Source organism: Eptesicus fuscus, chromosome 18 (assembly GCF_027574615.1).
Source record: "Eptesicus fuscus isolate TK198812 chromosome 18, DD_ASM_mEF_20220401, whole genome shotgun sequence".
Lineage (NCBI taxonomy): Eukaryota > Metazoa > Chordata > Mammalia > Chiroptera > Vespertilionidae > Eptesicus > Eptesicus fuscus.
In genome coordinates this window covers 9605563-9734902 of record NC_072490.1, presented here as the reverse complement: position 1 = coordinate 9734902, position 129340 = coordinate 9605563, and the positions used below count along the sequence as shown (strand labels likewise).

General features: G+C 50.6%; 1 protein-coding gene, 1 non-coding gene and 1 pseudogene across 3 annotated transcripts; 2 read left to right on the top strand and 1 right to left on the bottom strand.

The window, feature by feature from the left end:
* Positions 1-18426: 18426 nt before the first annotated feature.
* LARS2 (leucyl-tRNA synthetase 2, mitochondrial) lies at positions 18427-118700 on the bottom strand. 2 transcript variants are annotated; one of them, XM_054729852.1, is made up of 21 exons: positions 118623-118700; positions 112624-112877; positions 105834-105962; positions 98285-98376; positions 97432-97492; positions 79384-79473; positions 72808-72951; positions 62247-62354; positions 60704-60863; positions 55086-55190; positions 51875-51990; positions 49880-50163; positions 46037-46135; positions 42344-42481; positions 32161-32261; positions 29558-29740; positions 27407-27576; positions 25383-25460; positions 24229-24340; positions 19194-19321; positions 18427-18662 (listed from the first exon to the last, which is right to left on the bottom strand). In XM_054729852.1, the coding sequence occupies exons 2-21, from the start codon at positions 112855-112857 to the stop codon at positions 18483-18485; spliced, it is 2712 nt and encodes a 903-aa protein (XP_054585827.1). In that variant the 5' UTR covers positions 112858-112877; positions 118623-118700; the 3' UTR covers positions 18427-18482. The 2 variants fall into 2 exon arrangements, with proteins under 2 accessions (XP_054585827.1, XP_008152568.2); XM_008154346.3 differs by lacking the exon at positions 118623-118700 and having other exon boundaries at positions 112624-112923.
* On the top strand, positions 113863-113972 carry LOC114228629 (U6 spliceosomal RNA). The gene has a single exon (XR_003614759.1). It is a non-coding gene; the product is annotated as a U6 spliceosomal RNA (small nuclear RNA).
* LOC129147156 (ferritin light chain-like) lies at positions 116202-116763 on the top strand (annotated as a pseudogene).
* Positions 118701-129340: the final 10640 nt, after the last annotated feature.

Here is a 129340-nt window from a genome sequence, read left to right as displayed (position 1 = left end):
CAGTTGGCAGCTTCTTTTATGCATTTGGAATTGGGGAGGAAACCTAAGGAAGATGACCTGAAGGTGGGAGGAAGCAGGGAGGGGGTGGGTTACAGGACAGTTAAGATCCTGTGCTGTCTTGCCCGGCTGGCGTGGCTCAGTGGTCCAATGTCCACCTATGGACCCAGACGTCACGGTTCCATTCCCAGTCAGGGCACATGTCCGGGTTGCGGGCTTGATCTCAGTGTGGGGTGTGCAGGAGGCAGCCGATCAATGCTTCTCTCTCATCGTTGATGTTTCTATCTCTCTCTCCCTCTCCCTTCTTCTCTGAAATCAATAAAAACATTTTAAAAACAAATATCACGTGCTCTCTTGAGGTTGATCTCGCTGTAGGAGGGGTCTGAAAAGGGGGGCATTTCAAAGGTGCACCGAGACGAGGGTCGGGGCTTGCTTAAGGCAAAGAGAAGCCTTTTACCAAAGAGGTTACATACCTGGTGCATGACTGCCCACCGTGACCTGCCTCGCTGAGAATTTATGATCAGATCACCCTAGGAGATTACTTTCCATAGAATCCTTTTTGGTCCACACCCTCCATGCTGACCCTGGACCTAGACTGAAACTGACACCCTGCACGGCTCCCTGGAACTGGCGTGGGGGCCTTTCCACCCGGTGCTCTGGCTGAGGGAGCTTCCTGGTGGGCAGGGCCTCACCTTGAACCTCTCAGGGCTCACCCTCCCCAGCTCTGCGCAGTCACCTCTTCCTGGAGGCTGAGTGCTTTATTTGTACTATTAAGTCTGAGAAGCACAGCTGTAAAGAAGTATACTAGAATAAGATATTTTTATTTTAAATTCTTTTTTTTTAATCTACAAAAGTAGTACATGTTTATGATAATAACTTTGAACAATAGAGATACATAAACTCTGTAAAAAGTTGCCCGCAATCCCCTTACTCGGAGGTAATCATTATTACACATTATTACAGCCTTAGGGATTCAGTAATACTTGTTAATGAACAACACGATGACTCATAAACTGAGTAATTTGCTTACGACGTTTCTAGAAGCAGTGGTTCTCAAAGCGGGTCCTGGAACCAGCAGCGACAGTATCGCCTGGACCTGGCCCAGGTCCGGGGCTCCCCAATGCGTTAGAATTCCTCGGGGAGCACAGGAGAACACTGGCTGCTGGGGCCCACCCCCAGAGTTCCCCATTCAGCAGCTCTAGGTGGGGCCCAGGAATGCGCCTCTCTGACAACTTCCCCGGTGATGCCAATGCTGCTCGCTCAGGAGCCACACTGGGGAACCCCCGGTGTAGAGTCCGAGGGCCATGCTTCCTCAGAGCACGACGGCAGGGCCCCTTGGTGCTCACAGGCGTGAGGACATCTTCACCTGAGCCCCGAGTTTTGGGGGTGTAGCTGACAAAGCACTGGGGACACAAAGTCGACAAGCCCAAGGGCCAGCTTCCCGTGCATCCAGGGCCGACAGCTGGTAAGCCTGGGCAGCAGCCACACACTCCAACCGGGGCTTCCTGCAAATCAGCCTTCTCTTTTCATCCTAGTCGGGCAGCTGCCAACTCTTCGGTCCCCTCCTGCCTGGAGTGCAGGAGGAAGGATTTGGGCAAGAAGGGAGTATAGGTAAGTACATAGGTGTTGGAATCTTGGAGCGGTCGGCAGCTCTTTGGATTGCTGGGGAAATGGGAAGGCGTCAGTGAGAGTGAAGCCAGGAGAGGAGCTGGTGGGGATTGGTCATCTGGGGAGTAAGAGCCCACGGCCTAGAAAGCATGTGTGATGGAAGCATGAAGGCTCCCACCCTCCGCCAAGATTCTGGGCATAAATTTCAATGAGACCAGCCAGCACGGTGGCATGGTTTTCTGCAGATGTGGGTGTGTGGTGGGTGGCGAGTTGGGTCTAACCAGGGCTGGCTTTTGCCAAGTGAATGCAATGTAACTAGAGTGAGCAAGGGAGTTGCCGTTTCTCCTGCCTACAACCTTGATACCCAAGGGACTCCCCGCGCTTGTAACCCTCAGATCTGCACTCAATGGTCACCTCTCCGGAAAGTCCCCTCTTCTCCATCCCTGTCCTCATCCGATACCACGGTGAACATCTGTCTCCTCACTAGAATGCAAACCGCTGGCCATGGGTCGCCGACCACACTGTTCATTGCTGTACCCCAGGAGCCTAGAACAGCGCCTGGCACGTGGCAGGCCCCTCAACATGCTTGGTGAATGAATGAATGAGTCACAGCAGAAAAGGGAGTACAAGTGTTACCATCTGTAAGTGGAAAGAATTAACTGGACTGAAGGCTGACTCAGACTCGGAGAAACAAAGAAAGGATACAAAGCTATGTTACCACTCTAATCATAGCTTTGTGTGTCACTGCCAACCTGCAGCTCTTGTTACCTTGTACGAAATATTTGATCTACGTCACAGATCTTCTATACTGCTAGTCAAGAGTATGACTACATATAAATATGTATACATGTATATTTGAACGTATGAAGGATATCTGAAGAATAGCTATTTGCACGCAGACATAGTATGCTTTTCATATAGGTGTGCATAAAGAATTGTTGACTAAAGGGCATTTGGAAAACCCTAATGCAATGGACCGTAGGCAGTAAACTGTGCTCAGACAGCCTATGAATTACCAGGAGCCCACGAGGCAGAGGCCCTGACTTTGGACAGAGCCCTGCTTATTTTGCAGTTAACTGAAAGGGCCCTTCTGTCCCTTTTGCTGGCCAGGGGGAATGTCCCTGCACACAATGCTGCGTGTGTCCTGAGGCTGGAGAGCCAGCTCAGGGAGAGCTCTGAAAAGGATCTTTATACTTCAGCTGAGCAGATGGATGAAGAATTGAGAACCCAGGTTCCTCTGATGCCAAGAGCGGGCCAGGAGACCGTGGCCCCTCCTAACCTGCTTCCTGAGCCTTGGGCTGCTCTGCCCCGAGTCCCACGGTGAATTGCCCCGTGAATGGTGACAAGCAGCTTCGATGAAGAGCCTTCCCTGATGCTCATAGCGAGGCTTTGTGTCCTGACTGTCTGCTCTGGGAAGCTGCCCAGGCCAGACCCAGACACCAGGACGGTGACCTTGCCCCGCGTGTGCCGCCTGTGCCAGGCAGCTGGGCCTACGCCTCCCCAGCCTCCGCCCTGCAGCGGCCTCCGCCACACAGGAAGACCCAGGTGGAGGCATGTGCCTAGCCACAGGCCCCACGTGGCTCCCCACACGCCCACGGTGGGGGAAGGGGGCTGCCCGCTGGCCCCGCCCAGCCCCTCCGGGGACACAGGGACTGGAGTACTGATTTCTGAATCAGCTGCTGTCTGCTTACTCTTTTTTTTCTAAATAAGGGAGACGTGTATATATATGGCTTCAAATTCAAAGGTGCAAACAAGCACAGGGAGAAAGGAATGTGTCTCCCCACCTCTGAGCCCCAGGCAACCAGTGACCCTGTCAGAGACAACACCATTGTATTACCAAAGTGCACAGGCATGTGAATTCTGTGTGTGCGTGTGTGTGTGTTTTAAATATATTTTATTGATTTTTTACAGAGAGAAAGGGAGAGGGATAGAGAGTTAGAAACATCGATCAGCTGCCTCCCGCACACCCCCTACTGGGGATGTGGCCACAACCAAGGTACATGCCCTTGACCGGAATCGAACCTGGGACCCTTCAGTCCAAAGGCCGACGCTCTATTCACTGAGCCAAACCGGTTAGGGCTGTGTGTGTGTTTTAATTGATTTCAGAGAGGAAGGGAGAGGGGGAGATGGAAACCTCGATAAGAGAGAATCATTGATTGGCTGTCTCCTGCATGCCTCACACTGGGGATCGAGCCCACAACCCGGGCATGTGCCCTGACCAGGAGAGTGTGTGTGTGTACGCTTTAACACAGAACGTAAGACTGCACTGTCCCTTGGCGTTTTGCACTTACTCTTGGAAAACTTTGCACACCATTTCAAATGTGCAGCCTCAGCTAACATTTCTCTTCGGGCGAGTCATGCAGTTTGTACCCAGGCCCCCACTCACAGCCTCTGCGTCCACGCGTTGGCTATTACACCTGGGCAATGGACAACTTAGAAACCCTTTCACACCGGTGCGAGCCGCACTGCGGGACGCACACCCTTGAGGCACGCGTGGTCTCGAGAATTCCACCAGGCTGCAGAAATGACGGGCTGTCTGGACTTCGCCTGCACCGAGGATGTCCGCCTTGCTTTCCCCTGGCTCCCGTCCCACTGCGGGCTGCGTGCAGGCCGCTGAGGAGTCGTAACAAGAACAGCTGTGGTCGCTCATACGTCACAGCACCCACTGTGCCCGGCACCCGCTGTGCCCGGCTCTACACTAGACGTACGTGAGAGGATGTGACGTGTCCGTGAGCTTTGCAGCCCGGAGGTCATGGGCTGGGCAGTTTCAGGGGGGAGAGGGTGTGACTTCCCCAGTCTCCTGGGATGGGGGCTGGACCTGTTTTCTTTGGGTGATAAAGATGTCAGAGTGGGGACATCTGTGCTCCGTTTATAAAGCAACCTCAAACAGAAAACAAGTGCCTGTGACATTTCCATTAGTCAACACGGTTGGGGTGTGAACTGCGAAGGAGGCACCTCAGGGCTTGAGGGCGGCCTGAGGACCCTCAGGGGCTAGAGAACCCGCACTGAGGACGTGGGTGTGAGCGGTGCCCACGCGTGGGAGAGCGGCCACCACCTGGAGAATGGGAGCCCTGCGGGCAGGAAGGAAGGGTGCCCTGTGTATTTTTGTCCCTGATTTCACAACTGCTGACGCCTTCACACTGGCTCTTCTTCCTTCTTTAAGCCTCAACCATTTAGGAGATAAAACGTAGCCCTGAGGCCAACGCTGTGTGTCAAGCTCCTCCGTTTGGCTCAGCCAGTCTACTGGGAGCTCAAAAGGGGAAGCACTGAGAAGTAGGGAATACTCACAATCTCCATCATATATATATAAGAAAAGGTGGAAAAGATTGGCTCTGCCCGCTGGATGGGCCGTAGACTCAGCAGGCCGGCCACAGGATGCGGCCACATCTGAAGGCTGGTTAGAGCCACTATTTTTTTTTCTTGTCAAAATAAATGGGCCTTTTGTGTTGAAAATGATTTCGTGGTTTGATTTCCTCTAAAGACATCCAACCCCCATGGGCTGGCCGTCCTGGGTGACCTTCCAGGGAGGCTCGGGTGGGGGCACCTGCCTCCCTCTTGCAGCCCCACCTTCCTGAGAACTGACCTGGCTGGGGTCCCTCAGGCCCCAGGCTTCCTACCCACAGCGGCTGAGCGGAGACAGGGCTGGGAAAGGACCTCCGAGGGCCCTGTGATCAGAGGAGAACTGCTTGATGCCCGGATGTCACTCTCCAAACCCAGCTGTGCTGAGGCCACACCTCCACGGCCGCTCCCAGCCCACGCTGACCGTGGCAGGGATACTAAGGCAGGCCGGTCCTGCGATGTGGGGGCTCCCTGACGGGCACCTGGATCAGGGCGCTGCTTTAGACAACTGTCTAAGACCTTCCTTCCTTCCTTCCTTCTCTCTTTCCCAGGGGTCGACCTGCATCTCGGTCTGAGGGCTTTCCCAGCCTCCTCCCACTCCTGCACAGGCGCTTTCTCCAATAGACCTCCTCCATACCTGCCTCATCTCGGCGTGTGCTTCTCAGAGGACTCAGTGGACACAGCTGGAACTGACGGGAGTGCCACAAACAGCCCCAGTGTTTACTGCCTAGAGGCCAAGGTCAGTCTTACTCACAGTCTGGGCCAGGGGTGTGGCGTCAGGCCCACTGCCGTGTAAGGCCCATGAAAGCCTTTGGTCTGGCCCTGCCGAGGCATTAGGGGTGAGTTAATTAAGTGTCTGACCAAACATAGCAGGCTAATTTTTTATTGTTGTTGTTAATCCTAACCAATGGATATTTTCCTACTGATTTTTTTTTTTTTAAGAGAGAGTAGAAGGGAGGTGGAGACACAGAGAGAGAAACATTGATGTGAGGAAGACACATTGATCGGTTGCCTCCCCACCTGCCCAGACCCACTGGGACCAGGCATGGGGGTGGGGAGGTCAAGCCTGCAACTGAGGTACATGTCCTTGACTGGAATCAAACTCGGGACCCTTCAGTCCACAGGCCGACGCTCTATCCAATGGAGCCAAACCGGCTAGGGCTAACTGTTAAGTTGATAACTTTGTATGGCCCATGAATAATGTTATAAATATCCAAGTGGCCCTTGGCAGAAAAAAGTTTCCCCGTCGCTGATGTATGCCAATGCCTGTCCACAATTGGGATCGTTATTCTGTCCCCTTGTGAAGAGACACAAGTTCTCTCGTGAGTGGGCACACTGCATCCCCATGCCGCTGTGCAGCCTGCCGCAGGGGCTCCCGCTGAGCCAGCCTGTAATCCACGTCCCCCCACCGACCATGTGTCCCCACTATGGGCGCCTCCAGGAGCTGGCAATCCCCACATTCCCAAGTGAGAGGTGACACGTGACTTCACTCTGAAAAGCATAAAGGGCTCCAGGGCTCGGCCAGCAGTCCCTCTTCTTGTTTGGGGTGGAGAACATGATGTTGTTGACCTTCACCAGGGCTTCTGGGTGCCATGAGGTTAGAGAAAAAGAGGCAAAAAATAGAAGCAAACCCACAGATAACCCACATGTTGGGTTCAGCAGTCAAGGGATTTAAAAAATAACTATTTAAATACGATAAAGAATTTATAGAAAAGGATAGACAAATCTAGTAAAATATGGAGTAATTCAACAGAAAAATAAAAACTTAAAAAAATTTTCAATCAAAATATAGAGTATCTGAATTGGAGAATTCATTGCGTAAGTTCAACAGTAGACTGGACACAGGAGAAGAAAGAATCGGTGAACTCAAAAGCATGCCAGTAAACATGCAATTATCACATGACCCAGGATTCACACTGTTGGCATTTATCCCAGAGAAATAAAAACTTATGTTTACACAAAACCCGCACACAAACGTTCACAGCAGCTTCCTTGATAATAGCCTCAAACTGGAAACCACTGAGCTGTGCTTTAAAGGGTGGATGGTTATACAAACTACAGCAGGTGCGTACCCTGGATACACCGCAGTAATAAGCAGGAATGAACTATTGATAAATGCAACAGCTTGAACGAATTTCAAGGGAATTGTGCTGAGTAAGAAAAGCCAATCCCAAAGGTTACATACCATATGATTCCCATTTATATAACATTCTTGAAATGACACATTTATAGAGATGAAGAACAGTTTAGTGGTTTTCCGGGCTCAGGGCTGGGCTCAGCAGGAGAGTTCCTTCTAGCGATGGAAGTGTTTGGTATATATACTGAGTGGCCAAATTATTATGATCTCTGAACGCATAATAATCTGGCCACTCGGTGTATATCCTATATAATAAAAGGCTAATATGCAAATTGTTCCCTCGACCAGGAGTTTGACCAGCAGGCAGGCCGGCCAACTGCCCATGTCTCCTCCCCCTGGCCAGACCCCACCCATGCACGAATTCATGCACCGGGCCTCTAATAATATGTACAGAGTGGCCAGCTTATTATGCATTCAGAGATCATAATAATCTGGCCACTCAGTGTGTGTGTGTGTGTGTGTGTGTGTAGATTTCAGAGATAAAGGGAGAGGAAGAGAGAGATAGGAACATCAATGATGAGAGAATATCATTGATCGGCTGCCTCTTACATGCCTCATACTGGGGATGGAGCCCGCAGCCCGGGCAAGTGCCCTGACTGGGAATCGAACCGAGACCTCCTGGTTCATAGGTCGATGCTCAACCACTGAGCCACGCCAGCTGGGCCATGAGGGGATCTTGTTGTAAGTTCAGTTCTATTTGTATCTCGTCTGTGAAGTGGCACAACATTAACTCAAGGAAGACTGTTTTCAGTTAAGGTTGCATGTTGTAATATCTAATAACCACTAAAAATAATACAAGAGGTATAATAAACATATCTATTCAATACTCACGACAACTGAGGAGAATGGGCATTACCACTCCATTTTGCAGATAAAGAAACTGAGGCTTGGAGATGCCAAAGTTTCAAATTTTTGGAGCCCCCAAGTCCAATGCCCCTTCCTTCATCCCAAGAGACAATAAACTTTCTCTGTTCAGGGCCAGTCTCACAGGGGAAGGAGAGTGGAGAGAGTTGGGGACCAATAAACAAATGTTTGGAGTTAAAACCGGTCATTTATACACTGACACAAAGTAGGCCTGTGATTTCACACATCTCAGGGGTGAGGCTGGAGTCTGGGACAGGAGGCCGGGTGGCCACGGGCAGGGTAGGGATGCACAAGTCTGTAACTGTCAGCTATGGTGTAGCCACAACCAGCAGCTCTCACTCACACAGTTGTCACTAAGGTAAGGTGACCAGATCATCCCGCTTTTGGCGGGACAGTCCTGATTTTTAACAATTTGTCCCGCGTCCCACGGCGTTTTAAAAAAAGTCCCTATTTTTGGAATCCAGTCCCTATTTATAGGGACTTTTTTAAAACGCTGTGGGATGCGGGACAAATTGTTAAAAATCGGGACTGTCCCGCCAAAAGCGGGACGATCTGGTCACCTTACTAAGGAGATGTCTGTAAACCCACGTGTTAGCAGACAACAGCAACATTTAGAAGATAAATAAGATAGAGTCTCTATCACAACTACTCAACTATGCAAAACAGCCACAGACAATTCATAAGTAATTTAGCATGGCAGTGTGCCAATAAAACTTTATTTACAAGCAAGGTGGTGAGCCAGATGTTTGGGCCACAGTTTGCCAGGCTCTGCTATTAGTCTACCATCCAGTGGTTTTTAGTTCTGGCCCCGAAAGGGTCATTCTGTCCACCTTGAACCCAGCCTTAGGCATTTCCCTGACAAACAGCTGTGACTTAGATTAATTCTCAAGACTAATTTGCCTCCCCACAACTCCCCACTTACATGGCTGTGAGGCTTATTCTATCAGACAAAAATAAATGACCAGTCCGGCCGGCGTGGCTCAGTGGTTGAGCATCAGCCTATGAACCAGAAGGTTACTGTTCGATTCCCGGTCAGGGCACATGCCCAGGTTGTGGGCTCCATCCCCAGTGTGGGGTGTGCAGGAGGCAGCTGATCAATGATTCCCTCTCATCATTGATGTTCCTATCTCTCTTCCCTCTCCCTTCCTCTCCGAAATCAATAATAAATAAATAAATTAATTAAATGACCAGGTGCCCTCCCCAAAGCAGACCTTTGACTGTGTGGTGTGTGTGGTGTGCATGCGTGTGCTATGTGTTTTGTGTGTGTGTTGTCTGGATGTGTGTTGCATGTGTGTGGTGTGTGTGGTGTGGTTGTGTTCTATGCTGTGTGTGTACGTGTGTATGTGAACATGTGTTGTAGGTATGGTGTATGTGGTACATGTGTATGCTATGTGTTTTGTGTATGTGGTGTCCGGATGTGTGTGTGGTGCGTGTGGTGTGCTGTGTGTTTGTGTTCTATGTTGTGTATGTGAACATGTGTTGTACGTGGTATGTGTGTGGATGCGTGCCGAGGTGGAGTGGGGGTGAGGTGTAAGCCTCCAGGACAAAATCACAGTGCAGCATTCAGGGATGTGTCACGTGTCCACCCGTGGACAGCCGTGACCCTTGGGAAGCAGGAATCTGAAGAATTTCCCAGGTTGCCTGAGGGCATCTGGGAAGCATGCCTTTCTCTACCTTTCAAAATGCCCCACACCCTCCAAACCGAAAAAAACAACACCACCACTCCAAACCCACTCCAAAACCGACCTGTGAGTCTCGGAGGAAGAAGAGCGGGCAGAGTTGGGGACCAATAAACAAACGTTTGGAGTTAAAATCGTTCATTTATACACTGACACCAAGTAGGCCTGTGATTTCACACATCGCAGGGGGTGAGGCTGGAGTCTGGGACAGGAGGCAGGGCGGCCGTGGGCAGGGTAAGGATGCATGAGTCTGCAACTGCCAGCTATGCCGCAGCCACAACCAGCAGCTCTCACAGGTTTAGCAGGCAGACAGTTGTCACTGGGGAGATGTCTGTAAACCCAGGTGTTAGCAGACAAGTGCGACATTTAGAAGATAAGTAAGATACACACTGACAATCAAGCGTTTGGAAATCAGGACTGATCCGGTGGCAGAGGCAACTAGCTGCCCACCAAACAGGGTTCCCCGCGCCTCCTGCGAGTCGTGGCCGGGAAGTGGCTGCCCAGCAGGGCCCACGTCTGCCAGCCCCAAGGGCAGTGACTGAAGCCGGCCCAGAGGAGGTGGGCAGAAGTGATGCATGCTGGGGGAGGAAACACGTTCCTCTGCCCTCCGAGGCTCCTTGGGCTGCTCTAATAATTAAATCTCCACGAGACAGGTTAGAGCAAGAAGAGAAAATGACCAAATGCAATTACATACACCTGTATGGGAGCCCTGCGTGCATGAGAGAGACCCACGCGCACAGGGGTTCCAAGACAGAAAGGGGACGCCTACTGGACACTCTGAGCCAGCGATGAGGTAAGCCCCGGGGCCTTCGGGGGCAGGAGGTCATTGCAGGAACATCGGGGAGCAGATGTTCCCTGATTAGGCGTTTTTCCTGCCCGACCCATAGGTCATCTCTGGTGATAACTCTTATTATGGGCGAGGCCCCAAATTTAAATTCCTTGAGGGAGAGGTAGTGAGCCCACAGGGTCTCAAAATAACTCACACGCCCAAGTAGCCCATCTTGGGGAGGCCTGCTCTGAACCCCTTCTCAGACCTCTTTCAGACCTGACTCATAAACACCTCCTTATGAACGTCCACCTCTCTCTCCCCGTGTCCGCGACACCTTAACTCCACACCTACCCCTTCGTGGGTGTCAATGTCCAGGGCAACCTTGAACACCAAGAGCTAAAGATGGTGGAGGCTCCATCATCCTGGCCCCTCCCTGGGTCTGGACCCGAGTGGAACAGAACTCCCTCCCCTGCTCCCTCCTCCAGAGGAGCAGACTCTGGGAACGAGAAATAAAGCCAGCGGTGTGAGACCACAGAGGTTTGGGGGTTTTATGTGGATAATTTAAATTTTTTTCTTGTTAAAGATGATTGGTAGACAATCGAGCTATGAGCAGCCCACGAAGGTGTAGGTGTGGAGTTAAGGTGTTGCAGGTAATGATGAAGTGACTGAGAACTAAGAGGTCTACTGCCTTCCCTAAGGGGAACCTAGAGGTCTGCTGCTGACTAGGATGCTTGTGGCTGTCTCAGTTTAGGCCGATGTCACAAAGCGCCATAGATCGGGTGGCTTACAAATAACAGGCATTTATTTCTCACGGTTCTGGGGGCTGGAAATCTGACATCAGGTGCCAGTATGGTCGGGTTCTGGTGAGAGCCCAGTCATGCGGACCGGCTGGCCTCCGTGTCCTCACCTGGCAGAGAGCAGAGAGGAAGCAGACTCTGCTGACACGGATAAGGGCACTAATCCCATTCAGGAGGGCTCCACCCATATGACCTCCTCTAATTCTAATCACCTCCCAAAGCCCCACCTCCCAACATCATTACATCGGGGAGTAAGGTGCCACATATGAATTTTAGGGGAGACACAAACATTTAGTCTGTAACAGTAGTCAATTAGCATATTAATAGAAAACTAAGCTATTTCTTAGAAACTATGATGTTAATGACTAGGAGGTTGACAACAGATAATGGAGATATTCAGTGACTGGCCTAGGTCAGTGGTCTGCAAACTCATTAGTCAACAGAGCCAAATATCAACAGTACAATGATTGAAATTTCTTTTGAGAGCCACATTTTTTAAACTTAAACTTCTTCTAACGCCACTTCTTCAAAATAGACTCGCCCAGGCCGTGGTATTTTGTGGAAGAGCCACACTCAAGGAGCCACAGAGCCGCATGTGGCTCGCGAGCCGTGGTTTGCTGACCACTGGCCTAGGTTTCCTCTTCTTAGCTATTTCTCTCAGCCTATCCCTGGTCAGCAGCTGCCCTGTGTGCTCCTGTCGGGACCACCTGACAAAGCCGCTCTGGCCTGCCCTGGCCTCGTCCCACAGGTGTCTGACCTGTGGAGTCAGATGAGACCTGGGTTCAGCAACCTCGGTTCTTGAGTTCTGGCTGAGAAAAGAATTCAGAGCCAAGTCTCAAACTCGCTAGAGATTTACTGGGCAAGCAAAGAGAAAGTACACTCGAGAGGAAGTTCGGGATGCCCTGGTGTGGGCTAGGGCTCCTCTTAGCCCCTCGGAACGGGGGTTCAAGGCTTTCCTCTTCCAGCTGACCTATCAGGGCCTGTCCGGCCGTCTTCTGTCCTTGCATGGAAGTTAGATGGGCTTCCTCCGGGCCCCTTGTTTTCCGCTAGGGGTGCGGGTCTACCACAAGGCGTCACCATGTACCGGGGGAGAAGAGGTCAGGAGAATCCCGCCTGCATGATTGGAGGCATCTAGGGTGGAGAGGGGTCCTCAGGGCGCGGTTCTGATGAACAAACGTACCTCCAATGCTTGCTCTGCGTTTCTTCCCATTGCCGGTCCGGCACACTCGGCCCTGGGGACCTTCTGCACCTGGCCATCGTCCTGGCTCTGCTCACGTCTGTCTAACTGCTACCACATTTCCCGTGGAAGGGACAGGCCTTTTCCCTGATGAATGACGACATGCCAGACCCAGTGAAGGACCTCACCCACTGGGCTTCCCCACCTCCCCCACTGACCCCACAGTGTCCATGACACCCACTGCGCACAGCCCTCACCTGTGTCTGAAGAAGGGGGGCCCAGGCCTGGCTCTCCTGGCTCCGAGGGCAGCCCTCCTGTGGGTGGGACCACCCCTCCACCCCTCCAGATGAGGCTCTTCTGTCCTGTGTGGAATGATCTGGGAGGACACTGCCCAGGCTGCTGTGAGGCCAGCAGCTGCCACTGTGGCAGCAGCCCAGGCAGGTCTCCCCACACCCCCTTCCATGGGATGCTCCTAGAGGTATGTGGGGTTGAGCAAAGGTGACCCCCTGACTTCTAGATCTCACTGCTGGGACCCAAAGGAGGCTCTGTACATCCATCTGTCAGAGGTGATGGCTTTGGGGAGTGGTCTGTCCCAGGCTCCCAGAGAGCCCAGTCCTCTCCCCAGACCCCGGCTGAGCTGGGTGCCTCGGAACACGGGGCGGTGGCTCACCCAGGTGTGCACCCCCAGCGAGCGTCTCCCCGCCACGGATCAGGAAGGGGGAGCTTGGCAGGGTGCTTTGGGGACGCCCAGAGGAAAAGTCAGAAATGGGGGCTGCCTTGGAGAACGCAGGAGGTTCGAGGGCTGGCTGGCGTAACGGCCTTGGGGAGCAATGCGGAGAATCTTGGCTCGGTCACCTTTTCGAGTGTGGACTTGAGCGAGGCCCCTTCTATGGTAAACACTTAGAAGAGGCATTGGCACCAATGGCTCCTCCAGAAATGGCAACTATTCCAGCTGCTGATATCGGGGATCACGCCGTGGCTCCGGCATGCTGGGTGGGGGCGAGGGCATGCTCTTCAGAGGTCAAGCAAGGACTGGAATTCAAGTTCAGGGCCGAGGCGCAGGGGAGTGAGTCACGAGTGCTGGTGTCCAGGCCATGACTGCAGCGGCCGGGCTGCCACCTCCCCTGTGCCGCTCCCACTGTGGGCAGGCGGAGACTGAGGAGGCCTGGAGTGGGGTCAACCTTCTGTACAATCCTCGGCCCACCCTTGGACCGGAGCCTCTGCCCACAGGACCGGCCTTTCCTGGCCGCTCCAGGCTCTCCCTCCCGGCCAGCACCCTGGGGAGACGGCCCTTTGCTCACTGTTGGTCACCCCAGATTCCGGTCTTCAGACTCATCAGCTTGGACGAGAGCCTCCAGCCGCCCACCCTCTGGACGTCAGACAGGGACCCAGCCTCAGGAGCAGATGGTTCTGCTTGTCCCTCTCACAGGAGGAAGGGAGAGCAAACTCTCCTCGTCAGGGGGCTCACAACGCAGCAAAGTCACCCCCTGATGCTGCTGGCAGGACCAGCGGGTCTTTCTTAAAAGTAGGGGGAGGGGCGCTCTGCAGGAAATGAGCACAGATTGGGGGGCAAGAAGTGTCATCTCTTCTCAAGCGAGTCACAGGCTCTCTGAGCCAGTTTGGTCATTTGTGGAGGGGCCTTCTGGTTTGGTCGGATCCATCACCTGGAATCCCACGGCACAGCCCCGAGCCACAGCCACGGCGCGGGCGGCCAGAGGCAGCCAGCTTGTTCAGACTCCCTCCGGCACCGTAGCATCAGGCAGGTCCTGCCAACGGGTCCAAAGCCTCCAAGTTCAGGTTCTCTTTTTCCTCCACAGGCCTGGGTCCCATTTGCAACCGGGACGCACCTTCTCTTAAACTTTCCCTTTTCTTTCTTTCTCTTTTAACTATTATTAAATGTTTTTATTGATTTTTAGATAGAGAGGAAGGGAGAGGGAGAGATAGAAACACTGATGAGAGAGACACATCAGTCGGCTGCCTCCTGCACATCCCCTAGTGGGGATCAAGCCTGCAACCTGGGTATGTGCCCTGAACCCAGGACCTCTTACTCCAGTGGTCAGCAAATCGTGGCTCATGAGCCACATGCGGCTCTTTGGCCCCTTGAGTGTGGCTCGGCGTTAGAACCACTTCTTCAAAATAGACTCGCCCAGGCCGAAACCTGACTTCTGCGCATGGGCCACGAAGTTTCAATCACACTGGACGTGCACGCCTGCACGTGGTATTTTGTGGAAGAGCCACACTCAAGGGGCCAAAGAGCCGCATGTGGCTCGCGAGCTGCAGTTTGCCGACCACTGTCTTAGTCCAAGCATGTCAGACTCTCGGGGGGGCGGGGGAGGGGGGTCTCTGAGGCATGTGGCCCGCAGCCCGCGTGCGTTCGATATGCTTGTCTTAGTCCATGGGGGCGATGCTCAATCCACTGAGCAACACCAGCCAGGAACTTTCTCTTCTTTTCCACCAAAGATAACAGACTTCAGCCTATTCTTCTTCAGGCAAGACCAATCATGCATAAGCCGCTTCCATTTACCGAGAGCTCACGCCATGCGCTTTACACACATCATCTCACTTTATCCTCATACCCCGGGCGTTATTTTCACTCCTACTCACAGTTGAGGAATCAAGGTTCGGAGAGGTTCCATGGCTTGCCTCGGCCATGAGGTTTGCAGACACCTAGCCACTGGGTCACACAGCCCAGGTCTGGCTGAGTGCAGAGCTCGCGCCCTGGCCCGCCACATCGCCTGGTCCACCAAGAACAGGGGAGCCTCATGAAGGGAATGTCTTCTGTTCTGTCCTCAGGTTGCAAGATCCTCAGGCTCAGAGGTGAGAGGCAGCTCCCCACACCTGCCCACGCCGAGCGACTGCAAACAGGAGCTTCCTGGGCTGGGGTTGGCTGCTTTGGCTTCCGCTTTCCACAAGAGAAGGCGTGTCTTTTCCTAACGGGGGCATGTCTCCATGGCAGCCAGAGGCCCTGCCTGGGAGGAAAAAGACCTCAAGGGGACAGGTCTTCAGCTCATTTGGAGCTTCACAAAATGTTCATTTTGATGTTTTCCTCCCATTACTGAAATACTGCATGGCCAAAGGAATTTGAAGATGCCAAAAAGTGAACAGAGGGAAAAGATAACTTGTAGGACTCTTAACCGGTGATCTGTGGGAAAATTTCCTTCTTTGTAAAGGTCAGAATTAAAAAAAATGATGGTTGGAATTGCATTTATACATATACTGCTTTATTCATGAGCAAATCTCCATATTACATTCTTTTAAAAACCACCCTGCCCAGCTAGAGTGGCTTAATTGGTTGAACCAAAAGGTTGCCGGTTGATTCCCAGTCAGGGCACATACCGGGGTAGCAGGTTCAATCCCCGGTCAGGCCACATACAGAAGGCAACCGATCGATGTTTCTCTCTCTCAATCTCCCTTCCTCTCTAAGCATGTCCTTGGGTGAGGATTCACACACACACACACACCACACCCTGCTTTTCTTACCCAGTGTCCTCAGGTGTGTATGCAGGTTGGGATGAAGCGTGCCTATCCTGCTTTTAGGTCTCAGGGATCATTTCATTCTCCTGGGCAGACAGCTGTGGGGCTTCCCCGGCACCGCGTTCCCTGTGCACAAACTCGCTTCATTCATTCCTCAGATAGAAATAACGCTGACATTGACCTTGAGCTTGGGTCTCCCGCTGGGTTGGCAACACCTCCAGCTCTAAGGAACCCACACTGGCCCCTGTCCGGCCCCTGTCCCGAGGGCGCCGCCCTGACTGCCCAGCTTCCCGGAACCGAGGACCTCACAGGAGGGGAGCCCCAGCGACTCTGAAATGCCGGCTTTCGGTCAACACCTCCACTCTCCCAACTGTCGTACTTCGAGCAAGATTCAAGAGGGGACTGGTGGCCCAGAGGGGCCGGGAGGGGATCTGGAGGCCAGAAGACAGGGGCTTGGATCCTGGCTCTTCTCCTTATTAGCTGTGGAAACAGCAGATTACTGAAGCTCGGGGCCTGGATTTCTTCATATTTATGAGAGATACTTCCTTCCCTCCAGCGTGTTTGTGGGAATTAAATGACATAATGCGAGGGAACTTGTCGAGTCCAGTTTTGACCCAATCGAGGCAGTTAATAAAGAACTGAGATCACTTCCTCCCCCTCCCCACCCCCAGGGAGGAGAGCTCCCGCTTCGGCTCCCACTGTGCTCTCTCCTAGTGCCCCTGAGCTCTGGGAAAGTTCTCCAAAGCCGCGCAGGTCAATCCAGGAGCCGCCAGGCTGTCCCGGCCCTGGCCCTGGCCAGACTGTGCAGACAACGGGCTCCCTGCCCTCGTCTTGTTGACGGGGTCAAGACCGCTCGGCTTACGGTAGGAATACACAAGACAAGCAAAAACACCCTTCACTCCTCGTCCCAAATACCTCACCCGTTTGCTTGTATTTCGTACGCGTTTGCTGGCACACGGCACGGGCTGTGAGCACTCAGGCCGCTCTGGGGACGCCTTACATGGCTGCCTGGAGCTGTGGCCCTGCCTTCCCTTCGGGTCCTAACCTTCCCAGCTCACTCCATCATGCTGCGTTTCTGGACCAAACTCTCCCACTGAAGGTGGACATGAGGGAGAGGAAGGACTAGTTAGACATCCTGGTTCGAATGCAGCGATGAACCCGGCGGCTCTCCTGTGGAGCCTTCCAGGTCCCGGATGCCCCAGCGGCCCCCCAGAGGGTCAGTTCGATCAGGATTTCTGGGCGCGGGGATCAGGCACAGTATTCAGTCCGAGCCAAGTTTGAGAGCCAGTGACTTAATCGCTGCTGCTAATGGGCTGCCTGTTCCCCATGCGTCTCACTTTATAGCTTCCACGTGGAGTCAGGCTCCCAGCCAACGCTCTGATGGTGACGGAGGGCCTCAGTCTGGTCCTGATTAACTCCAGCATCACACAGCTGTCCCGGAGTCATACATGACAAACACTTTATTGCATTAAGAAAGGCATCTGTTAACTGCTGGGCCGCAGGGGGACCGCACCTGAGGCCACTTCAGAAAAATGGCAGAGAAAACCCAGATTTTTCAGCAGCACAAAATGGCTAGCTCCTCCTCCACTCTCCCCATGAATAGGCATCAGGGGCTACGGTCCGTTCTGGTGGGAGCACCGAGTTGCTGACTTCACATACAACCAGGATGATCCTAGTTCGCCACCAACACAGGTGCGTTCCTGGCCACCGCCCAGCAGCCGACGGCGGCGGCTCGAACACAGGAGGCAACACCGGGTGGGGCGCCCGTCCCATCCTCTGTGGTGAACCCGCTCTCCCGTGGCTGGCTCTGGGGACAGTCTCAAAGGCAGCGTCGCCATCTGGGGCCCAGTGAGCAGACTCCCTGCGGGGGGCTGCGGTGGCTCCGAGATTGGTTCCATCCGAGGCTGGAAGCGGCTTGGTTCCGGCTCGCTGCACAGCAAATGCTCCACCCCGAGGGGGCGGCTAGCCAAGCGGCTCCTCACGCAGGGCAGGGAGTGGTGCTCCGCCCGGCGGGTGGCGGGCGCATCCAGTGGGGCTGGGGAGGATGCACCTACGGGGCAGAGCTGAGGAGCGGTGGGGACGCTGGCCCAGGGACTGGCACCGCAACGTCTGAGGGGCCCAGCGTCCATCCGTGTGCTGGGTGTTTGGGCCCACACGGCTTTCCCATCTAGCCCGAGCGAGGAGCCAGCCACCACGATGCCCAGGCTGTCACCCGTTCAGAGGGACTGTCCACGCTGCTCCTGAGCCTCGTGGGGCTGCTCGGTTTACCCGCACGTTCCTGGGTGTCCCTGAGGGGTGCCGCTTCTGGATCCAGAAGCACCAGGCTGCTCGAGAGGCATGGTGCTATGCCCATCACTTCCTGTGCCCAGCCGGACGTCGTCACCCGGTGGCTTCAATGGGGTCGATGGCTTCCTCCAGCGGGTAGTGCGGGGGCAGGCTGCCCTCCCCCGTCACTCATCTTTCTCCTCTGCCCACCCTCACCCTGCACCAGGCCACACCACAGGGCGCACTGCTGACGCCCATCTGTCGGAGCGTGAAGGTAAACAAACATTCAGGACTTCTGTCTTTCCCCGCCCTGGCCAGCATCTTCGTCGTTGTCCAGGCCTGGACGGAGGTCCCTTGGGGACCCGGGGGGAGGGGGTCACTCCTGCACCAGGAAGTTGATGAGGGCCGTCCTGGGCGAGAGGAAGGCCTTCTTGATGCTGCGCCCCTGCAGGAGCCTGGCGCCCAGCTCGCTCTGCAGAACGAGCTCGTGGACTTTGTCGGGGTCCCGGGCCACGTGCTGGGGCACAGGGACTTTGCCGCAGGCTTTGTTGTTGATCTGAGGAGAAAAGCCGGAGACAAGCAGTGCTGAGAGGCAGGCAGGCAGCCAGGTGCCCAAACCCACTTCCTGCAAAGGGCCCAGGTCTGTCTGGGGAAGGGAGTGCGGGGAAGGAAGACGGCCAAGGCAGCACCGGCTTCTCGGAGGACCGAGTGCAATGAGAGCGCGAGGAGCGAGAGAAATCTGACGCAGCCTTTCTGCAACACAGTGTTCCGAGAGGGGGCCCTCCGTGGCCGACCTCCACACCATTAGCCTCCCCCCTCCCCCCAAGGGAACCAAGAGCAGCCGAATGAAGCGGAGAGAGGTGGAGACAGTTGGAAAGGAAGATAATCACCCTGTAATGCGGGACAGGTTTATTTTCCCACTTTCCAACCCGAGGGCATGAGGGTTCTATGCGCAACACTGGTACACGGTGACCTCAGACAGAGGTGCGGGCGGAGGAGATGGGCGGGCAGGCGGGATGGGCCAGAAAGGCCACAGGCCGCCAGCCAGACAGGCCCGCCTGCGCTGGGGGCTGCAGGAACCACTCACCAGCACGGCCATCTGCACGACGTCGGGCGGCTGCAGGAACTCCGGGTCCACAGCCGGCCATGGCTGGAGCAGCACGCCGGCGTCCCAGGCGTAGTGGGCGCAGAGCTTCCTGGGCACCAGCGCCAGGCCTGCGAGGTCAAGGCCAGAGGGTCAGTGAGCGCACGCGAGGCTCCGGAGGCCGCACCACAGCTTTTCTGAGCCTACCAGGTGCTCCCCACTGACTCCGGCCTGGCTTACACCCAGGCTGCAGGCAGCTTTCCTCACAGTGCCCGGAGCTGTGATGGATGGACACGGGTTCTAGGGAGACCGGGCTGCTGGTCCGCGCTGGTCCCTGCAGTTCTGTCGGGGACGGAACGCCTCTGTGCTGAGAGTGGATCCCCAAACCCTGAGCGGCTGGCTTCCTCTCTGGGTGGAAACTACGGTGGTCTGAGGGCCCCTCGGCTTCTCTCCACCTCCAGGAGGCGTTCCCGCCACTCATGGGACTGGAGAGAGCTGACTTTGGCTCAGGGTGGGTCAGACACGCAGAGGCAGAGGAATGAACCCCCGAGGGCTTCCCGCTGCACCCTGAGCTGGGGCGGCCGTGCCCAGGCGCTCCGTCTGCACCCACAGGGCTGCAGGGCCCGCTGTGGTGCCCGGGCTTTCCCTGGGGCGCCCACAAAGGACAGCTCTGATTTCGAAGCCTCTGCAGATCCCGTGAGCACAGGAGGTGCCCCCGAATGTGCAGGACACACACAGATAGAAAAACAGATGCCTGGGCATTCCTTAAAAACATACAGTCAATTTTCCTAATTTTATTCAACCAATCCTCTTCCCTATTGGTCTCTGATGTTTCTTCTACAACATCTTATCCTAGAGATGGCTCGGGACTATTCCCTGCGAACCTACTTGACGTGCCCGTCTGCGAGGAGGTGGAAACTCGGGTCTCAACGTGAGTCAGCACACCCTGCTGCCTTCACAGGGAAAGCCTCGCCACCAAAAGCGACGGCCGTCCTGTCTCGCTGTGTGCTCAGTGACACCCCAATGTATCTTCTAAGCACAGGCTCCCTATCTCGTTGAGGACTGTGTGCGACAGACCGGCAGGGCCACGGGCCACGGGCCACGGGCCACTCTGAGCAGCACTGGTCCGATATGTCCTGTTGGCCTCGTCTTGATTCTCGTGTGAGTACCACAGGCGTCCCTGCCACAGCTTTGTCTGTTTTCCTGTTGGACCTTCTTGCAACCCCGTGCTGCCCGTCAATCTCGGGGAAGCGAAGGCCCCTCGGGCCTGCGATCGAGTGGTGGACGGGACAGGTCCCCGGGCCCCGCTGGCCCCTGGGAGCTGGGGCTCCTGTGCTCACCAACGAACCTGCTTGGCTTCTAACACATGTGCCTCCAGGCAGAGGCAGGAAGTAGCTGCCCGCCTGTCCCTCAGAAGGGAGCCCATTGACACTCACAGCTGAGGAGAAGGCGGAGGTCGCGGAGCGAGATGGCCATGGCCCAGGATGGCGGATCCTGTGGCCCAGCCGCACCGGGAAGAACTCCAGAACCTCCGCAAGGCATCGCACAGGATGCTGCCAGATGCAAGGACCTTGGCAGGAGCTGTTACAAGTTCCCCTGTGAGTGAACGAGGAAGCCCGGCCTTCCTGGAGCAATCCGGATGCGTATTTATAGCGGCCGGGCCCGCGCGTTCCCTGTGGACGGAGTGGGCCGTCCTGCCAGCGAGGAACAGGAGCCCACCGGGCCCTGTGCAGACTCTCCTCCCGCTCTTCTTGGGGAAGCACGTGGAGAAAGTCCGAGCGCAGCTGGGAGGTGGCAGGCCTGGCACACAAGGCCGCCGCGCAGGGCCAGCCGGGCCCATGGCCCCCCCTCCGCCCCCTCTGGGAGAGCTGACGTCACTGACCTTCCCGGGAAATAACTGAACCAAGCCCCCTCCCCCTGGGAGAGCTGGCGAGGTCGAGCCACTGGAAGAGAGTGCCGGGTGGTCACGGCTCCTGTGGATGCCAGGCCTCCCCAGGGCCAACCTCAGGCCTGCCTCAGACACACAAGGGGGCACGTGGGGACACTGTGGCGTCTGACCCCCGTGCCTCGTCCAGCCCTCGCAATGCTGAGGAGGTGGACAGGAAGCGAGGCTGCATCACTTTAGCCTTTGCCCACAGCAGCCCTGCATGCCCCGGTAATGGACCCAACTTGTTAACACAGGTGCATGCCTGGCGGCCTGTGGCTGAGGACACAGCAGAACTGCAGGCTCAGCGAGTGTCCGCTGGGCCCCTCGATGCCTGGGACCGGGACCCTCTGCTCAGAACAAGTGTTCACACCTGGGACCCCTGAGGGGCGCCCGCCGTGGCTGGCATCAGCGTGCGGGACGGAGCTCCAGGACCTGCCTGAGGGGCGCCCGCCGTGGCTGGCATCAGCGTGCGGGACGGAGCTCCAGGACCTGCCTGAGACGTTCAGGGCCGTGTTCCTGCTGTTTCCTGGGGAGAGGTCCCTCACGGGGATCAGAACTGCGTTGTTGGTGAAACTGTTTCCTGGCATCTCACACCTGCAGGCGCTTCCCAGCTGCGCTCGGACTTCCTCCATGTGCCTCCCCAAGGCCCGCTCCCGCCTGACCTGCGTGACGTACAGAAACCGTCGTCTTTGCCGTGCAAACGTCAGGGGCTTCTGCTTCCCTAAAAAGAGCGGGAGGCGGAAACCCTGCACAGAACCTGGTGGGGGTTTCGGTTCCCCGCTGGCAGGATGGCCCATTCCCATCGATATGGAAACACTGTTGTTATTTTTATTTATTATTATTATAATTTTTAGAGAGTGGATGGGCGGGGGAGAGACAGACAGAGAAACATCCATGTGAGAGACACATCAATTGGTTGCTTCCTACACGTGTCCGACTGGGGGTCCAAACGCAACGGAAGTACATGCCCTTGATCGGAATCGAACCTGTGACCTTTCAGTCCATGGGCTGATGATCTAACCACTGAGCAACCGGCCAGGGCTGTCTGGGTCGTCTCTCGAATGCTGCTAGTTCTTACCTTTCCTTGCCTCCTTTGTCTTCACTCTGAACGTGTTTAACCCTCACAAAGTCCCTACAATTACCTCCTCAACTCCCTTTCCTTCTAAATCACTGCCTCAGTGTCACTGAAAATCCCAACCCCCCAGTCCAGGGCTCACAGAATCCATCACAGAACCTCCCCCCCACCATGGCTGTCCCCTCACTTGGAGCCCGTCAGGACAGCACCCAGTCACCACTTCCTCCTTGTGGTTCCCTGTCTCTTCGGCTCCCTTCGGTCTTGGAAAGACTGAGTGACGTTTTTGGCGGTGTATGTGGCCAACAGCACTTATTTCAGGAGCCGGTGCTCTCCGTGTGACTTCCCGGGGCCTCTGGGCGGCACACTTGGGAAGGCTGCGGTGAGGTCTGCTACTTCTCAGAGGCCCCGGATAAAAGCACGTCGACCCAGCATTCTAGGCGGCCCGTCTCCTGCGAGCGCCTGTAAAATGTCCCAGCGGTCACAGGACACCCTTGAACACAAGGTTTGGGGGCCCAGGGCCTGGGGCCCGCACAGCCACCTGCACAGCACCTGTCACTTCATTTCCACTTCCACCGGGGCCACTGGGGGTTCAGTGCGGCCCTCCTGCCCCTGCCGGGCCCGGGGACTCGGGGCGCTGCAGAGAAACGCGCCAATGACCCTCCTTTCCTGTGAACTGAGACTCGTTCGGGCAAAATGCTTTAACGGCAAATAAATTCCATTCTCTTCCTTCTAACAAAGAAAAAGACTAAAACCTTATACTATTTTACGAAATAGTTCCATATTAAAATTACAAAAAATGGAAACAAGGAAAATATTTAACAATTAAAGAAGGTGGCTTAATGTAGAGAATGTCCAAATTATTGTTTTTTTAATATGTCTTTTTAATTGATTTTAGAGAGAAGAAGGGAGAGGGTGAGAGGGATAGAAACATCAATGAGGAGAGAAAATTGATTGGCTGCCTCCTGTATGCCCCACACTGGGGATTGAGCCCACAACCCGGGCATGTGCCCTGACCGGGAATAGAACATGTCTCCTGGTTCATGGGTTGAGATGTTCAACCATTGAGCCACGCTGGCCGGGCTCAAGTTATTTCTTAAAAGGAGAAGATGCGGGCATTGCAGCGATGACCTTTCAGAACCATCAGCGGGCCCTGGAAAACGGCCTCGACAGCTGCCCCAAGACGGGAAAGCACAGGGAAGCCCTGCCTTCGGCTGTCACCCGAGAGCAGGTCTTACGTTGAGGACACAGCCCACCTGCCTGTGCATGGAATCACCAGGAGCATTTAAAACAGATGCTCCCACTCCAGACCCCAGAGCCCGATCTCCAAGGGTGGGTGGGCAGAGGCGCCCACACGGAATCACCCGAGCCTCAGGAGGTCGCACCGGCTGTGGTACCCGCTGAGGAATCAGGGGCCTGAATCGCAGCCTCAGTGAGTGCAGTTTAGATCTGCACTGTACGTCCGGGGCCCCTTTCTCCATCTGTGAAGTGGGACTAACCACGAGTTTCTGTCTTAAAAACATGACATGGGGGTGCCCGAGCCGGTTTGGCTCAGTGGACAGAGCATCAGCCTGTGGACTAAAGGGTCCCAGGTTCAACTCCGGCCAAGGGCACATGCCTGGGTCGAGGACTCGATCCCCCTCAGTAGGGGGCATGCAGGAGGCAGCCAATCAATGATTCTCTCATCACTGATGTTTCTATCTCTCTACCTCTCTCCCTTCCTCTCTGAAATCAATAAAAAACAGAAACAAACAAACAAAAAAACATGACATGGGGGCCATGATGTGTGGGCGCCAGGAGGCTGGGTGATGGGGAGGAATGTTCTGCGGTGACATGGGTATTCACACTGTCCCAAAGGGGGAGGTGTCTTCCCTTTGGGCGGGGTGACCACAAAGCACCACTATTCCGAGCACAAGACGAGCACAGATGCCAAACCCCGGGCCCCCGGCGGAGGACATCTGAGTCCCGGATCAGGTTCTGCAAGAGGCTCGAGCATGTTCTGGGGAGTAGTAACCGGTCAGGCGAGGACGCCCACCTACCTGCCCAGAGCTCGGAGGTTATGTGAGGGGCCATCGGAGTGGCCATCACCAGCAGGGCACACAGAGCGTCCTCGAACTCGGGGCTGTGGAGGACGACCCTCTGAGAAGCATGCTGCGGGAGAGAAGAGAACACGGATGGAAGACTGAGGAGGCATGTAGGATACGCACGGCAAGCACGCCAAGACGTAGCGGACGTCCAGACACTCCGCGGGCTGGAAGCAGCCGTCTGGACCGGGCGTGCTGGCTCTGGACCAAGAACTTGCCCCATTAGATGACAGTGTTAAAAAGAGCTTCGGCTGACCAACAACAAGTCCACTCCTCTTAACTGAGCACTGCCTGTGCCCTCCGCCTGAAGCCCACTCCTTCAGCTCTCAGACTGCCCTCCGAGGGCGGCGTCTTACCCCGCGGGGCAGCGGGAGCAGCTGAGGGTTAGAGGGGAGCCATCTCCCCGGGCACATGGCTAATGTCCACCCCAGTTTTTATCTATCTTCTAATGTGGCGTGTTTAACTGTATTAAAAGTGGCAAGCTTTACGTAGTGCCATCTATCAATCTCTTCCCCTGTTCTTAAAAGCTTGGAGAGGGCTTCGTTATAAAAAGCATGTGTTCATAGTTTTAATAGTTAATAGTTTAAATGTGTTAATACTTTGGTTGGCAAGTCCTTCACCCGGCAAGAAAAAGGACAGTCACTTGCCCCAAGACCATGAGTCTGTCCTGCAAAGGCTGACTTCTGTTCTCAGTGAGAGCAGCCTGACTGGTCTAAGCTACAGGAATTAAAATGTTAATGATGCCGGGCGGGGGGGGGGGGGGGGGAGGGGGGTAGTCACAGGAGCCCAGGCAGTGGGACAGGAAGAGGAGGCACAGTGGGAAGGCTCGGAGGCCGGGGCTGCTCCTGGAGTTGTCAATCCACCACTAGGCCTCTGTGTCCTCATCACCAAAACATGGATGGGGGGGAGGGGTGGTTAGGACCAGATAATCCTTCGGAATCTTCCAGCTCTAAGTCGAGGCTGCGACTATGGACAAAATGCTTCTTTGAGATAAAGAAGGTGACACTGTGGCCCTGCTCAGCCCCCGGCCTGAGCCCTCGCCGGCGCCTCGCCACGTGGCAGGAAGCCTCCCGCTCGCCTCGGCTCCACGAGGACAGACAGGCGCTTACCCAGAGGGCCCCGCTGAGTCCCATCAGATGAGAGATGGCGGAGTTCAGAGAGAAGTCCTCCGTGAAGTTGGCGGTCACCTAGGGGTGAAAGTTGAATTATTCCCTTTCTTCAGAACTCCTCCAAGCTTTCCACAAAGAAACAGTGAATCATCCAAAAGTGTGAATTAAATGAAGGCAATCACAGCTATTTACACGTGTTCACGGGCTCGACTCTCCACGATAACGTTTCACCAGCACAAAGTGTTAAAACCATGTCGACGTTGTGTGCTCTCCCCACACAGCTGGGAGGTGCTGGGCTCATGGTGGGTCCTAAGAAAACACGGGGAGGAGGGGCAGGACCCCTGATGAGCGAACACGGACACCAGAGTGGACAGGAGACGGGGAAAGGACGCACTTCCCCTCGGCTGCGCGGCTTCGATGCACGAGGAGGAGGATGAGCACACGGGACAAGGTTAGTCTTCCATTTTCCATTTTCAAATGTGCAGTCGACATCAGACCACGGATACGACTTGTCAGCTTTGTCCCGTGTGTGTGTGTGTGTGTGTGTGTGTGTGTGTGTGTGTGTGTGTGTTTTCCGATTTTGACCACGGGCGAGGAGACAGAGAAAGAACACATCTTTAAGATGTCCAGAGTCCCCGCTGTGTTGAAATAACCCACTTCTATTATCTGACAGGACAGAAGGGCTGGCCAGGCCCAGAGAGAAAGTATGTGGAATGAAAACAATCCCTCAGGCGCCACTCAGAGCACCAGCGCTCTCCCCGCCTCCGGTCTCCACGCCAGAGGACGGAGGGCGGAAAGGAAGCCGAGGAGGTGTCCCCAAATGAGACCAGGCTGGACCGGGGGCCACGTCAGGTTACACAAGCCAGAGAGGAACAGCGCTCCCCTTCACTGTCACCGGTTACCAGCGTCCAGAAGTGACCGTGGCTGACTTTATACGTTGGAATCAGCACATTAAAACAAAACAAAACAACAAAAACCCACAGCCCGAGGAGCATCTGGGGTCTCTGGTACCCATTAAAAATGGCCTCAGGGTTCCTCAATGCCTTCTTTCAGAGACTGTGACATTTCTACCAAGTTCTTAAAAGGAGACTGCCGCCCTGGTGGCTCAGCTGACTGGAGCATCGTCTCGTACCCCAGCAGGTGGCAGGCTCAACTCCCGGTCAGGGCACATCCCCAAGTTGTGGGTTAGGTCCCAGGTCGGGGCACATACAGGTGACATCACTATTTCTCTCCCTCTCTCTTTCTCGCTCTCTAAAAATCAATTAAAAATATATTCTCAGGTGAGGATAAAAAAAAGTTCCAACTAAAAAAAAAAAAAAAAAAGGCAAATATCATTGTATTAGAGCAGATTCCTAGATTTAAAAAAATTAAAGGGTTTTGTTATCAATGAAGAATATTTTTAAATGATTTAGATAATAATACACGATTCTCTAAGAATGTAACATGAATAAATCACTTATTTGCAAACATTAACCCACAATAACTCACACAGATACTGTGTGAAAAAGTCACTGGCTGGCACGTCCCGCACCAGGGAACTTGGATTCTAGCCTCTCGGTTCCTCACCGGCTGTGTGACTTTCCTCAAGACGCTTAACCTCTCTGTGCCTCATCCCTGTCCCCATCTGTAGAATGCGGATGCAAAAGAAGAGAGTCCTTCATGCCCTTTCACCTCTCAAATTCTGCTTCTGTTGCTCTAAGGTGTTAGTGCGATCAGCGTGATCCTGAGCTGGGCTCTGCCCGCATGTGTTAGGTGTGGACACATGGAGAGCGGGCAGCGCCCTGAGATCCGATGGACAAAGGGCGGGCCATCCTTAGAGGGGCCCCCTCCGGAGAGCAAGTCTCCCCACGAGAACGGCTGCACTCCCGCTCTGCCGTGACGAAATACCAAAGCAGATGATCACTCAAGGCCAGTGGGGCCACCCCGATGAGGAGGAAGACCCACGTGGGCCCACCGAGAGAAGGTGGCCACACCCACCTCGAGTGCCCGCTGGAGTCGCCCGGTGTCCCCGGGAAGTCTCTGACCTGAGAGATGATCGTGTTCTTGTACGCCCAGAGCTTGCGGGCCTCGGCTCGCTCCTCGCTGCTCAGCCGCTGGGGCCTGGGCACCTCCCCGGAAGCCCTGGCCTCAATGAAGCGGGTTGCCAAGGACCACAGCCGCTGCTGCCATCGCAGCACGCCGGGCAGTGCGTCGGCTGCGGTGGTGTCGGTAAATGAGAGGGAAAGAGAGACACGTGGGAATGACTGGGTTACTCCTGAGCCTCGAAAAGCACCTGTGAACTGAGGACACGCTTGGCTGTGCCCCGTGGATGGATCCACGGGCAGGTGGATGGTCCTCCCTGGCCGCCAGTGTCTGGGAACGCAGACCAGGGCGATTCCATCAGATCTCAGCGACCCAGACGCTCTGAGCACCAGGCGGCAAGGCTGCTGAAAGTGCCGCCCAGGACTGTCCCTGCCCCGGGGAGCTCAGAAGCTCAGCCAGGATGTGCGCACTGCGCGCTGCCTGATGAAGTGCCTGTGGCACCGGCAGGGAGCCTGGGGACACAGTCCCCATCTCACCTGGGCAGGTAACACGCAGGGCGGTGGTCTGCAGACCGCTGGGAGCCAACCGCGTACAGCATGAGCTGTTTGCACACGACGTGTCCTTGCCAGACGTGTGGACTGCCTATGTCAACCTTGCTCATCCAATCTGGGTGCTGATCTGATTTCCAGGAGTCACCCTGGATCAAGGGTCAGCCAGATGAAGGCCAGGCCACTGGACAAGGCGTTCCTAAGCCCGATGCACACAGAACTTGGGGAAGGCGCGCTAGGAGCAGCTGCCTGGAGGCCGCCTGCAGGGGGACAGGGGGCAGAACTGCGCCCCCAGGTCTGCACTTCCTCATCCCGGGCTCTAATGCAGCAGGGCCAGGACTGGCGCCTGTGAGGCCCCTCCGGCCACCCTGCTCACTAGAAGTGAGGTGGCAAACTGGGGGGTGACCCAGGCATCTGCGTGCCTCTTCCCATCACACGCGTGAGGCAGGTCACCCAGGAAGCGTGAATGGCCGCTGGACAGGTACCCAGGACACCCAGATTATTTTACATGTTTATTATACATATTACTTGTAAGTATGTAATATGCACGCCACATAATACCCATGTTAAATATGTAAAGATACTTATGCTATTTATAAGTATACTAGCAGCCCGTTTGCACGAAGATTCGTGCAATAGACCTTCATTCACCTGGCTGCCTGCACCAGTTTTCTGCCGGCACCAGGGACCCAGGCCTTGGCTGTGGCCACTGCCTTCTGCCCTCTTTCAGGGTCGGGGCTTGGCCCCGGGCGGCGGCCTTGGGCTCGGCTGCACCCCAGCCTCCCTGCTACAGATCTTAGGAGCCGACCCCCAGTGGTTGCCTGCGATCCCTGCAGGCTCCTCGCTGGTGCCCAAGGCTGGGAAAGCCTCGGGGGGAGGCTTTCCCGGCCTTGGGCTCGGCCGCACCCCAGCGTCCCTGCAACGGTTTGCTGGTGGGCGTGGCTGGTGGGTGTAGCGAAGGTACGGTCAATTTGCATATTACTCTATTATTAGGTAGGATGATGTGTATGTATAATAATATAATAAATCCAAGATCAGTTTCCTTCATGCCGTTCTAGATTTAAATGGCTTCGAGAGAGACTTCCCTGAGGGGGCTCTGGAGGCTGTGGCGACTGAAGAAGTCACGTAACAGCAGGCCCAGGCCCAGGCCCAGGCCCAGGCCCAGGCCCATGCGGGGTTTCTGGACTGGTGAGGGTGGTGGCACTTCTAGAAAAACCCTGTCAGGGCAGATCAGGGGCCCAGGGGCAGCATGGAGGCCAGTCTGGCTCCAAGGACACGTTCTCAAGGTGGGTCCTCGTGGAACCTGGGTCCAGGGCTTGTCGGAGGCAGGCTCCTGGGCCCGCCCCGGGGCCGTGGCGGCAGGGGTGCGGACGGGGAGCGCGTGATGCCAAGGAGCTCCCGGGTGATTCGGAGGCTCATTCACCCGAGACACTGGGCTCCCAGGGGCACCACCCTGGCTGAGGCGGACAGACGGCCACTCGCTTCACAAACCCCATCTCTAGACCCCTCTCCCACTGCCTTCAGCCAGGACAGCGGCGTCCCGAATGCCTGCGGCGTACAGGCTGACGACAAAGGGGGCCGGGCAGGAAGAGGCAGGCGACTTACTCTTGACGTCCCACAAGATATCCTTCTCCGGGGGCGCGGCGAAGAGGAGGTAGAGGCGGACCGTGTCGATGCCGTACTGCTGCACCACCTCCTCGGGGTCCACCCCGTTGTGCTTGGACTTGCTCATCTTCTCCCACGTCACCTCCAGCTTCTCCTTTGTTTTTGCATGAACAGGGGCAGAACCTGGATCCAAAATAATACGTGGGCACGGCGTGTGCAACCCTGAACTGGTTCTATGAAAACGCACTCAGTAAGAAAATAGTGGGTGAGCGGTTACAAGTGCCCACGGGAACCCCGCTAGTTCACTGAACAAGCCTCTCTCGCTCCTTCCGCATTATGTTACCAAAAACTGTTTTTACGTGAATGAGGCTCACCTCCCGCCACAAATCTCCCTTCACGAATATACAATTTTTCCTCAGCCACAAAGACAAAGCAATCTCTCTTTTTATAAAAGTATGCACCGAAAGAGGAAATGAGAAAGGACAAGAAGGACTCCTACGCATGGCCGTTTTCCTTGTGGATTCGGGGTTTCCTGTGGGAGCTGGCGCTGACCAGCGAGGCCTCAGAGCAGCACAGCGCCCTGCGTCTCGGCCACTGGCCTTCAGGCCTGGTCTTGGTGCCCACGTCTTAGTCCCCAATGACCTCGCACTGTCAGGGCCACGGAGCTAACGCACTGGGCTCACGGGAATGTGGTCCCTCGGTGCTGTCAGCGCCACGCCCTGTTCTTGGAAGTGTCTCCTTCCCACCCACACGCAGTGGCCCAGATGGCGCTGACGGAGGAGGCCTGAAATGGCCATGTTTGGAGGAGGTGACCTTGCTGCCAAGCCCAGCGGCCGGGACCAGGAAGGACATCTGGCCAGGCTAAGCCTCTTTCTCAGGACCTGGAACCAGGAGACAGAAGCCCTGTTTGGATGGCGTTGGGCACTGCAGCCATAAAAACCTAGAGAGATGGGGCAAGACCTGGCACAGTGGCTCCCTAAGGCCGCTCTGCAAACGGAAATCAGGGGCGAGCACAATCCAAGCCTGGGAAACAGGACAGAGAGAAGCAGGAAGAGGAACCAGGGGCTGGAGAAGAGGGAGGAGAGAGGAGTGGCCTGGGGACGTCCCCCACGAGGTGGGGCTGCTGGTATTTCCTGCAGCTGCGTTGGGGTGATGCCCCCGCATCCTTGTGCTAAACCCGTCCAACGCCCAAGGGACCGAAACATGTGCCTAAAAGCCAAGTCCACACTTCGGGAGAGGAACACACACTAAGTGGACGGAGGTCTACCCTGCGGATCCTCGGATTCCCTCCCGGGGACACGTGTCCGTGAGAAGGGAAAGATGCTCACACGCCGGCCTCGGAGCAGAGGGAGGGGTTGGGTGCAGGCTGTGCTGAGGATGGCGCGGCTCCGGGCTGTGCTCGCATCTACAGCCCTGCTGGGCGAACCGGGAGAATCAGGAAAAAGGCATCTTTCTGGGCAGGGAAGCTGAGGACTTAAAATGCCCACTCTCGGCAGATGTGGCCCTGAGGTGTCTGGTCTGGTACGTGGCTGGCTGTCAGGCCCCGCTCACGCCCTCGGCTGGTGCCTTTGTGCCCTGACCACTTCCCTCACAGCTGGATTTATGTGCCCTGGTCAGTGAGATTAGGTCCCCTGTCAAGCCCCGCCAGGCAGGGGTGGGGGTGGGGGGGAGGTGCGCAGCCTCAGGCCCCCCTGGCCCGGCACCGGGAGAAGGGCACTGCCTCAGGTCCCCTGTCAAGCCCCACCAGCAAGGGGGTGCAGCCTCAGGTCCCCCGTCAAGCCCCGCTGGGCAGGGGGCGCGGCCTGAGGTCTCCAGCTCCTTTTTCTCCCACGGCGACCATTGCTACCCAGACACATGACTGCTTTGATTAGGTAAGTCATCTGCTGCGTGGCGTGGGAGGCTGCCGACCACTGAAGGGGTGTTGGCTTCACCTAATCTCACCCATTATGCGCTGGTTTTCTAAAGAATTTCAGGGCCAGAGTGCTGGGGGGTTCTCACAGCTGCCTCTGTGTCACCCCCTTCCGCATTTTTGAACGTGCCGTTTACTTTGTGTGTCGGGTGCACAGGACATGTGCTCATCACGCCACCTAAGGAGCCGGTGGGAGGCGCTCTCTGCGAGGAAGAGTGAAGCACAGGGTGGAGGGAGAGGCTCGGGAGAGCGGGGAGGGGAGGGCTGTCCAGGGGATGAGGGAGGGCGCCCACCAGGCAGCGCTGGACCTGGACGGGTGGCTCCGGGAGCAAGTAGAGAGGTGGCCCCCAGCTTCTCCAATGCGCCTCTAGACCACGCGGCAGAAACGGTGGGGGGACCCCAGTTTCCTGGCCGGGAGCTGTCCCGGAAAGGGGCTGTCAAACACCAACTGGGACAAGAGGCGACGCCCGACTGGCTCCACGTTCCATACGGATGAACACCCGCCAGTAGCTAACGGGCTGGATGGATGGGGCTGAGCAGCGGACAGCCAGGCGCAGAGCCAGCGGAGGCTGAGACCAGGAGGCCGCAGGCCCCTCTCCTGCTTCGCACCCAGCCAAGGCCTTTGTCAGTGGCTCTCAGGCCCGGCCTCGGTCCTCTGCACCCACCTGGATGGGACCGGATGGGCCATTCTTACCTGTGAGATCGACCTCCTCTCGCCGTAGATACTGCCCGGATGGAAGGCGGAATGTCTGCCCCTTGATGAGGCCCTGGGCCAGCAGCTTATGGAAAGGCTCCCTGAGGAAAGATAGCAGGGAAAGAAAACGGGTGGGACAGGTATTCAAAGCAGCCAGCAAACAGCAGCTGGAGAGAGAGGACCACCCTCTCTGAAAACAGGGAGGCCGAGCACCGCCACGTGTAACCCACCTGGACAAATGGCTCCTTATAAGTAAGTGTAAGAGCCCTGGCCGGGCGGCTCAGTTGGTTACACGGACGTTCACGCTGGGGCTGTTCGCACAGTTACTTTCCCCTTAACCTTACATTCAGGGCCTGCTTTAGACATTTTTTTTTTTTAATATATTTTTATTGATTTTCTACAGAGAGGAAGAGAGAGAGATAGAGAGCTAGAAACATCGATGAGAGAGAAACATCGATCAGCTGCCTCCTGCACACCCCGCAATGGGGCTGTGCCCGCAACCAAGGTACATGCCCCCGACCGGAATCGAACCTGGGACCCTTGAGTCTGCAGGCCAACGCTCTATCCACTGAGCCAAACTGGTTTTGGCATGCTTTAGACATTTTTAACTCAAACAAATTATCCAGGAACACACCTTTTCTGTTCATCAACACCCCCCCCCCCCCCGCCCCCGTTTGGTGAATATCCTGGAAAAGTCTGGAGACTTTTTCCAAAACCTTTTCCATACAAACCTGTATATACACATATAATATGGTTGTAGAGACTTCTGGATTTAAATCGTTGCGATCCTAGTGTATATTACTTTGTGGCATTTCGTTTAACAATACAAATGTCCTTTTTCCCATAGCAGTCCATATAGATCTATATCATTTTTATGCTATTTATTTTTGTTAATCCTCACCAGAGGATTTTTTTTTTTAGCAAGAGTGATAGGGAAGGTGGGGGGGCAGGGGGAGAGAGAGAGAAAGAGAGAGAGAGAGAAAGAGAGAGAGAGAGAGAGAGAGAGAGAGAGAGGGAGAAATATCGATGTGAGAAAGACATATCGCCTCCCGCATGTGCCCTGACCTGGGCAGGGCATCAAGCCTGCAACCAAGGCACATGCCCTTAACCAGGAATTGAACCCGGGACCCTGCAGTCCACTGGCTGATGCTCTAACCACTAAGCAACTGGGGAGGGCATCTAGCTCATATTTAAACACCCATCTCGTGTTCTACACTATACATGGATTGTAATTTATTTACACTGCCTGTGTTTTCTTTTTCTTAAAACAAAAAAAGTAGCTTTAGTCACACCCTTACTGGCTGAATAGTAAAATACAAACTTTTTCTCTAAAGAGGACAAGTCGAGGTTGACCCTCATACTGAATTACTTCATTTCAGGTTTAAAACGTTTATTCTGAAGAGTCCACCTGATTCAGCTTTGAGGCACGAGGACAAGAGCTACTCCAACTCCAAGAATGACCCGTGGAGACCTGGCTGCTCCCCCGGGTCTGTGTTGCATATCCACGGAGACACGGGAGGCTCGGCGGTGTTCCCACGCACGTCGCCGGCCGCCCGCCCTCCCTCTCCACACGCAAACCTTGGGCTTCGGGTTCACGTACACAGTGTGGCTTTTATGTCGAGGTTCAAAGGACCCAGTAACTTCAGAGGCGGCACCGACCACAACCTTCGCTCTAGCGAAGTGGGCGAGAGGGCTGGCTTTGCTGATTTCACGGGCTCTCACGTGGCCCACAGCCGCTGATGCAGAGGAGGTCCCTTACTGACAAGGCCTCTGGACAGGCCCCGGTTCGCACACTGCGCAGCCCCTGCGGCTGCGTGGACAGAGGTGGTTCAAAGGGAACTTTCCAGGGGATTTGGGGAGGGGAAGGGGGGCAGAGTGGAACAAAGAGACTGAGCAGCAATGAGATCAGGGTCAGCTAGAAAAAAAGGACCCCTGGCCTGCGTATTTTAAAACCCTGTTATGAGCAGTGTACGTGCGTACATGCTGCTGTCTTAGCCGTAGAAACAGAGCGTAACTTCCCCGCAGCAGTGCTGGGTGCGGGAGGATGCGGGTAACGGCGCTGCCCGGCCAGGCGCGGAGGATGCGCTTGCTGCTACCTCGGGCTCCAGTGCTCCTGCGCTAGGTTTTCACCCTCTTGCCTCCCGGCTCTCACTGTGAGTCCATGGCTTTGGTCACTCTTAAGAGAGATTTTTAAAAGATGTCTTTGGGGTGGAAGGAGGGAGGGAACAATCCAGATTCCCAAAGATAAAATCAGTAGCATTTAATACTCAAGAAAGGTAGGCGAAGAATGGAACCCCGTTCTCTGTTCTTGCAGTTTATCGAGTGGCGCAACGCCGCCACCTTCTGGGAACGAGTGGGATTGCAACCTGCCAGCATGCGAGCCTAACTCCAGCGGGCGGCCAGTGCTGCACTCCTCAGGCCTCAGAAACGTAAACCTCTGGGGGTTTTTGGTTAATCCTCACCAGAGGATATTTTCCCACTGATTTTTAAAGAGAGTGGAAGGGAGGGGGAGAGACGAGAGAGAGAGAGAGAGAGAGAGAGAGAGAAACTTCGATGTGAGAGAGACACATCAATTGGTTGCCTCCAGCTAGTGCCCTGACTGGGGCCAGGGATTGAGCCTGCAACTATGTGCCCTTGACCAGAATTGAACCCGAGACCCTTCAGTCCACAGGCCAACGCTCTGTCCACTGAGCCAAACTGGCTAGGGCAAAAAAAAAAAAAAATCTAACTTGTACATGCAGTTCAGCACACATACTGAAAAGCATATAAATCCTAGGGGTCAAACTTGATGAATTCTCACAACATAAACACACACACTGGTGTAACCAGCATCCAGGTCAATGACCAGAATGTGACCAACCTGGTGGTTGCAGACCCTCAACCACCTTCCCGGGGCACCACCGTGGGCACCAACAGCCTGGCTGCTGACACCAGGGCTTAGTTCTGCCCGTTTCAGAACCACTTCTAGTCCTTTTGGAGTGCGGCATCTCAGGCGTGTCCACCCTGGATGGAGGCTGTCCCCAGAACCGGCAGGTGGGACTCAGAGAGCAGGGCAGAATCAAGGCCTGCTCCTTGCAGGAGTCGGTCTTAATTTCTGAAACATGGGGACACAGCTGGTAGCTTAGGCTCGCCGGGCCCTCCTCCCCCAGCCGTCCTGGCAGCATCGCCCGGAGCAGGGATGGCGGGACTGCCCAGGTGCCCTGACCCCCCACTTCCCAGACATCCCAGACCCTGGCAGCTCTCCCCGGCTGCCTCAGACTAAGCGTCGAATTCTTCTTAGTACCACATTCTCAGAAAGCAGAGTCACCATGTGAATTTATGATTTTTATCCAACAGGTGTCTACTGAGTGCCTCCTGTGTGTCTGGTGCTGAGCCAGGCCCTGGGGATGTCCTGTGGGCAAAGCATGCCCACCCTCAGGGAGCCAGCCCTGGGCTCTCCCTTCACCAAACCACTGCCAGAGCACCCTGAGAGCTGGGTGTGTGTGTGGGGGGGACCTTTTGCAGGGAGAGGTACACTGATAGATTTCAAACTGTCCACTTCAAGCTCGAAGGAGGAGCAGCAGGAACAAGGGAATGAGAGTGGGAGAGAACCCGGGGTGTTTGCACAGAATTTCATAGTGGGGAAGGGTGCTCCCCAGCTCCCGAAACTGCTCATTCCCGTGATCCCCACCCTGACTCTTCCGGGGCCCCAGCGGGGCTCCACAGGCCTGTGGGGGTCTGCTTCTCATTTTCTTGGCTGAAGCCAGCCACATCCGCCCCCGTGTGCAGTTTAGCTCCAAATGAGGACTCACGCTTATTTATTCAACACACATCTGAGCAACAACCGGGTGCAGAGCACTCTGCAATTAATCAGAAAGCTCACAGTAAAACGGGCGCCCGAGACATGCTCATAAATCACACGTGACACCTTCAGGAGGGCACCAGGTGAGATGCGAGGGGCACGGTGCCCGGGGGGTGAGGGTCAAGGGGACGTCAAGGGCCCTGCTGGACCTGGAACCATCCTGCTGGAGCAGAGAGCACACCACACTGCCAAGTTCATCATCGAGATGCACAGCTGGCGTAAGGCACTCCCCATTTGTCTGTGCGTTCATTCACTCATTCATCACAGTGACTGTGGATAGTGGGGTGCGGGGGGGGGGGGAGATGAGGGGGGTGTTTAAAAGAAAGCGAAAAGCCTGCAACTCTAAACCATCAACAAACCCCTCTGACTGGGGACCATCCAGAGTGGGGGCGGCATGCGGGGCGGCTGCCTGGAGGACGGCCCTCGATGGCTTCATTTCATGAACTCACATCTGTGCTCCTTGTTCTGAGGGCTTCCTCCTTGCTCCTTGCACACCAGCGCTGGGTGTGGGCTGCGTTGCTTGAATGGCAACACAGCTGCGGGCATGCAGAACGGTGCATTTTCGTGCTTCCTCGACCGTCTGGAGGGCACTAACTCAGAAATTACAACTGTACCTGCTGGTCATTGAAGGCACCTTTACCCCACTAAGAAAGGAAGGGAGGGAGGAGAGAAAGAGGGAGGAAGGAAAGGGAGGGAGGGAGTTGCTAATTAATAGAATAAACAAGGAATTCAGAGCATAGATTGATAGGCTCTTTTAAACACCCTTATGCAAATCACTGCCTGCAAGGAAATGCTAAGCAAGACTTGGCTAAGAGGACCCCAGGGCTCATCAGGGCCCAGAGCAGTCGCTGTGGAGGGCACTGACCTACTCAGAAAGCCCCAGAGAGCCTGCTGCCCACCCTTCGGCCAGGGCTGGGGGGCTAGCCTGCAGCTCTTGGAAAAAGAAAACAGGAAGCCATGGATCTCTGAAAACATCTCCAGCTTGGACTTTGCAGACTGAATTCACCTCCATTGGATCATTATGTGCACAGCATCAGCCAGTTTTGAAGCTTGAAGCCATGGCTCATTCTTAAAACATCACCATTTCTGTTTCCTAGCAGCCAGCCAGCAGCTCACAGGGAGACCTTGTTAATACAGGGAGACCCAAGCGAAGCTTCTCTTCTATTCCCTCCCCTCCCTTCTCCCAGGAGCCGGCTCCGGTGTGGTCAGAGGAGCAGGAGAGAGGCCCGAGGACCGGGCCTGCTGAGCTCCCAGGGTCAGGAGAGGCTCCTAACAGGGGAGCAGCGAACTGTGACCTCCTGGTTCCTGGGTCGATGCTCAACCACTTAGCCACATCATCCGGGCTTCAAATATAGTTTTAACCCACTGAGAAGAAGTCATGAAAGCAGCCAGGCCTTTCCTACGCTTTAAAACAGGTAGCCATTGAATGAGTCATTGATTCAGTTACTTCCACAAAGAGCTGCTCCGAAGCTGCAGCTACGTGCCCTGCGGTGAAGGAGCCAGAAGTCACTTACAGCCTTTGTGTCTAGACCCACGTGGGACACTGGGCCTTTGTACTTAACCTCTATCCGAGTCTCCCTGCCCCAAGGAGAGCCCTTCCTCCGAAGAACAGAAACTTGTATCTGTTTATGTCAAGGGTTCAACTCGATTTATTTAAACCAGGGGTGGGGAACACCCGGCCCGCAGGCTGTGTAAGTCCTGCGAAATCACTTGGTCTGGCCCTGCCAAGGCCTTAGGGGTGAGTTAATTAAATGTCTGACCCAATAGAGCAGGCTAATTTTCTGTTTTTTGTTTTTTTTTGTTAATCCTCAGCCAATTTTCAAATTGATTTTTAGAGAGAGGGGAAGGGAGGGGGAGAGACAGAGAGAGAGAAAAACATCGATGTGAGAGACATACATCGATTGCTTGCCTCCTGCACGCACCCCGACCAGGGCCAGGGACCGAGCCTAAAGGGCAGTTTTTTAGTTGATAATTTTGTACGGCTCGAGAGCGATGTTATAAATATTCAAATGGCTCCTGGCAGAACAAAGGTCCCCCACCCCTGAAAACAAATAGTCTCCGAGAGAGCACACCATCCACTGGTGACGGAAGCAGGACCCCATGTCCATCCTCGGGGGCGATCTTTATCCAGCGAGGTACAGAGGTTGCCACAGAGAAGAAATCAGAAAGGCAAGGCGGAATCATAAACCCGACAGCCCCCGGTACAACCACGTGAACTCACTCATTACCCGAGGACTCAAGCTGTCAACGTGTTTCGTTCCTGACACGGATCAGTTTATTTTTACATGCAGAGCTCTCTGGGTCTAATGAGAAGAAAATTATTTTACGTATTTAATTTGTGTCCTGAATTAGTTTTCTGTACAGTAGGTTTCCCATCCGTGTGTGCATGCACAGACCCAGGGAGCAGGTCTGAGCTCTCCATGCGCTGCTTTTTAATGAAACTGACTGTCCTCTGCATTACGGAGGCTTTACAAGTAACATTTTTTAGCTGCCAAAAATGTGAAAACACAAATCCTTTGACCCAGCATTCCCGTGTTAGGACTTGAACCTGCAGACAGGATTCCCAATCCCTGCCAAGAGTATCAGCAAAGAGTCATCAGACTTTTTAATTTTTTTTGTAACAGCAACTGAACAAATAGATGACTGCTTAAATAAGTTATGGCATATTCATATGGTGGAACACTACGAATAAATTAAAAAGAATAGAATATGTATATTTAATCCTCATCTGAGGATATTTTTCCATTGCTTTTTAGAGAGAGTGGAAGAGAGAGGGAAAGATACAGAAAAACTTCGATGTGAAAGAAACACATCGATTGGTTGCCTCCTGCACGAGCCCCGATGAGGGCCCGGGGCCGGGGAGGAGCCAGCAACCAAGGTACATGCCCTTGACTGGAACTGAACCCAGGACCTTTCAGTTTGCAGGCCGACGCTCTATCCACTGAGCCAAACCAGCTAGGGCAGTGGTCGGCAAACCATGGCTCGCGAGCCACATGCGGCTCTTTGGCCCCTTGAGTGTGGCTCTTCCACAAAATACCACGTGCGGGCGCACATGTACAGTGCGATTGAAACTTCGTGGCCCATGCGCAGAAGTCGGTTTTCGGCCTGGGCGAGTCTAATTTGAAGAAGTGGCGTTAGAACACTCAAGGGGCCAAAGAGCCGTATGTGGCTCGCGAGCCGCGGTTTGCCGACCACTGAGCTAGGGTAAAAGAGAAGATTTTTATGAGCTGTGGAAAGATCACCAAGATATATTACTGAATCAAAAAAAGCAAAAGACATACATATGATATATGTAACATGTCAAAATGAGTATATCAATAGAAACATGGAGCTATGCAAATTTTTTGGGGGGGAAGAAATCAAAAGACACTGTTAGCAGGTTGAGGAGAAGGGTACAGGGTGTGATGCAGGGAGGAGATTTCAATGTTCCCTTTCTGTGTAGCTAAAATATTTTAATCTTAGACATGCATAATTACTTTCTATTGTTAATCAGGGTTATCTAGCTGGGGAGATAATCAGATATTTTCCTACTTTTCTCTGCAATTAAAAAATAGTCTAAAGGCCCTGGCCAGGTAGCTTAGTTGGTTAGAGCTTTGTTCCAATATGCCAAGGTTGCAGGCTTGATCCCTGGTCAGGGCACATATAAGAATCAACCAATGAATGCATAAATAAGTGGAAAAACAAGTTGATCTCTCTCTCTCTCAAATCAATAAATAAAAAATTTAAAAATATTCTAAAGGATGTTGCATTTAAAAAAGGACAAATGAATCATGTAAAACATGGTCATCGAGCTGGCAAACTCACAAAAGAGAGCTCATAGCTGGACCTTCACTAAAGAACATGACAGCTATTCTAAAGCATGTGATTTGAAAAAAAGGGACATGACTTCAGATGATAAGATCAGAGATGCAAGAATGAAGAGTGAGAAAAGATATTAGCAATTCCAACCACATTCCCACTAGATACTTCTGTGGATCTGAGACGCTGAATCTAGAAATGTACACGGAAGAACAAAGGTCCAATCACAGCTAAGATACTCCCAGAGAAAAAGAATAAAGTAGGAGGACTTCCCTTACTGAATATTAAGACTTATAAAATTAAAATAAATCCAGTAAGTAACTAGCACAGCAAAAAACAAATAAACCAATGGAAGGAATAAAGACCCTATAATAGGCCTTTGCATATATGTGAAAACTTGATTTATGAGGGAGAGGACTCTACCAATCAGGGGGGAAATGGATGCTACTGAGACACTAAAAGCAACGAAAGGTTATTAAAATTTACTACATTAAATTATGAGTTTTTGTTCATCAAAAGACATAAAAATAAGGCCGGCTAAGGACTGGGGAAAAATACTTGCAATTCATACAGCTGAAAAAGCATTAGCATCCAGAATAACTCAAGAATTCCAACAAACAACAGAATACTACCCGGAAGAAATATGGGCAGCCCGGCCAGGGTGGCTCAGTGGTTGAGCATCGACCTACGAACCAAGGGGTCACAGTTCCATCTGATCAGGGCACATGCCCGGGTTGCGGGCTCAATCCCCAGTAGGGGGTGTGCAGGAGGCAGCCGATCAATGATTCTCATTCATCATTGATGTTTCTCTCTCTCTCCCTCTCCCTTCCTCGCTGAAATCAATAAAAGTGTATTAAAAAAAGAAATACGAGCCAAGGACACAATCAGGGATCCAGTGTAAGAGGAAACACAGAGGACCATGAACATTAAAGACGTGCCGAACTTCAGGAAGTCAGCAGTGTTGTTAATGCAAACCTAGCTCACAGAGCAATCCATTCCATAACCACCAGTTTTTCAAAATGTAAAGCTGTTGTCATGATGAAGACATAACGCGACAGGAGCCCTCATCTCTGCTGTGAGAGAGTGGGTTTATGTAGCCAACATGATGTTCCTGAGTCGAGCTGAACGTGTGCAAACCCCACAATCGGCAGCTCTACTCCTAGGGGCACCCCCGAGAACCGCTGACACGTGGGCCAGGAGTCACGTACAAGAATGCTCACGGCAGTTTGTTCAGAACTGCACAAAACAGCCCAGCGACCGCTACTGGGGGTTTGGGCACATGAACCGAGCTCTGCGTTAGAATCCATTCCCTGTAACGGACACCACAGCGCGAGAGAGGAACGATACGACTCCGTGCAGCAACGTGGATGAACCCAGGAGTGTTGGGCAAGTAAAGCAGGACAGAGCATGTGAAATAGGATCCTACTCAAACACAGGAAAACTAATAGTGCATATTACTGAAATACACACACACACACACATACACACAGAGGTGATACATTTATAAAGAAAAGTAAGAGAGTGAATAATTCAAGATTCAGGGCAGGGTTTGGTTTGCTGGGCGAGGGGTGGTGGTGGAGGAAGAGGGATGTTAGGATTGGAGAGGGCACCCCGGGACTCCAAGGAACCTGTAACACTCTGTTTCTTCAACTGAGAAGGGGGTGCATGGAACTTCATTGTATGCTTTAAGTTGTTTAGTACATTAAATACATGTAATCTATACTAATAAAAGGGAATATGCTAATTAGACTGGATAGACCGGACATCTTCCGGATGTCATTCTGGACGTCCTTCCTGACAAAGCCGGGGCCTGGCCCGGGTGAAGCCGCCCGGGGTCCCAGGTGCCTGTGGCTGGCCCAGGCGAAGCTGGCCCGGGTTCTGGGTGCCTGTGGCCAGCCGGAGGGAGGGAAGTTTGGGTCCTGGGTACAGGAGGAAAGCTAGTGCCAGCAGCCGGGGGAAGGAAGGCCTACTCTTGCACGAATTTTCATGCATCGGGCCTCTAGTATATATGATGTACTTTATGGGAAAAAGCACACACACATCTTTCTGAACATCCTGGGGCCTAGATCACAGGCCAACAGGAAGAGAATTTATCAATGGGTTTACAATGTGATTCCCTAGCTTTTAATCCGTTACCTATTTTTATCAGAGTGATATATTGAGGCAGGAGTCAGTCCAGCTTGGAAATGGAGCTTATACCGAGGGACCAGAAGATAAATATGACCGAACATAAGAAGCGACAAAAAGCTGTTGTGAAACATCATAAACCGCTCTTCTCTGCCTCTCAAGTAAAAATCTCAATTGCTTAACTCCGTCAGACAGAGAAGGGCTGAAGGCAAGATTTGATGGGAACATGTGGTACCACCTGCTACAACAATTAAGCAACAGAAACGCACTTCCAATGGTTCGGGCTGACCTTGACCGCTAAAGTAGACTCGAAAAACAGAATTCTGTGACACACATTTACTGGCTTCAGTACGGAAGCCCGCTTCCAGCTGCTGTTCATGGTGCTGAATTCTTTTGCAAAGCGGCCTGGCTGCTCACCTGTGCTTGACCATTTTTTGATCGTGGCAGAAATGACTGAAGAATCTCGCGTAGAACAGGTGCATGACGGCGTGCTCTTTCCCGCCAATGTACAGATCCACAGGCATCCAGTAGTCCGCCAGCGCTGGGCTGAAGGGGCTGGAAGAAAGAGAAATGGTCATTTTTAAAAAGCCTGCTTTGCACAGTTGCATAAATAAGACAGATGGGCTGTAATTTGCATATGCCCTGAAATAAATTATGTCAGAGAAAAACGCTGATTTCCTTTTTAAAATATAATAAGAGAGCCCAGCGGCCATGCTCAGTGGTTAAGCGTGAACCAGGAGGTCATGGTTCGATTCCTGTCAGGGCACATGCCCGGGTGGCAGGCTCGATCCCCAGTGTGGGGCATGCAGGAGGCAACCAATCAATGATTCTCTCTCTTCACTGATGTTTCTATCTCTCTCTCTCTCTCTCTCACCCTTCCTCTCTAAAATTAATAAAAATAAATAAATACATATATATGTTAAGAGAAAACCTTATATAACAAAGGAGAAAAAAGTCAGATCAGTGTTAATTTGTAAAATTTATAAAAACTGTTTCAGAAGCCATTACTGACATATTTTAACAAATGCAATTTTCATATAAAATGAGGACAAGATGAAAATATACCAGAAAAAAGAAAAAGGGGTATTTCTGTATAAAGCATGTTTGAATATCTAAATTTATTTTAAATTTTATTATAATAGAAAATTGAGATTTTTAAGTCCTTACCAATAGGGGGCAATGTGGCATTTACAATGGCGACTATTATCATGCAGACACTAAATGTTCATTTTAAAACAGAAATTCAATCTTATTTTTTAAATGCAGACAGCAAGAGCTTGTGTTTGGCTCCTGAATGCAATGAGCAAACTTAGGGTACCTGTCAGAAAAGAGCCCACAACTCCCTGTCACCTAACAGGGACTTTAGTCCACAGAGATCCTAAAAGGGAGGTTTCCTCATACTCCCGGTCCTCAGGGATGCTGGGGGGGTGGGGGTGGGGGTGGGGGGAGAGGAGGGGAGACATCACTTCCTGTGATGATGACTCTTGGAGGTGTGTGAGTGTGCAGGTGTGTGTGAGTGTGCAGAGGTGTGTGTGTGTGCAGAGGTGTGAGTGTGCAGAGGTGTGTGTGTGCAGGTGTGTGTGAGTGTGCAGGTGTGTGAGTGTGCGTGTGTGTGTGTGTGTGCAGAGGTGTGTGTGAGTGTGCAGAGGTGTGTATGTGCGCAGAGGTGTGTGTGAGTGTGCAGGTGTGTGTGAGTGTGCAGAGGTGTGTGTGTGTGCAGAGGAGTGTGTGTGTGCAGAGGTGTGTGTGTGTGCAGAGGTGTGTGTGTGAGTGTGCAGGTGTGTGTGTGTGCAGAGGTGGGTGTGTGTGTGCAGAGGTGGGTGTGTGTGTGCACAGAGGAGTGTGGGTGTGCAGAGGTGTGTGTGTGTGCAGAGGAGTGTGTGTGTGTGCAGAGGTGTGTGTGTGTGTACATATGTTGGGGGGCAGTGCTGGCTGGGGACAGACCTCTTCATTCCCAGGGACTGCCCTCACTGAGGCCATCAGTGCAGTCCACAGCATACTTCTGCCTTTGCAGGAGGTGTACTCCATGATTTCAGTATCTGAGTTCTCTCCCCCACGCCTCTCCGCCCAGCATGGACTCGGCTGGCTCTGGCTCCTGTTGCTAAGCAGGTGAGCCTGTCCAACCAGCACACATTAGCATCTTACTGCAGCTTGGTCTCTCCTGCAGTCACTCTGCCAGAATTCTAGTAAAATTAAATTTTTTTTTTCTTTGTGAAAATTGGTTCCCCAGAGAAATCCAATGGCTGATCCAGGTGACAGAAGAGAAAGGGAAGTCAGGATGGTACTTAGCCCCAAACGAGTTTCAGATAAACTAAGGATGGAGATGCTGAAAGCAGCTACAGCTCGGACCTGCAATCTGCCCGGAAACCACCGAGGGAGGCCCAAGCCGGCGCTGAAATGAGCGGCAGACTTTGGGAAGGAAACGAGCTTCTGGCATCCCCGGGCTGGGGCTGAGGAGGCCCAGGACTGCCTCTCTCCGGCAGGAGGGTCCCGCCGCTGCCATTCAGAGTCTCCCTCGTCTATGAGAAGCTGCTCCTTGCAGGCTCTGAGAGGTGCACAGCCTGCGTCCCGCATCGCAGCGGCTGCTACTAGGTGGATGCACCACAGCGCCTTCTAGAAGGAAGACCCGGGAAAGGGCCCCTCAGCGGGTGAGCCGGGCCATCCTGGCGGTTCCCAGTCTCAGCAGTCACCCCACACCCTTTCTGTCTTTGCTGGTTACTGTTCACTGGGGTCCCCCTCACCTGGCCTGCATCAAAGCCAGAATCGCTATAATGCTGGGCGGGGCGGGGAGCGCAGGGACGCCCATCTCACTGGGATATTATAAAAAGGGGCCTTTCTATACCGGGGCTCCGGGTTTCAGAGGAATTGTTCTCCTGCAGACAAGAGCGAGCCGGCAAGTCCTCTGAGCACAGTAGCTTTTTTGGTGGTTTTTCCTGGGCTCTGCGATTGCTTTCTTTTGTTTTCATTCTCTACTTATCTACCTCCTGCGCTCTTCCCCTCATTTATCTGTTTTTTCAAGGGAACACATGCACACAGATAAAAACCTAACAGCACTGAAGGGTTTGACATTCAGAGCAGTGCTCTCCGGCCCCATCCCTCCACTAACCCCTTCCCCCCCACACACCCGCCCATTCCTCAGCCACGTTTGATCCTCTTTAGCTGTTTCTTCTGGTAGTTATTAGAAATATGTGCATACTCCTCATTGATTTGTCAGTTTTAGATTTTAATTGTTGACAGTGTGTGATAAGAGATGGTGTTTCTTAGCTCTCATACTCCCTCCTCCTACCCTCCCTGCATAGTTCCATCATTATTTCCAGTCGAGTAAACGACATTAGAGCTTTATAATCACATAAATGCAGACCAGTGCGGGGCCAAGGGGCATGACTCCAGCACTTCCTTCCTTCCCCGGTGCTTTATCTTTCCTGTACTTGGGACTTCCTTGGCCACGAAGAATCTAATTCCACTATCTTAACAGGCTCCCTTGACAAGATCTGCTTCAAGGAGCAGAGTGACCAACAGCTCCCAGCAGTTCCATCTGTAAATCCACTGGGGCCCGGCCAACGTGGCTCAGTGGTTGAGCGTGGACACAGGAACCAGGAGGTCGCAGTTCGATTCCCGGTTAGGACACACGCCCGGGTTGCAGGCTTAATCCCAGGTGTGGGATGTGCAGGAGGCAGCCAATCAATGATGTTTCTATCCCTCTCTCCCTCTCCCTTCCTCTCTGAAATCAATAAAAAAATATATATGTTGAAAAAAAATAAATCCACTTGGTGTGCACGCTGTGCCAGAACCAGGGCAGAGTCCTCTTTGCCTGACCTGGGACTCTCCAATGGGCAAGCTTTGCACGAGGCATCCTGTTGGCCTGGCTGAGACGGCCTCGAGCTGCATTGTGGTCTGAGGCTCTTCCTACCCACCCCCGTCCTTCCCTGGGTCCCTTCCCAGGTGAGGGACCAGCTGCATGGTCGGAGGGCGCTCCCTGCGACTCCTGCTCCCTCGCCCTTCATTCCTCATAGGCACTTCGCCCAAGCAGTGTCCTGCACATCTAACCACGTGGCCTGAGCTTCTGGGAAGGCCCTGGCGGACACGTGCTGAGAGTCGGGCAGGGCTTACCTGTGTGTGTTCCGAGGGTCGGTGTACCGGAAGTAGTACCAGGCGGAATCCACAAAGGTGTCCATCGTGTCTGTCTCTCTCTTGGCTGCGCCCTTGCACCTAGGAAGTAAATGAAGTCCGTCCATTGGCTTCTTTAAATATGAAGGCCGCGCTCCACCAGCTTTTGAGAAAGCTGCGGTAATGAGGAGGAATGTGAAATGCCCTCAGAACACACATCAGGGAAGGACCATTCAGAGAAAACTCTTTGGTGCTGTACCCTCCGTGTTTTAAAGAAATTCTCGGAATAAGAACTTCAGTCTTTAACCATTAAAAGCCTTATTCTCCACTTCTCCGATGGAACCTGGTAGGAAATCTAACCACCTAAAGGGACAAGACAAGAATACGTGTCTTTCTTGCGCATTAACTTCTATCTCAGGCGTGTCAACACTGCCTCTAGCCAAGCCTCCTTTATGATGCGTCAGAGGCAAATCAATTCACGAAGAGAAGTTGAAAACCAAATGCAGCAAGACGTTGCGCTGAAAAAGGAACTTACTTAAAAAAATTTGCTCTAGGGGGCAGGGTGCAGAAGTCCACGGGGTGACCTTGGAAGACAAATCACCTTGAGGCCCGAAGGCAGAGACCGCCACAGCCACCTCAAACAGCTGGCGAGAATCAGCCGCGAGCGCCTCCTCCCAGCTGTGCAGCAAGCGGCCGAGTGGGGAGCCTGAAGTCGGCCCTGGGTGGGAGTGCCCACACCACCGAAGTACGCAGCCCTGCAAACCGGAAGCCCCTCCAGAGGGCTACTTAGCACACATTTACCCACATCCGCTCCCTAAACACAGGCTCCTCACAGGAGGGTGAAGACAGACCTGCTGTTCAAGAAAATCAATGGAGACACTGGGGAGTGAGGGCTGAAAAGAAAAAGCAACCCTCACCCTAGGGATGAAGATGCCCGGGGATGGAGGTTCCACCAGGCCCCGCTGCTGAGCCAAATTGTGAAGCACGTCCCCAGGGTGCTGGGCCTGGGGAGTGAAGGAACTGGTGCCAAAGCCACATCTTCTAGGGACCCAGGGAGGGTGCCCTTAGTCACGCCTAGCCTAGGAGGGGCTCAGCCCCCCTGAGGACCCACTAGGCCTGCACCAGCCATGGACGGGTGGAGTCAGCTGTTAACAGTGAAAAGCCGCAGGGGAGGGGGAGGACACAGCCCGGACTCCACACTCTCCCTTTGAGGCACGGAGGCAGGGCCAACCATCCCTCCAATGCTGCCGCGGGCAGTCTATGTCCTTGGGGGTTCTTGGAGGACAAGGAAAGGCATGAGGAGCCCCAAGAAGCAGCGACGAAACTTCTGCTAATTGGGCATGCAAGGGCTCGAGTCTGTTTTTGATTTTTAAATAAAAGAAGGGTTGCATTCATGACTCGCATCTGTGAAGCCGTTCATACCGGCTTGACAAATATTACCGAAGGAAACGGCCACTCCCGCCTCCCACTTGTTAAATGGAAGTGGCTGAGCAGAGACAGGAGCCTCAGATATTGGGGTGTCTCGCGGGGGATCCCCCCAGGGACCTCCTGCATTTTAGTCAGGGGGCTCCCACTGAGAACAGTGGTGGTCCCTGCGGGTAGGAGTTTATCAGAGAGACCCCGGGGATCCTGCGTCCCACCACCCCGTGCTGCCCTAAGACACCCGCTCAACAGTGCGTCTCTAGGGCAGCGCCAGGCCTTTTTATTTGGAGAGCAGTCGGCTAGAACGCAGACTATTCCAGGAAATAACAGGAGGTACGGGTTACTTCGTCTCCCTCACCATTAGTGCCCTGCCAGGCGGAGGAGAATGCAGGACTCGGCTGGGAGAAGGAGTGACCTCTGGCAGCGCTGGTTTCCCTTTCAGTGGTCGTGCTGGACGTACAGACAAGCAACAAGTTTTCCTGACTCACAAAGTAGAAAGGCCCTACCAGGTTTGGCTCAATGGATAGAGCATCGGCCTGCGGACTAAAGGGTCCCAGGTTCGATTGCGGTCAAGGGCATGTACCTTGATTTCGGGCACATCCCCAGTGGGGGGTGTGCAGGAGACAGCTGATTGATGTTTCTCTCTCATTGATGTTTCTAACTCTCTATTCCTCTCTCTAAAATATCAATAAAATATATATATTTTTTAAAAGTGGAAGGGATCGACGACGGTGACATTATCATCATTATTAGCTCCCACAGTGATAATACAACACCGGGTAGCAGGCCCTGACCACGCTTCACAGGCGCGATCTCACTTAATCCCCAGTGACCCTGGGGGCTAAGAGGCAGATACCACTCATGGCCCCATTTTGCAGATGAGTAACCAGGGTTCAGAGAGGTTAAGAAATCCTCCCAAGGTCTTGGAGCTCAGGGGTAAGGACGCCACGTCTGTTGGGCTCTGCTGCCTGGGGTCCTCACTACCGTGCCGCCCGCTTGGCCACACTGGCCCGGGGGCTCTCAGCCCTGGTACCAAGGCCTGGCTCTGCCCTCCAGGGTCGGAAACCTCATTCCCTACGAGGCCCTGACTGCTGTGAATGAGGCCTGAGGGCCATCCACTTCCCCGAAGAGAAGACCTTTGTCACTACTTACCAACCAAGAGGGTGCACTGATGTCCTCCCACAGCCCGTGCTTCTACCCCAACGTGGCCCAGAGCTTCCTACGTCCCTTCCCACAAGCCCCGCTCAAGTCTCAAGGCTGCCTGTGTGGGGCCCTCGGAGGGCTGTGGGCGGGGTGGATGGGAACATCGTGGCAACAGTTCTATTTATTGAATGTAGGCGGCACCGCGAACAGCCCTTCTGAACAGCCCTTCGGGGGGATTATTTTAGTTCCTGATAAAGAAATCAAAGCTCAGAGAAGTCAGGGGACTTACCCAAGGCCACGCAGCCAGACTGGGATCTCTTACTGTCTGACTCCCAGGCCTGAAGCGTCGTTACCTAATTCTCAACCTTGTAACTCAGCTCTGTGCTGGCAGAGGACTAGGTTATTTCAAAATTACTCTCATCGTGATTTCTCTAAAACAGAGAAAAGGGGCTTTTCCACAGAAGGAAGAAAAAAACAACAACCACGGGAACTTGGTATCGATTATTTGTTTACATAATGAGCAGATAAGGCATCATCAAAATTACACTTGAGATAGGCCAGTGAGTTGACAGAAAAACACAGTCCCACTTGCAAAACGAGGAGAAGGGAAAGGGGGTAGGTTTCAGTATCTCAGAGCGCAAACTCGAGCAGGCTCGCTGCGGTAGCCGCTCCTCGGCTCCTGGTGATAAAATCTCCCCGTTGTCAGTCACTGGATGGGAAACCACTTTCTCTCACCTGCAGACGCTCTTTGGAAGGTAAATGAAAGAGAGTGGTCCTTTGCAAAACTACCAAGACCGTGTGCAGCTTTTCCGTCAGCTGGACCAGATGCTTCTGGGGAAGATGTGGATGGACATGACTGCTCCCCCATCCCTGCGGCGGGGCCAGACTCCAGCCCCTTCTCTCAAAGGTCCCAAAAGGCCCTAGCCGGTTTGGCTCAGTGGATAGAGTGTCGGCCTACGGACTGAAGGGTCTCTGGTTCGATTCCGGCCAAGGGCACATGCCCAGGTTGTGAGCTCGATCCCCAGTGGGGGGCGTGCAGGAGGCAGCCAATCAATGATTCTCTCTCGTCATTGATGTTTCTATCTCTCTCTCCCTTTCCCTTCCTCTCTGATGTCAATAAATATATATATTTTTAAAAAGGCCCCAAAAGACCTACGGTATTCTACCGGCCCAGTGGGAGTTCCAGAAGGGAGCAGAGTGAGCCCAAGAGAAAAGGGAGTCTGAAACCCCAGCAGGGCGCTGGGGCCACAGTCAGCTCAGCTGGGGGGCGTGTTTGCTTACCTGGGGCAGGGGCAGTTCACCCACTCTGACGCCGTGGCCAGTGGGGAGCCTCCCTTGCCAGTGAAAGACGTGATGCTGGGCAAGGTCACGGGCAGGTCCTCCAGCGGCACAGGCACGGGGCCACAGGCCGGGCAGTGGATCATGGGGATTGGGGTGCCCCAGTAGCGCTGCCTGGAGATCAGCCAGTCCTTCAGTTTACCACTTGTCACGTCTCCGCCCACGCCCTTCCGCCGGGCTTTCTGAGTCAGGGCGAGAAACGCATCCTGCCGGCTCATACCTGTGAACTGAGAGGGAAAGAAGGGATCCGTTCCTCCCTGCCCAAGAACAAGCATCGTGACCGAGTGGCATGGCTCGGTGGTTGAGTGTCGAGCTATGAACCAGGAGGTCACGGTTCGAATTGCTGGTCAGAGCACATGTCCGGGTTAGGGGCTCAATCCCCAGTGTGGGGCGTGCAGGAGGCAGCTGATCAGTGATTCTCTCTTATCATTGTTTCTAACACTCTCTCCCTCTTCCTTCCTCTCTGAAATAAAGAAAAAAAAACCCATATATATATATATGTATATATACATATATATATATGGAACAAGCACCGCCCCGTGCCACCACCAGGACTGCTGGGTTTCTCTGGGTCCTGTGCACTTTGACCTTTGTGAGCCCAGGTGCCTTTGCCCTTGTGGGGCCCTTCCTCCCGTAGATCATACCAGAAAATTATATTTTATGACTGCCTGGAATAAAAATAAATATAATTTTTGCCCTAAAAGTTCACTTTTTTTCTTCTGATTTTAAGAGAAAACCTTTGGGGGGCCCGAGGCACTGCATCCACGGGGCCATCTAATGGGTAAGTGGCCTGGCTCCGGGGCTCCCCAGGCACCCCCTGCTGAGATCATCACACACCAGCCTGCAGCTGCCGGTCAAGAACTGCATCATATGCTTTCTTTAATGACTGCTCCTCTGTTGGGGGAAAAGCATTCAGAAAGAAAAATTCAGTATTTGCCCCAAAGCAGGAGTGCAGTCAAGCAGGGACGGGACGGGCCCAGCTTGGAGAACCAGAAGCACCTTTTGTACCTAAACGTTTCCATTGTATAGACGGCAGGGCAGAGCCCGGAGAGCAGAAAAGAGAAACTCTCTTTTCACCTGACGCCTTTCGGAGGAGGAAACGAATGAGAAGAACCAGCCCTGTGGGTGCCCTGGAACCGGATCAGGCCCATGATTGGCCCGGGGGGGTGGGGGGGTCCGAACTGTCTGCCCTCGAGCAGCTCACAGTGAGTCACGAGGCCTAGGAATAAGGGAGCACAGCCATGCTGGTCAAGGGCGGCTCCTTTCAGGAAGGGCCGGAAGTGTCCCCTGGAGTACAGAGCTCTCCCCCAGGACCCAGTTCCACTCTGGGAGGCATCCTCCATGTCTCCCACTCCCACTGTCATACACGATGGGGGTGCACATGCTCAGAAAGTCTACCCTCCTCCCTGGCCGGATGGCTCAGATGGTTAGAGCATCCTACCGATATGCCAAGGTTGTGGGTTGGATCCCTGGTCAGGGCACACACAAGAAGCAACCAATGAATGCTTAAATAAGTGGAACAACAAACTGATGCTTCTCTCTCTCTCTCCCCCCCCCTTCCTCTCTCTCTAAAAACAAACAAAAAAAAGAAGGTCTATCTCCACGCATCGCTGTTTTTACATTCCAGAAGCTCATGAGCAAAAGCAATTTCCTGGAAGAGGTCATTTTTTTTTCACCCAGAAGAGTCCCGACACGAAGCCTCGTTACTGTGATAACCATACTCTTCTAGAACTGGGTTTGACTTAGATACACCTCTAGACCTCGAAAAAGAACATCCTTTTGTTTTCACAGCTTAAGAAAGGAGGCTGCGAGACTGGTGGTGTGGGGATGAGTGAAGTGGCAGGCTGTACTTGGCACCAAAGGCAAACGTCTCCTCAGACTCATGGCAAGACCACGGATTTAGAAGTCAGTCCTCGGGCCCAGGCCACAGGCACCAACCTCCGCGGAGCCGCTCAGCCTCTCCGTGCCGTCTGGCAACGTCTCAATGACTTCGGAGTAGGACAGGCCCAGGGTCTGGGCGGTGACAGTGTCTTCGGAGCTGGTGCAGGGAATTCCTATGGAGAGGGGAAGAAAGGACACACAACGTCTCCTTTGCAAATGCCCAAACCACAAAACGATCAACAGCACGGACACTTAGCGTCAGCTTCTTCAGGGATTCGCTGCCTTTTTCCATGGCAGAAGCTACAGAAGCTCCCACACTGGCTGGAGAAAGGGGCACCGTCTTGGAGAAACCCACCACCTAACAACCAGGTCACCATCTCGGTGTTGTTTCCTTTCCGTCTTCGTCCTTTGCTTAGTTTCGTTTCAGAAATAGTTGTAATTCTAAAATATACAACCTGGCCCTGGCCAGCGTGGCTCAGGGGCTGAGCATCGAACTATGAACCAGGAGGTCACGGTATGATTCCCGGTCAGGCCACATGCCCAGGTTGCGGGCTCCATCCCCAGTGTGGGATGTGCAGGAGGCAGCCGATGGATGATTCCCTCTCGTCACTGATGTTTCTATCTCTCTCCCCCTCTCCCTTCTTCTCTCTGAAGTAAATAAAAAATGCACTTCAAAAATATACAACGTGGGGTGCTTTTTGCCACTGAAACAGTAGTCACAAGTCTCGGGGGGGAGGGAGGGGCCTCTTCCTTGAACCCTCTCAGTGACAGAGGGCAAGTGTGGTCTCGGAGAGGCAGGCTGACTCCCTCCAACTCTGCCCGGCACCTGGAGAAATCCACGCAGCCGGGAGCCGGAAGCTGGAACTGTTTTTTCACACGCGCTCCGTTCCCCGAGGCAAGAGCACATTGTGAATAGACATTTATTCTTCAACCCACACACCCCTGAGGAGATGGAGTCGGCATGAGGTAATCACCCCTCCAGAGGGCCACGGCCTGCTGCTTGGGCGTCAGCGGTTCATAAAACAGGTATTTCAGTTGGCTGTGGAGGGCCTCTCCCAGCAGCACTGCCCCAGGGATGACACACAAAAATGTCCCTCCAATTGCCAGGTGTCCCCTTGGTGGCCAAATGTCCCCTGGCTGAGAACTCCTGCTGTAGGGACAACTGTCACAACTGCCGACATCCTCGCGGGCGCAACACATCTCGTGGCAAATGAGACAAAACTACGGGGAACACACCAAACGCTCAGGTCAGAGTTCCAGAACGGCCTCTCCGGAGCCCTGGCCCAAAAGGATAAATTCATGTTCGGGAGGCTTGCTCGCAAGCTCCTTGGTGAGACGGAAGCTCCGTGGCTCCTGCTCCAGATGAGATTATTGACAGAAAGCAACCCGTAAAGCAAATAAACGTTCACGCTGGACCTGAAAGCTGCTGACGGGCGAGCAATGGAGTGCTCGTGGTCAAGAAGGGACGCGTCATTATTCCACGTGTGCGGGCTGGAGCGGCTGGAGCAGGGCTCGCGGGCAGGTGCCGCGCCAGGGAATGTATCTGACCGCGTGAGGAGTGCGCGGGGCCGCGGCGCTGGCCGTGGTGCTGGCCACGTGGGCTCAGGACACGGCACTGTTTGTAAAATGCAGGTGAGACGGCAAAATTACCGCGTTACCTCTGGTTGGATCTCTGTTTCAGTTCTTGGAGGGCAAGAGGCAATAACTCAGAAAATGTTAGTTATGTAACTGTGCGAAATCGAGACAACACAGGAGAAATGATTTTCCCAACACACCTAAAAAAATCAGACGTTTTTTCTTTCAGACACTCAATTTATGTCAGTACTTTGACTCAAAATACAAAAGAAAAAAAAATAAAACCACGCCAGCAAGCGCTGCTGTTATTGTTTATCGTGGCCAGTGGTCTTATAATGAATTTTACTAATGATAAAACGCATAAAAGGAGGCGATGTTATTTCCTTTAACACGCTTTCTAGCCTTCAGCTGTCAGAAGAGAATGCCCTGAATGGCTTAATAGCTGTGTTCTGTGTGGGTGTTTCTTCAAGTCACTTTGTCAGAAATGAATCTGAGAACTGTGAGGAAAAACATGATTTTGATAAGAAATGCTATTTTCTCTGGGTGCCAGGAAGCAGAGGGAAATCGCTTTCTTTGCAGGGTCTGGCACTCCGGAGACCAGCTGAACTACAGTAGGGACGTGGAAAAGAGGCTTGAAGGCAGACCTTGGATGGACTGTCTGAGGCTGTGTCCTTGGTTCCTTCCAAGACTTCCTGTTGGATGCCGATCGTTTAGAACGCTCATGGCTCGGCCACTGTGGCTCAGCGGTTGGGTGTCAACCCATGAACCACAAGGTCACTGGTTTGATTCTTGGTTAGGGCATATGCCCGGGTTGCAGGCTTGATCCCCAGTAGGGGGCGTGCAGGAGGCAGCCCAGTGATTCATGTTTCTCTCTCATCGACGTTTCTGTATCTCCCTCTCCCTTCTTCTCTCTCTAAAAAACCAATCAAAACATAATAAAAAAAAAATAGAATGCTCATGATGAGTAAGGCTGCCAAGGATACCCAACTTACCATTCTAAAGATGCCTTCCATTGTGCTGCTGTTTCACGATCCTTTTCTTGAACAGCTCAAGCTCCCCTCTCCTCAAAGCCCTCACCAAAACCCCAGCCCGCGTGGATGGTTTGTGTGTGGAACCCCCATCTGGGAAGCTGCCATGGGGTCTGAGACCTGAGTTGGGATTTTCGCCCGAGCTGTACTGTTCCCCACGTTGTAGGTACACGTCTCACCAACTAGCTCTGCTGGCAAGGTCCTCGGGCCAGACATCCCTGATTATTCTCAATAGCAACTAGCAAGGTGCGATATGCCTGATGCTTTCAAAATGTAGTTCTTAAATAAGGGTGATTAAATGAAGGGGGGCGTTCATTTCTACAAAGAGGCAAAACGGATCATGGCGCCAACAGTCAGCTCTTTCACTTGACGGCAACAGGCTAGAATTTTAAATCTTTATCGTTGAAAGTATTACATATGTCCCCTTCCCCACCCCCCATTGACCTCTTCTAGCCTGCCCTTGCCCCCACCCCCACACCAGGCCTTCACCACACTATTGTCTGTGTCCATGGGTTATGCATATATGCATACAAGTCAAGTTCTCTGGTTAGTCACTTCCCATCCACCCATCCTCTCCCGTCTTCCCTCTGGGATTCGACAGTCTCAGTATTTTGATTTTAAGCCTGATAATACACGATCCCAACTACACTGTAATAACTACTTACCTATTTTTGAATCCAGAGAGCCCTCAAAGTCAGCGTCGGCTGCGATGACGACAGGGACCTCCTGCTGGGTGAGCATGTTCACAGCGGTCACGGGCGTGAGGCAATCTGAAAATGAGAGTGAAGAACTGTGGGTACGGTCTGAGGGCCGCCTGAAGCTCAGGGGAGACAGGCGAGAAAAATAAGCCTTAGAACGTCCCTGCTTTGTGCTAATTGTCCAAGAATTGCTTCTTTGAAGGTTTTATTGGATAATTCACACCAGTGGGAATCAAAAGATTAAACAAGTACACGAAAATGTTCATCCGTGCTCATAACCAAAGAAGTGAAAATGGCATTTTCCCTTTCCAGATGGAGGAGGAAAGACGTTCCCATCACCCCCCGCCCCCTTTTCATTTTGAAAAACACTTCAAATATACCGTCGATGAGCAACACAGAAATCGACCTGTGGTAAAACTAGGAGGCGTCTGGAATTCCAAACCATAGCACGGGAAGGTGGAATGGGCCAGAGAGTAGAAAATGGCGGAGCAGAGAGAGTTCCAGACGCACAAAGACAAGACAAACGTTTCTTCCCACACACCCTTCCTCAGGAGATGCAGGAGGACGTGTTCCAGCAACGTGACGGGGTAAGTCACGAAAAGGACAGACCTGGGGTCCAGGAAACAGCGGGTCCCGCACAGGAAAGAGGCAGGTTATTTGCACAGCAAAGGCAGAGGGAGGTCCTAGGAGGACAGGGCGCAGCAGAGGCCCGGAGGGTGACCAGTCACAAGTGAGCGGGACACAGGGCCCCAGGAAGCCTCAGGGCAGAGGGGGAGCCAATACGGGTTGGAACCTGCGGAAAACTGAACCGAGGGGCGTTTTAAAGAGCTTCTGGGAGGGTGTGGGAAGCCTTAGAAATTCAAAGAACACAAAGCAAATGACTAAAATGAGAACATCGTGAACTTCAGGAAAAACAGAAAGTTACATAAAAAGGGAAATGTAATCACGGTCTCCGTGGCTCAGCTGCGAAGGTATTTATGTGGTCATTCTGAAGCACTTCACTGGAAACTCTCTGTCTTAAAGGAAGGTGGGTACAGCCGCTGCAGCTGGGCGACAAGCCACACGCACACCAACCTTCACTACATACACATGGGGCTGGAGACACGCGTGAGGACCCAAAGGAGGAAGGGGCGAGAGGAGGAACTCAAGTAGTGCGTTCACTTGAGCTTCTTGTATTCAACGGTTGGATTTTTTTCATCTTCCACATAAAAATTCTGTTATGCCAGTTTTTCAATTAGAAAAACAATTGGTCTTTAAACTTAAATGTCAGCAGATATGCAAGGATTACACAGCAGTAACCCGCATGCTTGCCACTCCTGGTCAAAATCTTGTTTCTTTTCTTTAATATATTTTATTGATTTTTTACAGAGAGGAAGGGAGAGGGAGAGTCAGAAACATCGATGAGAGAGAAACATCAATCAGCTGCCTCCTGCACACCCCCTACTGGGGATGTGCCCGCAACCAAGGTACATGCCCTTGACCGGAATCGAACCTGGGACCCTTCAGTCCGCAGGCCGACGCTCTAGCCACTGAGCCAAACCGGTTAGGGCCAAAATCTGTTTCTTAAAAAGAGCAAAACTCAAGTCTGAAGTTCCTGATCAGGTCTAGTTTAACCATATTTCTCATCAATCCAGTGCCGGTGGCGTGACGCAGGAAGGCAAGGAAATCATGGAGAGACCCAAAGCAACCGAAGCACGGCCCACGGCAGGTGGGCAGGTAGGTGACGCTGACACTTTAGTGATTACAGAGGCAACATTCCGGGCTGAAGGGCGCCCTCTGCTTAGGGCCCCACTGCAGAGGGCAGGTCCTTCAGGCCTTCTGGGGAGACCAACACATGCCCTCAGTGTTCAGCAGATCAGGGGGTGCCCGCGCAGGGGTTCCCAGGGGCAGTCTGTGGAGGTGGGGTCTGTGGCCACTAGTTGTGACCGGGGCTTCCTCTCGGAGGCCTGTGCCGTGCACATCAGCACAGCAGAGCTCCCCGAGAGGTCCAGGGCAAAGGAACCTGGTGACTCCGTTTATTGCAGGGTATGTGAGCACAGCAGCTCCCCTCCCTGCCACCTCCCGGAAGCTAGCAGAGACAGTTTGGTTAAAGAACAAACCAACCCCAAGCTGCCCCGATGGAGGGAGGAGTTAGACAATAGTGAGCAATTAATTATTCAACGCTCTGGGGCTCTGCGTCAGCAATAACCCTTTAGGGAGACCTCATTTACCCTTTTGGCAAAAACACGCATTGTGCAGGCCACTGGTGACTCAGAGCTGGAATGTGTGGTTCCGAAGCCCCGGGGTCTGAATAATTTAATATTAGGAATGTAGGGAACGCGTCCAGAAGCCAGCACAGCTTCTAGGACGCTGCCCCAAGTTCCCTCTTGATGCTTTTTTTTTTTTTAATGTGTCTTTATTGTTGAAAGTATTACAGATGTCCCTTTTTCCCTCACTGACCCCCTCCGACCCTCCTCCCGCCCCCTCCTCCACCGCACTATGTCTGTGTACGTGGGTTATGCATATCTGCATACAAGTTCTTTGGTTAATCTCCACACACACCCCCACCCCCGAAATACGTCCGTCTGTTGTATGATGCTTTTCATGGTTCCTAGTTCCCATCAAGTCAGGGCTCACGTAACATGACTCAGTCAGAGGCGGTCAGCTGAGAAAGGGAGGCAGCGCCAATGGTTATGGAAAACTCGACTGCAAGAACTCTACAGGGAGGGACCTTATTTTTTTGCCCTCTTAAAGGAATCTGTGCCAAACAGCCCATTTAGTCCATAATCAATAACATCAGCAACCCAAGTCAGAAATCAGTGTCTGACTTTGCCACCTTCCAGTAGTTCCCAGAGCTGTTCCGCCCCTCCACGCCGATGACCGCTGTTACTCCGTCTTCACCCGCTCTTAGCGGATGGGGAAGCCGGCACTCTGCCAGTCCAGCGCGACCCTGTCCAGGTGTGTCACCCTCTTTCTCAGAGCCGGTCACAACCGTGAGCTGCCATGACTTTCAGTGGTCACCTCGCTGGCACTCGTAACCCTCAAAACCTGACACTCAAGGAAGAACCGAGCCGGCTGGCGATCGGAGTCAGTTGGCAACGGTAAATGGCAATGTTCCGGTTTAAGGTGTAGCCTCAAAGGCCAAAGGAGGCATGGAGCCATATTCACACGGTCATTTTAATTCACCTTTTGGGAAAACTGCATCCTACTCCAAGCCCTTTGGCCTTGAGTGACGAACGCCACATCAGATGCTAATTAACCTAGGGATTTTGAATAAATTGATATCTGCATAAAGAATAACTCCCCTCTGAAAACGAGAATTGGAAAATTCAGAGCCAAGTGCAATGTTCCAGTTGGAATTATTTCAGGGATTATTAGAAAGAGGGGGGATCGAAGCTAACGAGTCATTCGGTGCCAAAATGAAACAATCAGACCAAGTCAGACGCGCTGATTCCCAAATGATCACAAAAACACTGCTCTCGCTTGCTCGCTCTCGCTTGCGCGCGCTCTCTCTCTCTCTCTCTCTCTCTCTCTCTCCCGCCCCCCCCTCTCTCTCTCCCCCTCTCTTCCTAACTGGTTTGGCTCAGTGGATAGAACGTCGGTCTGCAGACTCAAGGGCATATACCTTGGTTGCAGGCACATACCCACTGGGGAGTGTGCAGGAGGCAGCTGATCAATGTTTCTCTCTCATCGATGTTTCTAACTCTCTATCCCTCTCCCTTCCTCTCTGTGAAAAATCAATAAAATATATTTTTTTAAAAACAAAACAAAACAAAACACACACGCTGCTCTCTGCTTTTGCTCCAGGAACTTCTTCCGCATGAAACCGTTTTAAATGTACACAGCGCTCTTCATGTCAGGATTCCTTCTCTGATAGCCTGCCAGCTCACTGACCCCCTATTAATACTACCTCATTGTAACCTGTGTCCCCAAATAAACCAGAAGAAAACAAATCTGAGGGCTACATGTTTACATTGTTCTGTTGTTCAATATTAGGTATTATTCAACCACCATGGTCCCGAGGAACCTCAAAATGCTCAAGAAGTAAAAACTATGCGTTTTCCTTTGAAACTGAACAGTTGAAAAGGTCCCATTTTTTTGGAATAGAAAATAGAAGAGAGATAGGGACATTGGACTTTATAAGCACACATTGAAATTTCAACTCAAAAGAGTAATTTCTCAGTTTCAATATAAAACAGCAAAAGAGATGAAACCGAGTTATCTGTGTCTTGCGCCAGAGTGAATTACACACGCATCTGGCCGCCTCCGCCGTGACCCGTGTGAACGGTCATCTCCGTGTCCCCGAGTGCGTGGCATGTGGCGGGCTCTCAGCCAGTGGTCCCTGACTTGCACCCTGGCTCTAAGGCTGTATGTAAACAATCAGGAAACCTGAGCTGGGATGACACTGTCTATCCTTCCAACCTGATGTCAGGAAGTCTTTCATTCTGGCTACCTGAAGAAGAGCAATTAAAAAGATAAAAGCTTTATATCACCATCCAAAACATTTGTTAGTTAAATAAGTCTAATAGATCCCAGTGATTGACTGTGTGTGCTGCAGTTGATACTCTAGAAATATTTTTACAGAAATATTTACATTTCCCCAGAGACCTCCTTCTGATCCATCCTTCCGCCGGCCAGGATCCCTCTCCCCTTCCTCTGGGAAGAGCCTCTGAGTGTGTTTCTCAGACCCCCACCTCCCTCACTGGGTAGTCTTGGTGGTCTATCAGGGAAGGACCCTGGCCTTCCCTTGGCCAAGAAAAAGGCCAGGGACCCCAGTGATACCAACCAGACACCTTTCCCTGCAGCAGGAGTCCTGAACCCCGGGCCCCACGCCCCGAGGGCGAAGGCGAGGGCCAGCAGATTCCCGCAGTCAGTGGCATTCAAGAGACAGAACTAACTCCTGCTGCCCAAGCTCCCAGGCTGCCGGTCCAAGTCCTCTTCCAGACTGGTTCTCCAGGGGTTCCTCCGGTCAGCAAGCTCCCCACAGCCTTCCAGGAGGCTCCCCTCTCCCTCCGGGTTAGCCAGAGGTGGCTGCTGGCTGGCAGCCACAGGTCCCAACGCAGTGGCACTCCCCAAATCCTCACTGGCCAAGCACATTCACGAGGCCAACTCCAGGTCCCCTCGGTCCAGACACTCAAGAGCTCTGCTGAGCAGGACTCTGCTCATCTGCTCAGATTACTATGTGAGTCTGTTAAAGTAACAAAATTAAGTTGTTGAAAACGTTGCCTCCAGTTCTCAGTGGCTTCCTTCCTGCCCCTGTGCGTACAGTTTTATTTGATGACGGAATTATTAATGAAGCAGAAGATTCTATTCCTATCGGAAAAGAGCTGTAGATCCAGATTCTATTTAAAGGGAAAGCGTTGAGCTTCCCGACAGAAACTCAAAAAAGCACACAATCTAGTGGCTCAAAGTGAAGCCAGGGGGGTAACTTAACATTCAAAACTCTTTTGTAATCCTCATGCCTTAAAATAAAAAACTAAGAAGTCAGGCCGAGTTGAAGACAAATCCCACAAGATGACATGTGGAAGACAGTGAACTTTGAAACACCGTGAGGCATAATAGAAGCCATGATCCTCCTCCGTCTTAGCCTCAACTTGCCAACTCACCTCTGCCAGGGACCAGTGCCTTCCGCAAGGCCTCCTTCAGAGGGCTGTGCCCGTGTAAGAGCCTGTGGCCAGGAGTGACAGCAACGTGGGACGTGCCATAAATGGCCTCGGGGGTGGCCGTGTAGGCGGTCAGCTTCTCTCCTGTGACTTGCCCGTCCACCTGGCAGGGGGAGAGCAGAGTAGTCATTCCCTTCTCAGTCCTCCCTCTGGGCTACTGTGCTCCCCAACCTCATCCCCTTCTCCCCACTCCCTCAAACGCAAATAGTGGGGCCAGCTTCTGGCCACAGCCCCAGGGACAGGGAGTCAGAGATGGACCCGGGTGGGACAGAGGAGGGCGGAAGAGGAGGATCACAGCTCCTCCTTCAGAAGCCCCGCCTGGTGCCCCCCAGCAGGCCCACTTGGGCCCGGTTCACAGGTAGTCAGGGCATGCTCAGAGAGATGCCATCACAGCTGGAAATCTCACCACCTGCTGGGAAAAGCAGTGGAAGGAAAAGCCCATGTCAGGGCCTGATTTTCAAAGGTTTTAAAGCACACACTCTCGGTCTGATGGGGGCTCCCAGGTCTGAGGCCGGAGTGAGCTGGTCACGTGGGTGAGGACATGGCACGGGAATCGTGAGCTCGGCGACAGGTAGCGGGTGCTCAGTGGACACCAGCCACGGCTGTCAGGAGGAAGGAGCCTGGAAAGGTGGGTCAACTCTGTCTCCCGGCTGCTGCCCCCTCTAAGGTTTTGATTGGGACTGAGGTGAGGGAAGGGTTTGGAGCTGAATGAACTGGGCACACAGGTCTTGACTGGAGGAGGCGACATCAGAAGGATAAAAAGAACATCCAGGCAGGAAATAGCAACAGAACAACTTTCCAGCCAGCAGAGACAAAGAGGAAAGTTTGAGGGGACCTTCCAGAGCAGGTGGGCCTTCAGCAGTGACCTTCGGCAGGTCCCCTCTTGTGGACCCTGGGGAAGCCAGACCCTAACAGCTTCCCGTCTGTGTAGTACATGCGTTCGTTAGCCTCGGCTCCCTGTTTTGGGACATGAGCCCCCTTGAGGATACAGTGAGAGCTGGGGACCCGCTGCTTAGGAAGTGCCCACACATACATTCTGCACTTAATTTCAGGGAGTTCATGGACCCACCAGAACACCCTCTAGATCTGTGCTGTCCAACGTGGTAGCCAGAGCTACGTGCGGCTGCGAGTACTTGAAATGCAGGTGCCGTAAGAGGACAGCAGCAGGATTCGAAGACTTTGCACTGGAACAGGAGTGTTAACAACAGTTAAACACTTCGTACTTTTTTTTTTAATTGCTCACATCTTGAAACAGTGACATTCTGGATAGAATGGGTTGAACAGAACATGCTATTAAAATTAATTTCACCTGTTTCTTTGCACTGTAAAGGGTGTGGCTACTGGGAAATTTGAAATTATGTGTGGGACTCCCGCTCTTTCCGCTGGACACGCCGCCGTGGAGCCCCAGGTGCTGGGCTGGTCAAGGGTTTGCAACAGAGCAGAGGGCCTGGCCAGCACTAGCTGCTGGGAAGGCTCTGCGGCTCACCTTTAAGGTGAAGTCCAGGTGGCAGCCCACACAGTCCCCGATCCAGTGGGCCTGCATGCCTTTGATTCCATACCACTCCGGGAGGTCTGCCAACGCGTCCCGCATGGCCTGGAGGGATGAGAGAGAACAGAGAGCGAGAGGCACAGGTTTGAGAAAGTGAATGATTCGGGGCTTGCTGAGGAAGGACTGGAGCGGGGAGGGGGATAAAGAGGGAGTCTTAGGAATTAGGCCTCTTCTTGTTCGCTTGCCAATCAGAGGGGCCCAACAGAGGTGAGAAGCAGAGGTGCTTGCTCATCAGGACTCAGTTTCATGCGATGGGTCTGGCCAACGACTCTATTCATTGGGGGCCTGGGCATATGCAAAGCAGGATGTGCCAGAGCCCCTAACATGAAGGTTAAATACAGTCATTCCCCCTTATCCGTGGGGGATGCGATCCAAGACCCCAGTAGATGCCTGAAACCGCAGATGGTACAGAACCCGATATATACTATGGTTTTTCCTATGTGCACATTCCTATGATAAAGTTTAGTTAATAAAGCAGCATAGTAAGAGATTAACAACAACAACTAGTATTAAAATAGAACAATTGTAACAATAAAAGTTGTATGAATGTGGGCCTCTCTCTCTCTCTGGTAACTGAGACGGCTAAGTGACTAGAGGGCAGGTGGTGTATACAGCGTTGGACAAAAGGGATGATTCACATCCTGGGCGGGATGGGGAGTGACTGAGCAAGATTTCCTCGTGCTACTCAGGACAAGGAGCAATTTAAAACCTGTGACAGAAATGATGAACAACATAGACTGATGAACAAGAACGGATCCAGAAACAAGGAGGCATCGATCGGACTAGCGGGCCTCAGAGGGAGGATAGGGGAGGTTGGGGGGAGGGCGGAGAGATCAACCAAAGGACTTGTGTGCATGCATATGAGCCTATCCAATGGTTAAGTTCAACAGGGGATTGGGGCATCTGTGGGGAGGGGTGGGGGATGGGAATGGGGGATGAGGACAAATATGTGACACCTTAAGCAATAAAGAAATTTTAAAAAAAATTAAAAATAATAATAAAAAATTAAAAAAAAATAAAACCTGTGACAGCACCTGCCGCCTCTCCCATCCCCTGCATTGCTGAGCCTTGGCTGATAAGCCCTCGGGGTGAGTTTTCCTCTAGGTTGCATTGTCTAGGCTGGGAGACTTCTGGTGGAGGCGCTTTGCTTAAAATATTCAGATCTCAGAGAGGACAAAAGATTGAAATAGAATGAAATGGGAATATTTTGATATGCTAATTATGGGAGAGAGAAAAACCCTCCTGCTTAATGCCTTAGCAAATTTATGAATATTTTTTAAAAAATGAAAGCGATTTAAAAATAAACCAAATGAAATCAACATCGTGAGAATAACCCACAAGCCCTTTTTAGTCCCCACTGAGAAATGAACATTATTCATGGCTGGTTTGGATGAACACCTGCTCTGAGCAGCCTCTCCCTCACCCCAGGGCTGGCCCTGCTCCACCTGAACAAGAGGGCGGTGAGGATTCACAGCCTAGTTGTTTGGTCTAAAGACCTGTTTTTATTTGTTTGTTTGTTTGATTTAGGTTTTCGTTGAGATGATAGCCTTCCTCCCTTATTTTGGTGCTGCAATTACAGTGGCAGTACGCGGGATTCCTCTCATTTCATTGGCAGCGACTCCCTCCCCCATCCTGGCCAACCTGGAATTATGGAAATCTTACTGGTTCACAGAATCCCAAAACCTTGGGAGAGAGCAGGTTTTGAGACTCTTTTTTAAAGGGCTATAAAATGCCTTTTCAGATAAAATGGAGGGAACCCAGCAGGTAAGAGCCGAAAGCTGAGCTATGCCGGGAGATGCCCTGAGCTCTCTCTGAGCCCCCTCCATCTACTCCCAGAGCTTGGGCACAATTTGGAAGCCATTCATTTATTCAGCTCCCCTCATTTAACAAATGAAAAAAATGACTCACTCAACCAGGTCAACGGCAGACCCAATATCATGAATGATCCAAATCTTCAGATTGGATAAACTGTGCTCAGTTTCCTGGCCTCTTTAAGTAAATTAAACAAAAGATAATGTCTTCCATATGTAAAACCTAGAAGTTAATTATATAAGTGGGCTTCTCATTCCATGTGTTACAAATAATTCCTGTATTTAATGCTCATCTGAAGCCACATTAAAGTTGCCCTGTGTTTATTGCTGAGCATTTAGAGAAATCACCTGTGGTTTACAAAAAGGCCTCATAATCACTTAGTTGTGATCTGTCTGCAGACAAGGCCATGGTGGCCCGGTATGTACCATGTGCATGAGGATGCTGCAAGGAGCTGAACCGAACGGATATTAACGAGTCTGACTATGAGCCCATGTTTCAGAACAGGAAGTAGAAGGAGACGGGCTGAAGCTCACATCCAATCAAAAGAGGCTTTCGGAACACAAGATATAATCAGGAATAAGAAAGGGGAAGATTTAAAATAAAAAGCTGAGGATAAAAAGAGGATTAGATATAACCTGGCCAATCAGACTCTTTCTTCAAAGACACAGAAACAAGGCCAGAAATAAATCCGTACTTCCCCAGGGAACACAGTGTGTGCGCTAACGCATTAACCACCACATGCGACGGGACCACAAGTGAGGATTCTAGAAGGAGTGGTTTTTAAAACATGATATATTTCAGAAGGCCTTGGATGAACAAACGCAGGCAAAATGAGAAATCCAGACCTTTTAAATCCATTAGCTTAGATTTACTAGCTCCCATGGGGGGCTGCAAAGCCAGGACCTGGAGCGCTGGGCACAGATTTGAGACAGAATGAAAGAGACAAGATGAAATGGGGAGACTTAATTAAAACGGGTACTTTTTAAAAGCTTAACACTTAGCCTCCTTCTGAATCAGTGTGGTTTGATTAGCAATTACTTTTGCATTACAATCTGTATGTTTTTTTCTAAAACGTTTTCTTGTTGCCAAGGTTTCTTTATTCTTCTTTAAAAAAAAAAAAATCATTTCAGTGCATTCACTCCTAAAGCACAGTGTATATTTGAGTTCTAATAAAGGAAAATCAATTCCGAAAGCAGTAAGATGTTTAACAATCTAGATAGCCTCTCTAGAATATGCTAGAGTAATAAACCTTCTCTCGTCCTAGCCTCATTCCCCTGCAGGAAGTTAGGCACAAAGATTTATCCATTAAAAATCTCATCTGGCAGGAATGTTTACCTCCCTCTGACAGCCAGTGTTAACTTCTCTGCTGAAATGTTTTATGCATGCCTAGCGAAATCCATTTGTTGTGACTCTCAGTGCAAAAGATTTATTTACAAATACAGTTCGCTCTTTTTTTTTTTTTAATTTTATTATGGAAAGTATTACATATGTCCCCTCTTTTTCCCCCATCGACCCCCTCCAGTTCCCTCCCCCCCCCCCCAGTTGGCTCTCCAAGAGTGCCAGTCCCAGTGAGGTGCTACTAACCCAGGAGGGAAACAATCAGGTGTAAGCGAGGCATCCTGCTAATGAAGTGTGCCTGGGCAGCGGGTGCGGGCTCGAGGGGTGGCAGGGGCAAAGGACAGGAGGTGCCCACCAGCCCACACAGACAGCAAGCGGGCACCTCAGAGCCACGCGAAAGGGCTACCGTGTAGCTTCCCAGCGGCCGGGAGGATGGACGTGCCTTCGGGGTGGGGCCATCGGGGCGGCCCCACGTGCGTGCTCTGTGGGAGAGCGGCCACACTTAGCCTCCTTCTCCACCCCTTCCCACCGCCCGTCAGCAGCAGGACTGTTCTAAGGCCACTGACTTCCAGGAGAACGTGCTGGAGGCTCTGAAAGGTCACCACCACCCTCCTAGCGACGCAGATGACAGAGGCCAAGCTCTCCCAACGACAGAGCCACCTGTCTGATGAGCCAGCTTCCGATTCCCAGAGGCCACCACCTCATCTCACTGCCCGTGGCACCCAGGACAGAGAGAGGCTGTGCCTGCACCCCCACCGTGACCTGAAAGGGCAGCTCTGTTCCGGGAAAGAATAAAATGGAGACAGCCGTCCCAGGGGATGCTCTGCTCAACTACCTTCAACTTGGAAGCTGGCCTATAAATAAATGTAAAGCTTGCCAGAACATAAGACCATCCTTTTCCCAAGACTCTCGGGTCTGAAGACGTGTAAATAAAGGCCATCGTAACCCAGCTATTAGGCTGCTTTGTTTTGTGGTTCTCAAAATGACAAGAGTCATCATGAAAATTTTGGAAAAGACAGAAAGGATGAAGAAAAATACCAATTACACACGTCAAGTTAAGCACCCAGGGTGACCACCGTTAATATTTTAGTCTGAATCTCCCATCCTGCTTGCTCCCATCTTCCCTTGACTCTAAGATGCACGTTTCCCCACTCACTGTGAAACGGGGCCATGTCTTGCAGTCAATGGTGTCTTTGATTGACAGCATTTTTCTTTCTCAGTGGGGCATAACATCTAAAACCAATGGTGTTAGAACTGAACAAATACAGTAGGAGTGTGCGTGCCTGTGTACACGTTCTTACACAGTTAAGACCATGCTCTTAATATATTCTTTTTAACTAGAGTCTGCATTTTACCAAGGTTTATAACATCACAGTCCTGGAAATGATCAAGTCTCTATTTTGAGCAAAGCTGATACTTAGAGCTAACCACCTGGAATAGTAAGCAAACCACAAGGGACATGGGAAGGTACTGTGGGACACTGTCCCTTTCTAGAAGAGGAGACTTATTCTGAAAACAAAACAATGTACAGCCTCCTGCTCCCCAAGGCCCCGGGATAAGGACAGGGCGTTGGGGCGGAGAATAAGGATGCAGAACATGACCCAGCTCCAGCTCCGAGAGGCCAGCAGGCCACTTCGGTCAGGAACAAACTAGAAAACCTCTAATCACCGCGCTTGCCGTCACCGGCCTTTTGTGCCCTCCCCGTACCTATCGCATTTCCCGACTGGCTAAGGCCCTGCCTTCCTGCCACGCACACAGACTGTCTGCCTTCTGCATGAGGGTCTCGCTTGGTTGCTTGGGAACCAGCGCTCAAGAGCAGGTGGAAGGACGCAGGTCTGGGACTGAGGGGACTCCGGCCGGGCCTGGCTTTCCTGGGCTCGGGGTGACTCAGTTATACAGCGAGGGATGGGCTGGCTCAGTCATTTCTCAGGACACCTCCGCGGGCAATCAGCACCCCAGGCAGCAGGAGGAGGACTGGATGTGCGCTGCTTGAAATAAAGCAACACCTTATCCCTCTATTTTAATTTGGTTTCAGACAGCGGATTGATTTTGTAACTCCGAGCAGCAGCAAAGGCATGAGGCTTTTTTCCTGCCATTTGTTTCTCAGATCAGGACAGGGATTCAAAAGCTTGGGGGGACTCTGAGCTAACGGTAGGGGAACCTGCTCAGGGTTCCCTCAAGTGTCCTCTAGCTTTAAAACCCAAATGTCTCCCTGAGCCACCGAGGCTCCTTGGGGACCCTCACCAGCTCTCCCTGGCACACCCAGCGGCCCCACTTCCCCCAACAAGGGGCTGGTAAGTCCCCTGCCCCTGGAGTCCATGCTCACAGCGCTGCCCCGATCGAGACCACATGACTGGGCAGCGGTGCGGACGTTCTGGAGGTGGGCAGAAGGCGCTGCGTTTAGGGAGAAGAAACCTAATCGTCTGTATCATCCAGAAACCCCAGAGGTTTCTAATCCCAGGGCCAGGCCCAGCCCTGCACCAACTCTGGTGACTTTCCCAGGCAGGAGCTCCCAGCTGCTTCCTGCTGGCTGGGGCTGGACGGGGACACCTGTCTGATCCGCTCCGGGCAGCCCCCTGCTCGCCTGGGACGTGCTGGGGACCATCAGCCTCAAGCACCTACTTTCCTTGAGTCTCAGCCCTGCTCCCACTCCTGAACTTGAGGGGTGGGTGGGGATGGCCTCATGAGTCCCTCTTCCCCCAAGGAGGGCTGAGAGGACGGGACAGGATGGAAGGTGAACTGCGTTCACCCTCAGGCTTAGGAGAGGAAAGATCCCGGAGCGGCAGGTTACAGAGGAGAGAAGCTATCACACAGAAGGAGGAGATTAACAGCTCCCTCGCTCTGTGCGACAGGGAGCATGAACGGATCCCAGGACAGAGCATCTGCTGCTTCTAGAGGGGACAGTGGTTCCGGCAGGACGCTCGCTCGGGGCTGAAAGTGCCAGCCGGGGCCAGAGCTGAGCGCTGGGGCTTCCTGCCACTGGGGAGTTACAAGGGGGGGAGCATGAGGCCACCCCAGCCCTGAATGACCCTGAGGGACACGGTGGAGAGGAAGGCAGTCACAGCTCTAAGGCCCCGGGGCTGGTAAGAGGGAACCCTCGCAGTAGACGAACCCTCGCATGACCACATGAAATCAGGCTCCGCCCAGGTCCTCACAGCCTTTATTTATCCCAGCAGCCTGCAGATAAGCTGACGGCTCCTTAAACCTTTCTCACTTGCGCCTCTTGGTTCTCAGAAACTTTGCCCCCTCAGCCAACATCACCCTTGTTGGCACACATGGGAAGACCCAGGCTGACCACACGGGAGGGGGCAGGGACCACGGGCTCTCCTGGGGGCAGGAGGCAGGGTGGGGCCAAGTCACCAACCTCGCTGACCAGTCCATCTGCAACGCTTTCTGGGCGGGGCAGGGTGACGGCTGCTGTTACCGGAGCCGTTCCTGGCAGGACCCGTGAGCCAGCCTCTGCTCTGGGGCCGAGGGAGGGTCTGAGACAGCCAGGGGACAGGCCCAACTGCCCCGAGAAAGCCAGATGCTTTCACGAGCCACTCCGGGCTCAGGACCGGAACCAGGCTGCCCAAGGGTCCCAGAGTGCCGGGGACTCTCAGGCCCCAGGGGCGCGGGCTGGAGACGTACCTGCCCCGTGGCTCCTCCTGCGCCATCCTCCTCCTGAGCCATCCTCCTCCTCTGCCTCCCTACAAGCTCCTGCCCCACACCCCACCTCCCCGCCCTCACCATCTCTCCAGCCCCTACCTTCACTCTTTGCAGGCCCAAACAGGACCTGTGCATTCTTCCAAAGGCACCTCTGCTTCCCCGGCAAGGTCCCCTGAGGGGCAGGGAAAGGGGGATAGTACCTCTCATCCCCCTGACTTCATACGGCTCATGGTTGCCCCTGTGCTTCTGGCCAACAGAACTGTCCTTAGAAATACTGTGAGGCGTGAGTTTCCCGCAGGTCTGGACGGGAACGGAGCGCGCCCTTGCAGACATCCTGCACTCCCTGTCTCCCCACCTCCTCCATGATGCCTTCCCGGCCCCTGGGCAGCTCCTCGTGGCCTCCCATGCACTGTCCTGCAGGTGGCGTGATCCCCCTGGGCTGTGGCCGCTCCCATCCGCCACTGCCTCCCACATTAGCCTCCAAGCTCCGTGGGAGCAGGGACCTCGCTGTGCTCTTCTGTATTCTGAGCACCTCGCCCGGGGTCTGGCCAGCCACTCAGTAACATCTGGGGAAAGAATGGGCCGATTCAGACTACCCGAGACGCGGTACAGACTGCTCAGGCACTCGGATTGGAATCCCAGTGCTGTTACTTATTAGCAGTGTGAGCCTCAGTTTCCTCATCAGTAAAATGGGAATAACAGGAGGACCACCCTCAAAGGACTGATGCCAGGGTTAACTAAGATGGTGAGGTAAAGGCCTGAGCACTGATCGGATTGGGGCAAGCAGGGAGGAGGGAAAGGTGTGGACCTGCTCATGTCCCGGCCGTCGCCAGGGAATTCCTGAAAACTTGGAAACTATAACCACCAGGTTATAGACTACCAACGGGGCAGGTACGTCTGCAGCCCGTACTCCTGGGGCCTGAGAGTCCCCGGCACTCTGGGACCCATGGTGGGCTGGACTAAGCACCATTGGGGCGCGGTCATGCCCATCCTAACACCAGGAGGAGCCCAGGAATAGTGCCCCCGAGCCGGGCCCTGCGAGGAAACAGCCTCTGGGGGCCCCAGGAGGCAGCTGCAGAAATCAAAACCACGGATCTATTAGAAAAGCTCAAATGGGAAGCCGAGGTCGCTTCCGGTTGTCACCTGCTGTCAGGAACCGGGCGTTGGCTCCATCGCACTCCGAGCCTTTTACTTTCTGTATGTGAGGCTCCATCCCCCTCCCCTCCGGCGCTGCCCACGGATTCCTCCCACGCGTCTCAGCTGCTCCTCGGCTGCTCCCACCGCAGGTCTCCTTCCACGGAGCGTGCGGCTGAAAGCACTTTTCATGTCTCACAAAGCAAACAAGCCTAGCAAACGCTGGGTGGGGGGTGAGGGGAGAAAAATCGAATACATCACAGGACAGCCTTAATGAAGCGATTTTTCTATTCCAGGGCTCCCTGTAATTTTCACATCAGGCACCGTCTTTATAATTTGGAAGTGAATGAGAGAGGCTGCGCCACAGCCATGTTCCCGAGCAGGCCACCAGCTGCACACGGAGCTGCCAAAGCAGGTGCAGATACAAAGCCCTGAAGATAACTGTGGGCACAGCCCCTGGCCACCCAGCCCCGTTCCCCACCCCCTGCCCCCAGCCCCGTGCCAACAGAGGCTGAAAGCCGAGCCTGCTTTCCTAGGCCCCTCGAAGCTGGGGCAGCCACGGGACACGGGACACGGCTGAGCCGGGGCTGAAAGCACATCAGTGGGCTCTTGCCGGGGATGCCAAGGAAGTTCTTGCTTTCCAGATGAAGAAGCAGTCAGTCACCTGCCCCTTCCACGGGAATTTATAAAAGCACATATCTGGCCCTAGCTGGGTTGGCTCAGCGGATAGAGCGTCGGCCTGTGGACTGAAGGGTCCCGGGTTCGATTCTGGTCAAGGGCACATGCCTGGGTTGCGGGCTTGATTCCCAGTAGGGAGCGTGCAGGAGGCAGCAAATCGATTCTCTCTCATCATTGATGTTTCTATCTCTCTCTCCCTCTCCCTTCCTCTCTGAAATCAATAAAAATATATATTTTTAAAAAGCACATATCTGACCATGCCATTCATCAGGATCCTTTAAGAGTGTCCTCACGGCCCCCATAATAAAGGGAAAATTCCTGAAGACCTACAGGCCTTGCCTGATGGCCCTAACCACTGCCCCAGCTTCGCCAGCCCCGCCTCTCTTGGCTCTCTGATATTCCGCTACCCTGACATTCCTTCAGTTCCTCAAACTGTCACACAGATGTCTGTTTTAGGGTCACCACACAGGGTTGTTCCTTATTTGGGAGGCTCCCCTCCAGCTTCATGGCCCACTTAACCCTTGCTCACCTGTCTGCATCCTAAACAGAGAAATTTCCCATTTCAGATATTGTACTTTTCTGTTCTAGACTTCCAGTGTTCGTTTGTTTTTAATAGTTTCCATTTCTCTTGTGAGATTCCCCATTGTTCACTCATTATGACCATCTATTCCTTGAAGTTCCAGACCAGTTATATAATAAATGCCTCTGGCTTTATTTCCTAATTCCGACTTCTGGGTCATCTCAGGATCTATTTCCTTTTTAAAATTTTTATTTCTATGCCTTTTTAAACTTGGACGAGGGGTCACATTTCCTGATCCTCTGCAAAGCTAGCAATTTTTTATTACATGTTGAACATCACAGGTGAAACCAACCTTGCAGGGAGTCTGGATTATGTTGTCTCCCTTTAAAGGTGTTGAATTTTGTTCTAAAAGTTCCTTGTGAACCTGTCAGGCCTTTTTTTTTACTAAAGTGAGTCTATTTTAATTTTGTCCTCATTCCTAGAGTGTTACCTGTATGTCTAACATATGGCTTTGTGGGGGGTGTCACATGCATACTTTCGTCTGGGCCGTAACTCCAAGGTCTCTGAGCACCGTGCAGCCCCTGGTGGCTCTGCTCTCGCTCAGTCCCCCAGGAATCATTTTCCACTTGGGCCTGATGGCGCCCTGCAGCCCTCAGCCAAGAGCCTGCAGTGAACATAGATTTCTGCCCACTCCTACCACTCCCACTTCTTCTGATTTTCAGGGCAGACCAAGTGCTGACCTCCAAAGACAGCTTTTTCAATAAATCTGCACAGGAGTTCAGCAAGAACCCAGCAAGTCACCATGGTAACTAGCATTTCTGATGAACAGTTGAAAATCCACAGTTGACAATTTAAAGAATAATGCCCCTCAGTTAGGTTATTACATTTCCAACTTGAGGCAGAGGTCAAAACAGAAGAGCTAATTAGGTGTCTTTACCACAATGCCTGCGACAGAGCCATCAGATGGGTCTGGAGCCGACCTGTCAGCAGAGAGGGGCTCCCTGCCGGGAAGTTACAGAAAGCAGTGTCCCCAGCCTTGTGCTTCTCCTCCTGTCTCTCAATAGTACCGTGTGCTTACAAGGAGCGAGGCACTGTGCTACCCAGCTCTAATGAGTAGTTTTCCATGCTCAGCTGTGTTCTGAATAAATTATAATGGAAAAATAGCCTCATTTAAGAAACATCTTTTAACCGAGGGGAAAACAGAGTGGGGATGGCCGGTGGGGGCGGGGGCGGGGGGGGGGGAAGAAAGAAAAAAAGAAAGGTCTTTTGAGTGAGAGAACTGGGGGTCATCTATCCATATGGCGTTGGTCATTGGTGCTGCCCCCCAACGCGCACGCATTAGTGGGGAGCCTGCGGGCCGACACTCACCTTTGCGTAAGCAGTTGTCTTGAGAAACCATTGCCTGAGGTACTTCTGCTCGACCTTCGCTCCGGAGCGCCACGAACAGCCCTGCTCATCCACCTGCTCGTTGGCCAGCACTGTCTGGTCCACGGGGTCCCAGTTCACCAAGGCCTGTACCAACCATGAGACAAAATGGTGCGATCTGGTGAGTGCACTGAAGGACCCCCTCGGGGTTCCTCCCAGGGGAGGGGTCTGCAAACGCAGCATCTCTGCTCGGGGACTCAGGAACCTGCATCTCCTCGGAGTACCGCGTGGCCAGGAAACCACCAGCGAGCCCTCAGAAGCGCACGGAACGGCCTCAATGCCTCCCTCCCATTAGCATACGCTTCGGAAGGAGGCTGTAAGCACGTGTCTAGCTCAGGTTTGGTATCTCCTTGCATGAAAGGATGAAGTTGCAGGATTTGACGTTTTAGTAAACAGAGAAAAAGAAGTAACAATGGTACCTAGAGCCTAGCAGAAATCAGTTATTTTAGGGGAAACAAGTATATTTACTTTAACATAAATAGCTGACCGTTCCCGAGTGACCACCATGTGCTGGACGCTGGGCTGAGTGCCTTCCTAATGCTGGCTTTCCGCATCCTCACAACAACCTTTTAAGGCATGAACAGTGTTATCCCCACATTGCAAAGGAGGAAACTGAGGCACAGGGATCAAATAACCTGCCGAAGGTCACCCAGGAAGTGACAGAGACAGGATCAGAACTCAGACTATGGGAACTGTAAAAACTGTCTGCGATTTTTAAAAATTTTATCTCTGGTGCTGGCAACAGTAGGGCTTCCCTAAATCCTACAAAAACAGTCACTTTATCCCATCTGAATGACTGTATCACATATGTAGAGAGGTGCGAATAAATCTTACCACCACCCATATCAAGACATAGAGCATTCCCAATACCTCCCAAAATTCTGTTGTGTCGTCTCGCAATCAACATCTGTCCCTAGGAGGTAGCAATCTTTCGAGATCTTTCTGAATACTTTTATGTGGCTGAGAGACCCTGTAATCTTACCCCCTGTGAAGTTTCCCTCCATAGCTCTAATTCACTTCTATCTAATAAATACCTCTGCCAATGACATCATTCCTTTACTACATTTAGGTACAACTTAGTGCAAAGAAGTCAACGAGTACAGAGTTTGGGCACTAAAATATCCTGGCTTGATAAGCGCTGTTATTTTATAACATGGTTTTTACTGATTTTGAGAGAGAGGAAGGGAGCGGGAGAGAGGCATGGAAACATCAATGATGAGAGAGAATCATTGATCAGCTGCCTCCTGCACTCCCCCTACTGGGGATGGAGCCTGCAACCCGGGCATGTACCCTGACCTGGAATGGAACTATGACCTCCTGGTTCATGGGTGGACGCTCAACCACTGAGCCACACCAGCCAGGTTCTCATTGTTATTTTTAATTTTAATAAGCAATTCTAATAAGAGACTGTGCTGAATATTGTCTATTTGCCCCTCCAAATCCTCTTTCCCTCTTCTGCACCCTGGCTTGCCCTCTGGCTGGGTTCAGCCAATGAGAGGTGTCCTGGCCTCCTTCCAGCCGGACCATGGCTGGAACACCGAAGGCACAGCCCCTGCCCTCTGTCACAGCCACCGCCCTCCCAGTTCCAGTGCCTGCCCCCCGAGGTCGCCCCTTCAGCTGGGCTGGCAAAGGCTTCCTTCTGTTGCCAGGACCAGGGGCTTGACCATGCTGTGGGCTTCCCTACACCCTACAGAAACAGTCCCTTTATAACATGATCCTTTCGGACGCACCCTCTACTTCCTGCTGGACCCTGACTGATCCAGAGACATATCTAAAATTGACATAAAAGAGGGTGGAGACTAGGCTAACCCGTCTGTGGGCAGTGATTTTACAACTGGAAAGCAGCATGTCCACCAAAACACGTAAGCTTGTGAAGCCTGCAGTCAGTGGTAAAGGCATGTAGTGAGTGACGCCCCTCATTCCAGGGTCCCCCAAGCCTTGAGTACTTAGAGATAAAATAATAACCTTAGACATGAAAACTCTAGGCTAATAAACCAAGGGTGATTTACTTATCTATTATTATTGCCTATATTAGGGGTTGGGAGGGATTCCATTTAAAATAAATAAGGTAGCCCTAGCTGGTTGGCTCAGTGGATAGAGCGTCAGCCTGCGAACTGAAGGGTCCTGGGTTTGATTCTGGTCAAGGGCACATGCTGGGGTTGCGGGCTCGATCCCCCCCAGTAGGGGGCGTGAAGGAGGCAGCTGATCAATGATTCTCTCTCATCATTGATGTTTCTTTCTCCCTTCCCCCTTCCTTTCTGAAATCAATAAAAATATGTTTAAAAATAAATAAATAAAATAAATAAGGTAGCCCTAGCCGATTTGGCTCAGTGAATAGAGCGTCAGCCTGCAGACCAAAGGGTACCAGGTTCGATTCTGGTCAAGGGCACGTACCTCGGTTGCAGGCTCCTCCCTGGCCCAGGATCTGGTAGGGACTCCTGCAGGAAGCAACAGATCGATGTGTTTCTCGAGCCCGCAACCCCAGCATGTGCCCTTGACCAGAATCAAACCCAGGACCCTTCAGTTCGCAGGCTGACGCTCTATCCACTGAGCCAACCAGCTATCGCTACCTTATTTATTTTAAATGGAATCCCTCCCAACCCCTAATATAGGCAATAATCATAGATAATAATCACGCTTGGTTTATTAGCGTAGAGTTTTCATGTCTGAGGTTAATACTTTATCTCTATGTACACAAGGCTTGGGGGGCCCTGGAATGAGGGGAGTCACTCACTCACTACTGTCCCTCTCTCTTCCAATCTCCCTAAAAATCAACGGAAAAATATCCTCGGGCAAGGATTAACAATAAATAAATAAATAAATAAGGTAAAAAGAAAGAGCCAAGTATTGTTTAGTATTGTGGAAAGTTCTTTCAAATGGCAGCCCGCCCGACGCCGCCCCCACGCCCTCCCAAAACACCCACACAGAACTAAAACCGTATAAAATATAAAACGGAGATAAAAAGCCCTATATGCTTCCATCTGTGCCTCCCACCCCCAACCAACCTCAGAGGATCAAGAAGAAGCAAACACTCAATACCGAGGATTGCAAAAACAAACAGGACTTTATTTTCTTATCAACAGTTCCCACGCGGCCCGGCATCTCCCCGGCTCTAGGTTACAAAAGGCAAGGAGGAAGACGTGTTCCTAAGAGGTTTACAAGTTATAACAAAACCTTGGTGTCGGATGAGAGACAAATAAAAGCAAAACACAAAGGCAATTTTCCCCCCAGTGAAAGTCTTGGGGGAAGAGGAAAAACACCAAAGGAAATAGCATTTCAGATCAGAGATGCATCAGCTATGAGAATACACTCTCCTTTCTTCCCACAATCGGATCTGCCTCAACCACAGAGATGCAGGGTCCTGGCTCAGCCTTCCTTCAGGGGGGGGGGGGTTACCCCAGGGGTGGGCGCAAGGCAGGGCCCTGGCACCCGGGCGCAGCACAAGCAGCCTCTCCACGCCCTGGAGCTGCTCCCAACGCCCTTTCCCGGGCCTCCTCTCTCTCACTACTGGTCTCTAGCACACAGCCTCCCTGGGAGCCAGGGCTCTTTACAACATCCCCGATGTCCACATTGGAACATGTACTCTGATGGACACCCTGGCAGGCAAGCACAGTCTTGCCACATAGAATACAATTTCTCGACAACCTCACCTGGCTGACTTGAACGTTCTCTACTCCCCACTGAAGCCAACTCCACGCTCCTCTACAGTTCACTGGCCACATTGGCAGGATCTGAATTTTAAAGTCAACCTTCCGTCGGTACTGAAGCCACTGAAACCCCTGCAGACGCACTGAGCTCCAGCCCACTTGGCCCACTGCTTCCCTCACACCGTTGTCTGGTAACTCCGCAGAGTGAGCCGTTCCAAACACGAGCACGTCCCCAGCGGATCCAGGGTTAAACACGGGGATTCGCCTTTTTTTGCCTGGGTGTTGCATGGGAAGCTTTTAGAAAGCTTTTAGAAATGCGTTCCATCACACCGTTAGGCTCTCAGGGATGCCGGCGACTGCGGGCTCCACGGGAGATTCTCAAGGCGGTGTCATCCTGACTTTGTAGGCTCCCTTCTCTGCGACACAGCAGCTGCGGTGCCCCCTGCCCGCGGGCCTCCTGTGCCACCCCTCACCCTTTCTCATCTCATCTTCCTCTTGCTTGGGTTCTCTTCCCCTCCCCTCCCGGGGCCGCACTTTGCACAGGATGCCTGTCCCGTCCAGATCACCCTCCATCAGCCCAGATCACCCTCCATCAGCTTTTGTCTCCCGGCCAGGGCATCGCTCCTTGGGCCTCCGGCTCCACCCCATTATTGTCCTTGCTTCTTCCTCCTCAGGCTCCGCTTGGCTACCCCTTTTTGTGAGAACACAGACATGCAGCTTCTGGCTCCAGAAGGCTGGTAAAGCATGTGGTTCAGGGTATTGATTTTCTCAAAGTCTACTAGCTTTTTTCTTTGACAAAAGGATGCTTAATTAAGGGACATCACATAGATCTTATTAAAGGATGTAATTCTCAAAATCGATATTGCTCCATTCCATCCAGAATGGGCCGAATTTGGACGGAGTCCAGGGGAAGGGGCTGGGTGCCCAAGGCTACTGCCACCACCTTCCGCGGCCCCGGGGGCAGAGTGGGAGAGGCTGTGCGCTTCGTGGAGACGAGGCCGCACTGGATTAGCCCTGCCACCAGCTGCCACTGAAGTCCTGGAGACGGCCAACGACAAGCTCCTAGACAGGCGCTCTCCGTAGCTCCCCAGAATGTCCAAGCACCAGGCAACATCACTCGTCTCTCTCCTAACTACACCCACGGAATAATCTCTTTTAAATCACAGAGGTAAACTCATGTTCTCCCAAGTACAGGTCTTGGAAAGCTCGTGTCTGCCCATCATGAGCTCACAGCTTCATTGTTGCTGACACTGTACAATGAAATATGTCAACATTTGGGAGAGCTGCATAACTCACCGTACTGTGTCTTCCGAATGCCTAATGTACGATGTTACAAAATTATGCAGAGGTGAAAAACCCATGCAGAGTGCAAGACAGACCAGTCAAATCCGTTTGAATTTAACAGAGTACAAAAAGGTCACTGATATTTCAGATTCAACACTGCAGCTGAAGTGTAAGAAACCACCACTTGTTGACTTCCGCTATAGTATCAAAGAAGAATATTCACCATTATGGGAAGTGGTTATTAAGTCACCCTGCCACTTTTAACAGGTTCTGTTCATTCAGTCTCCTGGTATTCACCACTATGACTTTAAATAATAAAAGTATGCTTCAATTTCGGATATTGTCTTTAGACAGTTCTGGGGACCCTGGGCCATGCCTGGTGGATACTCAGCATGGTCGGCCATACAGCCTTCCTCCCACCCCCGACCCCTCTTCTAGTTCGCCCTATTTTTGTTAGCTTTCATAGCTACCTTTCTAACTTAAAAAACGCATAGATGTAAACCTCTAACTTTTCATCTCTGGCTCCTTGCTGGGAAAGATGAAGGGATGGTCTCGCACTTGCTTCTATTTTTCTTCCCCAAGTTCACCTCCTGGTTTTTGTTGCTACATTATTTTTATGTTGTCAAGGTTCAAGACATCTTTGTTTTATTCTGAAATTCGAGCTGAGCCTTCTGCATCCAACTCTATATTGATTTTAAAGCTTTTCAAACCTAACACATAAGGATTCTGTAAGTATTATTCATTGTAAGACCAAGCAGTGTGAAGTGACCCACAGAACAGTAAATGTAATTGTGTGTCGTTAAATCCCTCTGGTCAAAGGAGAATGCCGTTTCCACTTGTTACTTCTGGATTTTCCAGACACACATTGTCTAGTAGAATGTTCTGAGATGATGGAAAATGTTCTAGATCCGTGATGTCCTATACTTGCTACTCGCACGTGAATGTGGACCTCGATCTTAATGTTAATGAATCTCCATTATTTTAAACTGAAATATCAACACCACATGCCGTTGGTGGCTACAGTACTGGACAGCAAAGTTCTAGGCCACACTGTGACCCTCTCCCTCCTCCCCAGCATCTCAGGAGCATGACTGTTACTGAGCTCCCACCAGGACACGCTCCTCCCCTTCTTGGGAGACCACTCTGTGGGCACTGGGATGGTTGTTCTTCAAATACCATCTCTGACCTCCCAAGACCCTGCAACGAAGATGTTCCCACCCACCGGGCAGGGACAGAACCACACTTCCTGGAGGTGACTGACCCAGCGCACAGCCGGGAGGGGTCGCTGAGCTAGGGTCTGGGAAGCCTGCATTCCTCCTCTGCTCCCTGTCCTGATCTCAGCCCAGGCACCAGACACTGTTACGTGCTGGGAATTCAAGTGCGAAAGAACCAAGCCCTGTCCTGGAAGCAGCAAACTAAGCCAGGCGGCGCTACTTTCTGGATCCGCTGCGACCGAGGCCATGAACTTGAGGTCATGCTCATTTTCACGGCTCCTGGGCAAACTGGGCGTATTTGTTTCTTGTTTAACAATGGTGTGTTCTAAGCAGACGGAGGAAATTTATTTAAAGGGCAGCTACCTTGGACTTACCTCCTTCTGATAGGCCAGTCCAGCGTCGTAGAGCTTGATAAAGAGGTACTGAGTCCACTTGTAGTAGTCGGGTAAACACGTGGTTATTTCCTGCCGGAGAGGGAGGAGAAGTCACCCACTGGCCACTGTGAACACCTGCCCCCACGCCACGTATGCCCCAGCCTTGCAGCATTTTGAAAAGCAATCTCACTGCAAACATGTGATCGACTATCCTACTTTCCACCGATTTGTCAAGTGAGGGAAGGGAGACGTGACTGAAATGCCAGCCCCAGCCCTGGCCGGCTTGGCTCAGTGGATAGAGTGTCAGCCTGTGGACTGAAAGGTCCCAGGTTCGATTCCAGTCAAGGGCACATGCCCAGGTTGCAGGCTCGATCCCCAGTGGGGGGCATGCAGGAGGCAGCCAATCAGTGATTCTCTCATCATTGATGTTCTCTCTCTCTCTCTCTCTTTCCTTTCCTCTCTGAAATCAATACAAATATATTTAGACAAAAAAAAAAAAAGAAAGAAAAGAAAAGAAAAGAAATGCCAGCCCCACCTTTCCTGTTTAAAGATGAGAAAATCAACCCGAAGTCTTCTGCACACCCCTCCCTCCACCCCTGCAACGAGCATGTGAATTACACTGTACGAAATGGGGTGCTATCATTTTTGTCAGCGCAAACATATTTGGGGGGGGCCACAAGGCTCATTCGTGAAAGCAGTTCATTTTCAAAGCAATCACAAAATCCAAGAGGCGTATTTTCCTGCTTTCATACGATCTCCATTTGGAAATAAACCTTGTGTTCCCACAGATAACCAGGGCCTGGTATCTCCCTCAGGCTCATTCTCCCCCATGTATTCCATCATGTGAGTCAGGCTGGCATCTACATAGGAAGACCCACCAAAAACATTACCAAGCATCAAACTTAGTGAGAAAGCACCTGGCTTGTATTTCCAGCCTAAACCGAAGCTTCCCCACATTTACTTTCTGTCCTGAAAACGCCTTTGCTATAGAATCTTTTTTTTTTTTTTAATATATTTTATTGATTTTTTACAGAGAGGAAGAGATAGGGATAGAGAGTTAGAAACATCGATGAGAGAGAAACATCGATCAGCTGCCTCCTGCACACCCCCTACTGGGGATGTGCCCGCAACCAAGGTACATGCCCTTGACCGGAATCGAACCTGGGACCCTTCAGTCCGCAGACCGATGCTCTATCCACTGAGCCAAACCGGTTTCGGCTGCTATGGAATCTTGAAAGGCAGGTTATTGATTCCTCCCTGTGTGGCTGGGTTGGGAGGGTCAATAAGCACAAAGACCTACACTCCCACTGCTTCCTTCTCCTGCTCTTTGCACCCAACAGCTCACAGCGGAATGGACGGAGGACAGGGCACATTCCAAATGGTCCCACCTGTGCGGACATCCGCCTTTCTTCAGGAGGGGAGAGCTGAAGCCCAGCGGGGAGGGCAAGTAGGGCCGGAGCTGAACAGGGGGTCTGGGAAACTCGAGGTGCTCCCAGTGGGCTACCTCTCTCAGGTGAGATTCTTGTGTATTATGTCCTTTTGTGTGCTGACTAATAAAAACAGCAGAGAAATCACTACTAGGAAACAAGGAACCCTGATCGCCAGATCCGCGCCCCACTCCCCTGCGAGGCAGAGAGTGAATAACCAGCCCATCTAACAGCTCTGCCCCTGTGGTAGCTGACCCCCCCCCCCCCCCCCCGGGGCCGGCCCCCTGCGGTGCCCCAGCTGTGACGCTGAGTGCTGGCTGAGCTGTGAGCACCAAAGCCAGTCCCGGCTCCCAGGCTGCACACGCACCCAGTCTGCGGGAGCTACGGGCACCCAGTGCCTGGCCAACTCAAGACTGGGACCCGCACACTGTGGGCGGGCTTGCTCCCCAACACCTCCAAATTCACCCTCATCCCAGGATCTGTTCCTCACCAGCTACCCCTCCCCATGGCACAGAACTCGTTTTCTTCCGTTTCCCCGACAAGCAACTGAAGAATTTGCATTTCTTTATTTTTTTATTTTTTGGGGGGGGCAAGGGAGAAGAAAGGAGAGACAGAGAGAAATCGACTTGTTGTTCTACTTGTTGATGCATTCATTGGTTGATTCTTGTATGAGCCCTGACTGGGGATCAAACCCGCAACCTTGGCATATCAGTGTGGCGCTCCAACCATCTGAGCTACCCAGCCAGGGCAAAAACTTGTATTTCTAATAAAACCGGGGCAGGAGCTATGTTGAGATGTTTAATTTGTTCATCGCTGTCTGCTCAGGTCCTGGCACATCGAGGCACCCCAAAATTATTGTCGAATGAAGAATAAACTAAACAGACCAGCCCATCTAACGCCTGCATGTTGAATCAAACTAAATTCAAATTACATTATAAATCTAGAAGATGAACTAGGGCAGGGGATGCAAGAATGTGGTAAAAATATTCCCAGACTTGTTATGGTTTGTTTTTGCAAATTCTTATTCATTAGAAGTTTTTAAAAAAATGTGTGAGCTAATATGAAAAAAGGACAGTTAAATTTAGGAGGTGACAGTTCTCTTTTCTCTACTTATCTGTATCGTTACGTTTTTCATAATAAAGCATCAAAATATTTCCAATAAACACATATAATATACGTATATATTATATGCATGCATGTGTTTTCTCAGCCCTGAATCTGCTTCTATAGATTGAGAATAAAAACTACACAGCAACAGACCAGAATTATTATCTTCATCCAGGTTTATGGTTTTGAAAACCACTTTCACTTGAACTAGAAGAAAGATCATAGTTCCAGTCAGAGGGAAAAAAGATGGCTGTCCAGCCGAGCATTAGTCTATTTCACCCGCCAGGAATGCGATCTCTTCGGAAGAGCCAGCTCCGAGGTGCGCTGAGCGGTGGGCACTCCCGGCCCCTCCCCACCTGGGTCTGACCCGTGTTGTTCACATCGGGTTTCTGCGTGTCATTGGAGGAAAAGTCATGCCAGCTGCTGGAAGGGTACAGCTTGCAAACCAGTACTCCAGGACCATCATCCACTCCCGACTGTGGAGGAGAGAAAGTTCCGTGCTGTGACCGCGGTGGGACCTGTGAGCTGGACCTGGGCCAGAGCGGGAGAGGGCTCACTGCAGCCCCCTTAGAGACGGACCGAAACTTATGATGCTCATTCTGACAAAAATCAGCGCCCCTCCCTTGCCTCCTGCGACGAGCTGGTTCCTGGAACAGGCTGTTTACAGGCTGGTCAAGCATGTAAAGTAATTTCCGCACCTGGAAGCATGCATGTACTAGCACCCGTGACCGGTGCCTGCCAAGCAGCGTGATGATCCATTTATTTCCTCTCGCAGCCTCCAAGATATGCCTTGTGAGTTTCCCCTAATAAACTCTGTTAATTACCAACTGGGTGGCAGCCTCTATCTTCATCTCTCCTGTCCTCTGTTACAGAGGAAGATTTTCAGTGCCAGGAACGTGCCCTGTGTCTGCGTGTGTGAACGCCGATGGCTTTACTTGAGTGCATGTTTACCACTCACATAGTCCTCTGAAATTCCAGTGTCCCCTGCCCAGAGGAAGCTGGGAGCGCTCTTGCCCATTTATTCCCACCTGCTGCACACAGGGTCCACTAGGGCCCTCGGTATCGTCCTCTCCATGAAGAAATGGCAGACCAGGTGCCCCAAGGCTCCCTAGTCCAGTCTCATGAGAACCACAAACATGGTGGGGAGAGACCCTACTCAAAAATGCATTTCCTAAAAATATCAGAATGCTTCTAGAACCTTCCTTGATTTGCTGGTTTTAAAAACAACAAAACAAAACAACTAGTTCTAATCTTCTAATACTTCATCTCAGAAAAAAATCACCAAAAAGGGAACATCTGAAATACTCTCAACAATAAAGTTTAAAAAAAAAAATCACCAGACATCTTTCTGAAATTAAACTGCTAAAAGCTTTCCCTTTCGTCTGGCTAAAATGGAGACCCCCTTTCACATTTTCCCTGAGAACTTCTTACTTATCCCAGCTCTGTAGACAAGGCTCTCCTGGGCTTTCAGCACGGTAGATGCTCACTGCCCTTCCTTCCTTCCTCCTCCTACAGCAGGGTTCTCACAGGAAACACCTGGTGATACCTGGAGACACTCTGTCACACTGTGGTGGGGGCGGGTGTTGCTGACATAGTGAGTAGAGGCCAGGGACACTGCTAAAAGCCCTACCATGCACAAGACAGTCTCTAGAACAAAAAATTATCCAAGTCCAAGCGTGCCACGGGGAGAAACCTGCTCCGTGGGTTTTGATTTTTTTAGTTTGAGTCTGTAACCTCAGGCAGATGAAAGAGCCAAGCAACTGTCCGATAGGCATTCATTCCATAAGAAGGCATAAAACATCCTTGGGAAAGTGGGAAAGCCAGCCCTGGTGCTTGGGCTTCCCTTCTCCAGCTGCTGTGACCCCCGCACTGCGGAGCACACGGGGCAGGGCCCTCATTCCCAAGGAGCTCGCCCCTCCTCCCAGCTGAGACCCACCCCGGGAGAGACCAGGCAAGTCTGGGGGTGTGGGCGGACACAGTTCTGAAACTCGGTTATGCATGCATAGTGCTGCTCCCTGGGAATGAGTGATTGGTTTTACTCCCTAAATGTTAAATCATTTAATAGGCCTCCAAGTGGTAGTCTGACTTGGAAAATCTCTTGTAATAAATTCATGCAATACAGTTCCTATTGTGAAGTTAGAGAGGCGGATAGTTTTTCGCGATACATCAGTTTACCGCCTTGCATGAAAAGGTTGTTGACGAGTAAGTGCTGAAAGATCATCCGTTGGAATCTGGCCCACAGCACCCAAGTGTCCTGGCCCAGCCCTGCCTGTACCTTGGGGTGTGTGGGGGGGGGGGGGCCCAATGTCTGTGGGGTGGGGATTCCTGCCCCCCGCCCCCCCCCATTCCTGCAGAGGGAAAGCACTGATTTGGGAAGACTTCTTAGTCAAGCGCAGGCTGTTTACTCAGTTCCAGAACCCTCTTCATTCTTGCACTTGCCTTTCCCTGCTTCCCAGACAAGCCAACACCTAATGCATCTTGTTTTCAAAACAGAAAGTCGGGTTACTCAAAGTTATACGCCAAAAGCAACTGCAACGCGGCCATACCCACACAGATCCCCAGAAAGGTGTCATGCTCCTATCCCCTGAGCTCTAGAAAGCGCAATCTGCCTGCCAGGAGCCCAAATCTCTGCACCCGGGACTCAACCAGAGTCATCCTCCCACACTGCAGTCTTCATTCTGCAATACCTGGCTTTTAGCATGAAAAATATGTTGCCCATTCGCAGCCAAATGCAGAGCCTGGCACAAAAGGTGAGCCCCTCAGAACACAAGTGAGGCTCGACGGTCCTTCGAGACCTGCCACCCACCCGGCACACGGCTAACTAAGCCGGCCATGCCAGGAGCCCTGTGCGATGATGGGATCCAGGGAGGCGGAGCCAGAGGCCTCCCCCAGTGCGCTGAAGTGAAGGGCACGTGGTCTGGGAAGAAGTCCCCGTGTGTGCACTCACTGAGGTCTCCCCAGCTAACACTCCTTGCTCCAGGGAGAGTCTAGAGAGAGGGAGCGATTGGAAAGACAATCTACTTGGGAGCCATTTCACCTGGTTCAAGTCCTTGCACCATCGCTAGCTTGTGGCCAGAGCCCAGTGTCCTGTCTAGAAACAGAGGTGAAGAGCCCCCCTGAAAGCACATGCGGGGCACACAGGAGGGATCGCTGATCCACTCCCCTGGGCTGACTCAAGCAGGCTGGCAGGGGAGGAGGGGGAGATGCTGGTTTCCCATCACACCACTCGGAGAGGTGGCTGACCCTCGAGAGGCTCCCGGGACAAGGGAAAAGGGAGAGGAAAGGACCAGAAAGAGAGGGTGTTTACAAGAGAATGACCAAAACACATGACCAGGATGGAGACGTTCACAGAGGGCTGCTCCCAGTCACGGCTGGTGGCGACCCAGCGCAGGGAGAGCCAGCCAGGTGGCCCCCGGCCCCAGCTTCTGCTCCGGCAGGATTCACTGTACCAGGCCACAGACCTGCTACCACCCCCCAGAAATTTCCCATGCAGCCAGGCTGCAAAGAGGTCCCTCCCAATTACATCTCCCTCTCAAACGCTGTGCGGGAGACGGGTCTTCCCTGCCCTTGGATTTTCACAGGATTGAGTAATTCTTCCCAGAACCTATGATGCTAGGGAAGAAATGCCGACGTACAAATAAACACTGGGTTGCTCGGGATGACACCGACTATGGGTGCGTTCGGTTTTTTTTTAATTATACAAGGTTTTCTGAACTTCACTGGTTTTGTACAGTGACTGTGTGTTACTCTGGGAATCAGCCTATAGTGTTAAAGCTCTTGAAAACAGTTTAGATTCAAAGGAAGACGAGAACAAAAGAGTTGAGTCTACAGGGGCCGGACCCTTGCCCTGGCGAGCAGTCTTCCAATATACTTGGCATAGGCACCTCAAGACCCCCACAGTGGGGTTTAAAGGAACTGGAGATGGTGCTCTACAGACAAACGAATGTCCTGGGGTCACCGCGGAGGGGCATCCACGTGGCCACCTCCAAGGCCCCTGGTCAACCTTAGCGTGTGTCCACATAAGCGATCCTGACGACCCAAACTCTAAAGGGAAGGGTCTGACCCAAGTGCAGAATCACAGGGAATATAATGAGGGAAGAGGGGTCCCAGCCCACCATTCCCAGGTAAGAGGCCCAGCCCGGTCACCTACCTTCCTACTTGCTGTTAGAATGAAAGGGGCCAGGTGGACATCTTAGCCTGTGAGTAGAGCAAGAACTGTGTGTGTGTGTGTGTGGGGGGGGGGGGGGCTGGGGTAGGGGGACCGGGGAGAGGGAGGTGTCCCAGAGTCAGGATGTTAGGGCTCAGATCCCACGTGATACTGAGCAAATGACTTGGCCACACCCGTGCCTCGTTTTTCTTGTCAGTGTAGCAGACAGCCTCTAGGGTGGCCCCCAGTGACCCCTGCCTCCTGACCCTCCGGCCCTTTAGGAAATCCTCTTCAAGTGTGGGCTGGACCTGGACACTTGCCGCTAACACAGAGCACAGCAAGTGACAGGATGTCACTCTCAGGGTTAGGCTACGAAGGGACAGTGGTTTCTGTCCTGGGCATCCTCCTTTTCTCTCTTCCTCACTCTTTCCTGCTCTGAAGAAAACCAGTTGCCATGCTGCGAGCTGCCGCCCTGTGGAGAAGCGCAGGTGGCGAGGGAGGGAGGGAGGCCTTCGCCAACAAGGAACCAGCCCTGGTCTGGACGGCAGCCTATGAGGACCTGTGCCAGGGGATCCAACGAAGCCACGCCTGGATTCCTATCCCACGGATACTAAGAAACAATAAACGCTCATTGTTTTAAGCTACTAAGTTTGGGGACAATTTGTTCTATAGCAATCGATGAATAATACATTCATATAGGGGGCCAATAACCAGACCAAACCCTGGAATGGACACAAGGCTTAAATGAGAAAACGGAGGTAATGCACTTGGCAAGTGAGACATGTTGCGCGCCTTCACACCTCACAACAGTGCCTTACCAAGCCTGAGTGCAGACCCCCCAGGTCCCCCAAGGCGTGAAGAAGCAGCACACTTATGTCCACTGGCAACTCCCACATCCAAAGCCATAGGGTGGCTCAGAACTGTTTCCCCCCCATTCACTGGACCAGTGAGAAAACACGCACCAAGGGCCTGCCGCGCAGTCCTTGTTCTAAGAGACTCACCAATCGGCTAGTGACAGAGAGGAAATGGAGGTGCTGAGAACAGAGAGAATGGATTTCCACCAACTCAAGGCTCCATTTGTTCTTGCACTCACTGAGTTATTCCACATCCGTTTCCTGAGGACCAGCTCTCCGACAGCACTGGGTCAGGCGGCAGGAGTGGGCCTCTCCTCCGTGACTGAGGAGAGTAAGGCCATCTAAAGTAGGCCTTCCATCGTCTCTCCTCTCACATGCCCCATTCATTCCCAGGTGTCTCCGAGGGAAAAGAGGCCACCACCCACCGGAACTCCCATGGGTATTCTAGGCCCCAGGCCCACCCCTCCCATCTCTCATTTCTGCTCTATTCCATCTCAATTTGACTCTGACCTACAGGCCCAGTCAGCGGTCCCTGGCCTAGACCACATGGCTACCTCTTCCTCCTTCTTAAGCTGTTATTCCCCTCGAGTCCCACTGCCCGGGCCTCCTCAGCCTCACCGGCCGCTTCCTCGTGGCCTCATCCTCTCATTCCGCCTTCCTTCTACCATCTGTAACGTCCATCTTGGCCACACTTCGGCCTCAGGTCTCCTTTATCTTCCCTGTTCCCCTCCTTTATGCAGAGTCGATGGAACAGGTGTTGATATCAGGGTAATTAATTAATCATGAACCTAACATTTGTCTAAGAATTCATTTTGAGGTAACTGTGCTCCTTCACCTCGGGACTAACTTTAGACTGAAAGGAAGCGTTTAATGAAGACTGAAAATCGCAAATGCTGTGCACTGTGCTTTATAGAACATACATTTTGTTCTTACAGGTCTTGTTTCTCAAATCCAGGGCTGCAGCTAAACTCTCCAGTCATTTGAAAAGTTCATGTTCTACATGCTCTTGAAGCCAATCTAGAGAATGACTATTAATAGAGGGGAAACGCTGCTCTGAGGTTTTAAAGACAACTCGCACTGTCTTTCTGAGCTTAAATATAAAGCTCCTCTTGCCCTAGCTGAAAGGTCCCAGGTTCGATTCAAGGGCAAGTGCCTGGGTTGCGGGCTTGATCCCCAGTGTGAGGCATCATACAGAAGGCAGTCAATTAATGATTCTCTCTCATCATTGATGTTTCTATCTCTCTCTCTCTTCTCCCTTCCTCTCTGAAATCAATAAAAAAAATATTTTTTTAAAAAGCTTCTCTTTTTGCTACTGTCTTGACCATTATATTTTTAGCACTATTTTGTTGTTGTTTGTTAATCCTCACACGAGGATATTTTTCCATTGATTTTTAGAGAGTGGAAGGGAGAGGGAGAGACAGAAAGAGAAAAACATCAATGTGAAAGTGACACATCGATTGGTGGCCTCCTGCCCCGATTGGGGCCGGAGATCGAGCTGAGGCACAGGCACACGCCCCTGACCGGAATCGAACCCAGGACCCTTCAGTCCGAGGGCCGATGCTCTATCCACCGAGCCAAGTTGGCTAGGCCTGAGCACTACCACTGTTATGGTAACCTAAAAGCTGTCTCCTGCTGCACACTACACAAGATTCTGAGAACCAGCCACCATCGGACGAGAAACAACAATTTGCTTAATTTCTTAGTAATTGTCCTTTGCCAGCTAACAAGAATTTCATCAAGGCAGCCTAACAATACAGACAGCTCTTCTAAGTAGGCAGCTGGGAACAGAAACCCCTCCATTAAACTACAGATGAGACTAATGGGTCTGAATAGCAATTAGTTATCTGTCTACTTGAACAGATGCCAGTGTTTCCCCGATCCAAGCCAAACCAGCTCTCCACAATGGTTGCGTTTCTCTGGAAGGAAAAGAACATTTTTATCTGCAATGTGCTTGAAAATTTCAGGATCGGCAGGACAGAGTCATCGGAAAGCTATTATTGAGATGTAAGTTGTCTGGGTTTCCTGAATAAAGCGAAAGCCGTTGGCTTCCATGGGCATGGACCCAGAGGAGGAGCAGAGAACATCAATCCATCAATTGCTCTGCTGCCTGCCAGCTCCGTGAGCAATGAGTGGTAGAGGCCTGTCACAGCCTGAAAGATTTCGTATGCGACACAGAGAAACAAAAACAAAAACAAAAAACTATAAGCTTTGGCAAATGTATAGGAATTTATTTTGAAGATCTTTTAGTCCAGTGATTTTTTTCTTAAAAAAAATTTTTTTAATTGATTTTAGAGAGAGGAAGGGAGAGGAATAAAGAGAGAGAAACATCGATAAGAGAGAAACATCGATTGGCTGCCTCCTGCACACCCCCCCACTGGGGATCGAGCCCACAACCTGGGCATATGCCCTGACCAGAAATTGAACCATGACCTCCTGGTCCATGGTCCAACGCTCAAAGCCATGCCAATGGGCAGTCCGGTGACTTTTAAAAAGGAAGAGCTAGGGACAGAGAAGCACCGATCAGAATCTTACAGGAAGGGGGAGGATTTTAAAACTATACAGGGTGGGGCAAAAGGAGGATTCCAGTTGTTTGTATGGAAAGTAATACAATAATTTACAAATAATAATACAATAATAAATTCTGAGTTGTGCACACTCACAACTGTAAACCTACTTTGCCCCACCCTGTGCTCGCCCTCTCCTTCTGAGCAGATGGGATAGATGGACTTTGCCCTACTCTTTCTACTAAGTACAACTGACATCCCTGGTCACTGTGTATAGGAAACAAACATAAGACTCTGAAAAATGGAGAGGAGAAGGCAGGCTGGTTCGGAAACTCAACACCCGAGGAATGACAGACACGGTGGCAAGGTCCTTGGATTTTCTTTATGCCTAATAAGTCCCAGAATCGGAGCCAACAGAGCCGGGAATCCAGAAAGCCACGGAGTGCAGACAAAAGACAATTAGTCTGTGCTCTGAAATATCAGCGTGTCCTGGAACAGTGCTGGGGAAAGTCTTCCAGCTTTTATTTTCACACGCCAAAGCCGGTTACTTTTTTTCCTTCAATTTTTTTATTGTGGTAAAACGCACATAAAATTTACCACCGTAACTCTTTTTTAAGTGTACACTTCAGTGGTACAGGAGTCCCCCCTTATCTGCAGGGGATACGGTCCAAGACCCTCAGTGCGTGCCTGAAGTCACAGACAGTACCGAGACCTAAAGATACTATGTTTTTCCTATGCGTACATACCTATGATAACATTTAATTTATAAATTAGAGGTTAGCACTAACTAGTAATAAAACAGAACAATCGTAACAGTATACTGTAATAAAAGTTATGTGAATGTGGTCTCTCTCTCTCTCAATATCTATTGTATTGTATTCATCTTTTCATTTAAAGGAAGGACTTTATGCTTCTCTTTGGCATATGTGAATTGCCAGCATCCTTCCTCTTGTACTTGGGGGCCATTATTAAGTGAAGTAACAACCAGCAAAGAGAACGTAGATCCCCGATATTTGGAGGACGGGGTCCTATTGCACACCCTGGCCCCTGCAAGCTATGTGGAAGCTGCTCCAGGAACTGGTGCACCGCTGCCTACCATGGGGCTCGGGGGAAGGGACTGGCGGCCACCACTGAGCTAAGAGCTGCAATTGACCAAAACTCACTGCAATTTACCATTCAGGTCTTCCCCTGGGACTTGCAAGCCTTCAATAGACTCCAAAGATCCAAAATGGTTCTATCAGACACAGCCTGCCAGCGCAGGTGTCATGTGGGGAGACAGATTCCTGGTACTTCCCACACTCTGCCATCTTCCTAGACTCCCTTCCCCAAAGCTGGTTTTTGTAATCAACTTGATCATCAGTGGATTTTTCGAGCCCCTTTTCTCCTTTTTCCAGTGGCTACTGTTTGCCCTCTCTGTGGAAATTCACTCTTCCCCTGGTTTCTACAGCACCATTTTACTTCAATTCTACTCCAACCCTAGGACTTTCTCTGGGATCCTCTTTGTCTCGTGACCCCCAACTCCAAGACATCCTGGGCCTCTGTTCTCTCCACACTGTCCCTTGGTGACTTCATCCAGTTTCTCCGCAGCTGGTCATCTCCAAGGCTGGCCACCACAGTCCTTCCCTGTCGACACGTGCATGTGCTCACACGGAGGGGTGGGTCTCATTCCTCACCCTTCCACCTTGGATTTCTTCTTTGCTTGCAAATCTGTTTCGCTGGCATTGTCCTTGGGCCATCTGCCAGTTTCCCTGGGATCTTCCAGGATCTTATCAGAAGAAAAGTTATTAAATTTCAGACTTACCTGAAATTGACTTTCACATATAAGTTCTCAAACAAAAGATATGTTTTGACAGTAAGTTTGAAAGGTTATTTGAAAAGTTCATTTGGGGCTATCCGATGCTATGAATAACTCATCCTGGAATGGCTCATCTTCAAGGTGATTAGACATCTCTTCAGTGAATTTGCCCTATAAGAAAGACATGTGAGCCCTAGCCAGTTTGGCTCAATGGGTAGAGCATCAGCCTGCAGACCAAAGGGTCTCGGGTTCAATTCCGGTCAAGAACACACACCTCAGCTGCAGGCTCCTCCCCAGCCCAGGCCCTAGTCGGGGCGAGTGCAAGAAGCAACCAATCAATGTGTTTCTCTCACAATGATATTTCTCTGTCTTTCCCTCTGTCTTCCACTCTCTCTAAAATTCAATGGAAAAACATTCTTGGGTGAGGATTAAAAAAAAAAAAAGAAAACCATGTGAAACCCAGTGGATACTCCAGAGAAAACCATCCAGAACTTTCAGTCTAATATAGTAAACACCTCATTAAAAGTGCCAGTTAGCCCTGGCTGGTTTGGCTCGGTGGATAGAGTGTCAGCCTGCGGACTGAAGGGTCCTGGGTTCGATTCTGGTCAAGGGCACATGCCTGGGTTGCGGGCTTGATCCCCAGTGGGGGACATGCAGAAGGCAGCCAATCAGTGATTCTCTCTCATCATTGATGTTTCTATCTCTCTCTTCCCTTCCTCTCTGAAATCAATAAAGATATATATATATATATATATATATTTTTTTTTTTTAAGTGCCAGTTAGCCTCCTGTCACCCTTCTGCCCTGGCTCGTTCCCCATCCCTACTCTAAGTTTCACTATTTACAAACACCAGGCTATTCATCAATTTGCAAATAGTTCAGAGTGGAGGTTGCAAATAAAGACAACAAATCAAACAATTCATTTGTTTCGCAGCCATAGCAACTGGAACTAATGCCTGAAGAACCAATCAGACAAATCCAGGCTGTTAGGCATTCTTCAAAACCAGGACACGAAACACTTCATAAGTCAAAATCGTTATCAGTCCCCGACTGGGCTCGTGACCACCTGTGGGGACCGGGGACAGAACAAACTTCTTCCTTGAGGAGCCACATTGACCGGGTGGCCCCAAGAGACCTAGAGAGGGCTGAGGAGTCTAAGAACGCGCTCCTGGCTGGGGCAGCGAAAACCTCTGCCACAGGTGTTAGGCTGGTCGGCCCTGAGCTGGCACAGCGCGGTCTGAGGTCGGCGACGTGTGTGCCACGTGTTCATGATGACATACGGTCCCCACCCCGAGAGGACTGCAGTTCTGAGTGACACCTCAGGCCCCAGCACCAGCTTCCTGGAAACAGGGAAGCCCTAAAAGATACGCTGCCCATTCACCTCAGCGGAAACAAAGGTGCCCCCCACCCCCACCCCCACCCCCACCCCATCGATCAAGGAAAACCTCCAGGAAAAGGTGAATCTTCTGATTCTGAGGGAGGAGTAACCCAGAGCCAGGAGTCTGCCAGACACACTGCTTCACGCTGGAAGGACCTGGAAGGGGACTCGGAGAGTCAACCACATCAGGGCCTGTTACTGTTGTCAAGGCAACCAGAGCTCCCAGCTCTCACAAGGGGAGTTTCCAGGCACTCACTTGCCCCCAAATTCTCTTTGTTTTAAGCTATTCTTTGAAAATAAGAAACATAAGAAATATATATTCCTATTCCTAGCATCCTCATTGTTTCTCGTAGTTTAATCCTTTGTCAGACATCTAGTCCTCCATGTAATTAAAATGCCAAGGCAGCAAGGAACTTGAAGCAATAATACTTTTCCCTTTGTAATGATACAAATCACGAAAATCATACGAATCATGAAAATAAATTCATGCAGGGATGGACCAAAGAGCTTGTGTATTTTGGATGACAAGAGTACAATTCCCAAACCATGATAACGACGGGGTGGGGAGGAGAAGACCCAGCAAAGACCAGCAGAAGTGCACGCAAACCAACCGCTGGTGGAAAGAAATACTTATGAGACACCCAGGGAAATCTGCAAAATGACTACCATTCCGTGATGTTATATGGTATTATCATTAATTGTTTTAGCTGAATAGAATTGTGATGAAGGAAGGGAGGGAGGGAAGAGAGAGAGGAAGGGAGGGAGGGAGGGGGAGGGAGGGAAGAAGGGAAGGAGAGGGGAAGGGAGGAAGGCAGGGAGGAGCAAGCCTTCATCTTCGCCATGGGTACTGAGCTCGTTACAGATGAAGTTATGTGATGTCTGGGGCCTGCTGCAAAATAGCTCAGAGTGGAGGTTGCAGATGAAATAAGATTGGCCATGTAATAACAACTGTTGAAGCCGGGGGATTCGTGTTTGGGGGCTCCCTGTACTGGTCTCACTTTTTTAGTATGAGCTGAAAATTTTCAGAAATAAACAAAATCTATCTTAAAAAAGAGACCGGAAGAAAGAGAGGAAAAGGAAAGCAGGTGAGTGGCGCAAAAGGATGAGAGAGAACAAGGAATGGTAAGAGGAGGTGAAAGGAAAGAAAGATGTAGAGAAAGCAAGAGAATCAGAAGCCCAGAGATCAATGCAGATGGTGGGGAGCCCCGAACCCCTCAGCGGCCTCCCTGCTTCATGCAGCCTGTGCAGGGCTGTTGGCAAAACTTGGAAGAGCTCACGGTCACCAAAAGCCTGCCCGGGGAGGAGTCCTGAGTGCGGTTCTGATATGCCTCTTCCACGGCCCTGGGAGAACCACCCCTGCCCCCCAGCCCACACGCCCGTGGGGAGAGTGTGAGGGCAGAGCTAAGGGGCAGAAATCCCTGTGCTTCCCGGCCTTGACCTGGGTGAAGCCATCAGTGTTATTACCGGGCACCGACATGTACAGAGACCAAAGGTAAAAACACGAGAAGGAGGTCAGACACGGCAATGTAAAAGCCAATGAAAAGGAGTATCAATAAAAACTCCTGAGAGCTCCACAATAAAGAGACTCAGTAAACTCAGTCAAATTTTGATTACATAAATAAGGGAGAACAAGAAAAGCTGAATTAGTCCAAACATCCTTTATGCCCAGTCCTGGAACATGGTTTGCTTTGTTTTGGTTTTATACCAGAGTGTGCGTGTTTGGGGTGGCTCAGCAAGCATTATAAACCACTAACAAAACCTCTTCTGGCAGAGTCCACAGGCATTAAGTTGAATCCTGTGTAGTTTGAACTTTGTTTTTCTTCTTTTTCTTTTTAAGATTTTTGAAAATTAATTTTTACAGAGAGAGGAAGGGAAAGGGAAGGAGAGAGAGAAACATGAATGTGAAAATGAAACATAGATCTGCTGCCTCTTGCACGGCCCCTACTGGGGATTGAGCCTGCAACCTGGGCATGTGCCCTGACTGGGAATCAACCGGCAACCTTTCTGTGCACGGGACAAGGCCTAACCAACTGAGCCACAGCGGCCAGGGCATATTTTTCTTCTTATACTTGTCCGATTTTGAAGGGAACTCCCAGGGATTGCTCCCAAAACAATTTTCCAGATGATTCCCGATAAAAATTAGGCCCCAAAATCTACTTCCATCAAGAGTCATAGCCAAGGCCTAGTCCAGAACCAGCTTAGGCACCAGAGCCCGGTGAGAAGGCAGAGGTCGAAGGCAGAGACAGACCTGCCTCGATGGGCCACATCAGACAACTTAGAAGCTAACTCTGTCGTTTGTCATTTGTGAACTCATCGGGCCATTCCCTCGGACCAGTTCATGATCACCAAGGCCATAACCTGAACCCACGAGAGTCAAGTGCAATCCACACCTTCTCCTCAGAAAGGCTGCCAATTACTCCATAGAGCGAGTGCCCCACAAAGAAACAATTCCCTCTGTCCTTGCACAGTTTGGAATTTTATCTCCTCTTTATTCTCCCCTCAGTAGATGTTCAGCTATCCACATTTAACTTCCAGGTTCTTACTTTCTGTCTTCTCAAAATCACACCAGCTGGAGGAGATCTGAAGATGGCGACACAGGTAAACGCCTGTACTCTCTGCCTCCCACAACCACATCAAAATTACAACTAAAATACAGAACAATCATCATCCAGAACCGCTGGAAAGCTGGTTGAAGTCCTACAACTAGAGAGGTAAAGAAGAAAGCGCACCGAGACGAGCAGGAGGTGCGGAGGCGTGGAGCGGGCTGGTCCAGCAAGCCACGTGTGCCGCTTTTATAATCGGGAGGGAGATAGTCTCTGCGGAGGCCGCCCGGAGGAGCAAGGGGTCCCAGCCCCCACACACCAGACCCCCAGCCCAGGGTCCCAGAGCAGGGAAAAGAAGTCCCTACGGCAGTAAGAACTATGGGCTGTGAAAACCAGTGCGGATTGGGGCTCAGTGACACAGAGGCTGCTGGAGACCCAGCTGTTCCTCTTAAAAGGCCGGCACCACGAACTGAACTTACAAGGTCCTGCTTCCTCTGGGCTCCAGCACCAGGGCGAGGCTCTGGGGGACACAGACACATACAAGGGGGAGCTGGACTGTCAGGCATCCTGGCAGGAACTCAGGGGCGGCATTAAAATATATTTTAAAAATATATATTTCTTAAAGGCAGCAAAAACAATTTTCAAGAGCATCTCTTTGTATCCTCAAGAAAATCCTGAACATGTCGGGTCTGTGAAGGTGAGAGAAGATAGCAAAATAAGAAGGGGAAAAAAGCATCTGGCCAAGAGACTTAAGAAAGAACATAGGATCCAAAGGAGAAGAGGATAAATAATAATACATCTAAAAATACAATAGCAAGATTAACATATGCATTAGAAACCATGCAAAGCAACACTGATTCTATAGAAACTGAGTCAGTGACGTGGAAAGCAAATATGAGAAGTTCTTTCAAAGAAAGAGACCAAAATCATGAGAAGATGATGAGAACGGAGGTCAGAACGGAGCATCCCATCGGCAGTGTTCCTGAGAAAGAGCTGTAACTGCCCCCGGGTGGCCACCGAGTCCTGGGTGAAATTCACGTGAAAGGATCTACACTGAGCTACAACCGGCGAAACTTTTAAAGGGCAAAGGGCAGAGAAAGAAAAAAATCCAACAAATATCAACATGGCAGTCTGGCCGGCATGGCTCAGTGGTTGAGTTTCGACCAGGAGGTCATGGTTCGATTCCCAGTCAAGGCACATGCCCAGGTTGCGAGCTCGATCCCCAGTGTGAGGTGTGCAGGAGGCAGCCGATCAATGATTCTCTCTCATCATTGATGTTTTTATCTCTCTCTCCCTCTCCCTTCCTCTTTGAAATCAATGGAAATAGATTTTTAGAAAAGTATCCACAAGGCAGTAGAAAGATCACTGTATTACAAAGAAACAAGTGGGGCTGGCCTCAGACTTCTCCATCAAATCTATACATGTGATTAAATCACGTAGAACGACTACTACTAAATACACACATACACACGTACACAATGCTTACATAAAAGATCTGGTGAAATCTGAGCAAGGTTTGCACTTCAGTTAACAGTACTGCACAGTACTGATTTCTTGGTTTTGATATTAGTCTGAAGTTATGTAAAATGTTATCACTACGGGAAGTTGGGGAAGGGTACATGTCTCTGTACTATCTTGGCAACTTCCTGTGACTCGACAATTTATTTGTGACAGAATCATAACAGGTTCTTGTAAACCTCAATTCCAAACTTGGAACAAAAGGTAAATAAATCAACTTAACACCTAATCACCTAAAAGGACCAGACGGGTGGATATTTAATCACTTCCACATCGATTCCAAAAGTCGTGTTCAACTATCGCTGAGAACAGCAGAAATCCCCTCGCAAAGCTGTCACCATACAACCCCAGCCGGCTGTGAAGCTTAAATAAGAAGTTAACACTCTTAGCTTAATCTCACAGAAAATGACTTGTTTGCAGACAAATTATCCACTGGGGATACTTTTTCATTTGTGGAGACCTGCTCTGCCTCCCTCCCTTCCCTTCTCCCAACCCAAAGAGGCAGCATGTGAAGCAATTGTCATGGTCCCCATGCAATCGGGACCTTCAGTACAACGAAGACCTTCCAGCCCAGCCGGCGTGGCTCAGTGGTTGAGCGTCGACCCATGAACCAGGCCATGGTTCGATTCCCAGTCAGGGCACGTGCCCGGAGGCAGCCAATCGATGATTCTCTCTCATCATTGATGTTTCTCTCCCTCTCCCTTTCTCTCTGAAATCAATAAAAACATATTTAAAAAATAAATACACACAGACCTTCCGTAAGAGGGCCGACTTACCCTGTCCCAGCTGAAACACAGGCCCAGGCGGTCAAGCTGCTTCCTCATGGACTTGATGTTGCTGTGAAATAGAGGGAAGAAGGTTTGGGTTCAGAGAGGGGGAAAGCCGAAAACAAACTATCCTTTGAGAATGGGAAGGAAAAGGGGGAAAGCCTGGATTATTGCAAAGGGCTCTAAGTGTCGTTTTGCCTTGGCCCCCAAAATATCACTAAGTGCCCTAACCGGTTTGGCTCAGTGAATAGAGCACCAGCCTGCGGACTGAAGGGTCCCAGGTTCGATTCTGGTCAAGGGCATGTACCTTGGTTGCAGGCACATCCCCACTGTGGGGTGTGCAGGAGGCAGCTGATTGATGTTTCTCTCTCATCGATGTTTCTGGCTCTCTATCCCTCTCCCTTCCTCTCTGTAAAAAAATCAATAAAATATATTTAAATATATATATATATCACTAAGAATCGATGAAATGCCAGCATATTGGAAGATACTGACTCTTTGGACTCAGACAGGATCGACTAAAAACCACAAAGGTCTTTGGCCCTGAGACGGGCCCTTCCCCTGGCCACTCAGGTGGGCAACCCCTTTGCTATGGGCACTCCTGGCCCATCCACATGGGGCGGGCAAAAGTAATGTGCGAAACACAGAGTTTACTCGTGTATTACTAATTATTAATTATTAATTATTGTATTATTTTCCATACAAACAACTGTAAACCCACTCTTGCCCCACCCTGTATGTCTGTATTCTGCACGGAGTTAAGCCAGGCAGTTAGTATAAAATCCATCGAAGAGAAAAAACCCTTAACATACAAACTGTGGGAATCCACATACACGGGTGTTTGAATGTCTGTAAAACGCACCTTTGCGTCCAACTGTCTGGATGCAGATTCCTCTCGATGGCGGCGTTTTCGGCAGGCAGTCCGAACGCATCCCACCCCATGGGGTTGATGACCTAGGGCCAGGAGGGAAGCGTCAGGCATGGCGGACGGTGAAGACCGAGATCAGTGTCCTCTCTGGGTGATGAGCAGGCATTCTCTTTTGCTAACATGCCTGTCCCTTCCTCCTGGGTGAGTTCCAAATGTGCTCTGGGAAGCCAGCCAGCTACCTCTGACATACCGAGGACGTAGCAGGTTACACACCACGGCATCTTATGAGAGGTGACTCTGAGTCCATGTTTTCCCATTACTGCATCTCAGGGTTGTTGGCCAGGATGATGATGTCTCTCTCTCTCTCTCTCTCTCTCTCTCTTTACCTCCCTCCCTCCCTTCCACTCTCTCTGAAAAGCAATGAAAAATATATCCTCAGGTGAGGATTAACAAAAAAAAAAGAAAAAGTCCTAGCAGCTGAAATCAGCAAATCTAGAAAACAAACTTCCAGAGCGTGAAAAATCATTTCTAGCTCTTCTTCTAACAAATACTCTAAGAATTCAAAATTGAGTGAGAAGCCAAGCGGACAGCAAAGCAAGGCAGAAGCTGAGAAGAGCAGGACGCCGCCGACGCCGCCTCTGGCCGGAAGGCCGGAAGGGGAAGCAGAGTTATCAGAGCTCCAAGGCCCAGGTCGGCTGCAGCAGCTGAAAGAGCCAGGTCTGCCCAGATGGAACTGGATTGATGAAGGAGGCACTACCCGGGCCAGAGAGCAATCCCCTGGCTTCTCCTTTCCTCCCGCCCCTCCTTTGGCCAGAATTCCTTATTGCCCGAAACCAGCCAGAAGCCAGCTGCCACCAGAGCCTGGTAAAACGTGGCCTCAAGGGGTCTGCCCTTCTGCCATTCAAAGCAAAGCAGGGGAGGGTCTGACTGCAAACTGGCCAAGCGCCAGCACAGGAACACCAGGAGGACTGCACAATCTCCCAGGACTTGAGACATCAAAGAGGAATCGGGACCAGTTACTGGTGAAGGGCAAGCACAGGGACTGGAGCCCTGGCAGGTCAGGCCAGAGCTGGCCAGGAGAGGAGGCCTGGGAGCGGGTCTAGGCCAGCCTTTGGAGTGGACACAGTCACATGATCACGGCTCACCCTCCTGCCTCCCTCCAGGCAGAGCCACCAGCATCTCAGGGTTGTCGGGCAGGATGGACAGCAAGGTGGCCAGGAGAAGGGACACGGGAGACAGCACAGCTACACATGACAATGTAAGACCAGGCTCTGGAGGGATGGACTGGAAAGCATCAGGGATGACTGCCCAGAAGGGCCTGGTGAGGCAGGGAGAGGCCAAAGGAGACTGCAGCCTTATACATGCATATGTATTTTCAAGGGGGAATATGGAATTTTATGTTCAATTTTAAAATACTTTTCTTTCAAAAGGAAAAGAAAAAAGAACAATCAAAAGGTACAGTTCTTGCCCGGTCAGAGTGGCTCAGTGGTTGAGCATAGGCCCATGAACCAGTAGATAAGGGTTCGATTCCCGGTCAGGGCACATACCCATGTTGCAGGCTCGATCCCAGTAGGGGGCGTGCAGGAGGCAGCCGATGGATGTTTCTCTCTCAGCATTGATGTTTCTATCTCTCTTTCCCCTCCTCTCTCTGAAATCAATAAATATATTTTTAAAAAGGTACAGTTCTTCCTCCAACACAGGAAGTATGATCAGAGGAGTCGAGTTACGAAGACTTTGGAGGGAGACCTGAAGCTGGGGCAGCCGGTCGGCTGGTTCCCAGTGGAGAGAGGAGCACAACGGTTACCACGAAAGAGGCAACGGGTTTCCTAGGAGTGATCGGCCGTCCCTCCCTGTCATCGTAAAACAACACTTGAGATCTGAAACCAACTCGGCTTCTAATTGACAGCAACCATGGTTACTGCTTCTCAAAACACTGCTATTTTCAGAGAGTGCCACGGTTCCTCTGGAGTAGGTGCAATCGTTTATTTCTAAGAAATGCGAAACACAGTATTTCCTTTTGTTTAGCAAGTGTAATAACCCACCGCGATTATAGATTGGGGATCAAATTCGAGCCAATACTTCAGGGCAAAAAGCATCGGAGTGACAGCACGGAGGCCCAAGCAGGAGACCTCCCCTGAGGATGTGAGGGATGTGATAGGCCGAGATCGGCCAGTTCCCAGTCAAGACCCTGAACCAGCAATTCATTCTCTCCCTCAAAATGTATCAGAGAATAAGCTCTACTTCCAGATGCTGCAGAGATTTGCACATTTGAAAACTCAGGGCCTAGTTGTGTGCTGAGGGGCAAACTGGAAACTGATGAAACACACTGAGTGGCCAGATTATTGATCTCTGAACACATAATAATCTGGCCACTCAGTGTGTGTGTGTGTGTGTGTGTGTGTGTGTGTGTGCATAAATTTGTGCATGGGTGGGATCTGGCCAGCCTGGCCACGGGGAGGGGACATGGGCGGTTGGCCGGCCTGCCTATTGGTCAAACTCCTGGTCGAGGGGACAATTTGCATATTAGCCTTTTATTATATAGGATATAAACTGAGTGGCCAGATTATTATGTGTTCAGAGATTATAATAATCTGGCCACTCAGTCTATATTATGGTTCACATGCTAAGACCCCCCCCCCTCACTTCCTGATATTCGCAGGTGACTACGTCGTGATCACGCAGCTGCCAGACACCTCCATGTCTTTCCTCTTCCTCGGGGAACAGCATAAAGGCCGGAACAGAAAACTGGACTGGGGCAGCGCCCGGAGGCTTTCTGCCTGAGACCAATTAGCCCAAGTCTGTGAGGGAGACTTGGCATGTTGATGCTAATCACCCGATGCTTTAATCTGGCCCAGAAGGTGCTGGGGAGACCAGCCGAGGTGGGAGGAGGGTAATTTTATTTTCCAACCATCTGTGCATACAACAGATGAAAACACAACAAAATCACCATATGGGGCTGAGTGTAAATGTGTCCTCAGACACTGTGCGGGTTTATGGAGCCGGACGGCGGAGCAGCCCTCCTTTCCGATTCCCGGATGAGGGTGATTGATCTCTGGCTTACAGCAGCCCCTGCTCCACATCCAACCCTCAGCACCTCCTTATTAGTGCTCCTATTAATTGGGTTACACGGGAAAACTGCATTGGAGTTTTTAAAGGGTTTTCTCATTGATTATCTCACAGGAACTTTGCAACCAGTCTGAGGTGGGAGGCGGTCAGCCACTGCTGTTGACTAAAGGCCCTGATTCCTGACCGATTCGTCACCCTCAAGCCCCCGAGCTTCCATTTGTCAAGGCCACATGTGATCTACTTGTGTGTCCACAGTCTGGCCAGCTGTTTGTGACTTCAGTTTCCCCAAAGGAACAGTGACGCCCTAGCCAATTTGGCTCAGTGGATAGAGCGTCGGCCTGCAGACTAAAGGGTCCTGGGTTCGATTCCGGGCAAGGGCACGTACCTCAGGTGCAGGCTTGATCCCTGGCCCTGGTGGGGGTATGTGCAGGAGGCAACCAAGTGACATTTCTCTCTCTCATCGATGTTTCTCTCTGTCTCTCCCCCTCCTTTCCACTCTCTAAAAATGAATGGGAAAATATTCTCAGATGAGGATTAGTAAAAAAATAAATGAATAAATAACAGTGGCGGTCCTGGCTTTTGGGCACATCTCCAGGAGCTACAAAAGCACAGGGACCACAGTGACCAGTTACACTCTTGGCTCAACTCTCCTTTGCACGACTTACTTGCTACTATAGGAAGAAACCAAAGTAAAAGCGAACTTGAACTTTCCAATCATCGTTCTCGCCCATTCTCAATCTCCAAGTACAACCTGTGGTCTGGGCGGCTCAAAGGCACGGGAGATGAATCAAAAATCCCGACTATACAAAGAAGTCGTAGGGAGCCACAGGAAAAAGACACACAAGGTGGCAAAGAACGTGAACAAGCCAATCAGAGAAGAGGACACTTAAAGAGACACGAAAATATCTCAGCTTCACCAGGACGGCACTCAGGAAAATGGAAATTAAAAGCACAATCAGATGGTATCATTTGCTGTATACCAAATTAGCAAGACTAAAAAGCCCAACATTACTAAGTGATGGCAAGGATGTAAGTTAGTGAGAAACGTCATTCACTGTCATTCATTGTTGGCAGGAGTTTTCATCGGCACCAACACTTTAGACAGCGATTGGACAAGGAGACCCAGCATGATAAACATTCTCAGCAAACTAGGAATAAGGGGGGGGGGGGGGTAGGGGACGTCCTCTCCTTGATAGAGATGCAAAAACAAAGTGGAGCAGAAAAAAACGTGTGGAGTACACTGGGAGGAAGAAGCCAAGATGCAGCGGAGAGACCTGGAGAGCGGGGTCTCACACCGAGAGAGCAGTGTTTCCAGGAAGCGGGAATGGGTAAGGCATATCATGGACAGAGTCACACCCATGGCGGTCCCCGGTGACCCTGAACAGAGCAGACTTGTGCACGGGTCACTCCCATATGTTTTACTTCGCATGATGCTGTTCTTAGTGTGCCTGAGAATTGCTTCACAATTTCCATTTAAGAACAAAGCAAACCAACCAACAAATGAACAAGTTACAGAAAAAGGCAGAGCTTGCTGAATTTTCCTTGGGCCTACTGACTAATTCTGAACCCGAGACACCAATACAGTTGAGCACTGAACCATGTGGATTTGAACTGCAAAGGTCTACTTATACACGGACTTTTTTTTCAATAAATATATAGTCAGCCCCCACCCCATATTCCTGGGTTTTGCATCTATGGATTCAACCAACTGCAATGCAGAGGGCTGACTAGGCATTGTTCCGCAGCATGTATACAAGGGACTTGAGCATCTGTGGATTTCAGTATCGATGGGGGTCCTGGGACCAATCCTCTACAATACCGAGGGATGATTGTAGTTTAGTTTTGGGAGACTTAACAGCTATGCTAAGATTTTCAACTGCTCTAGGCAGGTGGGGGTAGCCCCTAATTCCCGTGTTGCTCAAGGGTTTGTATTTAATGCAGCAGAAAGCCCAGTGTTTAAAATAAAGCTGGTATTTAATGACTATTTATTGAAAGAATTAATCAATACACGTGTCAGACCCAATTATTCTAGGTTAGATATTCCTTCCCTCCTTAGCGTGAGGATCATTGAACTTGACCTGAAACCAATCCTGCTCTCTCTCTCTCTCTCTCTCTCTCTCTCTCTCTCTCTCTCTCTCTCTGGGACTAGACTTGACATTGGGAAAGAAGGATTTTAAAACAACAGGAAACTCAACAGGCTTTCACACTGTTGGCAATTTTTTTTACACTGAGATTTCTGTTTCTCTTTTGCCATATCACTTAAAAATGGCAGGACGTATTTTCACCAAATCTGGCAGTAACATTTGGGATGATCTGACTTAAATATGAGCTCTGAAAATTAACAAGAAATTAATTTCAGGGAAACCTGGCGGATACCCCCAAAAAGAGAGCTTATCGTCTGAAATGGAAGAACAAAGAGAACCTTAGGCACCTGCTGATCACACAGACTAAGACACCGTAAACCACATGACAAACAGTGGTTTCAGGCACCGACCCAGCCGTAGGATAACACAGGTTGCAGGCAATGATGTGCAGTTAAGATGCTCTTCCGAAGGCAACTTCATGCAGCGCGCTCCAGACAGCAAAGAACGGGGATTCACTTATTCCATGGAGATGAATGACTCCCCAGAGTAAACCAGGTCCGGATAAATAATGATCACAGCTGCCACCTATTAAGGGATTATTATGTGCCAGACACATGCACTAACTCATTTAACCTGCACAACAACCCCCTGAGGGAGGAACTACTGCTATCCCTGTTGCAAAGACGAGGAAAGTGGGATTCCGAGACATTAAATGACTTGTACAGGGTCACTCAGCTGGGAAGTGGGAGGACGGGGTTCAAACCTGAGTGTCCAACTCCTGAGCCAGCCTGACCTTGGGCCTCGGTTTTGTCTTCTGGGCCTGAGCTGCCTACCTGGGTCCTGGGACCTCTAGGCCCGGGGCCCTGCCTGGAGCTTTCTCTGTAATGTCTCCTGCAGCCAAGGAATCAGAGTCCCACCTACACCCTCCCCTTCACCAACCACCTACCTGCTAACGGGCTTCCCTTTCTTTACCATAAATGTTCAGTTTTGCTCTAGAAGCTTAATCTTCAACAATTTGCCTGCATTTGCTAACTGTCTAAAATAACTTCGGTAAGTAAAAAAAAAAAAAAAAAAATCTAGTTGAAGAATCACAGTTGAATAAAGAGTTATTCTTCAGGCAAAGGGCCAATTCATTCCACACCGCCTCTTTCTAATAAACACGGCAGGAAGATGGAGAGCGGTGTCTGGGGGAGACGGCATCTGGCATAAACCAGGGAGACAAACACCTGTGGCCGGCCTCAAGCAGGACACAAATCTCTGCGTTGGACAGGATGACGTTCTTAACTCTTCCGGTGACAAAGAGGCCTTGTAACTTGACTTCCTTTTTAGGAATACTTCTTGCTGCCAATGTCAGTTCGGCATAAATTTTCAGACCAACTGTGACAAGGATGCACTCATCTTTCTAAAAGAAAATCTTTACGAAGGACTGGGGGGCGGCGGACATCATGTGTTCAGGCCCCGACCGGTTCAGCACAGCCAGTGGGGGAGCCGGTTACTGTAATAAACACAGATGGGGCAGAGATGCACAGCGGGCTCTCGGGCGCTGGTGTGAGCCGGTTCCAGCCGCCACAGGCAGTGCAATGTTTACTGTTACCACCACGGGCCAGGTATATGCCAGGTGCTTCGCTGCCACCCTCTTTGAATCCTTGCACCAGGCCCAGGGGCAGGTACTAGGTGATCTCCACTTTACAAACGAGAGAACACGAGGTCTCAGAGAAGTTAATTCAATGACTCGTCCAAGGCCCATAGCTAGGAAGTGATAAGAGCTGGCCTTCGAGTCCTGGCCATCTGGTTCAGAGGTCCTTGCTCGCAGCCCTTTGTCCATCCTGCCTCTCTGTAAGTAGTTAAAGAAGGTGCTACGATTATTCCCACCTCATGTCAGCAAAGAGCAGGCTCTGGGCTGCCTGGCAGTGGTGAGAAGGGGACTGACCCACATCAGCCAACAAGTGTCTTCCTCCTCCTCCGCTCTCCTGGCAAATTTCACTGCATCCCCCAGATCTATGTCAGATGGGTCTCTCTTTAGTGGAGCCCCTCCCAACTCCTGCAGAGCTGTTACTCCCCAAATGTCTTTTCCTTACAAAAACTTATTCCAGTATGTGTTTCACCCCACCAGACGGTGAACTCCTTCCTGGGGCGGTATCATGTGGTACCCACATTTGTGGCTACCCCACTCCACCCCCACCCCATCTCCATCCTTAGCACAACACCTAACACCCAACTAATCTAGATGCTTTGTTATAATAACTTCCAGTTCGTAAAAGGAAACACTGAGCTTGTCATGTTTATCTTCAAAGCGAACCTCATCTTAACTGAGTGGTTTTCTGCATTTGCCCTGAACACACGTTTCAACATTCTCACTGCTCTGAGGGAGGCGGGCACGGGCTGTCCGTTACCTGCATCCCTCTCATCCTCTGGAACCGGGCGATGGTGTCGCTGATGGTGTACACACGCACGTGGCCCATGTGCAGCTTGCCCGATGGGTAGGGGAACATGGAGAGCACGTAAAACTTGGGCTTCGATTTCTAGGAAAGAAGGAAGGAAAATGATGAGTATTATTAAGCATTTACTGGGAACCTGCCTGCACTTAGCAGTGGGCACTTCCCTGAGGGTAATTGTATAACACTGTAAAACGTGTCCTTTTGAAAACACTGTTCCCATAATAGAAGTGGACAAAAATGTCAAAAACCCAAATTCAAAGCCCTGGTTTGAGCTCAAGAATGTCCAAAATGATGCCGAACACCCTCGAAGTGCTAATTACTCATCTATAGTTTTAATCTTTTTTTCTTCTTTCTCTCTCTCTTTTAAAAGCTTCTCTTTAAGACGGCTTCTATCTAGATCTCAGCAAACTGTGTTTTTCCAAATGAAGCTCTAGTGAATCCCGGATGTGACATCTCTAAACACGGAGCCCTTCCGCAATCCTGAGCTGCACTCAGACTTGGGTTAGCAGTAAGACCAGTAGCCTAAGGCACCAGTTTGGGTCCTGGCTTTCTCACTGTGTTGGGAGCTTATTCTTTTAACAGAAAACGTTGAAATGGGAAGAGAGTGGGAAAATCTGAGCCAGGGAAGGGAGAAGGCTGTGGCTTCCCGGGGTGATCTGCAGGCGGCCTCAGGCCAGGGCTGTGTAACTAACTCTCCAGCTTCCCAAGATGCAGCTTCACCATGAGAAACACAGAGAACTGGACGCGCATCCCGACAGAATGAACACAGGGCAGGAAGTCCTCCTGGGGCGCTGACTTCGGCACCCTAGTTCTTCCCTCCGTAAAATGGTGAGTGTTGCCCTGACCTATTTGGCTCAGTGGATAGAGCATTGGCCTGCAGACTGAGGGGTCCCAGGTTCTATTCTGGTCAAGGGCATGTATCTTGGTTGCAGGCACATCCCCAGTAGGGGGTGCACAGGAGGCAGTTGATGGATGTTTCTCTCTTATCAATGTTTCCAACTCTCTCTCCCTTTCCCTTCCTCTCTGTAAAAAATAAAAAAAAAAAAAATTTTTTTTAAAGTGAGTGTTGACACAAGTCGGTACACACGAGGGGATAAGGCTCCAAAGGAAAGGTGGTAGGCATGTAACGAATTCCTTATTGGGGCCTGTTGTTCAAGGGCAGTGACTGGGTTTGATCATCTCCCCCACTAATCCCCCAGCAGAATTAATAACTATTGGATGTTTGTGGGCCTTTGTGCTCCGAAAGCCTGATAAATGGCCTCTGTAGAACTCTTAGCAAACTGTCCGCATGATGCAAACTGGGCATTTTCCCAGCAAAGTCCACCAATCCTGTCCAGGCGATGGCACGCTCCCCCCGCCCAGCCTTACATCCTCCCAAGGGGCGGAGGAGCTCCTAGGAAGAAAGACAATAACTGCCTCTGCTTAGTCACTAATATTACACCATTTCTTCTGCCTTCTGTCTTTCCCTTTTACTTCTGCCTTCTGTCTTTCCCTCTCTGTCTTTACTCCCTTCCTAGAGCTCCACTAGAGTCTTCTAAGGCTTTGCTTCCCACAAACTAATGAAAACAAATGCAAAACAGAATATTCATAACCATTCCTTTGTGATCATGTGGGGGGAACAGGATTTGCATTTTTTGCTAGTATTTGCATGCCTGATCGTTGACACAGCCAACTGTAACCAGGGGAGTAGAAGAAACCAGAAATCAGATTCTTTCCAATCTCATCTGACCCCTTGCTTTAAACTTCCTTTCAGCAAAGAAGTTCAACTTTTAACAGAGCCGCTGGCACATGGCAAAACAGACTAGCGTGCCCCTCCTCCAGAAATGACCGACGGGCAGTCAAGTCAAGATGCCTGAAGGAAGAAAAGGGGATTAAGGAGTCTGGAACTAGTCTACACAGACTAGAAAACCATCTCGAAATGCTGTTGCTGTAAACAGATGGGTGGGAAGCAGCACAATGATAGCGTTCTTTAATTGGAAACTGTGGATCCATAGCTCTTAGGAAAACCTCAGGAACGTGGGTGAGGACCGGAGGTTCAGGAATCAGTGGAGACTCAAGAATTACCGTCTTTGCCCTAACTGGTTTGGCTCAGTGGATAGAGCGTCGGCCTGTGGACTGAAAGGTCCCAGGTTCGATTCAGGTCAAGAGCATGTACCTTGGTTGCAGGCACATCCCCAGTAGGAGGTGTGCAGGAGGCAGCTGATCGATGTTTCTCTCTCACCTATATTTCTAACTCTCTATCCTTCTCCCTTCCTCTCTGTAAAAAATCAATGAAATATATATATATTTTTAAAAGAATTAACGTCTTTAAGAAGAAAAGTGACAGATAATCCTCTCAGCTTGTAAACAAGGCTCTCAAAGGAGGAACAAGACCTCAGGAAATAAGCAAACTATCCTCCCTACTCATTTTTAGGGAATGTGTTAAAGAGTTCTTTCTTTCTTTTTTTTTAAATATATTTTTATTGACTTCAGAGGAAGGGAGAGGGAGAGATAGAAACATCAATGATGAGAGAGAATCACTGATCAGCTGCCTCCTGCATGCCCCACACTGGGGATCGAGCCTGCAACCTGGGCATGTGCCCTGACCGGGAATCAAACTGTGACCTTCTGGTTCATAGGTCGACACGCAACCACTGAACCACACTGGCTGGGCCCAAGTTCTTGGGACCCAAAAAAAACACACAAGAAAACCCTTGCTATAAAATATTTCTAGTTTTTCATGGTAAAGTTTTTACATTAAACCTGTTTTTCTTTTATTATAATCACCTTGTTTTTATTATAGTAATATATTTTATATTATGTTTATTTAACAATCAATCTTGCCCCAAACATTTTCCACATATAACTTCTTCATTAGCATCTCCTTTTTGTATGTTTGTTTAACAAAGCTTAAATTTATGTAAAATCGAGTGATTCATTATATAGTAGCTAAGCCAAAAACAAAAACTGAGTTTATAGAAGATATATAGAAAAGTACTGCTAGCAAAAGCTTTTAATATTCATGGATATTTTTATTGCAGAAAAGGTATTCAGCTTACTGCCTGCCCTGCCTTTTGCTTTCTGTGTGAATTAAGTCATTTTCCTCTGTCACAATGAAATGCATTCTATCCTCTGTGGGTGGAAAGAAGAGAAGGAATTATGGGAGTTTATGTTATAACCAAGCAGGAATGTAATTGAAAGGGAAATTTTCATAATTATATAAAAGTTAAGAATTTAAACCTTTAAAGGAAATTAAGATTTTAAGCAATAAGAAAAGGACGGTCTTTATAAATAGGTCCTATTCTTTTTGCCAGCTTCTCACGTCAGGAGACAGATAATTTCTGTCTCTTTATAGACCTGGCTCCGAGCTGGGAGGAAGGGAGGATGGCAGAGAGAAGGAGCACTCAACAGGAACCTGGAGCCCTAGTTCTGGTCCCAGCTTTGCCACTGGCTGTGAGACCGTAGGCAAATTCCTTTTGTCTTTCTGGGCTCCGTTTACAATCTGTAAATCAAAGGTGAGCTCCGTGGTTAGAGCATCGGACCTTGGATCGAGGGGGGTCGTCTCAGGTTTGATTCCCGGTCAAGGGCATGTACCTCAGTTACAGGTTCCCCAGCCCAGTAGGGAAGCATGTTGGAGGCAGCCAATCAATGTGTGTGTGTGTGTGTGTGTGTCTCTCCCCCTCCTCCCTCTCTTCCACTCTTTCTAGAAATCAATGGAAAAAATATCCTTGGGCCCGGTTGGCATGGCTCAGTGGTTGAGCATCGACCTATGAACCAAGAGGTCACCATGCGATTCCCGGTCAGGGCACATGCCCGGTTCTGGGCACGATCCCCAGTGTGGGGTGTGCAGGAAGCAGCAGCCGATCAATGATTCTCACTCATCTTTGATGTTTCTATCTCTCTTCCTCTCAGAATCAATAAAAATATGTATTTTTTAAAAAGATGACTGGGTCTGAATCCTGGCTCTGCCACAGGTGAGTTGTGCATCTGGACAAACTGCCAAACCTCCCTCCGAGCCTCAGTTTTCTTATCCCCAAGATGAGGCTAATACCTCCCTCAGGGTTATTTCAGGATTAAATGAGAAAATAAATGGACAGATGGTGCCTGACACACAGTAATATGCTTATTAAATGGAAGTTCTTTTTAGGATGATGATAATTAGGATGATGATGGCAAAATATTCAACTTCTAGAAAATCATTTGGGTGGGTTTCAACTGTATCTCCTGCTACAGTGCAGGGCAGGGCAGTAAGCTGAATAAATGATAAATGCTTCTGAATCCACGAGCATCCAGCAGTATTTTCAGTTCCTGACAAGACACACCACACATTTCTCTCTCCTTGTACCTTTCATTTACACACACTTCAGCTTGTAAAATGTGTTCAGCCACATTTCCCCATTTGATTTTCAAAACAATTCTGTGAGATAAATAATGTGAGGAATGTGAGGATCAAGGAGGTTCATGATGTTGCCAAGTTCGCACGAATTCTGGGGCAGAGCCAGTCCTTTACTGCGAGGCTCCAGACCCTCGCCAGGTGCTCTCTCCACTACACCATCCCCCCCTCAAACCCGACAGAGTGCCAGGGCTCATCCACAATATCTCCAAAGCTATTTACCCAATTATTGAAACACTAGAGGCCCGGGGCATGAATTCGTGCATGTGTGGGGTCCGGAGGGCAGATGGGGCTGGTCCAGCCAGGGGGAGGGGCCACGGGTGTTTGCCCAGCCGCCCCGTCCCCTGGTCGAACTTCTGGTTGAGGGGACAATTTGCATATTAGCCATTTATTATATAGAATAGTTTATTTTGATCCACTTACTTTTTCAAAAAACATATGCTTAAGAATGAGATGTCACAAAATCAGTAAGCTACAACTTCAAAATGTTTGAAAGTCACTAAATTATAATCTAAACCAAATGCAAAACATGGAAGTTTAAGCTCCTTATTTAGAATTAAACTGCACCCTGCCCAGCCAGTGTGGCCCAGTGGTTGAGCATCGACCTATGAACCAGGAGGTCATGGTTTGATTCCTGGTCAGAGCAGCACATGCCCAGGTTGCAGGCTCGATCCCCAGTGTGGTGTGTGTAGGAAGCAGCCGATCAATGATTCTCTCTCATCATTGATGTTTCTATCCCTCTCTCCCTCTCCTTTCCTCTCTGAAATAAAGAAAAATATGTTTTTTAAAAAAACGAATTAATCTGCTCCCTAAGGTTAGTTTCCAAAATATATTAAGTTAGATTAGTCTGATCATGTTGCCAGGAAGACTTGTCACTTCCTAATGAGTAAGAGTTAGGCTTGCATTGCACATTTACACATTACCTTCAAACCTTCCTTTTTGTCATTTCACTTGTTAAATGCTATGCCTTTCTCAATGTCAGACTTTCTCACCAGAGGTAATGGCTAACGCATCCGAGCCTGGTACCCAGCAGGCTGGCCTCCCAGAGAAGCAGCCAGCCTCCAGCAGAGCGCTCCACGGATACGGCTACAGCCAAGCACTTCAGACAATTAATTCAGGTAGAGACTGGACTGGTGCATCTGGACCAGGGTCCACTAACTCATACAGCTGCTAATGCCAGGTTAGACCCCAGCCCCAGATCAAACCAGGGAAGGGCTGGTACCTCCCAAACCATGATGCTGAGGTGACAGAACAGGGTTGGAGGCCAAGGCCATGCCAGGGGAGGGGAAGGTACTTCTCAGAATATATAGCTTTAAAGTTCCTCGGCTGAGGGGCCCAGGTGCCACTTCTGGAGTCTCATATCTGACCCTGCCAGAACCCTGTGTGCTGCCCCACTCTGCAACGGACCAGGAAGAACCTGGCGCCTGCTATGGCTCCTGTCTTGATGAGTTTCCAGTAAATGTTGCTCCAGAATAACTGGTGTGACGCTGTCCTCGTGCACCTGCGTGCACACGCACCACACTGAATCTCTTCTAAGCACTAGCCTTGTCTCATTACATCTACCCTCACAAGTGTCCCAGGGAGCAGCGGGCACTGTTGCTATCACTGTCCACTTTAGATAAGAAAACTGAAGCACAGAGAGATTCAGTCATTTGGTTCAAGGTCACATCTATATAATAAAAGCCTAATCGAGCTTTACGGCGGAACGACCAGAATGACTGGTCGCTATGATGCACACTGACCACCAGGGGGCAGATGCTCAGTGCAGGAGCTGCCCCCTGGTGGTCAGTGCACTCCCACCAGGGGAGCGCAGCTCAGCCAGAAGCCAGGCTCGCTTTCCACAGCAGTGGTGGTGGAAGCCTCTTCCACCTCCACAGCAGTGCTAAGGAGCAGCGAGCCGAGCGGTAAAGAGCAGCAAGCAGGCGGGTGGTAAGAAGTGAGAGGTCCCACCCTGACCAGTTTGGCTCAGTGGATAGAGCTTCGGCCTGAGGACTCAAGGGTCCCAGGTTTGATTCCGGTCAAGGGCATGTACCTTGGTTGCGGGCACATCCCCAGTAGGAATTGTGCAGGAGGCAGCTGATCGATGTTTCTCTCTCATCAATGTTTCTAACTCTCTATCCCTGTCCCTTCCTCTCTGTAAAAATCAATAAAATATATTTTAAAAAAGAAGTGAGAGGTCTCAGACTGCAAGAGAGCTCCAGGACTACGAGAGGGTATAGGCCGGGTTGAGGGACCCCACCCTACCCCAGTGCACAAATTTCGTGCACTGTGCCTCTAGTACTAAATAACTTGTTTGAACCGGGGAGTCTAACCTCAGAGTCCAAGCCCTTAACCCCTCTTCTCTACCCTTTCAGAATCTCCCAGGATACTCACATCAGCTTCAGAAATTTTGGAGGCCTGTTCTTTTATCCGTGAATGCCACCATTTCTCAACGTCCTTTCTTGTCTGCAGCGTATACTCTTTCGTCCACTGGCCCGTGGCACTGTAAATTCCTCTTTTACATCCTGGAATGACTCTCCTTCCCCAAATGATGACATCTGGCTCACCCTTTAGCTGCCTTTTCAGAAGAGAGACATAGAAACCCAGTCTCTGCCAAGCAGAAGCCATTCTTCAGAAGGTGGGAGGCCCTGAAAGAGGGGAGAAAGCACACTGGTGAGCCGCCTGGAACCCCCTCCTGAGCCTGGCCTTCCACTCAGCACAGTCCAGGGCTTCCTGCCCCCCTTGGAGGCTTTCCTCTTATTCTTCTGATGATTTCTCTCCCTGAAAAGAATGCTTTAGAAGTTCAATTGAGCCAAGCACAAATTTTTTAAAAAATACGTTTTTATTGATTTCAGAGAGAGGAAGGGAGAGGGAGAGAGAGATAGAAACATCAATGATGAGAGAATCATTGATTGGTTGCCTCCTGCATGCCCCCTACTGGGGATGGAGCCCAAAACATGGGCATGTGCCCTGACCGGGAATTGAACTGCCACCTCCTGGTTCATGGGTCAATGCTCAAGCACTGAGCCACACTGGCCAGGCTGAGCACAAACTTTTTTTTAAATTAATTAATTAATTTATTTTTAAGCACAAACTTTTTAATGGAAAATATAAAGGTGGTCAGTGCTCCTGAACATCAAAGATATAACCCCCCACCACCAGGGACAAATGGAGACCACTGCCTGGGCCAGCTCCTCCCACAGCCTCACAGACTGCGTGGGAGGCAGCAGAGCCCTCCCTCCCTTCTCTGTAGGCCAGCCCAGGGTCTGCCCAGCAGGCTTCACTTCCCATCATCCAGGATTCAGAAGAGCTCCAAGCATAGCTTAGCTTGGCCTTAGGCTCAAATATCGAAAGAGATCTGAACACAGGCCTTCAAGGAGGACCAGAGACTCTGAGCGATTATAAGCATTTCTCAAATATATTATGAGTTCAAGATACTCGGTAGGCTAAGCCAGGAAATAACCACTATTTAGAAGACTGCTTATTCACTTAGTTCTTCATTCATTTACCAAATCTGCATTGAGTGCCACACAGCTCTAGGCACTGGGGACACAGCTGTGAATAAACACAAAGTCCCCTCTGTCCTGGCCCTTACACACTGGCAGAGAAAAGGAGATAAGAAACCAACAAACAGTGCTCGCTTCGGCAGCACATATACTAAAAATTGGAACGATACAGAGATTAGCATGGCCCCTGCGCAAGGATGACACGCAAATTCGTGAAGCGTTCCATTAAACAATTTTAAAAAAAGAAAGCAACAAATAATATACAATATGTGTAATAGTGGTTTTTCTGGAATCCAACCCATAGGTGGGGGCCCATCAGGACATCCAGCTGCGATTCAAAATTCAACTGAAACGTTTAAATGCTTTTCTCCAAAGCTGAATTCCAGAAATGAACTCATGGAAGATGTTTCATGTTTTATCACAACTCAAAAGGTTGAGGTGACAGTGCATCAGATATTTAAGATTTATGAATATATAAACTTTCTCCCTTCTTGCATAACAGCGTTTGAGAAGTGCTATAGTATTTTCATAACAGATCTTTCAAAACCAAGAAAGAAAGAAAGAAAGAAAGAAAGAAAGAAAGAAAGAAAGAAAGAAAGAAAGAAATAAAGAAAGAAAGAAAGAAGGAAGGAGAGAGGGAGGAAGGAAGAGACACTCTAAGCTAAGTGTTCTTTGGTTCTCTCAGAATGTTACCCATATCTACTAGGATTGGCCCCATTTCACAGAGGTACACGGATGTTGCCAACAGGGTTCATTGCAGGCTTGTAAAAGCGAATTTCACACTCACATTAAATGGCATCACAGTGTTGGCATTTTACAAGTTGGTCTGCCAAGGTTCCTGACATACCAGTTCTCACTGTATTTAACACATCTCACTTCTTTGAGGGTGAAATCAGAAACAGACTGAAAAACAACAACAACTCCCTACCCATTGGGCTTGCCTATTTTAAAGTGAGATGTGGCTATAGATGTAATAGTGAACTATGTGAAATCAGTTGAATATCATCAATTCCATATGACCAACCTAAAATATAGACACTTTGTACAACTAAGGCAATTGCATTGATTTTTAGGGGTTGGGTGTCTACATGATTAGAACTACCTACAGGATTCATGGATTTTATGGTTCGCTTGCTAAGTCAGCATTTCCATATCTTTGCAAACCAAAGAAGGCCAGTTTAACAGAGGGCACACAGAGAGATGCCTGCCATCTCTCTCCTAGGCTGCATTCCCTAAGAACTCAATGGACTATCCTCTCAAACAGAAACAATGGCAAGGAGCAAATTATAAAAATACAAACTGACTCTAACTGTAGCCCTGCAAGCTTTTGCTTTTAATGATGGTTAGCCATTGTGACAAATGAAACAGCAAAGAATGCAAACAGCTCACCAATGGGAGCAATATGAAGGTCAGTCTTCCACTTAAAATTCTAATCCTGTCTCTACAACTCACTTATTCTATGAACCAAATTACAAACAATGCATTTACAAACAAGCTTTCTAAAAACATTTACATAATACCTGGTTCACTAATAACCTCTAATAACCTTTCCTTTACACAAACCAATAGTCTAGAGAATCCTGAAACCGATCTAGATATAAGAACTTAAAGTTCACAAAAAAAAAAAAAGAACAAGTAGATTACAAAGTGACAGATTATTCAAGGAATGGTGGGAAACCTCAAACATAAACCACAGTAAATCCCATATAAATTAAAGAATTTTTTTTAAAATACCATAAAACAAGACAAAAACATAAAGGGTAGGTAAAATATAGGGTTACAGTTGTTCATATGGAAAGTAATAATTAAGAAATAAGAAATAAGAATAAACTGTGTCTCGTACTCACAACAGTAAACCTACCTTTGCCCCACCCTGTGGATGAGTACTTAGTAATTCTTTACAAGGTGCAGGATGTTCTGTCCCGAGAATAAAGCAATGGAAGAATTCAGAAAGAAAAATATTAATAATCTCTCTTAAAATCTAAAACATCTGTATATCAAAAACACCACTGACAAAAAAAGAAAGCAAAAAATAAGCTGAGAGGAAACTACAAAAACTGCAACAAAAAAAGCTTATCCTAATCTATAGAGTTCACATATGAGAAATATTAAAAAACTAATTTTAAAAATGAGTAGAGGAAAAAAGAGAAGAGTAAATACAAATGGCTAATAAATATATGAAAAAGATCAACTTTACAACTAATAAAAAATGCAAATTAAAACAACAATGAAATATTTTGCTTAGCAGGTTGGCAAAAACCTGTTAAACCAAAAGAAATGTGTGTGGGCAGTGCCCTGGGCGGGCCGGATCGACAGTGTTTGGACGCAACAGACCCGGGGACGCCCCTTCTTCCAGCCTCCGGCCACCCTCCTGCGCCTCATCCAGTCACCACCTTCAGAACCACCTCCGGGACCAGTCAACACACCGGGTTTTTTTCTACCTTAACTCCTTATTGCCCAACAACCATGAGCTCCCAAATTCGTCAGAATTACTCCACTGAGGTGGAGGCTGCGGTCAACGGCCTGGCCAACCTGCATCTGCGGGCCCCACTCCTACCTCTCCCTGGGCTTCTATTTCAACCCTGATGATGTGGCTCTCGAGGGCGATGTGGCTCTCGAGGGCGTGGGCCACTTCTTCCCAGAGTTGGCGGAAAAGAAGCACGAGGGCGCTGAGCGTCTCTTAAAGTTGCAAAACCAGCGCAGTGGCCGCATTCTCTTCCAGGACGTGCTGAAGCCTCCCAGGATGAGTGGGCAAAACCCAGGACGCCATGGAAGCCACCATGGCCTTGGAGAGGAACCTGAACCAGGCCCTTGTGGAGCTGCATGCCCTGGATTCTACGTGCGCAGAACCTCATCTCTGGGACTTCCTGGAGAACCACTTCCTGGATGAGGAGGTGAAACTCATCAAGAAGATGGGCGACACCTGACTAACATCCGCAGGCTGGCCGGCCCCCAGGCTGGGCTGGGCGAGGATCTCTTCGAAAGGCTCACCCTCAAGTATGAAGGGCTCACCCTCAAGCACGACTAGGAGCCTCTGGAGCCCAGAGGCCTTTGAGAGGCCCCTCTGCAGCTCCTGGTGTCTGTCTTTCATCTGAGCCTCTTACCAAAACTACAAGCCATTCTTTTAACCACCCTGAAGCCCTATCCCATGCATTGGACCAAATGAAACAATAAAGCTTTTTGCAGGAAAAAAGAAATGTGCATGGCTCAGTGGTTGAGCATTGCCCTATGAACCAGGAGGTCACGGCTCAATTCCCAGTCAGGGCACATGCCTGGGTTGTGGGCTCGATCCCCTGTGTGGGGCGTACAGGAGGCAGCTGATCAATGATTCTCTCTCATCACTGATGTATCTCTCTCTCTCTCCCTCTCCCTTCCTCTCTGAAATCAATAAATGTGCATTTTTATACAGTGCTGGTGGGTATGTAAACTGATTCTACCTCTCTGGGGAGCAATACAGGAAAATGTGTCAAGACTCAAAGTTCAAACCCTTTGTGTTAGAAGGTCCTCAAGACTCAGCATATAGTATACTCAGGGCTATGGTTTCTTTTTTTAATACTTTGTTTCTCTTCTTTTTTTTAAATACATTTTTATTGATTTCAGAGAGGAAGGAAGAGGGAGAAAGAGATAGAAACATCAAGATGAGAATCATTGATTGGCTGCCTCCTGCACACACCACACTGGGGATTGAACCCACAACCCGGCCATGTGCCCTGACTTGGAATCGAACCAGGACTTCCTGGTTCATAGGTCGATGCTCAATCACTGAGCAACACCAGCCCAGCAGGGCTATGATTTCTTATAGAACTTTCTGGAGCTCAGCCAAGTTCCCTTCCTTTACTTCCCAGGCGCTGCTCTCTGCCACTCGCCACCAAAGCCCTGAAGGGAATTCATTGCCTCTTCCTGACCAGGAGCAGCCGTTTTATTAGAGGACTATGCCCATAGGGTAAGTGTGAAAGGTGTGGCCTGTGTGTTGCATTTATGATCAGCATGGCACCTTTCTTCCTCACGTCTGTCTTATCCAGTTCTTTACCAAGATGTCTGGAATCTTATCTTCTTCCATCATATTCCATGATCCTCCCAGCCTCACTTGGGGCTTAAAGTTAAGTTTTATGAGAATGGTGGGGGTAGTAGCATGTTCCCTTGGAGGGAGGGCCTGAGAACTGGACCCAAATTGACAACCGTGTATGGACAGAGAAACCTAGAAGACAGGCAAAGCAAAGGAACACATAGGAGAAGCATGTGAAGGCATTTGGGTGCACCCAAAAGAAGGTGTGTGAGCATGCACCTGGGGAAATGAATCTTAAGGGACCAAGTTTGGAGACCAAACAAAAATACTGCTACTAATAAGGTAGATCTGGGCTTTTGCAACTACTAATTTCCCTGTATGACCTCAGGCAAAGTATTTCGTGTCTGGAACCTCAGCTTCTCCTTAAGATGAGGGTTTAAACCCAAATGATCGCTGAGGCCCTTCGAGCCCTGACATGCTGAGGCAATGACCTGTGGGCCAGAGAGGCACTGGATGGCTTTTCACCGAGTCCAAACCCCCAGCCCAGGGAGCAAAGATCCAGGGACCAACTGGGGCAGGGGAGCGGCGGGAGCGGAACTGGAGTACAAACCCCTGTGCACACGTGCGCTTTTCAGGGGAAGGGTCCAGAGCTGTCGGCGGGGTCTATCGCTCAAAGAGCCTGAAGACCCAGATCTCAGAGACTTCCCCAGCGGATCTCGGAGACTTCTCCAGTTCGGAAATGGCACGGCTCCGAGACCACCTAACCCAGTCTGCACCTTCCCTTCCTGCTCCCAGCATATCGGAACCTCCCGGTCCGGGGAGAGGAGATCGGGCCTCGTCTCTTGTCCCGCTGGCCCCGCTGGCCCCGCTCAGGGGTTTACCTGCTCACAGGTTCTGGCCTGTGCGGCTCCTTATGCCTCGGTTCCCACCTTAGGCGAACACGACCCGGCTAGTCTGCATGGGCGCCGCCATGTTGCCAGAACAACAACTTTATCGATAGCGACCGCCACAGTCACAGACAGGCGGAGGCGGGGCCGGGTTGGTGCAGCTTCTTCTCTCCGACTCCCGCAGCCCGTGGGGCGGGGCTGTCCGCGCGGCAGCCCCAGGCTCCGCTCCTCAGCCCCAGGGAGCGCCCGGCGTCCTAAGCCCCGCCCCCAGCCCTAGGCTCCGCCCCTCCGCTCCTCATTCCTAGGGACCGCCCCAAGCCGCCCCGTCCTCCACCTCCTGTCTCCCATCAGGAAACTCTGGACACCTTGGAGGTCAAATTCTTTTATATATATATATATTTTTTTTTTAATTAATTTCAGAGAGGAAGGGGGAGAGAGAGAGAAAAAACAATGAGAGAGAATCATTGATCAGCTGTCTCCTGCAGGTTCCACACTGGGGATTGAGCAGGCAACCCGGATGGGGAATCTAACCGTGATCATGGGTCCATGCTGAACCACTGAGGCACACCAGCCGGGCGGGGGTCAAATTTTTTTTTTTTTTTTGTCGTTAGTGTTGAAAGTATTACTTACATATGTCCCCTTTTTCCCCCATTGACCTCTCCCACCCCCCACCCCCTTCCACCCACAGGGGGGTCCAACTCTTAACAAATGCAGCAGACCTATGAGGGCCATCAAGTTTAGTGGCCCCAGAATAAACGGGTTGGTATAAAGAGCGCTGGAGGAGTCCTGAGGTCAGGTTCAAATCCCAGCTACAGCCCCCTCCGGGCTTGGTCAGGTCTCTCGCCCCCTTGATACCGGGCCACAGGATGGTTAAGGCATCTTCTTCCCCCATATTCCGTGACCTTCTGGCCCTGGGAGGGGAACTACCAGCCTAGATTGGAGGTAAAGCGAACTTCCTCACTCGATAGCTGGCTGGGAGTCAGGAAAGCATGATACCTGGCCCACTTTCCAGAGGAGTTTGTTTCCCACCCTGCAACCTCCCCACTCCGGCAAGTGTTTCTTGCTATAAATAAATCACTGAATCGATGAATGAATTGCAAAGGTAGAACCTGTTTAAAAGAGATTTTGAAGAACACATATATGCGGGCAATCAGGGGCTAATTGTGCAAAGGGGCTGATAGCCTTCAGGACAAGTAAAATGAGTGTTTGGGAGCCATCTTTTGCTTCAGGGTTGAAATCAATTAAACAAAATTCACCCGATTACTATACGTATTTCACATCTACTCTTACAGAGCTGGATAAAAGACAAGCAAATAGTACATGCCTATAACACCAGTTAATCCCAGACCAGCACTCCACCAGACACACGGCAATCTTTCACTAAAGTCCAAGTCTTTAACAGTTTCCTGACGTTTCAAAATGCAAATGCTTTGTTACTCAAAGTGCAGCCTCCAGACCAGCATGTCTTACCTGGGAACTTGCTAGAAATGGAGAATCTCAGACACCACCCCAGACCTACCGAGTCAGACTCTGCATTTTAATAAAATCCCTAGGGGATTCTTAGACAGATTGAAGTTTGAGACTCATTGTCTTAGAATGTGAGAATTAGAAAGGATCTTGAGAACACTCTAGTCCAGCCTGCTCATTTTACAGATGACTAAACTGAGACCCAGCGGAGCTGACTGTCTAGCTCAGGGGTGAGGGACCTTTATTCTGCCAAGGGCCATTTGGATATTTATACCATTCGAGGGCCACACAAAATTATCAACTTAAAAATTAGCCTGCTATATTTGGTCAAACATTTAATTAACTCACCCCTAACATCAAACATTTAATTAACTCTGGCCTTGGCAGTGCCAGACCAGTTGATTTCCCAGGCCTTATACAGCCCTTGGTCCAGACGTCCCCCAACCCTGGTCTAGCTCAAGTTCATAGCAAGCTAGTAAAAGGTCTGTTATTCAAACAGGGTCTCTTAGCCTACTAGAATACCGGCAGTACCTTTCCAAAATTGCACAATGGAAGATCATTAGGAGCTTTAAAAATCTTCTAGTCCAATACTCTCACTTCAAAGGTGAGGACCCTGAGGCCCAGAGATTGGATACAGCTTGCTAAGGTCACACAGATGCTTACTTTGAACTGATACCATGGAAACATGCACTCTCACATTAACAGGCTAGTTCACCTTCCGGTAGGTCACGCTGCATCCACGCATAACTAAAGGGCCCTTTCTCTAATTTCCCCCAAATACTAAGGTCTAAGGAGCCTCTACCCTCATTTTGGTTCGAAATCTCCTTTCTCTTACGAATTAAAACATTGACGTTTCTGGGAGATTATTTCAAATGGAATTTTTTAAAAAGTCACTTGCTTTACTGGAAAGTTTCTATTTTTACATCAAAGAAGACAGCACCATGAAAGTAAATCCCTTTCCCTCTTAAAGGGCTTACTGCAAAGACACATTATTAAATGAAAGAGACAAATTGCTGGGCTATGTAGGAAGTTATCCCATTTTTTATTTTTAAAAGGAAAGGGAATAAAAGCAATACATCTGTTAGTGTATGCATAGAAAGAAATCTAGAAAAATATATCCCAGACCAGCGGTTGCCAACCGGTCGGTGGTCCGTGGACCACTGGTGGTCTGTGAGGTCCGAAAGGTTGGCAACCGCTGTCCCAAACTATTTCCTGTGACAATTCGAGGGACAGTGGGGTCCTATGGGCCTTTTTTTCTCTTTGTGATAGGTTTCTGTGTCCCTTTTGCTATTAGCTTGTGTGGTAGGCTGAGTGATGGCCCCAAAGATATATAGGTTCGAATCCCTGGAACCTTATATGGCAAAAGAGACTTTGCAGATGTGATTAAGTGAAGAATCTTGATGTGAGAAGATTGATTATCGTGGTGGGCCCCAAATTCGATTGCAAGTGTCTTTATAAGAGAGAGGCAGGGAAATTTGAGACAGAAGGAGAGGCGACGTGACCACTTTAACAGATGTCATGGATAATTTTCATTAACAGTTCTTGCTGACCTGAAAGGTAAGCCTAGCACCGATGGGCCAAAAGACTCATGATGATCTTGGCATGTATCCCCCAGCGGTCAATCCCCAAGAAAATGGGAGTAGATGCCCTTCTGAAAGTTGCCACAAAGCAATCTTGGCCTTGAGTGGCCTGGAGTAATATCAGTATTTTCCTAAGAACCTGATATTAAAAATAACTCATTTGGGGCACCCCTTCTGGGTACAAACTTTGCTGAAAGTAACCTCTTCTGTTGACTTTTAATAAATTTTTGTGGTTTTCCCCCCCAAAAAAATGACTTTACAGTTCCTGAGTGTACATGAAAAAAGAAAACCATTTGGAGCGACTCACAGGACAATTATGCTTGGACAGAGAGCCAGACCTTGGGATTAAGCCTTTAATCTGTTCATTATAGGGAAGAAAAAAATCCTTCCCATTGTTGCAAATCTTCTTAGGCCTTGTGATGGCTTCTGGGAAAAGATAATCCTATTGGAAGAAATGCTGAAGGTATAAAACAGTTGTGAGTTACATCTGACCTGAAGAAGGCAGAATTAATTACTGTTGGTCTGAAAGTGGGCTCTAGGTAACATATGTTTACTTGCAAATATATGAAATGTATCTTGTTCATCTTTTGGCGACATCTGCAATTTTAATACATAAACGTTAACAAGATCCTCTAGTTCCTACATCTCTGCCATTAACTTGGCATTTCATCAAACCACCTTTTGGCATCTCTTGTATTCTTGTAGAGTTAATTAGCCCTTGACTTTATGTGCATGATATCTTCTCTTCCCACGTAGACAGTAAATTAATTAAGTCAATGATCATGCTCCTCTGATCCTGGATGAGCACTGTCGTTTTAAATACAGGGGACAGAAAATCGTGTGTCACTCCTAAAATCTAGTTTAGTGTTTTCTAGCCCCAATTCTATGGCAGACAGAGAGCACTGGCCTTAGTTTCCTACTCTGCTCCATGTGTGAGGGGTAGGGCCTGTGTATGGAAAGAATTTAACAAGTGCTGGGCACGAGGAAGGGCTTGGGAACTGGTGGGTCCATAGCAATGGTAACAATAATGTCACTGCCCCCTCAATATCCTGCAGTGGCTAGGATTTGTCAGAGCATTCTTCACCTGGCAGTGGCTTCCCAGTGACTAACGACAAACTCACCCCAAGTAGAGAGGATGGCGCCAAACATATGTGTACTTTTCCTACGAGTCACCTTTCGGAACAATCAGGATCTGTGTTTGAGGAGCAGCCTGGAGTCCCTTCTTTCTCATCTCCTTTTTCCCTCCCTCCACAGTCTCTGTAGTCTTTATGACCCTTCAGGTCCCTCCCCCTCCCCCATAAAGGTTCTAAATCTATAAGACAAGCCAGCCTTTCTCTTCCTAATTGATTGCCTTTCATAGCAGAACTTCACATTCTTATGGCGAATGATCTCCTCACCCTTCCCATCCAGGTACAAGATGAGAAGATTAAAGGAGGAGAAGGGACTGAAAATTCTGGCTGGCCAAACTTATAGCAACAACAAAATCACCATCACTCTCACCATTGTCATCACCTAAATTCTGTACCCGGAGCCCAGCAGGAAAGGAGGGAGGGAGGGGGGAAGGAAGAAAAAGGAGCTGAGCTGGGTTCAAGAGCTTGACCACAGGAGAAGGAAGAAGAGGAGGAGGAGGAGGAGACAGAGAAGAAGTTGAAATGAGAAGAAGGATGTAGATAAGAAAGAGGAAGAAGCCTCAGGGTGGGGCAGGAGTGAGATATAGGCCCAGGATGGGGAAATGTCGTTCTAGAGTCCCCAGGGTTGAAAACAGGAGATGACCATGCAGTTTATCAGTCAACTGGACTGTCCCCAGAATGTGAAGAAAGATGATAACAGCCCTCAATCATGGACATCTTGTTATAGGCCAGGAACTGTGCCAAGCTGGGTGGCAGCAACCAAGCTATTTCACCTGCCCAACCCTCAGGCTCCTCATCTGTAAAGGGGAAGGCGTAGCACCTAGCTCACAGATTCGCTGTAAGGGTTAAGCTAGAGAACAGGTGTAAGGCAGCGGGCACAGTGCCTGGCACTATGTAAATGCAGTCCCTGTCCAATAGCATATAGCTGATGGCTTCAAGAGGTGGGGGAGGGTGCAAGGAAACTGACCTATGTGCAATGAATGTGGAGGCTCCTGAGCGCTGATAAATTGCAAAGAGGCATGTATTAAGGACTTCTCTTCTGGTTCCACCCCCATCTCAGCTATATGGTATGGGACAGGGACATAGTCCAGGTTGGTTAAACCTCTGCTCCTCAAACAGGTACATGCATATGAATCACCCAGCACTCATTTGACTGGGGAGGGCCTGAGATTCTGCATTTCTATCAGACTCCCAGGAGATGCTCATGCTGCCAGCCCATGGACCACACTGTGAGTAGCAAAGAGCTAACTGATAGCTCTGCTGTGACAGTCAATTGCAACATGAAAGCAATGCGGAAGTGAAGACAAGATACATGACCTCCCATTCAAGGGCCCATCTGAATGAGTGGGAAGCTTGAATAAGAAAACTTTAATTAAAAGGGAAAAAGGAAGGAAAGAAGAAGGAAGGAAGGAAGGAAGGAAGAGGAAGGAAGGAAGGAAGGGGAAGTGAAAATGAATTACTTCTTTTTTTAATATATTTTTAATTTATTTCAGAGAGGAAGGGAGAGAGAGAAACATCAATGATGAGACAGAATCATTGATCAGCTGCCTCCTACACTCCCCACACTGGGGATTGAGCCTGCAACCCGGACATGTACCCTGACCGGAAATCAAACCATGACCTCCTGGTTCATGGCCAATACTCAACTACTGAGCCACACCGTCTGGGCGACTTCTGAAGGCAATATAGTAAAAGCCAACAAGAATTAGAATATTGCCAAATAGAGATTGGTCCTATTGAACTTAAATAAATACATTTCAATCATTTGAATTTAGCCAACTGTGCCTCACACGGAGGCTGCCAAAGTATTTGGAAAAGACTTTTTTTTTTATGAGCGTGTTTAAATCTCTCTACCTGAGTTTTGTTTACATATTACATTTGCTTAGCAGATCCAAAGGCAAAGACTAATCCCTATTAAAATAACCAAGTTTCCTTCTGAATGGAACTAACCACATGTGAACTATTCAATCCGACCCCTCAAACATCTGAACACTCTGCAGGTGCTAAGCAGCCTCTTTGGTCCTGGAGATAAAAAGAAGGAAGACCCTGAACGCATGTTCTCAGGAGCTCAGGCTCTAACAATGGAGACAGACCATTGAACCCTCCCATGATCTGAGCCGGGGGTAAGCACAGGGACTTCAGAACCCAGAGGAGGGACCCACTCTCGGCCCGGAGAGAAAGAAGAGGGCTCAGTGGGTAGGGATAAATCAGGAAAGGCATCCTGGAGTAGGCGAGTTGAGTGCTGTCCTGCTTGTGTCGTTGGAAAACAGCCTTCCAGATGTTCATTCTTCACATTGCCAAAACTAGGTGGAGGAAGGTGGGCAGCCAGAAGCCAGAAGAGCTGCCTCTGGAGTCCTCTGGCCTCCACAATCAGGAAGGAAGTCTTCAGTTCCTCAGCTCCTTTGCCATGCCTTCCTTCCACGGCCATTAGGGGGCAGAGACAATGGCCCAGAGCAAAAAGTCTCCCGGGAATTGCATTGAAATTATAATAATGTATGCATTAGCATCTCCTTAGCATCCTTTGCCAGCAGAAAGGGTATAAATAATATATTGGTTCCGCTCTAGAATATCTAAGAGAGTGGTCCAAACTTCCTGGTGGAAGGGCAGCTGGGGGAGGCCTAAGGGAGAGCATGGCTCTCAGACTGCAGTCTTCCTTCCCCGTCAACAGTGCCACTCTGATGGAAGGGAGCAAAGCGATGCATCACTTTCCCTTTTTTAAAAAAAATACATTTTTTAAATGGATTTCAGAGAGGAAGAGATAGAGATAGAGAGAGAGAGAGAGAGAGAGAGAAACATCAATGATGAAAGAGAATCATTGATTGGCTGCCTCCTGCACGCTCCACACTGGGGATCAAGCCTGCAATGCAAGCCTGCAATCTGGGCATGTGTCCTGACTGGGAATCGAACAAGCGACATCCTGGTTCATAGGTCAACACTCAACCACTGAGCCATGCCAGCTGGGCCACCACTTTCCCTTTACCCAAGAAGAATATCCCTTTACTCCCATAAATGAGACACTCTAAAGCAAGCATGTTGAACTCGCGGCCCGTGGACTGCATGCCTCTTATTTGGCCCGTGTTAGCCTTTGAATTTGACATGCTTGCTCTAAAGGAAGGGAAACCTAACAGGAAGGCCCACTTTCAAGACAGAATACAGAGTCACTGTCAGGAAGCTCGTGATAAGCCCAGATCAGCCTCTGCAAGGCTCCGGATGTGCTATACAGAAAGCGAATTACGGCTGAGATGAGAAGTTCTGCAGCATGGACCTTTTAAGCATTGTTTGGCCAAGCATTTTCCTAAACACAATTGACCATGGAACAGTATTTTTAATAGCTGAGGAACTACTGACACTCATCAAAAACTGGAGTTCCATGGAGCTCAGAGTTGCAGTTTTAGTCCAGAGGCCATCTGCTGGCAGAATCCTTCTTGCTGAGGGGAGGTCAGTCTTTGATCTATTCAGGCCTTCATCTGATTGGGTGAGGCCCACCCACATTCCGGAGGGCAATCTCCTTTACTCAAAGTCTATTGATTTAAATGTTAATCTCACCCAAAAATTATCTTCACAGAAAACATCCAGAATAATGTTTGACCAAATAACTGGGCACAGGGGCCCAGCCAAATTGACACAAAACATTAACCATCTCAGTGCCTTATTGAATGTCATGTCATTCCATATGGTGTTGGCTAAGACACTCAACAGGGGCAGAAGGAACAAACCTTCCTAAATGGCTCATTCACGTGGCTGGCAGGTGCGTGCTGGCTGTGGGCTGGGAGCTCAGCTGGGCTGTTGGGGTGGGAGTGGGGGTGGGGGTCAGGTTTCTCCCCAAATGGGCTTTCCATGGGGGTGAGTGGACTTCAAAAACAGATTGTCCAGGATGTATTACAACCCACCCTCTGGCCTCAGGTTGTCTATATTTCTCACTCATGCAAAATACACTCACTCCTCAAAATCTCATCTCTACCACAGCTGGCTCTAGGCTCAGGATCTCCCCATCAGTGAGGTTAAGGAGTGGATGAGGCTTCTGAGTTCAAAGAGAGCCACAAAGCATCCTGCTCACTGAGAAGTTGGGTATATGTCCCCTTCCCTTAAATCTGGGGATGGCAAGCTCTGTCAACTATGTTGACAAATAGAAAATGACAAAGTGACACTATGCCAGTTTCCAGGCCTGGACCTTAAGAGACCAGTGGTTTCCACTTTCTGTCTCTTGACCACTTACTCTAGGCCTGAGCGGCCATGTGTCCAGCAACCCTGAGGCACCATGCTGGAGGGGGCATGTACAGGTGTCCCAGTCAATAGTCACCACTGAGTGCATCATAGAAGGAGGTCATTACCAAGCAAATACTTTGACTTGATTAGTCCTGGGCTTGAACCCTGGACACTTCTTAGCTTTGTGACTTTAGGCGAGTTACTTAATGACTCTGCCTCAGTTTCCCTATCTGGAAAGAGAAGAGAGTAGTATCTACTATTGACTCCCTATTCCATTCTCACCCCCTCCTCTGATGGTCCAATCCTCCTCGTGATGGAAGAGGAGAGAGGGGTCTAAGCCCCAAGCTGATGTGGTGACCCCAAGCCCTGCTGGGAGAGTTGAGTAGCTACCATTGCCTGAGCCTGAGGTACTGGGGTTTCCTTCTAAGTATCATTGATAAATTGGAAAAGAGCAGGGGTGTCAATGAGGATATACAACCATGGAGATTTAATTTACACAGAATGGTTTCACCAAAATTTCTTTTAAAAATATATTTTTTATTTTTTATTTTTATTTTTGAGCGAGAGAGAGGAAGAGAGGGAGAGAGAGAGTGCAAAACATTGATTGGCTGCCTTCTGCATGCCCCCTACCAGGAATTGAATTGGCAACTCTACAGCACACGGGACAACGCCCAACCAACTGAGTACATGGGCCAGGGCACCAAAATTTCTGACATCTCTAGCATGCATGCTCAAGGCCACCGCTTTACAGGAAACCCCAGTGCTCCCTCTAGTCCTCAGGCCTCTGCAGCACCCACCCAAAGCCCTCCGCCTCTCCCAGGTTTCTCCCTCAACCCCAGCCCACCACCCCGAGATGAAGCAAGCAGGACCTGGTGATCATTCTGCCTCTGATGACCATTTTCTTCATTTGCCTGTTTTTTCTTCTTTCTCACCATAATGTCAATATCAGAAGGAGGTTGTCAGGGCAACCCTGAGTGGAGGCGGGAAGTCCATCCTTGACCAAAAACCTTAAGTGTGTTGGTTAAACACCCACTGGAATTCTCAGCTGCCTCTGTTTCCTGGTAACAAGAATATTAAAATTAAAGGCTTGTTCTCTTCCTCTAATAACCTTTCTCTCTCTTTTCTCTCTCTCGCTCTCTCACTCTCTCACTCTCTTTCTCTCTCTCTGCATTAAGTCCAACTGACCTGTGTTCATTCTCCTGAATTTACTGGCTGTAATTCTCTTTCTACTAACTAACCTTGATACCTTTTCTCCCTGACTCACTAGTTCGAGACCCTCCAATACCCTTTCTGATCAAGACGCCCCCGGGGTCAGATGAGGCCACACACCAGGAGGGCAGGGTTATGTGGTTGACACATAGTCAGGGCTGGTGGTGTTACCCTTTTATTAACAGCCCCTGGCTCCCTGGCCTGTATCCTCTCCATCACAGAACTAGAGGCTGGTGCTTAGATTTGCCACCATTGTGTTATGATCCCATTTAAAACAAAAAGGAATAAGTCTGGAGAGAAATATTTCAGAATATCAGAGAGAAATGAAGCCTAAGAGATGAGGTCATCATTTTTATATTTTTCTGAATTTCCTGAATTTTTTTTTACGATGAGCATATATTACTTTTAAAAACCTTTTTTTAAAAATAAAATTATAGATTTATAAGAAGTTGAAAAAAATAGTACAGAGAGGTCCCATGTACCCCCTACCCAAGCATATATTACTTTTATAATAAATAAAAATAAAAAATACTTCTACACACATAGGAACCAATTCGAGAGAGTTCCCAATGGCCAAATCTGAGATGATTTGAGCAACAAATAATCATAGTAATGGATTGCAACCCATAGGGAAAAGATCCATGAGTCTGTGTTGGTGGAAATAAGGAGGAGAAGGGACAGTTCTTTAAGAAGAATTCCAATGACTAAACTTAGAAGGAATGGGAGAAATAGGGAATCAGACGTCGGCAAACAGCACAGTAACAACTGTTCAAACCATGGAAGGCCTTCATATGGTTCCTCAGGTGGTTTTTGGATCCAGCACCCACTTGCACTTGGCTGTAGCCAATCCCATACTATCTTCTTGCCTGCTTTGCTCCCCGCTTCCTCATTCCTGCTCCCCAGAATGTTTCTCAATAAATACGTGCACAGAAAGCTTTGTCTCCGACTCTGCTTCCTGGGGAACCAGGCTGAGACAAGCATCACAACATCAGAATAAAATGTATTTACAGAGACAGAGACTGCAAGGAAAATCACCAATATGACGGCAGTGGCTGTGTTAGCGTGCCAGGGATTACGAGTGATTTTCTTTTCTTTTCCCTATTTTAAACGTTTTCTAAAA

Coding starts and splice junctions, on each gene's coding strand:
- LARS2 (XM_054729852.1), bottom strand. CDS start 112,857: ATGGCTTCTGCTTGGCAGAGACTGGGTTTCTATGTCTCTCTTCTGAAA. Junction 97,493..98,284: donor CCAGACAGTTGGACGCAAAG/GTGCGTTTTACA, acceptor TCTATTTCACAG/CAACATCAAGTCCATGAGGA. Junction 42,482..46,036: donor GACCCTCGGAACACACACAG/GTAAGCCCTGCC, acceptor TCTTTCTTCCAG/CCCCTTCAGCCCAGCGCTGG.